At 38.5% G+C, this 115,629-nt stretch overlaps 1 long non-coding RNA gene and 1 pseudogene across 2 annotated transcripts; one reads left to right on the top strand and one right to left on the bottom strand.

Moving 5' to 3' along the window:
• Positions 1-15,542: 15,542 nt before the first annotated feature.
• LOC309846163 lies at positions 15,543-95,543 on the bottom strand. Its single transcript, XR_014301754.1, has 3 exons — positions 95,463-95,543; positions 46,498-46,555; positions 15,543-15,620 (listed from the first exon to the last, which is right to left on the bottom strand). It is a non-coding gene; the product is annotated as an uncharacterized lncRNA (long non-coding RNA).
• LOC309841006 (heterogeneous nuclear ribonucleoprotein A1 pseudogene) lies at positions 79,504-80,899 on the top strand (annotated as a pseudogene). Its single transcript has one exon. The product of its transcript is annotated as a heterogeneous nuclear ribonucleoprotein A1 pseudogene (transcript).
• Positions 95,544-115,629: the final 20,086 nt, after the last annotated feature.

The raw sequence follows: 115,629 nt of genomic DNA, 5'->3' as shown, positions 1-115,629 counted from the left end.
GTAATACAGTATTGTTAATTATAGTCACCATGCCATACATTAGATCCCCAGAACTTACTCCTCTTATAGCAGAAAGTTTATACCATTTGACCACCATCTCTACATTTCTCCCTACCCTTTTGCCCCTGACAATCACAATTCTATTCTCTACTTCTTTGTGTTCTGCTTTTTTAGATTCTGCATACAATGGAGAACATAGAGCATTTGTCTTTTTTTCTGTCTATTTTGCTTAGCATAAGGCCCTCAACATCCATCCACATTGTCACAAATGGCAGGATTTCCTTCTTTTTTATGGATGAATAATTTTCCATTATAACTATGTATCATATTTTCTTTATCTATTTACATGTTTACTGACACTTAGGTTATCTCTGTGTCTTGGCTATTGTGACTACTGCTGCAGTAAACATAGGAGTGCAGATACCTCTTCCAGAGTGATTAATTCCTTTGGACATATACAGAAGAAGAAATGCTGGATAATATGTTATTTCCATTTTTAATATTTTGGTAAATCTCCATTTTTTATTTAAATTCAATTAACCAAGTTATAGTACATCAGTTTTTGATATAATGTATATAACTATAGTACATTAGTTTTTGATATAATGTTCAATGATTCATTAGTTGAGTATAACACACAGTGCCTCCATTTTGTTTGCCACTGTGATTGTACCAATTTACTTCCCACCAACAGTGCACAACTGTTCCCTTTTCTCTACAGGCTGACCAAAACTTGTTGTCTCTTCTCTTTTTGCTAACAGCCTCCTAACAAATGAAAGGTGATATCTCACTCGCTTTTTATTTGAATTTCCCTGATGATTAGTAATTTGAGCATTTTTTAATGACTCTGTTGGCCATTTCCAAGACCTAATTTTGAATATGCCACACATTTTCTATGCTCTGCTCTATGACTTCCCAATCTCCCCTTCTGCACCATTAGAAATTTTCTCAGTCATTGGTACCCAAATCTGCCACTGGCAGGCAGCTTTTCCTGGACCAGCAATCAAAAGGTAAAAGTGTCCTATTTCATTGCAGACAAAACCTTGTAGACAAACAAGACAATAGATACTATAGACCAAGTAAGTCTCCGCTTCTCTTTACACATGCTCTCTTACTCCTTCTCAACAAGCAGGGAATAAAAGCATCACGTTGGTACCCTAGTCATGAATCAGAATCTCTGTAAGAAAGGCTACAATCAATATGCATGACACAAGACTGATATGATGCCCTGGAACAAGGGACCATCTGCAAAACTGATGCCAATCACTTCCTAAGGTCCCGCGTTACACTCCTCCAGGATGGATGGGTCTGCTTCCCACCTCGACTAGAGCAAGGAGGAAGGCTTCAATGATAGATAACAGTGAGGGATTATCAGCTCTAAAGAAGGACATTTTGTACTTCTCTTGCCACCCCATCAGCACCGATATGCACAGAGATGCAATCCTACCCATCATGTCTAAAAATGCTCACATTGTAAACACTTCCCCTTTTTGGGATTGGCTGTCAATACAAGTGACACTTTGAGAGAATCATTTATGCCTGGGTGAGTTTTAGCGCCATATCTCACAGAGCTGTGGTCACCAGAACAAATGATGTGAACTTCAGATGCAAGCAGGAGCCAGTGATGAGGTGGAGGGCTTTCAGCGGCATAAATAGCAAGTTAAACTCCAAACCCAAGGACCTGAAGCAGTTGGTCAACCCACGACTTCCTAAGCGCCACATAAAGGGAACCTCAGAGCACTTGGAATAGGTATTTTTTGTTCATAAAGAAATTTAAAGGTGGGGGATCCAGCAGGGTGGTGGGGGGGCGGGCAGGAAGGGGCAGCTATGGAGTGGTTGAGGAAGGGTAAGAAAGGACTAACTGTACTGGGAAACATCTTTCTTCTTGTGAGATCCAGGTGGAAGGTTGCCTGGCCTGGACTTCAACTTACTCAGGCAGGGAGACCCCCTCTCCACCCCTTCTCATAACCCTGTCACAGCACACATAATGCCTTGGGGGATGCTACCTCCAAAATCTGTCTCACTATAGGACTCTGGTGACCCTTGCACTCAGGGACTTAGAAGAATGATTTCTGTGTCCCCAGACTTGAGTGGTAGGGCTGGGCCATGGTAGGAGCCCTCATTTTGTTCAGAGGCTGTATTCCAAGGGAGACTCAAATGACAAACTGAAAAATGAACAATTGATTAAAAGAAAGTAGACCTAAACAAAGCCAGTAACCTAAGGGCTGCTCTGACCATGACCTTTAGATTAGGCTGCTCTCTTTACCAAGAGGAGCACTGTCTGATCATAACTGAGGACATTTAGAATGCCTCCTGGAGGCACAGCAAATATCTCATTTTAAAGAAACAGATTTTTATATATGGAAAATTGTGATTGTGTTTTCTTTATAAACCAAATACCTTTAAAAACAGGGGAAACATATTTTAATAGTATGAACTTAAAAGTTCCCAGAATGCACATACTGTTAATTAGTGGCCTGAACCTAAAATACAGGGGGCTTCACCTGGATTTCCATTGTCCATCCACATTCTGAAAATTATAGGAAAAATCCTTCAGAAGAAAGATCACATTAAGCTGCAAATTCAAATCAGTCAGGTTCCAAGATTTAAATGGCTTCCTCTTTGGCGTCTACATAAATAGCCCATAAAATCCCTGTAAGCCCACAAAATAAGAGACCATTTTATTCAGCTCAGAAACAATCCATACAACACAGAACAAGATGCCTCTCCAATAACCTTATGAAAATCTGCCTTTTGGTAAGCCAAAATTAATATTCCTCCTCTTCTCCTGGTTTATGTCTGTAAGGTCACTGCAGTGAGAACTCCTTCTGAATGTCGAAGGCTACTCAATTAATCTTCTTGTTTGCAGAGATCTGAAAGCATTTAAGAGAGGTCAAAAACTAACACCAAGCAAAATGCAGCTAAATTCTCCCCTGTTGTGCAAGGTTTACCCTAACTCATGTTCCCCTTCCCATTTTTCCTGTCTCTTCTTTATTTACCATTTTCCCTGACTTCTAGTTTTTATTTCTTTTTCTCTTCTTTTCTTTTATCTCTCTCTTAATCTCTTTACTCTGTGCACTTGCCATTATATGGGCTGTGACTCAGGTATTATCCAATTATCATGGAATATTTGGGCAATTTTATATAGACAAATCTCTGTGTCTTCAGCATCCTTTCATTTACTCACAGAATTGAAGAAGGAAAAGAGGATACGGTTAGAGTAAAGAGAAATCATATTCCTTAATATAAGTAAGTTAGAGAGCATTAACAACACAGAGAGGAAGAGTTGAGGTGGTTTAGATTTTCAGAGCTTGTCAAGTTCCACCCATTAAATGAATTCATGTTGGGCTCCCCGCCGAGGGGAGGAGGCACCCGGGCCAGCCGGAGGCCTCTCCTTGGGGCTGAGCGGGATGGCAAGTGTCGCGAACCCAGAACGCACCCACAGAAGACACCGGGCTCGGGGGATCTGTCGAAGCAGGATCTCACTTTATTGAGCGGGGTTGCAGCTTATATTGGGTAGGGGATGGGAAATGAGGTCAGCGGGGAGAGAGCCTATGGGGTTTGGTTACGTAGTCAGTAACTGGGTAGGGTGTGTTGGGCGAGAGGAGGAAATATCAGAGATATGCGGAACCGAAACCGCCACATTGGCGCCAATACTGCCACGGTGGCGCCTTTTCTAGCCGGAAGAGAAGGCAGGCCAGCGCCATCTTTGCTGTGCCCAACAAATTCATACATGTAATACATTACAGTGCCTTTTATGCTGTGGGCACTCAATAATGCCAATTTCTTTACTTCTACCTCCATCCCAATGATATATTATGGTGGTAGAGCTATATAGCTGACTACAACTGTGCTGGTCAGCTCTGTCCCCAGGTTGTACTAAACAGTTGGTAGTTGGCTTCACCCACAGGCTAAAGCAATGAACTTTAACTCTGAAGTGAAAGAGGTGGTGGAACTCCCACACCTGCTCTCCAAGCTACCATGCACTCCTGTGAGCCGCCTACCTGCTCCTTGCCCACAGACACAGGAACAGGTAAGCAATAGGCAACTTTGACAACCTGGAATTTAAAAAGAAGGAGGGCAAGTGGTACCTGCATGGCTGACCCTTGAGTTTGGCTCTGGTCATGATCTCAGCGTTTTGAGATGGAGCCCTACATTGGGCTCCACACTGGCCATGGAGCCTGCCTCAGATTCTCTCTCTCCCTCTTTCTCTGCCCCTCCACAGTGCTCGCTCTCTCTCTCTCAAAAAAAAAAAAAAAAAAGATGGAAAGGAGCAAAAAAAAAATATTTGAGAAAAACCAACACCAGAAGAGAAGCTACAAGTGTAACAAATACGAGTATTAACATTCAAGAAATAAAGTTAATATGGAGAACAAATAGGAAGACATTTAAGACACCAATTACTATCTTCAGGAAGATTAAGGAGAATATCACATCCTCAAGGACTTGGAAGATAGAGGCTTGCTTCTCAGAGGGTGGTCCACATCCCCATGGCTTGCAAGCTTGTTAGAAAAGCAGAATGTCAGGCCTCACCCGAGAATGACTAAAATCATACCTGTAGTTTGACACGACCCACAAGGTTCATGTGTGCTCATCGCCATTGGTGGAGCAGAGCACTGTGTTAAACGGCTTGGAATCTGAAGTTCTGATCACAGGGGGTGAGGAAGATTAATGGATAGAAAAGCAGAAATAGATTTGGCTAAGTGGAAAGTGAGTTAAAAGCCCCATCTGAGGTGGTCTCTTTCAGCACTGGATCAGAACTCTCATTGGCAAAATCAGATGTCAGGAGAAAAGGAAGGAAAATATGATCATCTTAGAACACTTGCCTAGTATATAAACTACCAGTAAAAACAGAGAGCAAAATAAAGTCATATGCAGGTTTACAAAGATTCAGAAAAGTTATTGCCCTCATTGGAGTTAGGTGAGATGTACATGAAGTCATTTGAAAGAATGGATAAAACCCAAAGAATAAATAATACATAAGGGATGAGGAAGAGTGGAAAGTAAGCAGAAAACCTAGATTAGGTTTAAATAACTCCTGATGCATAATTTTAAAATATTTATAACTAAATATAACTCAAGTCCCAGATAATCTCAAAGTGGCAGGCAGTAAAGGGAAGGGAAGAACTACTTAGGTTCTTCTCTCATTTAAGGAAGATGAGAGAGATTGCATAACTCTCGATAATAGTAGCAAAATATGTTTCAATGTGTATGTCACAAAAGACTGCCTGCTGTCTGACTCCACATATACATAACTCTAGAAAGGACAAAACTAACCCATAGTGACAGAAAGCATACTCGTGGTTACCTGGAGCTGAAAGAGGCAGGGGTGGGAAGTGGGAGAGGGACTGTATGGGAAGGGTACAAAGTGTTTTGGGGGTGAGGAAAATGTTCAATATCTCCATTTGGGGGATAATTAAGTGTTATTAAAAATTATTAAATGTAAATTTCTCCCTTTGGGTTTTATTTAAATTCAAGTTATTTAACATATACTGTATTACTAATTTCAGGGTAGAATTTAGTGATTCATCGGTAGCATATAACGCCCAGGGCTCATTACATCAAATGCCCTTCTTAATGCCCATCACCCAGTTACCCCATCCCCCACCCACATCCCCTCTAGCAACCTTCAGTTTCCTATAGTTAAGAGTCTCTTATGATTTGTCTCCTTCTCTGTTTTTATCCTATTTTATTTTTCCTTCCCTTCCTTTATGTTCATCAGTTTTGTTTCTTAAATTCCACATATGAATGAAATCATATGGTATTTGTCTTTCTCTGACTGACTTATTTCACCTAGAGTAATACCTTCTAGCTCTATACACATCATTGCAACTGACAAGGTTTCATTCTTTTTGAGGGTTGAGGAATAGAACACTACATCTTCTTTATCCATTCACCTGCGGATGGACATCTGGGTTCTTTTCAGAGTTGGACTATTATGGACATTGCTGCCAATCAAAATACACATTTAAAATGTGTCCATGATGTCACATGCAAATGATGTCTCCTAAAGTTGATTTTTAAAGTACTGTGTCACATAAACAAAGGTAATTGTTAGAAGAATAAAAATTAAATATTTTAGATAGATTAGATGGAGGATGGAAGGGAAGCTTAATTAACTCAACAAATACAAGTGGAGAGATAAATGGGATAATGATAATAAAATAGCTAACATTTATGCAGTACTCACTGTTTCTGAGACCAGATTTTGGATACATTATATATAACAGTTTCCTTAATCCCTAGAACAAGTCCATGACATAGGTGTGATAATAGTCATTCTCATTTTATTGACGAAGAAACAAAGCACATCGGATTTATGTTTAACTTAGCACGACCAAACATCTCGTGTGACAGAGCTGGGGTGCCAAGCCAGCTCATAATTCGTTCTAGTACATAGAAATAGTAAACAAAATTAGAAAACGCAAGTAGAAAATGTAAAGTAAAAAGGAGAAAGTGCCAAAGTGGTGTTAATCAAAGCAAAAGAATGTGTAATACATTTTTCCATTAGAAATCAGATTGTATAAATAAATAAATAAATAAATAAGGCTTAGCGACATGTTATTTACAAAAGACATACCCAAATCAAAAAAAGAGTTGAAAATGATATCTAATCCATTTGGAAGGTATACTAGGTAAAATGCTAAAACTATAAGCAGGGCCATTAATATAAAAGAAGTCGAGATGAAAATATTTTAAAATATCAGAGATGAATACTCCCAACTGATAAGAGGTACAATTGATCAAGAAAATGAAGCTGTTATTAAGCTTCTATGTATCTAATAGCACAGACTCAAGGCAGACAAGGCCATCAACTATGACAGAGCCAAAACTTAGTGAAGGTTTTCAATACATCTCTTTCAATAACTGACATTGTAAGTAGACCAAAACCAAGTAATGACCTGAATGATTCAACTAAAGAGGGTAAATTATCAGCCTTTTGTCAGGCACAAATAAATTGCAGTAAATTCTGTAAAGCAATAAATATTTATATCAGATTCTCTGACCTCGATGAAAATTAGAAATTAAAAACAAAATGTAGCTATCCTCTTTGAAAAGAAACAAAGGAAAGTCTATATATTTGGAAAATTTTAAATATTATTTTAAATATTCAGAATCTACTTAGAAATGGATGCCCATATAAAAACTTATGGGATGTAGCCAGTGTAACAAAGTAACACTCAGAGGAATCCATATGTTCTTAAATGCATTTAATAATAAGCAAGAAATGTTGAAAATAAATTAGCTATGAATCCAATTATAATGTTATAAAATAAAAATAAAATAAATCCAAAGACTGATGAAGAGTAACTAATATATGATATGTTTTAGGGCTCATCAATAACTCCAATAGGTATTTCTTAAATGACTAATAAAATAGATTCCTGATAAATCTTACAAAGAAAGAGAAGGAAGATACAACCATATGAAAAACTAAACTCAGGATTTTATTACCAATATGGAGGAGATTTTGAAAATATTAAGAAAATGCTATTTATAGGCCATATCAGTAAATTTGGAAATCTAGACAAAATGGAGAATACAATATCCTGGGAAACTCTAAGTTTCCAAACAGATTCCAAAAGAATTGTGAAAAATTTGAATAGCAAGTGATAAAAAGAGAAAACTAAGAAAAAATACCAGAGATCTTTCTATCTTTCCATTAAAATAATGTCAGGTGATTTCAGATGATCTCTACTAAACCTTTAAGGAGATACTCTGATTTTTTTTTAATGGATGCCTTTCCATTTTCTTCCATAAGACTAACAAACCCTGGTGTTAAATATGAAAAATGGTCTCCAAAGCAGTCAATTTGGACTTATGAACACAGAAGAAATAAATCCAAACTAAAATGTCTTAATTGTATCTTTTGTAAGAAATCGGTATATATCTGAGAGAGAGAAGAAAGAAAGAACATGTTAGGGCTTGGAGAGGACTTAGTGGCAATTTAGTCCAATTACCTCACTGTAAAGAAGAATTTCATGTCCTAAAAGGAGAATTTATTTACTCAAGTGTCACAGCAAATATGTGAGACTAACTTATCCCTCTAACTCACTACTTGAGAGTTTCTTTAAAGTCCTATGTTTCTTCCTTTCCCTCACCTCAAACTTAAATCACGAATACTCTGTGTATGTAGATGGGGTGTAGGAAATGGCCTGACCATATAAAGATGGAGATGTTTTATTAACAGCTTAAGAACATTTATAAATAACTGAAATAAGGTTGGAATTTGGGGAAACAACACAAATATTAGAGTCAAGGTCAAGTAGAATGACCCTGACTTCTCTTTGTTAGAGTCAAAATACTGGAATCCTCAAACAGTGTCTCTGACTTACTGTGAGCATTAAAATGTTACACCGGGTATCTGAAGAAGTCTTTCAAATTTTCTTGGCATATATTACCTGTCTTGATTTCTTTTACAATTCTGGTAGCCAATGAGAAGCAACGCATTTTTTTTATATCAAGAGGACTTCAGAAGGTGTGATATACTTAAAAACCCTAATATTCATGTTATTGAAGTGTATTAAAGCTGCAAATAAACTTCTGGTGTCAGAAAAGCAGAGGGACGTTGGCAATAAAGAAGTTAAGATACATGTTCAATAGATTCAGAAAACAATGCTTTCTGAGCATTAAGATTTAAAGCGTGTGGTTCAACTGCTTTCATTCATTTCTTCATTTAGCAAATACTGAGAGTATGTACCATGTGGTAACCTCTATGATAAAAGTCATACAATGTAACAATTAGAGTTGGACACAACCTTTAAAATCTTCTTTATTCCAGGTAAAATATAAGAAGCAGGATACCAGCGTTTCCCATATAGCAACAGGCTCTCCTGCAGCACAATGTGCTCTTGCTACAGGAATGGCTGAAGTGGGCTTAATCAGGTAATCATGCCCTGTCTAAAAAGCCTACTATCTGGTAAGAAGAAAGACACAAATAATAACAACAATATCCCAAACTTATAATTCTCTGTCTAGAATTTGTCAACAGAAACTTGACATAGGCATCTGGAAAATACCTGTTTAATTTAGTGACAATAGAATAATACACTTAGGAGGGAGAAAATGTTAAGGCCTGGGAGAGATCTTTCAGATCAAACCCCAAACCCTCATTTTTCAGAGGGCAAAACACAGATCTAGAAAGGGAAGATGATTTGTTCCAGGCACCAGAGTAAGTCCAAGGCAAAGCTGATACTAAAATTTAAGTCTCCTGCCCCCTGCTCCAGCTGTTTCTGAGGGTCCTTGAACAGACTTGCAACAGGCCCCGAACTAGTAGTTCTGTAGTCAGCCAGTTACAGAAGCACCTGCCCTGGCCTTCCCTCTCCCTCTCTGGGTTCTGCTACGTCTCCTGGATTGCCCACGAACCCCCAAGGAGAAGTTTCACCACTGTTGCTCCAGCCCCTGTTAGAACCCAATGTCCAAGCCAGAGTCGTCAAAGTTTCCAGGCCTATGCTTCCATGGCTGTGCTGGCTTCCAGGCAGTGTCAGTGAGAAGATCCTCCTCCCAGCTCAGTGCCACCCTTGGTCACCTAGGCCCCAGTGGTTCTGTCTGTGCCAAGAATCTCACAAAATATTTTTTAAACAGACCTGCCAACTTCCGCTTGCCCTCTCCCTCCACAGCCTGCGCTAATTATAGGCGCTCAAACCTAGTCAGTGGAAAAATATAAGAAATGAGCCTACCATATTCCCCCTTTTTCTTGTCCTTTTTCCCAGGCTCTGTTCCCACCCAAATTTCATCTCTTTCCCCTGCTATGCATGTGACTGAACACCAAGGCAGGTAGATCTCTGCTCTGTGTGTGTGTGTGTGTGTGTGTGTGTGTGTGTGCGCAAGTGTAAATGCAGCAGGGATGTTGTAAGCAGTCATATATTCTGCTATGCTTGGAATTAATTTGCTGGTCTTTTCTAGTGTCAGTCACACAGTTGATGGCTATTCCAGCTGCATTTCTAACCCCTGGAATTTACCTCTCTGAGCTCAAGAAATTCAAGGTAAATTGTGAAGCTTGAAACAGAATCAGTTCAACCAAGTTTCAGTGAGTGGCAGGACACCTGAGGGTACATGTATCTGTAGCTCAGGTACATGATGGATTTGGGGTCATTGTTGAGACTCCATTTACGTGGATGTGTACAAACAAAGCCCAGAATACTTCCTGCAGACTTAAGAAGCCGGTCAACAAGATTCACCAACTGTTGCCTGGCCTTCTAATATGAAGCCTCACACGCTTCTAGGTTTTTTCCTTCCTGGATGAAGTATATTTAAAAAAAAAAAAAAGTCAAGAAGGTCGACATTGAGCCAAGCATCATGCTCCACACAGTCATTTTTTCTTGGTTAATATTCTCCAAAGCCACATAAGGCTCAAAGAGGTCAACTAATGATCTGTCCAATATCATGTGACCAAAGATGGCAGAGCCAAGCAAGAAACCAGGTCGTGGGGACACAAACAAGTAAGCAAATGATAATATGGCTACCTACTATGTACCAAACATCACACTACTGCTTTGCTAAAGTCACAAGAACAAAATCTTTTGAGTAGATATTATCATATATATCAAATGTGACATAGCACATATCAATTATCATATATTATATCATACATATGTCACATATTGCTATTTTACAGAATTAAATAAATAAAAGCATAGGCTCAAAGACATTGAAAACTTGTTTAAAGTGATGCAGTTGGTGTATGGTGAAGGCAAGATATTTAAATACAAGTATGCTTAAATTCAGAGCCATGAGTTACTAAGTACATAATGCAGCAAGATATATCCATCACCTCTAAACCATTGTTCTTCATACAGCCTTGAGTGTATACAGCATTGAAGAGCTTCCAGAATTTCATGAGACAAAGGAATTTAGGCCACAATCTAGCTAGAGATAAGAGCTTTCATAGCTAATCTTATATTTTCCTTTCCTCCCCTCATTCAGTAAGAGGTATATGGGAAAATAAGAATCTGTCTGTAAGACTTTCTAATTACAGAAACATATTTTTAAGGAAAGGGGTTTCAGGGGAAACATAGTTAGACCAATAGTGCTCTTCAAAGCAGATTAATTGGCAAATGGCTCTGTGATCATCTTTGTTGAGAAGAGGTGTTGGCTTTGCTTGACGCATAGTGCATTAAATTTGAAGCACTAAATGTTCATGTCTCTTCAGGTATAGGGTTGACAATGCAATTTCTCAGTTCTCCAACTAAAACAAAGCCCAATATAATATCTACTAAATAAGGGATACTTTGCATTTCAATGCAGATTGATAACTAACTAATACTGAGTGCCTGAAAAGTGTGAGATGTGAATATTTTCTATCAGTAGATAAGCTCAATTAGATTCAGAGCCTGGAACATATCAATTTCTCTATAGTCACATTTTTAATTGAGGCCTAATTAACAAATAATAAAGTACTCAAATCTGAAGTGTTTAGTTCAATGAGTTTTGAAAATTTTGTGCACCTGTATAACCACACCTCCAAAGAAAATACTGAATGTATTCATCACAAAAGCAAGTTTCTTATATCATTTTCCAGTAATTAATAATAATATTATCATTAATTTTAGCTTTTATTAATAAGTCTTCTAGAAACACTGTTGTTTAAGTTTTTAGTTTAGTTTTCATATACCTTGAATAAATACCTAGGGGTATACCTGTTCAGTCATGGTGTACATCCATGTTTAACTTTATAAGAAATTGAAGAACACATCTCTATAGCCATGTATCATTTTACTCTCCCATTAGCTAGGTATGAGAGTTCTAGTTGCTCCACATCATCACTGACATTTAGTATTGGTCTTCTGGATTTTTGCCATTTGTAGTTTATCTTAGTGTGATTTTACTTTGCAATAAGCACTTTCTCATGTGCTTATTGGCTATTCATATATAGTCTATTGTGAAGTATTTGTCCATTTGTCTTCGTAGAGTATTTTAACTTTTTTTGTAATCTCACTCAATACCACAATATTTAGCTATTAATTTGATAGTTCAGGTATTAGTTTATTATTTCCAGAAAAAAATAGTGATAAATTTGCCTAAGTTGTTCATTAGCATCTTCTTGGAAATTATTGGGCAGGTGTTGCTTAGTTACATTACCTTATAACCCCCAGTAATAATCTATGCATTTGTAAAGGGGAAGGAGAGACCATTAAGTCCAGAACTTAACAGCAAAGTTCCATATAGAACCAATAAACTACTCACTAACCAGCTGTTCATGCTGGTGAGCCCATTCTATTTTGTCATTCCTTTGTCAAGGAGTATTTCATATAAAGAACAGTGACAGGGGTGCCTGGGTGACGCAGTGGGTTAAGCCTCTGCCTTCAGCTCAGGTCATGATCTCAGGGTCCTGGAATCGAGCCCCACATCAGGCTCTCTACTCAGCAGGGAGCCTGCTTCCCCCTCTCTCTGCCTGCCTCTCTGCCTACTTGTGATCTCTCTCTGTCAAATAAATAAATAAAATCTTTAAAAAAAAAAAAAGAACAGTGACAGATAATGCACATATAGTAAAAATTTAAGTGATATTCAATCAACAACTTACATGTTGCTGAGAATGGGTCAAACAAAAAGTGCACTCTGAAAACTTTACAGATGAAAGGGAACTTAGAGTTCATCTCAGCCAAAACACCTAGTGTTGTAGAAGAGAAAACTGAGGGCTAGAGACTTAACAAATTTCCCAGGCAACAACAGAACCCAGATAATTCTACTAGAGCTTAAGATTCCTTCTACCATAACATGATGCCTCTGGAGAGAAAAAGTACCCTAATTTCATTTAGAAAATTAGAAAAAAAAATAATCTTAAATTAGAAAAAAAAAATCTAAACTCAGTAGAAGTTTGGAAAAATACTAGATGGGAAAATAATGCCAACAGAAAGACTGCTTGGAGTCACTAAAAAATTATGGAATCTAAAGCCAGGAAACCTAGATTTGAGTCCAGCACTTTCACTCATTAACCATGTGGCTTTAAACTAGTCATTTCAACTTAACATTTTAATACCCTCACATGAAAATTGAGACTGGAGATAATAAATATGTAGTTATATTCAGAAACAGAACAGAAGTCTATATTGAGAAGGGGGTTGAATCAGACCTGCTGGCCCTGAGAGCTAGAAGTCAAAGAATAATGGGATAAAACAGTTCCTGCAGAATGACTGACAAAAACTACACTGACTGCTTGAGGCTGGGGACTTGCTATATGTGGGGGGTATCCTCAAGCATAAAGGTTGCCAATTTTATCCCTAAAACTATGATTTACATGAGGCTGTGAACCCAATGAAGTAGGACTATAAAAGTACTGCTTTATGTAGAACTGAACTAGACAACTCATTGCCTCAAAAGTTGGATCTCAGTATCTCTAAAATCACCATACAACTGAAGCCCCAACATGCCATTTTAAAATTAGGCTCAGGACTTGATTTTCATGGGAGGTAGTTTTGAATGCTTGTAAGACTATCAACTACTGACCAGAGAGGAAGAGAGACAAAAATAGTCTCTCTGACTCAAAATGAGTACATCAGCCCAAATTTTAAAATTGGTGAAAACATCTAGAGATAAGAAAGGCAACAAGTGAAATCAACAGCTAGAACATGAATTCACTCCTGTGAAACTAATTTTAAGAGACAGTATGACAAAAACTTTCAAATTAGAATGTTAGAATGGTCAAATATAAATGAAAGAATAACATAATTAAAAAGATCCAACGATATGAAAAAAGCATGAATAATACTAGAACAGGTGGCTATGATAATAGCCATAATACAGTTGAAAAGAGAACAGCACAAAGATTTTTAAATAATAGAAATATGCCACAGCAACTTTTTTCAAGACATGTCTCCAAAAGTAAAGGAAACAAAAGTGAAAATGAACTTTTGGGACTTCATCAAGATCAAAACCATCTGCACAACAAAGGAAACAGTCAACGAAACAAAGAGGCAACCCACGGAATGGGAGAAGATATTCACAAATGACACTACAGACAAAGGGCTGATATCTAAGATCTATAAAGAACTCCTCAAACTCAACACACACAAAACAGATAATCATGTCAAAAAAATGGGCAGAAGACATGAATAGACATTTCTCCAAAGAAGACATACAAATGGCTAACAGACACATGAAAAAAATGTTCATCATTAGCCATCAGGGAGATTCAAATCAAAACCACATTGAGATACCACCTTACACCAGTTAGAATGGCCAAAATCAACAAGACAATAAACAACAAGTGTTGGAGAGGTTGTGGAGAAAGGGGAACCCTCTTACATTGTTGGTGAGAATGCAAGTTGGTGCAGCCACTTTGGATAATAATGTGGAGGTTCCTTAAGAAATTAAAAATAGAGCTCCCTTATGACCCTGCAATTGCACTACTGGATATTTACCCCAAAGATACATATATAGTGAAAAGAAGGGCCTTATATACCCCAGTGTTCATAGCAGCAATGGCCACAATCACCACTGTGACTTCACAATCACCAAACTGTGGAAAGAGCCAACCCTTCAACAGACGAATGGATAAAGAAGATATGGTCCATATAAGCAATGAAGTATTATGTCTCCATCAGAAAAGATGAATACCCAGCTTTTGTATCAACATGGAGGGGACTGGAAGAGATTATGCTGAGTGAAGTTAAGCCAAGCAGAGAGAGTCAATTATCATATGGTTTCGCTTATTTGTGGAGCATAGGGAATAACATGGAGGACATTAGGAGAAGGAAAGGAAAAGTGAATTGGGGGGAATCAGAGTGGGAGACAAACCATGAGAGACTGTGGATTCTGAGAAACAAACTGAGGATTTTGGAAGGCAGGGGGTGGGAGGTTAGGTGAGCCTAGTGGTGGATACTGAGGAAAGCACATATTGCAAGGAGCACTGGGTGTGTGCATAAACAATGAATCTCAGAACACTGAAAAAATAAAATAAAATTCAAAAAAATAAAAATGTGTAAATGTAAAAAAAAAAAGGATGGAAGAACAGTTAAGAATCATGGAGAATACATTGAGATGCTCAAACATAAATCTAAAAGGAGTTACAGAAGAAAGCAATGGGGAAAAAATCAAATAAAATATCAGAGGGGTTTCCTGACTTAAAAAATAAAATAAAATAAATCCTTAGAATAAAAAAAAAACTCTAAATAATCTACACCACAGTACATATTAATGAATCGGCAGAACCATAAGAACTAAAAGAAAGGCCGAGTAACTACAAATAATAACAATTATACTGATAGCAGATTGCACGTTAGCATGAATAGATTTCAAAAAATAATAGGATACTGTATTAAAAATACTGCTGAAAAATAACTAACAATTCACAAATTTTTTGTCAAAAGTAAGAGTAAACTATATAAAGTAATATGGAGTATAATCAGAAAGTACTGATAAGTATAAAAAGGACAGTGTGAAATAATGGTAACATATACACTATTTTTTTAGTATCTACAGCAACATACATATATTACTTTTGTGTACATTTTGATGAGAAAGAAGGAGAAATAACATATATCTATGCTTATTTTTCCTAAAAGATACATGGAAAGGATAAATCAGAAAATAATAAAATTGCTTACCTATTAGGATAATGTGACACTTCCATGAGTACATTTTGTTGGCAGTGTTTTAACACGTGAGCTCTTGTTAACCATCTACAAATTCAAAACACAAAATTAAATCAATAAGAGTGGGAAAGAAAACAGGATAATATAAAAACAGAACATAAGTGTGTATGAATAACACTAAACTAAAAAACACCCTAACTAAGGGTGAGGGAAGAGCTATTCAAGTATCTTTTGATACTAGACTTTTTTCTAAAGAGGAAAAAAAAAGAACAAGAGAAAATCTTAAAAAATTGTTTTTGTTTTTGTTTTTGTTTTTTTTTCATAACATTGTGAGTATAGCAATATTGACATAATTTCTGTGTTTTGCAGGATTAAACAGAAGAGTAAATGACATTGACACTGTTGGGAGCTAGAGCTCCTACTGGGGGGAAGGAAATATAAATATTGAGTGGGGAAGGCAAGAAAGGACTTTGTCGGGGTGGAACGGAATTGGAGGAACCAGTTAAAACTCATGGTTTCATATTTCATAGATCTAATCACTGGAGGACCTTAAGACTCCCATAGTGGGGGAACCCGGGTGGCTCAGTCAGCTTAGCATCTGCTTCGGCTCAGGTCAAGATCTCAGGGTCCTCGGATCAAGCCCCACACACATCTGGCGCTCTGAACAGCAGGGAGTCTGCTTCTCCCTCTGCCCTCCACCTGCTTGTGCTCTCTTTTTCTCTCTCTCAAATAAATAAATGAAATCTTTAAGGGAAAAAAAAAATCCCCCGTAGCAATGAACACACATACTATCAGATCCTGGTTTCTAAAGAAATTATGAAAGAGACCAGTGCTGTTGGGAAATTGTTAATTCAAGAACTAGGCAGAGAAGGTACAAAATAAATATGAAATACCGTGTGTCAGAAAGTAAAAAGTGTCTAAAAAATATGGAGCCATATACTAATACATAGAAGTCTGCTTGAAAGAGCTCTCATTTTAAAATCTAGGGAAATTTGTGTGGCAAAATTAATAAGAAGGGGTGCCTGGGACTCAGTTAGTTATGTGCCCAACTTTTGATTTTGGCTCAGGTCATGATCTCATGGGTCGTAAGATTAAGCCCTGTGTGTGGAGCCTGGCTGGGAATCTCTCCATTTCCCTCTGCCCCTTCCCCGTCCCTTTAAAAAAAATTTTTTTTTAATTTTTTTAAGGAAAAAACTGGAGAAACCAAACATTTTCAACAAGTGATCAAAATGAACATTACCAATGAAAATAGACATCATGTGCCTCTGGGTGTGGTGCCCCAGGAAAGACACAGTATCATTTGTGAAGTAAATGAGTCAGAAGAAATATCTTCATCTTTTCATGAGGCTACCTCTGAAAAATCCACACTGAGGAACAATTTTTACAATAGCAGGCTGGTATTTTTCAAAATTCTTAATGATATTAAAAACAAGAAACACCTGAAGATTAGCTCTTGATTCAAGGAAAATCAAGACATGACCCCCTAAAGGCAATGCATGAACACACATTGGATCCTGAACCGGCAGAAAACAACAGTGATACAGGACATCATAGGACAATTGCTAACTCTGGGATATGACCTGTAGATAAAAGTTTTGTATCAATGTTAAATTTCCTCAAGGCATTGATGAAATAAGGGAAATCCTTTAGTGATAGGCTCATTTATTATGCCTTTTCCTCCATGTATTGTAGAATCCAAGTTCAGACAGAATATTAAATATTCATTTTTCCCTTCTCATCACTATCTAGTCTGTGTGATAAAGCCTGGTAGGGCCAACATTTCACATTCCCCTAACATACCCCTCAACTAATTGAGGTTTCGCTTCATTCTTCATGCATATGCCGGGTGGAGAGTGATGATGCCAGGCTCTTAGCAGTCTGAAGCCTGTCTGAACCCAGTTCCAGTTCCCCTTCATGGAGACCCAGATCCTGATTGTATTTGTGGGAACCAAAGCTGTATTGAATTGAGCACACAACCTAATTAGCAGAGTTTGAACCTTAGAAACTTTCATTATGTTATAATCCCACATCATCTTTTGAAGCTCAAAAAAAAAAAAAGTAGCTCTGTTCATTAATTTATTGCAATAAGTGCATCATCTCTGCCTTTGAATACTCTGAGGCTAATGATATGCCCAAAGGTGTGATGCCAAGAATGACTCATAGTAGTTTTCTTTCTAGGGAGATTACTCTGTATGCACACACATGCCACCATGAATGAATTTTTCTCCACCTGTGTGACTGCCTCTTTCAGTAGTGTGTGTGTACATATGCACACTGGTGCTTGTAGGTGTAGGTTCATGCCTCTGTGCAGGTGTGTAGACACCATTGTGTGGGTAAATGCCTCTGTATTGCTATGCTCCTGTGTGTGCACAAATTCCACTTACACATTGCTGAGCATAGAGTAGACAGACAATGCATCTGTTAATGATCTCTCAGTTGCAAGTGGTACCAAACCAAACTAAGGTTTGGTCTAAGCCAAAAGGAAATGTATTGGCTCATTGAACTGAATTGTCCGTGGTTAGCTTTAAATTCCCACTAGGGAAAGGAGGAAGTGGGGAACAACATCCAAGTGCTGCTCTTCAGCTCCCAGAGAAGCTGCTGAGCAGGGATGCCCTGGAGTCCCTGACCTAGGGTCCTTTCTTTGGCCAGCTTATCTGGGGCTTCCACTGAGCTCCCACAAGGCACTCTCGTTTTTTGAGTTTTAGTTTGTTTGCTTCCAGGCAACTCCTGGGGCAAATACTAGGTCCAAAAATCGTTAACAAGTCACAGTATTTGAATCCAGAAACTGGACTGGGAATTTCCATTTTCCAGCAACTGGTGTCTCTCTGTCCCCTCGCCCTCAGTTTGTGCTCTGTGTCTTGATCAGTCAAAGGCCAATTTAAAACAATGGCCACCCAGAGCATCAAACTTCAAGTCCTAATTCAATCTCCTGCCATGTTTCTTGGATCACTGCCTTTGCTCACGTTAAGTGTAGATTGGGAAGGGGAGGGGGATCTGTTTTTGCAATACTGTAAGATTCTGGAATACCTCAGTATTCATTTATCTTAGCTTTCAGGCCATAGGTAGGATTTTCTTAGTGAGACTTTATTGTCATTCTCTCTTTGTTTCTCTTTCTTATTATTTTTTAATATTGTGTTTATTGTTGATTCATATGCAGTTGTAAGAAATAATACGGATATCCCTCAGACACTTTTCCCATCTCCCCCAGTGGTAACATTTTGCAAAATTATAGTGTAATATCACAACCAGGACATTGATATTGATACAGCCTACCAGTCTTTCCAGATTGCCTCTCTTTAACTTGTGATTAATACTTGTGATTACTTGCAATGTGTGTGTGTGTGTGTGTGAGAGAGAGAGAGAGAGAGGGAGAGAAAGTGAGAGGGAGAGAGAGATGCTCAACATCATATGCTATAGAGGAAACACAAATTAAAGCAAAATATCACCACACATCAATTGCATGACCAAAATTCATAACACTGACAACACAAAATGCTGGTAAGGACGTAAGCAATGGGAACTCATACTAAACAATATAGATAGCATATCTCATTCTATGGCGTCAACATTTTACCACTGCAACAAGTCACCACTGAGGTGTGGCAACTTTTCTTCCATGTAGGTCCCCTCGCCTTTCCCACTTTTAAAAAATATCATTGTCCTGGAGCTCCTGGGTTGGCTCAGTCAGTGTGACTCTTGATTTCAGCTCAGGTCATGATCTCAGGGTCCTGAGATCCAGACCTGATTCTGGCTCTGTGCTCTGATTCTGCTTGAGATTCTCTCTCTCTGTCCCTCTCCCACTTCTCTCTCAAAAAGAAATTTTTAAAAATATATTAGAATAAAAAATAAATTTAAAAAATCAAAAAATTTAAAAAATCAAGGTAACTATAAAAAAATAGAAATAAATAAATAAATAACATCATTCTGGGTACTACATATTAGAATTTTTGTTCAACCAGTTATGATTTATAAAACTCATGACAAGATAGTCTACTGTATGTACCCCTATTTCTACTCTTTTTAGAGGTGACAGTTCTTCTGTATAGCACTTGAAAAATATTATGTCTCTTCCTTCTGACCTCTGTGGCTTCATATGAGAAATTATCTTCATTCCAACTAGTGTTCCTCAGTAAGTAAGGCATCATTTCTCTCTGGCTGCATTCAAGATTTTGGATGCATTTTGAAAACTAAAAATTTTGTCTTTAGCTTTCAGAAGTTTAATTATACTGTATCTTGGCATTGATGTGGGGGAGATTTATCCTGTTTGTGATTTCCGCAGGTTCTTGATTTTTCTAGGTTTCTATTTTTGCCAAATTTGGGAAGTTCTCAGCTATCACTTCTTGGACTGTTCTTCATCCTCATTCTATTTTCCTCTACTCTGGAAATCCAATAATGTGAGTTGTGGTTCCTTTGCTATTGTCATACAAGTCCCTGAGGTTCTGTGTTGTATTGGGTTGTCTTTTTCAGTCAATTTCCTTTCCGTTGTTCAGATTGGGAGAATTCTATCTGTCCTCAAGTTCATGGATTCTATTCTTCATCACCTCCCTGCTTCTATGGACTCCAGCCAATAAGGTTTTGTTGTTGTTGTTTAATACCCAATATTATATTTTTAGTTCTGTAATTTTCATTTGGCTCCTTTCTATAAATTCCACTTCTTTGCTGAAGTTTTCTGTTTTTTCATTTGTTTCAAGAAAATTTGTAATTGGTTGTCAGGTCATTTTTATTTAAATGCTTTAAAATCTTTGTCATAAAATTCCAATGTTTGATTCATGTCAGAGGTGATATCAATTGTCTTTCTCATTCAAGTTGTGATTATTCTTAATCCTAAGTATGATGAGGGATTTTCTGTTGTATTCTAGACACTGTGTCAATTATGGTAGGTGACTCTGTATTCTATTTAAATCTTTTAATTTTATTACTCTGCTTAGATTAAGCATGCAGGTAGATCCTGGTCTACTTTCTTGGTCTGGTTCCAGTGATAGTTTAATTCCCATATTATTTTCAGTATCATTTTGTCTGGTTGGTTTATGTGAGTCTATTGGCGTTCCCATGATCCTTGTTGGTACTGCCTGAAGTGGTAGAAAATTTTCACCAGGCTGGGCCACCAAGTATCTCATGGTGGAAAAGGGTAGTCTCAAGTGTGTTGGCATAAAGAGGCTTCCAGACTAAGCACTTGTTTTGGTAGGATCCCCCTACTCATGCTATCCTAGCTCTTCTACTGTCTCTGGGCAGGAAGAGAATCTCGGGCTCTTAGTGTCTGGGCAGGAAAGGGGAATCTCAAGCTTCCCAGGCCATCTTCTTTTGGATTGGTCTTTCCTCCTGGTTCTACCCATCCATTCTGATGTCCCTGGGCAGGGGAAGAAATTCTTAAGCCCAGCTAGGAAGAATTCCAAGTCAATCCACATTTGCTGGTGTTGTTCAGTTCACTTTATGTTGTCAGTCTTGGAAAGAAGCCTATGTGGGATGTCTTTTGTTGCTAGACTAGAAGTCAGGAAATTCTCGGCATCCTGGCATCCTTTTTCTGTCTGGTGGGAGATTGGAATCTTGACATTGTGTTTGTTTGTTTTTTCCCCTCCAGTGCTATGACCCTAAACTTGTTTGTCTTTTGCTTGTCACCTTTAAGAGATGTCTTTTTGGTTGCCTCTTACATTGTTTACATGGGCTTTGCTTGTGTTTAGCAAGGAGGAACAGAATCTAGGCTATCTTATCCAGGACTCATTCTCTTTTCACCAGTAGACCAACTTTAATCTTGGTTGATTTCTTTCTTACAGGGCTTTGCTGAAGGTCACAAGAAACAGCTAGTAGATCCTAACATCATGAAAAGTGTTGCATATTTCCCAGAACATAAAGGATCTTTCTCTGCTTTTCATCCAACTCAGACAGTTCTACAGTTTTTAGTCAGTCACTTTCAACATCTCACTTCCTGGATCAATTTCTATATTCTTTAAGACTATGATTATAGGTAGGATAAACTAACTGAAACTTATGAAGAATATTAGTGTAAAAAGAGGGGTTACTCACAGAATTGGGGGGAAAGGGAGTGGCAGGTGAAACAATCAGGTTTGATAGGTCAACAACAGACAACCCCAGAAGTCTTACTGGGAGAAATTTCCTGAGCGTCTCATCAGCCTTGCCACTCTGAAATGAATGGACAGGAAACTTTTCTTTTTCCTAGCTTTGGGTACTACTATTAGGACTCAAATCACAGAGGAAAGAGTCCTTTGCCTACTTTTGTCACAGACCCATCCCTTGGCCAAAAGAAGGGAGCTCTTTGATTAACAGACTTACCATGGCAGTGCATGATGAAAGAGAGACAATTCTCTAGAAGAATTTCATCAGGCTCTATCAGCCTCTTCTACTTGCTAACTAGCTCTCTAATTTATAGTCTTATCTTGGTCTGTACCAACCTTACGTTAAATCTCGCATTTGTATTTTCTTACCTGAAATAAGTTTTTGAACTAATCATTCTTGTCGAGATTCTTTACCTTCCAAGTGATAGAAATCCAACTCAAACTAGCACAAGCAAAGAAAAGGCATTAACTTACGTAACTGGAGGGTTCAAAGGAAAACCTCAGCCTCACTGGATCTAGGGCTTCAAAAGAAGTGACTTTCAGGACCCAGACTCTCCCTCTCTCCAACTCTCACCCTTCCTTGACTCTTCTTTAAGTGTAGGGTAAGATTTGGCTCCCTATCACAAGTTCTCATCACAAGAGCTTCATGACTTGGTACTTCTCCAGCATATGTGCCTTTGATTTTAGATACTAACAACTCAAACTCCGTATATTCCCCAAAAGACTCTGAGCCTTGAATCCTTGGCTTGAATCTGGGAAAATTCCCTTTCCTCAATGCACATTTAGATTATTAGTTACTCTGCATGCAATTTATGCAACTCAAACTCCCTATATTCCCCCAAAGACTCCGAGCCTTGAATCCTTGGCTTGAATCTGGGAAAATTCCCTTTCCTCAATGCACATTTAGATTATTAGTTACTCTGCGTGCAATTTATGCAATGTCTTAATCTGTCCTTATGTATTATTCTAAGAATACAATAACAATAAAAATTAACCTGTAAGTGCTTCTGGTACCAGACTGTCAAGGTTTGAATTCCTTGAACTACTGGTTACACAATCTTGGGCAAATTATATAACCTCTCTGTACCTCAAGTTCCTCACCCCTAAAATCGAAGCAATAATATGATCTATCTTGTGGAGTTGTTTGAAGTCTTTAATCGAATTAATCCATGTGTTTAGAACTGTGCTTAGTACCTAGAAAGTATTCAGTAAATATTAATTATTCTTATTGTTATTTTTGAGACCACCTATGTGCTGAACACTTAACTTGGGTCTATCTCATGTAATCCTCATAACAATCCTGTGAATTGGAAATACCATTACCTACATTGTAGGTATTAGGATATGGAGGTTTGAGATTAAATAACTTGCTCAAGGTCACAGAGCTAGTAAATGATAGAGTCAAAAATGGTGCATATCTTCCCTGGGACACCCTCATGACCATTGATATCTCAGTAGTACCTGAAAGGGCAAAACTAAATATGATCAGAGAAAGACAATTGTCTAAATGAAATTACCGCAGTCAGAGTTTGCTACATCTTGTTTGTGAACTGGTCTCCGTGCATATGGGTCTTTTTCAGTGCCTCTGAGCATGTCTTCTAACTCATATACTTTAAGGTCCATTTCACCAATTCAGCCTGAGCAGCAAAAGCACAAATCATCCATCTCTTCCCCAGCCTCAGGGATAAAGCCTCAGTGTATGTTTTAAATACAGCTGTTTTAAGTTAGCCACATCCTGGGTAAATCACCTTTACAGACAACCTACGACTTTCCCAAGAAAGCAACAGCTTTAAGAAACCAGCATTAAAGGATTAAAACCAGCATTTTTCTTAAAACAGTTTCATAATGCAGGCCTCTTTGTTGGGATTCCATTTTTGTGGAGACTGAATGAATTTTAACAGTCCCTGACCCTTCTAAATCCCTTGATCCCATGGGATGCTTTATGGGCCAACAAAGGGGTACATACACAGTTATAAATATACAGAATAAAAGATAATTCTTTTATCTTTTGGTATTTGGCATTTTGGTGTTTGGCACCACAGTATAATAAGTAGCTAAATTTTTCACTTTCTACTTTCTATGTCACTGTCATTTGAGGCCAGACTATATTGTGGAGAGTTGCTTGCCCAAATGTATACTCCTTGATCACACAGAAGGGAACCATTGGTAAGCTGGTCACTGATGGCTTCAAGAGAGCAAATCATGAGGTGGTAGAAAGAACCCAGGGTGCAGGGTTAAAACTTTGGCTCTAGCAAATATTTAAATTACCTGTTATTTCTGAGGCCTCATTCCTCTTGAAGGGGTCATGTAGGTGGGAGGGTGTTACATAATCCCTAAGGCATCTTTCCAGCCAACAATCTACTCACACAGAACTCACAACTTCTTTCAGTCAACACACAATGCAAAGGAAGACTTCAAAGATCCAGAGGTTCCTGCCATATTCGTGTGTTAAGAGCCATACAAAAGTAGAAACTGTGTTTCAGAAATGAGAATAACCCCTTCTTGTCTTCTACCAGTGGGTCATTTAATTTTTATTTTATTTAATTTTTTTAAATTTTTTTTGTTTTATTTAACATGTTTGTTTCAGTGAAAGTTTTGCCCATAGCTGTTAACACTTTCTCTCTTGGGCCACACAGGAGAATCATTAAAGGATTTGCAGAAGGTGATCAGATTCTAGAAGTGAGGCCACAGAATATGTAAAAAACAACAACAAAAAGTACCCCCTCTTACATATGCCATCTTATTATCATCTCTGATGATTTTCCTTTTTATTGCCTTGTGTCTAGACAAAACAAAACTGCTGGAGTTTTATGAAATGATTTCCAATCCCAAAATCTTTTGTGCATGTGTTACAGCCCAGAGGAGATACTTTCCACTCTAACGATTTAGACACGGAGAGGTGGGGTACCAGTGCAAACACCAGCAAGCACTTGGATGCTGAAGTGTACCTACATCATGTGCTGGCAACACAAACAATAATAAGCCCAGGACCTCGAAAGATGCTGTGTATTGAACATTTTTGGATCCACTTACTGATTCCCACGGAATACTTTTTTACTTAGCCTGTACCGTGTTCTCAGACACTCCCCAATCCTAATGGGCCTAGAGAGCTTAGAGGAAGGATGATAGATGTAATGTCAAGCCACTAATTTAGCAATGCTTCAAGAAGGAAGCAACATTTCAGAAATTATTCCCCTTGGGGGTGGGAACAAACCTCAAGATGCCATTGGAAGAGTTAAAGCATGAGTAAGGGTAAAAAATCTCAGGCACTTAGGACTGTGTATCTTTAAAATTTACATGACATTGAAGTGTTTCAGAGGTTCTGCAATCATTTTGATAGTAGCCCAAGACCATGTAGCCCCAAAGGAGTAGGTGTGAACATGAATAAAAACTAAAAATCCCACCCTGATCTAGGACTATGCATTCAAGCTGTTCATCTATCAGAGAATGTTTCAACCATTCCAGCTGGCTTTGCCTGGGTCCCTACCATGACAAACACCCAGACTAGGTTCTGTCATGGAGAGTCCAACATGATTCTTGACCTCAAGGAGCTTATAAATGAGCAGGGGATTTAGCATATGCATATAAATAATTATGATTCAAAGGAAAATGATGTAATCACAGAAAGTTCGTAGGGGAGAGAGATTACTTCAACTGGAAAGAGACTTGAAACTCTATTCATTCATCTACTTAACATCTACTGAGGCCTCTTTATTGGGCCCAGCTCTCTGCTGAAAAGGAGTCACACCCAAATGAGGGAGAGAGAGAGAGAGAGAACAGCAGGAATACCTCTGGTTTTTACAGGGATGGAAACAGGCATGAAACACCCTGGCTTGCCCTCCTCTGATTCCTTTGGGGTCCTACTTCCCTGCTGCCTTGTGATTTGCTCCTGGGAGTTACTTTTTAATAACTGGCTTTCACATGAATTCTTGCCTCAGGGTCTGCTTTGGGAACCCCAACCTAAGTGAGGAACACAACAAAATTTTCAGAACGAAGAAGAGGGAATGTGAGAGGACACCGGAAGGAAGGCAGCACACGGTGGTGGGGAGGCCTTGGAACTGGGGATGGGGGATGCTATCTCACAGCTCCTTGGTAACCTGGGGAGAGGACCTCCTATTTTGGCTTTAGTGTCCACACACAACACTTTGAATTTGGTCCAGAGTAACTAAATACCAGGTAAAACTTCATTTGAAAAAAAAAAAAAAGAAAGAAAGAAAAGAAAAAAGGTTTGGTTAGGGCAAACAGATATTTTTGAAAGACCGTATTATATACACACAACCACAGGTCTCAGTAATGCACATGTTAAATCTCTCACTCTGTTATCAATTCTTATAGCATTCTCCACCCACTTGGCCTTGACAGAAAGAGCCATACCTGTGTCCTCAGAAAAAGAAACAAAATTAAGCTACCTGGATTTCAAAACCTTTCTCTGCCTTAAATAAGGGTCTTTCTCATTCCAGTACTTCTCCGCTTCCTCTCTGGGCTCAATGAAGAAGCGTGAGTTTTTATACCAGTTTTTTGGGGTGGTAAGGAGGCAGTTGAGAGAGTTGACTAATAGCCATAAAACAAAAATTGCATTCCCTGGGCAGCTTCCACTACAGGAAAAGCCTAATGGAAAATATCTTTAATCTTAGAACTTTTACAAAAGAAACTGGTAAATCTTTTAGTGAAGACTTAAAAACATTGTTGTGATGTTTCTGTTACACAATCTTTCAATTTCCCTGGTTTGACAGATGATTCATTCCCCTTTCCCTGTTTTTCTCTGCTGGGCTTTTGACTTAAAGAATTCCCTGCATAACTATTCCCTACAACTCAGGCCAGGAAAACTTTCCTAGATACTTTCCCAAGAAAGAGCCAGCTCTGCCTCTTATATCTACTCGCTGGATATTTGCAACAGTCCTGACACACAGACCGGATCATCAGCCTTACTGGACCACACTTTGCTCTCTGAGTCCTCCCAGGCTATGTAGATTTCCAGACCCCGGAGGAGCAGAGAGCTTACCAATAATCCCTGCCTACTGACAGACCATGAAATTAAACCTTGTTGTCATTGATCTAGAATTTCAGCATGCTCCAGATGAACCACTGATCTATCCCCAATTACAACTCAACTGAGCTTTTGCCTTGGTTTCCTCAAATCACTGGTGCCCACACCCTGTGTCTTTGAGCTGCCGCAGGAGTCTACAGAACTCTTGCCAGTTCCCTTTATAGGAGCTTTCTCCAAGGCTCTACACTCTCTGGATCCTGCTTCTCCCCCTGACCTTGGGCAGCACCCTCCTGCCACTGGATTTTCCTTTACTCTTCTCTACCTTCCTACTTAGCCTTCCTTTTCTGGCTCCAGCCCCTGCCTGAGCTTAGTGTGGATATTGGACCCTCGAATGGAGACCACAGCCTGCCCCAGTGTCAAGTTCCCGCAGCAGGCAAGATTCCTTAGCCTCCAACCCACTCAGTCCCAGGCTCCTCCCCTCCAGTACAGTCCTGTGGCTGTGATCCAAGACTACTCAGGAATACGACATCATTTCAGTTATCCTACAAGTAACTTTTTACCGTGGGGACAGGCAATCTAGGGTGACTATGTATTAGTGAAAATGACAAATATTAAAATAGCTACAGCTTAGCAGACAGTTACTCTGTGCCAGCTTCTACTCTAGGTACAATACAGATATTTTCCCATTTGACAGATTAAGAACTGAGGTTTAGAGATATAATGACCTGTTCCGGCATCACTAATAATAACTGACAGAATCAAAACTGAACCCAGATATCTAATTTCAATAGCTATCCTCTTTTTCACTTATGCCATCAAATGTATAAATCCTGATTATTTAAAAGAACATTTTGAGCCTTATAGTCCTTCTTTTCCTCTAGTGATGAATAGCAATTACATAAGTCATTTACTCCTGCAGATGAAAGGGAAAAGTAGACCTGGCCACAGATGAATTCACCGTAATCTTTGCACTTCAAGGCTATGCCGTTGGCAGTTAGATAGTACTAAAGCTGAAAATAAAATCATATTTGTTTGGGAAGATCTTTAGTGCTCTTAGAACTAAAATACCATGTTTGTCGTACAGGATGTTTATCTTTAGTGTAGTGCTTTAAAAATATATATGCAAGCATTGATTAAAAATAGACCTTAGCCAGTGAAGGGCATGGTTAAAAAAACTCTCTAAGGGTACGTTTCTGCTAATGCTAGATAAATTAGATCATCCAGGGTAGCAGAGTTTTATTTGGTCATTTTCCAGAAATATTAATAAACCCTCTGATCACCTGAAAGAGTTCCTTTTCTTCACCTAGGATGAGTATTACACTCTTTTCTTTTTTAAAATTGTATTTTATTTATTTGACAGAGAGAGCACAAGGAGGCAGAGAGGCAGGCGGGGTGGGGGGGGACAGGCTCCCTGCTAGCAGAGAGCCCGATGCAGAGCTCGAGATCATGACCCAAGCCGAAGGCAGAGGCTTAACCCACTGAGCCACCCAGGTGCCCCGAGCATTACACTTTCAAAGAGCAAATCACACTTTGACATAAAATCTAATACCATGGTCCTCTCATGGAGTACTGTTATTATAGGTCTAAATGAATTAACTCTAATCCTCTGTTCTGATCACATCATGCCCCTTCTCCAAAAAGACCCAGGGGCTGTCCGTTTTCTGCAGAATTCCAAAGATTCTGTCATCCTAGTTTTTTCCCAGTAAGACCAACCAATCTTTCTAAACTTCTTCTCCACTTCAGGTACCCTAGACCACAGTTCTTTTCTACACATAATATAGATCCTTCCTAACCTTGCTTATGCTCTCTTAATCAGGCTATCCTCTCCCTACTCTTTACCCCCCTTATGTATGAAAAGCAGACCTGTCCTTCAAGGCACAATTCAAATTCCTTCTTTTTCATGATGTTCCAGCCACATAATCTCTCTACCTCTGAAGCCTCTGTGATACTTGACTTATCTCTTTTCTATATCACAGGTCATGGGCTACCTTGTATTTACTCTTTGACATATACACATCCTCTCTTTCTTTCCTATTAACTCTTTGATTCTGGACATCAAGATTCATTTATTTATCAAACATTTCCTAGATATCTGCCTTGTGCCTTTATCTGGCCTATTACAGACACCAGTAAAACCTTGACATTGGGTCATCAGTTAGAAAAATGAGACATGAAAAAATATTAAGGACCTTGTGTCAGTCCTGACTAGTGGGTTTAACTCAAATGCTGTAGATGGCACTCGTCATTCACAGACCGCCTTACTTCTAGAGAGCCGACTTTCTCCTCTGGTAATGAAAGTCACTTCTCTTAATGACATCCTTGTGGAAACTTTTGGCTCCAGTCAGTAGCCATCTTTGGATCGCAACCCAACTACTAGTTTTAAAGGGTGATTCAACCACTAGCCCCAAGCAGAAATGCCAATGTCACGGTGCCCTTCTCCAATTCAAAAGAGTGGGCGTCATAGAATTCCAGTGCCATTCCAATGCCGAAATTGAGGTGGTGAATGGCAGGCTTTCAACATACACAAGCCAGTCCCCAGAGTCAGTTGTCGCCCAAAAAATTTCAATAGGCGAAGTAGAGGATTGACTTTGGTGACGGTCTGCTTCTTAGTAAATCAACAAATTGTTCTTTCATCTGGGGTGAAAATATGAAAAATAAAGAAAGCACTTAATGTCACAGAAGGTCAAATCCCATAAAGGGCCTGTGTGATACATCGCCCAACCTTGTCATTTTAGCAGATGGAAAAACTGAGGCTCAGACAGAGATTGCTTATGCCAGGTCCCAGTCCCAAAGAAAGCCAGTGGAACTGTTGAGAGCCTCTTACAAACTGACACCCCTAATTCCTAATCTCAGGTCTTTGCAGCAGCCCTTTTGTGCCCTTTTTAATCTGTACCCTCTCTATGTTTTCCCCTCAAAAATAGAACCTTATTTTCATAAAAATTCAGACATTATCGGGTATTTTGTGCTTCAAAATTATCATTTCTCTTAGTCTGGATTTAGTTTCTATATGTTCTTTCCTCTGTTTTCTGAGCAGGAGCAGGACTCATTTATTTTGACCTTAAAATCCAGGTGAAAGTAGAAAGACCATAGAGTTAGTATGTACTACAGCAGCATTCTCTTTTGCTTTACAAAATATTTGCAGAATAAACAATGAGTGAACAGTATGCGCAGTGTTTTCAGCCACAAGTGGCGGTGGGTAGCAAGTCCACTCTGGCTCTTCTCAGCTGCCCCCATTGTGTAGATTTTTGGGCAGAGACCAGAGTTCTAGTACCAGTCCTGCCAGTGAGCCCCCACGCATCTCACACTCTCTCGTTCTCTCTCACTCTCCCTTTCCCTGGACATCAGTTTCCCTCCTCTATAAAATGAAGTTCCTCCCAGTCTTAGCCGATTATGCATTGAGATATGATGCTTTATCAAAATGCCTAAAGAAATTATTTTATTTTCTGTTTTGTTGCATAATTTTCTTCAAGTAAGACTGAGTTCCTTTTCACCAGGGACTTTCAGTGTGTCCCACGGAGCTGAGCTATAATATAGAGAAGCTGCAGAAGTCCTGGACACAAGGGCCAACTCTACTTCCTGCTGGACCAGTGATTTACATAACCTCCCTGGGACTCTACTTCCTTCTGCACAGACATAAGATAATATGTCCTCCTTGCTCCTTGTTCAAGCTTCCTTTTCCTTTATTGAAAATCTACTGTAAACCGGTGTTTTAAGTGTTTTAAGTTGGTGTGAGATTTCTGAGACAATAGCTATCGAAGCAATCTATAAATTATGAAACACCATCAAGATGGAAAAGATTACCAAGATTTTTAATCGCCTCTGACTTAGAACTTCCTACATGTCTCGCAGACATGGATGACTCAAAAGGGGATAAAGCATATGCTAAGATAGTAGAAAAACAAATGCTACCAAAAAGCGGGGAACTGGGAAAGAGATTTATTCTTGATAGTTCAAAAAATACATTAAGGTTGTCATTATGGGGGGAGCTCACCTTCCTTTGACTTTCTGATACTTATTTTATGACCCAAATGTTGTTTTTGTTTTGTTTTGTTTGTTTTCCCCAATTCCAAAAGATGAGAGATTTTAGCTTTGTAATGCTTAGGGCTTCTTAAGGACTTAACCAGCCCTAATGTCCCATAGGTAATGCAATTCACTGTATGGAGCAGCCCATTGGTTCAAAAACAGATCTCCAAGGTTGGGGATCCAGAAGGATCCCCCAGGCTTGGGGGGGAGGGAAGTTGATTTTTATATCAAGATCCAAATCATTAGGCTTGATATTTGTGTCCAGTTTTATACCTAATATTCAGCATCCTGAGAAAATAAACAGACCTGTAACAACAGGGACAAATGGTTCAGCGTGTGAATCCAAGGCCTTTGTACGGTTACAGAATCTACGGAGTCTTTCCCCCTTTGAAAAGCTATGGAGAGTGAATTCAGGAAAAGAGATCACACCATCCTCTGCCACCAGAGGGCCCCATCACCAGGTAATAGGGCAGAAAATTGCCAGCATCTGAGTGAATGACTCAGACTGGGAAGCATCCATCTCCCCACTCGAATGTGGCAGTTGAAGCCTTGAGCACCTCACCCATGCCCTGTGTGTGGTTTGGGTTTTTCTCCCTAATTAATAACAGTAGTAGCCCCCAGATATTGGATGCTACATGACATATATCTTACCTAATCCTAACAACAGTCCTGTGAAGTGGGTAATAATTGCTTTCTCCTTTTACAGGTAAAGTCAAACTGAAACTGATAATGGATAAGCAGTACACCCAAACCACAAAGCCAGAAAGGGACTGAATTAGGAATTGAACTTGAGACGCTCTGATTTCAGAGACCAGATCCATAGCCACGGTGCTGTATTTTTCCTGGATGACAGGAGAAGCTTTTAGTTCATCATCTTGGACCCTGCGGTAAGATTAAAAAAGGTAAGGATGGTGCTAAGTGAGAATCCAGCTTGTAAAATGAACCAGTTTCTAGGGGTAGGTGGGCTTCTCCTTAACAAAGAGAGAGAGGAGCAGAGAAGGGAGAAAGAAAGAGATACGAAGTAGAGGGGACTACTGCTATCCTAAAATGGCTGTGTTGGTCTGTACTTCCAGCATTCCCCAAGCAAAGGGGTCCCAGATCTAGCTATAGCTGTTGCCAACCTAAAATTGCAACAAATCTGGGGAAGCCTATAGAGGAGTGTCCTGGGAAATAAGTCCGTCTAAGGAGTGCCTACAACTGCCTCTGAGCTGGCAAGGAGGCATGGTATCGGTGATCATCAGTGCCTTCCCTTAGACTCATCACCCAGCTCAGTCCCTAGCAACTTGTGCTTAAATCCTGGGGAAAGGAGACCTGCACATAAGACCTAAATGGGGTGTTTTTGCCCATCGTGTCCATAAGGCTTTGGAGTAATAGGTCACACCACTGTGGGACCAGTGGAAGAGACAATGGCATAAAGGTGGGAGACACTGTGTATCTGCGATGATGTCCCCATCATGCAGACATCAGTAGCAGGAAAACCAGTATCAACGGTGGCAGGAGCTGCGGCAGGCAGGCACAAAGTGCTCTTAATGGTAGACAGAATGGCATTCTGATTCCATTGGTAGATGTCAAGGGCCTTAGTCACAGCAGGAAACAAAGCAATGGTCTGAGGTGGGATTAAAAGACCAAGAGAGAACCTCAAGAAAACCCTTGGTTTAACTCTCTGGGCACCATTCATGAAGCTCACCAGTGGCAGAGCAGTGAGGAAACTACCAGAAAAACAGGCACTTTGGCAACCAAGGCTGAGGAGGTGTATCTGTGCATCCATAGGTATACCTCTGGGAACACCTGAAAATAATTGGGGGGACGGTTAGAGAGAGGTAGAGATTCGCTGTTCTCTGTTTTCTTAAATGTCTAGAGGAAGATTAAAGTCATTTAATTTTCATTAAAATTAATTCATCTTCATTAAAATTCATTTCATTCCTCCACCACAATGAGGACCTCCTAGAGAAGGCAAGATTGATAAGGAACATGAACTCTCACTTCCTGAAGGAGGTGAGATCCAAGAGTTATAACCTAACCCCTGAGTAATAGGGAGGTGGCTTTTCTGCCAATAACCCCTATCAGGAGCGGCTTACACAGCTTTCCTGAGGATAGGAAGATGTGTCCTAAAGTAATGGATCGATGGCGTATTTCCAGAAGAATCTTGAGGTTATACTTATTAGGGAAATGGATGCTTGTAGAGAGAATTCCATACTGGGCTACTGTTGTATCAGTTGACTTCTTGGAAACTTCCAGCTCTAAAGTTCTGTGGTTCTAGGAAAAAATTTAAAAGCCAGAAAGGAAGCTACCTGAGAATGAGCTCCTTTCTGAGGTGCCATCTGTATGAGGACAAAATTACCTATTTTCCTGGCTTTCCGGAAATGACAGGAAGGCAAGTGAACCTTCTCTCGTAATAACCTGGTGTTCAAAACTAGATTTCCACTAAAAATGGAAAGACTTTTGGCTCTCGGTACATGTTTTCACAGCCATAATCATGTATGAAGTAGTTTTCCTTTTGCCGTGCAAAGGGAAGGAGCAAAAGGGATCTTCAACTTGTATGGAGCCCCTAAATGTCTACACTCAATGATGCCATGGATTTCTCTCTTATTGTGCTGTCACTGAACCCTATACTCTTATCATTTCCCCCGCCTCAAGAATTGCCCTCTCCCTGGGATCACATCCTCTTTTTTAAGTGTTTCACTGAATTCATAACACTTTCAATGTATTTAACTTCCTAGACACTTTTCTTAATAGGGCACTGAAGATTTTAGAGCATGCCCGGGGGAGGGCTATTTCTGAACCTTGACAAAATGCCCTAGGACTAGGGTGGAATGGGCCATCACTGCTTCCTACTTAATGAAGATTCAGCAGGAAATACAAGACCCAGAAAGCCAACTCCAGTTTAGGGTGGTCTGTTTCTCTCTGAATGTTTTCATAGAGCAACATCTCCCTACCCAAACTCATGCTCTGACTATCCTTGTATATGTCACTTGTGACCTATGTTTCTCTAGGTCCACAAGAGGAATTTCTGGGTTGCAGGATTCGCATAATATTCAATTTCCTGACAGATTGCAGTCCAGAATGGCTCACCAGTTTATACTCCCCCCAGCAGTGCATGAGGATTCTCCCTTTGCCACATCTGTGCCAACAATGTTACCATCTGACTTTCTAATTTTTATCAGTCTGATGGGTGTAAGATGAGTCTCATTGTGGTTTTAATTTATATCCCTCTGACTGCTTGCGATGTTGGGGATCTCTTCATGAGCATGTAGGTAATTTGGGTTTCCCCTTCTGTGAATCGCCTATTCGTATTCTTTGTTAATTCATCTTTTTTTCTTGTTGACTTGCAGGAATTGCCTAATTATTCTAGATATTAATCCCTTGTCAGTTTTAAGTGTTGTAATTATCTTCTCCCAGTCTGTCTCCCATCTGTTATCTTTATCTACAGTGTCCTTCATTGAACAGAAATTCTTAATTTTTATGTAGCTAAATCCGTTTTCCCATTTTAGTTTGGACTTTTTTGGGTACTGCTCAAGAAATCATTTCCCACTCCAAAATCACCAAGGTGTTTTTCAACAATTTCTTAATACTTTAGAATCTATTGTATACCTAGGTGTTTAATACATTCAAAATTTTATCAATCTCCATTTTTCTCCATTTGCTAAGCCACTTAAACCACACAAAATGTTTAAGAAAAAAATCTGTCGTTCCTCCATTGATTTATTATGACAATCTATTACATATAAGGACATCATATAATTTATAATCCAAACTGAGAGAAATTTGAGAGTAAAAGGTGTTATGATGATAATTTTGCTAGACCAATAGGCGTAAATTAGGGCTTTCCCAGACTAATTCAAATAGTTACCTTAATTTTGTAACATATTTTATATGGGACTATCTATGGCCCTTTAATCTATTACATTATTTTATATGTTTGTTATAAGCCACACTGTTTTCTTTTATTATTATCTGGTACTATAGGGTATGGCAAATATTCCTTTTTGCTCTTCTATTCTGAAACTGTCCTTCACTTATGGACTTCTGTTTTTCCGAACATATTTTAGACCCACTATTTCAAGTTCCTCTCCAAAAGTACTTATTAGAATTCCATGCACTATTTATTGAATTGAGGAAAATTTGATGTCTTTAAAATGTTAACTCATCCCATCCATGAATATGGTTTACCTCGACATTTACTCAGACCTTCTTGTATGTCTTTTAGTACAAATAATAATTTCTCCAAAATCATCTTGTATGATTTTTATTAGATTAATGTATTTCTGTTTTAAACTTTTATTGGTCTCCTGTGAAATGACAAATGTATTTTATTATTTCTGGTGAGAATTCTGTTGATTGTTATAAGATCATCTTTTATCCAGAACTAGGGTTCTGTACCAAACAGTGTAAAAGATTGTTAGTTTTGATAAATGGGTATGTCTTCTGAAACATTTTTCTCTTTCAAATATTTATTCTTCATTGTGTTTCTTGTTTTATAAAATTGGTTATATTCTTTAGCATTAAAGTAAACCAGTGGTGGTGACACAAATCTTTCTTGTCTTATATGAAATATACCTAAAACTTCTTCCTTAAATAAGATGTTTGCTGTACATTTCTCATATATAGACTTTAACTAGTTAATCAGATTCTCTTCTATGTATAACTTTGTAAAAAAAATTATATTATCAGAGATGACTGCATGGCTCAGTCTGTTAAGCATCTGCCTTTGGCCCAGATCATGATCTCAGGATCCTGGGATTGAACCTCACATTGGGCTCCCTCCCGAGAAGTGAAGTCTGCTTCTCCCTCTCTCCCCACTGCTTGTGCCTCTCACAGGCCCTCTCCCTCTTTCTCAAATAAATAAATAAAATATTTTTAAAAATTGTATTATAAGTAGGAACTGAATTCTATTCCATAATCTTCTATCTCTATTAAATTAAGCATGTGGTCAATTTCCTTATAAATCAATATATTGATTTTAAAAAGAATTGGGAGGGAGACAAACCATAAAAGACTCTTAATCTCACAAAACAAACTGAGGGTTACTGGGGGGAGGGAGAATAGGAGTAAGGGTGGCTGCGTTATGGACATTGGGGAAGGTCTGAGCTATGGTGAGGGCTATGAATGTGAAAGCCTGATGACACACAGACCTGTACCTGTGGCAAATAATACATTATAAGTTAATTTCTTTTAAAAAAAGTAATGTTGTAATTTGTTGGGGTACCTTGGTGGCTCCATCAGTTAAGCATCTGATCTTATTTCAGCTCAGGTCATGATCTCAAGGTTCCTGAGATTGAGCTCTGGAGTGGGCTCTGTACTCAGCAGATGATTCTCTGAGGATTGAAGGTTCCCTCCTTCTCCCTCTGCTCCTCCCCCTGCTGACACATGATCTCTTTCTCTTTCTCTCTCTCAAATGAATAAATTTAAAAAAAAAAAAAAAGGATTGTTGTAATTTGTGATTTAATAATTACTCTAGGACTTTCATATCTGTTTATAAATAAAATTGACCTATAATTTTCTTTACAAATAACATTTTTATATGCCAAAAAAAATTAATGTTAAACTAGACTTACTAAATGATTTAATGATTTAGGCAACTCGGCTTCTTTTATTCTTCCAAGGCCTAGGATAATCTGTAAAAGAAGATTACTTATTTATTAATTTTTTAAGAAATCACTTACAAATTATTTGAGCCTGAGATTTTGGTAAAGGGTAGAGGTTGAAAGGAGGACTTTTCAATAATCATTTCAGTTTCTATTATGTTCTTTAAAATTGATTTTTTTAATTTTACATTTCCTATTTCTTCTGCTAATTATGGTTTAAAAATTATTTTTATCTGTTCCACCTAGGTTTATCAGTTAATAGATCCTTAATAATATTCACTGTTTTCTAGTCTCCATTATTATATTATTATAAGTCACACCTATGATTATAATTATACATCATTCATTACATCTATAGTAATAGCTTTTATTTTTCATTCTGTATTTTGTGAATATTCATCTTTTTTTTCTTTTTTTATCAGTTTTACCAGGATTACTAGTTACCTATATATCTTATTCATCATTCTGAAGAGCCCAAATCTATTTGTTTATACTCAACTATATATTGTTATTGTTCTTTATTTCATTAATTTTATCTCAACTTTATAATTTTCTTCTTCCTCATTTGTTTGGGATAATGTTATGTTATCACTGTTTTTCTTCTTTAGTGGAAAACTACCTTAATTTTTATTCCTACAGATGTATTTTAAGTGCAAAATTTTTATCTAAGTGTTGTTCACATTTTTTTATGTCTCTGATTCCTTTTATCTATTTGAACAAACAGTTTTCAAGGACCCCAGCTCCAGATATTAATTTACCTTTATTCTACCAGTGTTTTGTCAGTTGTCACTTTATACATTTTGAACATACATTGGTATGTTGGAAGCAAATATGTTTACGATTGTTATATATTCTTGATCTGTTGTTCATGTTATCAGTTTATTACATGTATCTTTTCTCCTGATCATAATTGTTTTCCACTTCTAATTTGTTCAACTTTGAAATTGCTATTCTTACTTACTATCAGATCATGTCTAGTATCTTCTTTATGCCTTTATTTTTAATCTTTCTATGTACTTTTTTAAAACAAAAAGGGTAGCTTGTACTGATCACATAAAGGTGGATATTGTTTTTAATCCCATCTGAAAGAGTCTGTTTGGAGTTGGTGACTATAATCCATTTTTATTTATTATAACTACTACTGTGTTAGAACTTACTTCCAAATAGTTCTTTTGTTTTCTGTTTAGAAAATTTGTCCAATTATTTTCCTTCCAATATACCTTTAGTTGGATATATCAGTTTTTCTGGTTGCTCAAAAATTATGCATTCTATTTTTAATATTCTGGGGTTATTCTTAAAGTATCAAGATATATAACTATATTTTTAAAATAAGCATTTAAAAAGTGAATCAATATCTTATGTAGTTTCTTTAACTGGGCAGGAAATTTAACATGGTCTCATGTATCTTTTATCTCCCTCTGTACCTCCCCACATCTTGTTGGTATCATTGGTAATATAGAGCATAGATTGTTCTATACCTTTTTTATTTTATTTAGAGGGATAATGACTTTATTAAGTTACTTGCTTAGTTATCTCCAATATCCATGATCCCTTTTTTCTGCAGTGACAGAGCCCCTGGCTTTTAGTTCAGCACAAAATCATCCAAAATCAAGACAACACTTCCCAGACTTTTTGTCATGTGACCATGTAATAAAGTTCTGGGTGAGAAAAGATGTGTGCAATTTCTGGAACACATACTTAAAAAGTAAGGACATGACCTTTATTTTCCTCTTCTTTCAACCACCTATTTGAAATATATATGTGATTCTGAAACATTTTGGCCATCAGTGAAAGAAATGCCCTTAAGAAGTTAAGATTAACAAGATATAAACATCCAGGATTTTTTGGCAACTTGGGACAACAAAACTCTCCCACCGACCCTGGGCCACTTACCACTTAATTCTTACTTGAGAGAGATAACTTATCCCTTGTATATTGTTTTCTATGACTCCTGTAACTAATGATCACAACCTTAGTGGGGTCAATAAATCTATTATGATTCAGTTTACGATGTCAGAAGTTCTAAATTCAAGGTTCAGACAGCACTGCATTTCTTCTGGAAGTCCTAGGGATAGATCTGTTTCCCTGCCTTTTCCAGCATCTTGAAGTCACCTGCCTTCCTTGGGCTATGGCCCCTTCCTTGCATCACTCCAATCACTCCTTCACTCATTATGTCTCCTTCTTATAAGGATCCTTATAATTACATTGCATGCACATAATCCATGGTCCTCTCCTTATGTTAACATCTGTAACTTAATCACATCGGCAAACTCTCTTTTACTATGTAATGTAACATATTCATGAATTTTAAGATTAGGCTGGGGGCATCTTTGGAAAGGTCATTATTCTACCTATAACATCTTATTTAAATGACTGTTACTTTGGTCAGTTTTACGCATAGCTAGACCTAAATTCTTATATTACCTTATTTCACAAATTCTATTTGTTTCTTCCTGTTAGTGCTTACTTTTATTATTTTATTGCTTCTTTTCTTGTTGAGGCACTGCTTTCAAGGGTGCTTCCAAAGAGTTCTTTGTTTGGGAAACCCTTTTTTTTTTTTTTAGATTTTATTTATTTATTTGACAGAGATCACAAATAGGCAGAGAGGCAGGCAGAGAGAGGGGGGGGAAGCAGGCTCCCCACTGAGCAGAGAGCCCGATGCAAGGCTCGATCCCAGGACTCTGGGATCACAACCTGAGCTGAAGGCAGAGGATTAACCCACTGAGCCACCCAGGTGCCCCTGAGAAACTCTTTTTAATATGTCATATGCACCCTCTACCTCCTACTTCTTAAAGAAGGGATGCCTAAAGTTTGCTTTCTTAGTCTCAATCACCCCTCCACAGAGCCAATCATCACTGGTATTATTAAGGAAACCTGCCTTGTACATATTTATATTTCAAAGGCCTAAAACAGTATCTAGAACACAGTATTCACTCAGTAAAAGTTTGCTGAAAGAAGCACTGACTTGATCTTTATGCAACAGTACAGCAAAAAGGGGAAAGTCAACAACATAAGGAATATGGCAAGAAAGACATAGAGAAAATGTTCATCTGCCACTCAGTCTTGCATGTCTTGACTTCCAGATATATCCATGTCTATATATAAAGTGGGCTTGATATAAATGTATAAACATATATAATATCAACCATGCATATATCAAATATATGTGTGTCACATATTCTGTAAGGTAGATAGGCATTCTCTTTTCAACTTGACAGGATTTTTCAGTGTTCCTCTTCACTTTTGATTGATAACTTTCTTCAGCAGCTGGTAGTGCTGTGCTGACATTGATGACAAGATCCTTCTAATACTATGGTTAAAGGCACAGACACTGGAGCCACCCAGTCTGGGTTTTAGGTACTGATTTTGTTTTTTAGAAGTGTGTGATCTTAAACAAATTACTCAACATTTCTGTACCTTAGATTCTTCATCTGTAAAATGAGGTGGTGATAATAGAAACTAATTCATAGGATTGAGGAGTGGATTAAGTGAGACTCATGTGTGGAATATGAGAAACAGCACAAAGGATCATAGGGGAAGGGAAGGAAAATTGAATGGGAAAGAATTAGAGAGAAAGAGAAACCATGAGAGACTCTGAACTATAAGTAACAAATAGGATTGCTGGAGGGGACAGGAGTGGGGGGTGAGGTAATTAGGTAACAGGCATTAAGGAGGGCATGTGATATGACAAGCATGGCATGTTATATGCAACTGATGAATTATTGAACTCTACACCTGAAACTAATGATGTACTATATGTTGGCTAATTGAATTTAAATTAAAAAAATTTAAAAATACATAAACATAAAGTACTTACATAGTTTCTAGCAAATAATAAGCTCTGTACATGCTAGCTATTTTTTAAATGGCTTTTATGAAACCTTCAATCAAGATTAAATGAATGAATTAAATCTTCTTATACATCACTGTACAGTTTTTATGAGCAGCACCAAAATGAAATCCATTTCATCTCAAGAGACATAGTCATAGATGGTGATCTGCCATTAAGCCTTCTACATGCTTATAGAAGTGGTCCAGCCCACTTCCGGGGGTGAAGTAAGTGGGGTGGGATAAAGGCAGGATTATAGTAACATTTCCAGTTCTTCTCTTGACTTCTTCCCCTGCAAAAGGATTGCTGGTAAATAATTTTTAGTAAATTTAATTGGGAATAATAGCTGGAAGGAGAGACTGAATTTGGTTTAACTCAAAGCCAGATTATCCAACCCAGATATATTAGGAATAATTTTTTTAAAAAACTGATATGTTGATTCCAAGTCCAGTGACTGTTCAAAACTTACATAAGGAAAGGGTATGAGTGACACATCACAGATAATGTTGCCAGATAGAAGATGCCCACTTACATGAGAATTTAAATTTAACTGGGTGTTAATTTGAATTTGAATTTAAATTTAACTGGATGTTCACTTTGCTTTGTTTTATTTTTGCTTTTGTGTTGAGCTAATCTGACAATGCTATAGGAAACCCTAATCATCTTACCAAATTCCCTCATTTTATGGTAGGTAAACTGAGAAATAAATGATGAAATAAAATCTCCTACATCTAGTGACTGAGATCCAGGACTTAAACTCAGACCTCCCGACTTCTTTAATGAAGCACAGAGAATGTCAGGTGTATTCGGGTAAAAAAAAAAAAAAAAAAAAACAAGTGAAAGGGAAGGAAACATCTCTGGTTTCTACCCCCTGACCCAGTTACATAAAAATATCTCCTAAATTTGTAATCCACCTTTCAAGCCACTTTTGAAGCCCTATACTACATTATCTTTTCATTGTTGTTCCTAAAATCATTAACCCATTAATTAAGATCGCGTGGGTTTGCTCTGGAAAAGCTGATTGAATTGCTTTTGTCTGCTCTACAATAAACGACAACACAGAGGCAGGTTGGCATTAATTACGTGAAAGCCCTATTCATCTCTATTGATGTTAGTTCACATGGAATGTTTTATAACATCAACATTTTATACTGTTTATTCCCTGTTCTTTTTTATCAGAAGCAGCACCATCATAAAACATTGCACCTTTAAATGAACCACATTTCCACGTGCCTGTTTTCAGCTATGGAAATCACATCTCACACATAAACCGATTCTTTTTTTTCCTCTTTGAACAAATCTAAATTTCAATAAAAAGGTATTATTTTTTCTGGTTTCCTTTATGCAGGGAGCGGACATTATCATATTAACAATTTTAGGATAGAAAAACAGGCTCCATTTTCACTGAACCTCTTCCCAAACTGTTCAATTTACCTAAACTCTCAAATGCAACTCACTACATCTCTTTGTTTTTTCACTGAAAACAGTTATTCAGTTCCTTCTTCAGTAGGAAACGCACCATGATTAAGAACAGGGAGAAATTTAAATTAGTCTCCCTTCCCCCTCCATTCCAAGACACTCCATGTTTTCCTTAAAATGCTTATCATAATCAGCACTGCCAGCAAGTTATTTATGCATGTGTCTGCATTGTCTGCTGGAATGGGAGCTTCCTGTGGGCAGGGGCTTGTTGAACCCTAACTAGTATAGTAATAATTTAGCATATCTCCATTTGCAGAGACAAATGATAATGATAACTACCCTTCTTGAGCTTACCACTCTTCAGGCAATGTGCGTGGCAACTTACCTTCAGCGCCTCACTGTTGGTTGCAACCCTCTCAGAAATTCCTGGGTGAAACCAGGCCCCATATACAGAGGGCCTGGAGAGACCAAAGAAAGAGGCAGGACACTCTAGGTTGCTGGGTGGCAGTTTTAACAAGCAAAGGGATCTTACATATGAAGCTAGTTTGAGGCAGAAGCAAAATGAGTGGGTTTCCACATTTACCCACCAAATCTTAGAAGTTCATATAGCCATGTCAGTGGGGTCCCATCAAATATATCATGCAGATGTTTCCAACATTTGGAATGGGACAAGGAAGTGGAACCCACATTCCAAGGTGAAGAGAGGGGGTAAGGAGAGTCGAGGTGCCCAAGTCCATTCCAGTGATAAACTGGCAGTCACACCTTTTCAATGACCTTCCCTAGCACTCACAATAATACTAAATTGTAATAAATATTAGCACACCTCATTTACAGGTACCTTCCCAGAGGCTTGAGGACATGGGTAATTAAAAAACACCTAGAGGGGCACCTGGGTGGCTCAGTTGGTTAAGCAGCTGCCTTCAGTCCAGGTCATGATCCTGGAGTTCTGGGATCGAGTCCCAAGTTAGGCTCCCTGCTCTGTGGGGAGTCTGCTTCTCCCTCTGTCCCTTACCAACCCCCCATGCGCTTGCTCGCTCGCTCGCTCTCTCTCTCTCAAATAAATTAAAAAACAAAACAAAAAACTAGAAAATGCTGCAGTGGGAATTTAAATCTAGATCTGCACTAGATGCCCCTTGTTTTCTCAGCCATTAGCTATAATGTGAAGAAGACCTCAGATGTGACAGACCAGGATCCTAATCCTTCCCCATTTCTCACTTAATACCAAAGAATTAATAAGCAATGCATCCTATTCCAAGGGCAGCTGAAAGTGACCCTGAGCACCTAGAGAGAAGATCATTAAGTGACACCATTGGTCATCTTCTAAGGCTTGATTATCCGGTTCATCACTGTTTTCCCCACCTTTGCACAGTGACCAAGGTGAAGAATGCTTAAGTGTCTACCTCAAGTGCCAGTATTTTGTGGCAAGTAGGGCACTGGAAAGAGGGTCAGGGACCTGGAAGCCTAGTCCTGACACTGATTTACCAGAGTTTCTTCATCTGTCAAGTCATGAGGTTAAACTACATAATCAAAGTTTCCTTCTAGCTATTATCTTCCTATAAACCACTGGGGTGTGAGTTTCCTGAAAAACCCAGCATCTGGCACCTAGTAAGTTCTCAATAATAAAGACTCTGACGACATAATGAAAAAATGAATGAACAACAAATATATGGCCCTTACTTCAGTTCCCAGGAATCCTAAACAAGGCTTCCCTTCACTTCAAGGCATGAGAGAGGATGCAAGCTCACTGTTTGCAATGCTAGTGCTTTCGAGCCTTCTAACACACTTCCATCTGGCCCTGATTTTCCATTTTCCCAATTTGGAACAACTTTTCCCATTCATTGGAATCACTTCCTTTCTTATGTTTACAAAACAGATGATTTGGGGATTTTACATAATTCATCCTAAACACAGACTAACTCAAACTGAGTCCAAGTACCACCCACTAACAGCGTGGAATATTGCATTAAATGTAAAAAAACACCATTCTGTGTGCCTTTAAGAACTTAGTGAGGAACTTCAACCTGACAATATTTTTAATCATAGTAATGTTGCCCTTGTGGGGTTCTCCTGAGTGCACCACGGCATGAGTTTATATTCCTAGGCAGAGTTTATAGTGTTTTGGTTCATTATAGTCTGGTTGTTGAAATGAATGCAGAAATATGAGATTTTTAGCATAGTTCCGACTTTCTATTTACATACCTTACTTAGTCCAGATGTAAACTTTTAGAACAGCTGTATCCCTTAGATGCAAAAGATTTATTGGTTGGTTAAGTGCATTCTGAATCCTGCTGGGGTATATTTTGGATTTCTTTTGGCAGGATCAGTGGAGACAGAGTGGGGTAGGCAGAGTAAAAATCTAATTGCTTGCAAAAGTAGGTCTGAGATATAGGTGTAGGGAAAAATTACAGGAGTCATTAAGTAAAACACTTATTTTAAAGTTGGTCAAGGAAAAAAGAAAGCGATTTGGGATTTTTGTTTCATGATTTTCCACCTTTACTATACAAGCAAACAGTTCAGTAGCCTTATACACCAGGTACCTTTTTAAGTACCTTACGTATATGGACATGTGTAAAATTCTTAACACTTCTATTAGCCCTATATCACTTACAAAGAAACAACTGCTTAGAGAAGTAAAGTCATTTGCCTAAAGTAATCCAGTTATGTAAGAGGCATAAATCAGATTTGAAACAAGACAGCCTGGCTTTGGAGTCAATGCTCTTAACAACCACACACCATATCAAGCTGTTCTTGAAGTGCCCTTAATTACTTCAATGGTCTTCTAACTGGCCTACTCACTTCCCATCTTCTATGCCCCCCCTCCAAGCTGTTCTTCACCAGTATCATCTGCTTATAGTGCAGTTTTGACCCATGTCATTCCCCAGCTCAAAATTCTTCAGTGGCTCACAGCTACTCTCAGCTAAATCAAGTGACACAGCCTCACCCCAGTACTCCAAGGCTCTACAACTTTGTCCCAACCTCTCTTTTCAACCTACATCCAAAATCTTTCCCTCAAAAATATTATGTTCTGATTAAACTTAAACCCAGACTGCTGTTCCAAAAAAAAAAAAAATGGTTTTGTTTATTTTATACATATATATATATATATGGTCCTGTCCACCAGTGCATTGAAAACCTTCCCAAAACCAAGGCTAATATAAACCTCACCTTCTCCTTCAATATGCAAAAATCATGTACTCTGTTATAGACTGAGTTATGTCCCTCCAAAATTGCTAATTTGAAGCCCTAACCATGCAGTATGACTATATGTGAAGATAGCACCTCTATGGAGGTAATTAAAATTAAATGAAGGCCTAAGAGTTTTTCTAAACTCAGTGTGTCTGGTGTCCTTACCGAAGAGGAAGAAACACCAGAGATACACGTACAAAGGAAAAGTCATGTGAGGACACAGCAAGAAGGCAGCCATTTGCAAACCAGGAAGAGAGAGGCCTTACCAGAAGCCAATCCTGTTGGTACCTTGATCTTAGACTTCCATCTTCCTCAACTGTACAAAAATAAATTTCAGCTGTTTTAGCCATCCAGCCTGAGGAATTGTGTATGGCAGCCTGAGCAAAGTAATACTCTCCTTCATTCCTTAGGGTAAGAATTATTAATCTTGTGCTCAATGACTGGATTTGAGCCTATTGAGTTTAATAATGCACTATTATGGGATTTTAAAAATTGGGGGAAAAAAACCTCTGGGAAAAAATCACTATTAATGAGAATACAATCACTTCTTTTTTTTTTTTTTTAAAGATTTTATTTATTTATTTTACAGAGAGAGATCACAAGTTGATAGAGAGGCAGGCAGAGAGAGAAAGGGAAGCAGGCTCCCCGCTGAGCAGAGAGCCCGATGTGGGACTCAATCCCAGGACCCTGAGATCATGACCTGAGCCAAAGGCAGCAGCTTAACCCACTGAGCCACCCAGGTGCCCGAGAATACAATCACTTCTGAGGAAAAACAACATCTCTCTATATTTAAATATCACTCATGGTTATTGCACTTTTTCTGGTTCATTATACAGTACAGTTATTTTTTTAATTGTAGATGTTTTGACTGATTTGATAGTGTTTTCTTAGATATTTGAAAGACAATATCCTTTCACATTCTAGAGAACATTCCAGAAAGCAAGCACAGTCTTGATTATGCTATATCTCTTCCCTCCCACAGTCAGTAATTACTCTCTGTTCTTACTCGTATTTAAGAAAAGATGTCAACCATCAGAGTGTGTACAGTTAGTCACACCACAGTTTAGTTTGACACACTGTCCACATTTCTTCAGCATCCCTGAGAAGGTCCATCAGCAAACCAGTTGACAATTATTGCACTTGGGCAGTGACCATCTGAGAGTCATAGAACAACACCATAAGCAAATATTAGAAAAAAATACTAAATTTATTTCTGTTGCCAAAGGACTTTGTATTGATAAATAAACAGAAACAATGGACCAGAAATTGTTGGTAATTGGCAGAAAAGATTACAAAGTGATTTTAGTTTAGTTTTTTTTTAATGCTTTTCTTCATTTCCAAATTTTCTCTGGTGATTAAGTATACTTTTAGAATCAAAGAGGTAAAAAAGAAAGAAATTCTCACTGAACAGAATCTCCATCCAGTCCCCCAGGTCCCTCCTTACTGAGTCTCTATAGATCTACCTTTCCTAATTACCTAATTACCACTATTCTTGTCCTGCTCCTTGGTCATCATTTACATTCATTAGACCAATGTCCATTCCCTCAGGTCAGTCAAATAAATTAACCATATTAATATGAGCTAATGTCTTAATAGGGTTAAGTGCTCTATAACTCTAGTTATCATATTTGAATTTCAGTCATACTTTCAGAAAACACTCCCAAAATGTGGACTCCTTAACCCTGGAACTAGCCAGTGGTCCATGAAAGTGTGAGTAGGGTTACCAGCCTTTCAGTCACTAACCAAAATGTGGTCACTGATTCAGTAGCCCTACTTATACTGGAGTAAATAATTTAGTCCTGTGGTAGCAAATGGACAACCACAGCACCGTGCCAAATTGCCAAGCCTTAGTTTATTCTCTTACCTTTCTCTTAACCACCTTGGTTGATCCATTCACTCTCAATCTGGACAAGTTAAGAGGCCTTGAGAGAGAAAATAAAGTATTTAGATATCTAAGCCTTACTCTGTTGGAACATAATATAACATAATATATTTGAAGAGGAAGAGCTCTTCAAATAAAGAGACATTTTATTTTGTTATGTTTCTCTTAGCACATCTTAAGTTCCAAATGGACTTGCCCCATGACTGTTCCCTTTTCCATCCCCATTTGATGTTTCCCAGGGTCCATAAACTCTGCAATCCATTGTACATGGATATAATCTCTGACTGAAAATAAGAATGCCATTACTTTAGAGCCTCCCAGGCATCCTTCCACCCCACAAAAGACAGTAAAAAATCTTGCTTTGGAAGGAAGAAAGCATAGCATACTAATTAATTTCTCATTGAGACATTCCACTAATTAGTTAAAATAAAATAGTGCCAGGGCTTGGGTTAGAACTATATTTCAGAAACTCAGGCCAGCGTTATTTCCACTACATTAATGATTCTCAACCTTGGCTGCACAATGAAATCACCTATAAAGCTTTAATAATTACTGATGTCCAGTCACACCCCAAGAGATTTTGATTTAATTGTTCTGATGGCCTACGTATCCAGAGCTTTAAAACATCCCCAGGTGGTTCTAATATGCAGCCAAGCTTGCAAACCATTGATCACAGTGTGCTGCCTCTCCTAGTGACTAATGGACAGCCAGCTAGGACACATGGACAGTGAATAAAGTAGATGGTACCTACATTGTTCACCCCAGCTTCCCCTCTGTGCCCCCTCTCCCTACTCACGTATGTGTAGCTATGTGCTTAGCATAAAGAGTTGCTTATTTAACTGATAGATGCTGTCTCTGTCTAGAGCAGGTTTCTTTAAACATTTTCCTGAAGAGCCAGATAGTAAATATTTTAGACTTTCCAAGTCATAGTTTCTGTAGCATCATCCGCTGTATCATTGTAGCAAGAAAGCCATAGAAAATATGTAAGTAATGAACACGGTTGTATTCCCATAAAACCATATTTGTGAAAACAGGCACCCAATCCTCAGCCTATAGTTTGTTGATCCTTTATTTAGATTCTCTAAGGCATATAAAGCAATTACTTTTTTTTTTTTTTAACTGAGACTACAGTAACTCTGATGCCAGTGACCTTAGAATTCCATTGTCATCACTGGAGTGTATTTGCCTGCCTGAAGGAAAGACTTCCTGCAGAATAGTTCTCCTTTGCCTTTTCCTGCTGTTGAATAGAACTACTTTTTCAGGGTGGAAGCCACGGTGTTCCCCAAAAGTCCATATCCACATATGTTCAGTACTTCCATGATATCCCAACAGGGAGGTCTCTCCCTCTGGACACCTCCAGCTCCTTCTTGTACATATATTGATTACATCACTTGTCACTTTTCACACTATTATTTTGCACATTCTATCTCTTGTTCTAGATCATAAGCAACTGAAGGATAGTTACTTTAACTAACACTACTACTTATTATTGTGATTATTATCATTTGCATACATAGGGTGCTTTGCAGCTCAGGCTCATTTTCACTTTCATTAGACCCTTTAATTAAACCCTCCCCTTCTCTCCCCCTGCCCAGGAGACAAATGGAGTCGTTAGTGTTAAGAAATGCCTGGGTGTTAAGATGAGAAAACTAAGACTCAACGAGATTACTGAGCATTAAGAAGCAAAGTCTACACTTGAATCCAGATCTTGTGATTGCAAGGTGTGTTTAATGCAGGAAATTACATATGGATTCAGAGAGCTGTATTCAAATTGATTTGGTAGTGGCTATGAAAATAAAAAAACAACAAAATACTAGCATTTATTGTAAATGTCAAGGCCAAAGAGCATCAGATTAAACAGTCTGTAAAGAAAGCTCAATGACATTAGTGTGGCCAATGTCAACACCCTCGCTGATGAGGCCTGATAGAGAGAAAAAGGCATGTGTTCAACTTGCTTCCATGATGCATTGGATACTGCCAATAAAATTGGGATCATCTAAACTGAATCTAGTCAGCTAATTCTAAACATAAATATTTTTAAAAATAAAAAAAGAAGTTTAATTAATAGTTTTGTAATCTTGAACAACTCATTCAATGTCTCAGAATTTTTGTTTTTTAAACTACAAAAATATGGATACCAGTAATATACTTACCTCTAAGAGTTATTTTGGGAATTAGCGACAATTTGATTAATATTTCTGGTATGACTAAGTGGTCAATACTGACAACTACCATCACTACTAATATCAATACTATTATAATTAACCCTGCTACTATTAATACCACTGATTATCCAGAATTCTTTTCATTCTGTACATGCTTCCATTCATTGTTGTATGTTATATTATATTTAATACACTGCCTTTAATCTGACAGATGCTTAATTAATACTGAATGAATTTAATCAATTAGTTTACTAGTGATTGGTTATATGTACCAATATTTATAAGCTCCTTCCACTATAAACCTTTTAAATCTCCCCAAAAGCAAATGACTCCCTTTTAAAAAGACAATATATAAAAGTAATTTCCTTCTAAACTCAAAGAATGTCCTTTGGCAAGCATACATTCCCAGAAACACTTTACTTAACCACCTGAAATAAGGGAACATAACCCCCAGCTGATTTTCTTATAGAATCATTAATACTTAAAAGTTAACAAAAGCAAAGCTGTCAGCAGAATTTTCTGGATTAGTAGATGTTTGACTTTGGCTGAATCATCAGTAAAAATGATCATTTTCTCTTGACTTACAATCTTTCTTGGATGACATGCCAAAACACTCCTGTAGACCTCTGGATAGGGTCAAAAGTTCAGAGATACCTCATTCAAGCACCCCAGTCACCTCTAATCTGCTCCACTGAGAATTCAGTGAATTGATTAATTAAGACATACTGAACCCCCACTATGTATCATGTACTTTACTGGACACTGAGGTGGTGAAAGAAGCAAAAGACATTATCTATGAGTTCAAGCAGTTTATGATCTGATGAGTAAGAACCAATGTACAATTCTGAAACAGACTCTGTAAAGTATGCACTGGGGTGTTGTCTTAAAATTCCAGAGAGAGAGAAGTATGGGCCAGGATAGGAATAGAAAATTTCCAAAGGCAAATTTCCAACTCCAGACTTCTAGTGGTACATGGAGCAGAGAGGAGCAAGATGGCAGAAGAGTAGGAGACCTAAATTTCATTAGGTCACAAGAATTCAGCTAGATAGTTATCAAACCATTCTGGACATCTACAAACTCAACAGGAGATTGAAGAGAAGAAGAGCAGCAATTCTAAGAACAGAAAAGCGACCACTTTCTGGAAGGTGGAATGTGCTGAGAAGTGAATCCAAGGTGATATATGGGAAGATAGACCACAGGGGAGGAGCCGGATCCTGGCAAGTGGTGAAGCAGTGGAGCACAAAATCAGAACTTTTAGAAGTCTGCTTCACTGAGGGATGTCACTCCAGAGGTTAAGCAGGGAGTGGAGCCCTCACAGGGAGAGTGTGGCCTCAGGACCCGTGGGGTCACAGAAAGAGCAGGTATGCCTGAGTGTGGCAGAGTTCCCAGGTATCGAAGAGGGGAAGCCAACTACAGAGACAGAGCTGAGGAGGGGGCTCTCATTTCGGGGTTATCTTAAATCATGATCCAAGGCATAGTCGGGCCACTGCTCTTCAAGGAGAGACCCCACAGATGCCAGAAGCAGGGAGACTCACCCTCCTCCTCTGGGAGGAGCAGCAGAGGAGTGAGGAGCAGGAATCTGCTGGGTTTGGAGACTCCAAATGGCACCATGACCCAGAGACAGAAATGCTCAGTCACAGGCCAGGTGAGCACAGACTGTGGCCAGAGACCAGGGAGATGGAAGGGATTGACTGCTTTTCTCTGAGGGTGTACTGAGGAGTGGGGCCCGAGCTCTCGGCCCCTACGAGCCAGAGATTGAGAGGCTGCCATTTTCATACTCCTCCTCCAAAACTGTACAGAAAGCATTCAGAGAACAAAATTACCAAGAGTGAACCGGAGCAGATTACTTAGCCTGGCCTCAGGCAAGGGCAGTGCAATTCCGCCTCTAGCAAAGACATTTGAGAATCACTGCAACAGGCCCTTCCCACAGATCAGCAAGAACATCCAGGCAAGACCAAGTTCACCTATCAATGAGAACTGTGGAACTCCAGAGCTAGGGGAATGCAGCACATAGAATTCATGACTTTTTTCCCATGATTCTTTAGTCTTTCAAAGTTAAAATTTTTAAATTTTGTTTCTTATTTTATTTTATTATTTTTTCTCTTTCCTATTTTAACCTCTTTTAACTACTTTATCTTATCAATACCTTTTTAAAAATATTTTTAAATTTTCATTGTTATAGTCATATTCTATCTCTTCATTGTATTTAACCTTATTTTTGTATACATGTAAGTTTTTCTTTCTTTAAAATTCTGGGGTATTGTTTCCTCTAACATATCAAAATATACCCTAAATGTATGATGTGGCTTTGTTCTAGTCTCTAGCCTAATCACATTCTCTTTTTTTTTTTTCAACCAACTTCTTATCAATTCTTTGTTTAAAATCTTTTTTAATTTTATTTTAATACTCATATTCCATCCCGTCATCGTGTTTACCCTTATTTGTGTGTGTGTGTGTGTGTGTGTGTGTATATATATTTTTTTCCTTTCTTTTTCCTTTCTTTAAAATTTTGGGAGGTAGTCTCTTCTAACAGACCAAAATATACCCCAAATCAAGTGTGTGGCTCTGTTTTATCCACAAATCTATATGTATATAGATAGATGATAGATAGATAGATAGATAGATTTTTTTTTTTCCTCCTTTCTTCTCTCCCCAGTTTTGGGTCTCTTCTGATTTGGTTAGTGTATATTTTTCTGGGGTTGTTACTGATACTTTTAGTATTTTGTTCTCTCATTCATCTATTCTTATCTGGATAAAATGACAAGGCAGAAAAACTCACCTCAAAAAAAAGAGCAAGAGGCAGTACCAATGGGTAGGGACCTAATCAATACAGACATTAGTAAGATGTCAGAACTAGAGTTCAGAATGATAATTATCAAGATGCTAGCTGATCTTGGAAAAAAGCATAGAATATATTAGAGAATACCTTTCTGTGGAAATAAAAGAAATAAAATCTAACCAATTTGAAAACAAAAAGCTATTAATGAGGTGCAATAAAAAATGGAGATTCTAACCGCTAGGATAAATGAGGCAGAAGAGAGAATAAATGATATAGAAGACCAAATGATGGAGAATAAAGAAGCTGAGAAAAAGAGAGATAAACAACTACTGGACCATGATGAGAGAATTAAAGAGATATGTTATACCATAAGATGAAACAATATTAGAATAATTGGGATCCCAGAAGAAGAAAGAGAGAGGGGCAGACGGTATATTGGAGCAAGTTATAGCAGAGAACTTCCCTAATTTGGGGAAGGAAACAAATATCAAAATCCAGGTGGCACAGAGAAGCCCCCCTCAAAATCAATAAAAATAGGTCAACACCCCATCATCAACTTACAAATCTCAGTGACAAAGAGAATATTCTGAAAGCAGCTCAGGAGAAGAGGTCTGTAACATACAATGGTAGAAATATTAGTTTGGCAGCAGACCTCTCCACAGAGAGCTGGCAGGCCAGAAATGACAGGCAGGAAATATTCAGAGCACTAAGTGAGAAAAATATGCAGCCAAGAATACTATATGCAGCTAGGCTGTCTGTCACTGAAAATAAAAAGGGAGGTAAAAAGCTTCCAAGACAAACACACTTCTAGTGGTACATGAACCTGTGAAGAGCACTGGCATCTGGTCAGGCGTTCAAGGAGGTAATGGCTGGAAGAAGAGGAAGAGGATTTACCATCCAGCTCAAAAGAAGATCTGAAGAGCAAATTCCTGAAGATTTCTGCTCTAGGCTATAAGTCAGGGATCCATACGATTCTGTGACTCTTTCCTCCTCTAAGTCTTTGGGGTCTGCACTGTTCAGCCAGCAGATGAGTGCCAAGAGAGTAAGAATCACATGAAGAAGGTTTTTATGGACAAACCTGAAAAGGGGCACATAACTTCTGTTTTTTCATTAGTCAAAACTCAGTCATGTGGTCACCTTGAACCACAAGAAAGACAAGAAAAATGTAGTCTACCTGTATGCTCAGGAGGAAGAAAATACATTGATATTAAAGAGCACTAGCCATGTATTCCATAGGGTGCCATTCTGGCCATCAAACTTCTAGTTCATTCTTCTTCAACATATTGAACATACTTACATTCTCCCAAAGAACACAACACAGAGTCCTATCTAGTAACTGCACCAAACTCAAAAGTCTGAATCCACTAAATTCAGCATATCTGATTCAATCCTTTCTGTCGAACCTGGATATATCTCCTTATGGTCTAGTAACCTTGGAGCTACATGGAATATGTAATTGTGTAATAATTGAAGGATTACCAAAATAATAATACTCATTCAGAAAAAGGAAGGATGGGAGATACACAGAAGTGATTGTCCATAGCAATTCTTAAATCTCCCCTGGAAAGGCAGTTGAAGAGCTTTTAAAATGGGAGTGGGGAAGATTAGTTGACTGGGTATTGATGCTGCCATTGGGAGAAGATCTCCTGTCCATTTGTTGCTATTGCAACTGGCTCCTCCTTGGGAAGTACTTCTTTACCCACTATCTTCTGTGGCCGTATCTTAAGTGAATGTTTGTGCTTTTTTGGAGCAGTCCAAATTTCACAGCCAGTGTCTTATTGATGCAAATATGAGGAACTGAAGAAAACATAAAAGCATTATCAGTCCTGAGTCACAGTTTTTTTGATGTGACAATGCATTAGAAAATGTGGTAGATTTATGATATATTTCCTTCTTGTCAGTTTCTCATGCAAATACACACAAAGTCTCTCCTACATAGAGGAGAACATGAATATTGGTGAGCATTACTGGTTTCTGCTAAAATTACCCATTGTGCAAAAAGGGGGAGAAATACGTATATGCATTTATATTTGCTTGTCATTTTAAAAATAAACCGTAAAAGGATAAACACAGTAAGGAAGGGAAAACAGAGTGAATAGAGACAGGGGTGGGAGCCAGATTTTCTGTTTATATTTGTTAACATTGTTTGGATTTTTGAACCACATAAATGTATTACCATTTACAAAAAATAGCAACTTTTAAAATGAATGTAAAGAAAACCTGGTGCTCACATACATCCAAACAGTCTGTCTTCCTTCATCTTTTCAGTAGCATCAATTCTCTCTGTGGGCTTCACTGTCATGTTTACTTATACCAATTTTACAAAGCAGATAGAATCAGGGAAAGAACCACATGGTAAGATTCACTCCTAAATCCTCAGCCCAAGAGCATAACTCTCTCTAGCTCCGCAGAGGGGGCATGGCAAGAATTGGGCACATAGCTATAAGTGTCCCTAAAAGAAGATTACAGCAATGATTACTCAGAAGAAGATATTGAGCCATGGCATTCTTCGGCATTGGCATACATATAAACAGTCTTTTTTTTAAAGGTCACATTTAGGTAAGTAGAAAGAAAGAGAAAGGAATTTCCAGACCAGACTACAAGAGAGAACTGTGATACTAACCCACCCAAGAATGAAATTTAATCTGTAGTCCATACTCAGCCACCAAAAATGAAGCAGGAAACTAGGTAACACAAAGTGCCTTTGAAGCCAGTCAATATACAAGGCATAGTTCTACAAGTGTGTTCTAGAGTGATCAGCTACAATAGGTGCCTCCATATATTAAAGGGCAGTTTTAAAGAAGAGGGAAGGAAATTGGTCCACTTGGTCCCAGAAAACAGAAAAAGAAGTCTGATGAAAGTTCCAGAGTTATATTTTTTCTTAAATTAAGAAAGTTTTAAGACAGTTTTCTAGAGATGGGATGTACCACTTTACCACACTTTACCACATTGAAGAAGGAGTGCCACAGAAACACAGGGTCAACTGGCTTGAGGTATTGTTGGGGCATTTGGGACAGGTGGTTTCTGAAGCTCCTGTGATTCAGTGCCTTGTGGATGACTCTGGCACTCTCTCTATTATTCTCTCCTTTCTGTGCCACTGCTTGAACACCATGCCTGGGGTGTGGACCAAGTAGTAGTTATAGTCAAACACAGTTATCATCTCTGAAACCACAGCTGCAAGTAGCAATGGTATGTGGGAAAAAATATATTTTTTTGCCTTTAACACACCAAGGAATAGGCTGTAGAGTGTGTATTACAGAACTCCATGCAAAAGATTCAAAGCCATTAAAAATTATTATTATTATTATTATTATTATTATTATTATCTTTTTAATATATTAATATATTTTTTTGCCTTTAACACACCAAGGAATAGGCTGTAGAGTGTGTATTACAGAACTCCATGCAAAAGATTCAAAGCCATTAAAAATAATAATTATTATTATTATCTTTTTAATGGCTTTGAATAATAATAATTATTATTATTATTATTGAATCCTTTCATAGGTATGTTTGAGGATTTTTTTAAGTATTAAATCATTTAATCCTTTTGGAGGAGGTAGCCTTTGAGCAAATGCTTAAAAAATAAACAAGACATTGACATGTCAATATAGTGAGCAGATGGAATATAATGACTGAGTTCAAGTCATAGGTGAAGCCTGTGTCATTTCATAACAAAGTCTCAATCATATCCTTAAATTCTCTATGGTACTGGAGAATTTTGGTTCAGTACTCATCAGATGAAGAATGATGTCTGCAGACACAAAAGATGTCAGAAAATTCAGAAAATTCCTTAGGGTAATCATTTATCAACATGTAGCTCCAGGGAGAATGGAGTAAACAGGTTTTTTTTTAAGTTACAGAGTTTGGAGAGATTTGGAGAGCTGGGTATTAAATATTCTGCTCTATATCAGGATCTGTTAAACCTTCAGGGATAGACTGAAATGTTTTTGTTGTGGTGGTTGAGCATGAAGATAAATAGATTGAGCCAACCAGATTGGCAAGTCTCTTCACAGTTCAACAGCTCATATCTAAGAATCACAAATAATTCCAAATCACAAACCCCTAAGAAAGATTTTGGATTCTAATAGCAAAGGAGAATGGTAAAGAAAGGGGATCATAGCCAGAGAATCCTCATTCCAAGTCCAAGTTTTGCAATAAGTGTTGATAACACTTGGACACAATCTCTAATCCTCCAATTTGGCAAGGCTCTTTTGATGGATGTGAAGAGGCACTGCTTTGATTCCCCCCTTCAAGGAAGGTCTGGTTGACCCCGTTGCTGGAACTGCTATTACAGAATGCCTTCAGTTGTCAACCCTCCAAGGATTGCCTCAGGTGTAGAGCTTCTTTGCCCAAGGTGATACCTTCCTGGTATGGCTCATATCCAAAAGAGGGAGGCTGGACTAGAAAGTCCTGGTTATTGTAATCAAATTGGGACAGCCCTGATGGATCATTATAGCTCCAGAGTTTCTTGTGGTGTTGGTTTAAGTGACCAGAAACTGAGTTTGCCTATGACAGCTCCACTTCTCCCCCTGCCCTCTCCTGCATATGCCCCTTTCTTTCCACAGGTGTTGATTCTAAGGACATTCCCTAGCAAATATTCTGTGTACTAAATCTCTCTGGCAGGGTCAGATGGAACTGGAACTTTCCACAGATCACTAATCACTGAGCTAGGGCTTAACTGAATCATCTGTCAACAAAACAAAGGTTAAATTTGCATAGAATGACCTTAAAAAATTGGTTTACCTCTTTGGGCATTAGCTTTCCATCTACAAAATGGGAGCACTGCATATAAGGCTCTTCTATATCTATAAGCCCATATCATATGGAATCTGCACAGTGGCCAGGCAGAACAAGAAAGCACTATCTACACAGGGTGAATCCAGAAACTGAAAAATTCAACCTGATTAAAATGTTATTTTCCAACCCTTAGATGCCTACTGTGTCATATTTCTGCCCCATGATTTAGACTTTAAATCTGTCAATAGCTGAAATATAAGGAAGCACTTGTGAAGTTTAGATATATCAATTCTTTTCACAAGAACAGGCTTGGAGGAAGGAAAGTAACAAGGGGAGAAAAAAAGAAGTCTGGTCTCTGCAGAGGAGTAAAGGTTTAAATTGTAGAAACAAATTGTCCTGAATCAAACATATTTGTATTGGGAACAGCGTTGGGTACATGAGGGAGTGTACCTAATGTTTAATGCTCTTCAATCTAAACTCATCCTTTTTTCTCATAACCACTACTGATTATGCTGAGAAGTATTATAGAGCAAGCACTAAAATCCAAATGGCCTACTTCTGAGTCAAAGTCTGCAACAACTAGCTGTCCCACTCAGGACAATCTAGGCGTTCTGAAATAAATTCCTCTTCTGTAAGATGGGCATTTTAGACATTTCTTTGCTTCTCAGTAGGGATACTGGGAAGATGAAATGACATGTGCATATAAAAATACCTTGTTAAGTAAAAAAGCATCACACACATGCAATATATTTTTGTCATTTCTTTATTTCCAGTTGTCACAGTCAGAAAGTCTCCCTGGTCATTGAACTCATCTTAACTTCAGCAGCTTTCAAGAAAACAAAAGTCAAATTTCCTCAAGGAAAAGAGTATTCTGGGAAGATAGTGGGGTGGTGGGAAACATTAGGAAATGTTCTGTTTACCTAGAAAACAATTGTATGGGCAGAATTTATCTGATTTAACTATTTTGGAACTCTGGAGTCTATTGAAGGTTTTCAACTTCCAGAGTAAGTCTTGGAAAGCAAAGAACAGCTCATTTCATTCAATTTCAACTCTTAGATAGTAGCAGCTACCACCCCCTACCCTCAAGCCCCATGGCAGGCAGCTATGAATACATTCCAAGAGCAGATTCTACTAAAAGCCAGACAAAAAGGGCTCTGTCCTACAAATATCTGAGATCTATGCTTCTGATCACAGTCATGCAAAGAGGTGGGTGACCTTATTCTTACACTTCCTCCCATTGCTGGAGGCCCCTCCTCTCTGGCTGAAATGAATTTCAGGGGACTTAAAAGGTTCTTTTTCTTCCTCCCTTCATTTTTCTCTTTTTCCTCTTTTGGAGACTAGACATTAAAGATGGGGACATTGAAAAACAACTGCAAACACAGGGAAAGTTAAAAAGTATATTCCCAAGGAAAAGCACAGACTCAGAAAAAGCCTGAAGAGACCTATGTTTACATCTCTTCTAATCTTTGGCATAGAAAGAGTCTGCCTTGGGGTGCCTGGGTGGCTCAGTGGGTTAAGCCTCTGTCTTCGGCTCATGTCATAATACCAGGGTCCTGGGATTGAGCCCCACATCAGGCTCTTTGCTCAGCAGGGGTCCTGCTTCCCCCGCCCCGCCTACCTTGATGGCTACTTGTGATCTCTCTCTATATATCAAATAAGTAAATAAAAATCTTTAAAAAAATAGTCTGCCTCAAAACAAAACAAAACAAAAAAATTAACTAGCAAACCCATGGAGAAAGGTAGAATCTAATTTCCAGAACTAACGCATCATTAAATTTGAATATTCAATCTTTAATATAAAATCACAAGGTATATAAAGAAAAAGAAAAATAAGGCACATTCAAAGGAAGAATAATCAATAGAAACTATCTTTAGAAAAGGACTTGATGGAGAATCTATTAGACAAAGACTTTAAAACAACTTTTTTTTTAAGATTTTATTTATTTATTTGATAGACAGAGATGACAAGTAGGCAGAGAGGTAGGCAGATAGGCAGGCAGAGGGACAGGCAGAGAGACAGGAGGAAGCTGGCTCTCCACGGAGCAGAGAACCCAATGCAGGGCTCGATCCCAGGACCCTGGGATCATGACCTGAGCCGAAGGCAGAGGCTTTAACCCACTGAGCCCCCCAGATGCCCCTAACTTTCTCATAGATGCTCAAAGAGCTAAAAAATAATGTGAAGAAGACAAGAAAAATGGGGTATGAACAAAATGGAAATATCATTAAAGAGATTTTATAAAAACTTAGAAAGAAACCAAAAAGAAATTCTAAAGTAAAAAGTATAATAACTGAAATGAAAATTTCACTGAAAGGATTCAAAGACAGATTTGAGCAGATAAAAGAAAGAATCAGCAAACTTAAAGATAAGATCATTGACAGTATTCAGTCTAAAGAACAAAAGGAAAAAGATTAAGGAAAAGTGATTAGGGTCAAAAAGACATATGGGACACCAAGGGACAGACATACACATTTGGGAGTCTCAGAATAAGAAATGACAATAAAATGGGGAGCATCACGTTACCTGATTTCAAGCTTTACTACAAAGCTGTGATCACCAAGACAGCATGGTACTGGCATAAAAACAGACACATAGACCAGTGGAACAGAGTAGAGAGCCCAGGTATGGACCCTCAACTCTATGGTCAAATAATCTTCGACAAAACAGGAAAAAATATACAGTGGAAAAAAGACAGTCTCTTCAATAAATGGTGCTGGGAAAACTAGGCAGCTATATGTAGAAGAATGAAACTCGACCATTCTCTTACACTGTACACAAAGATAAGCTCAAAATGGATAAAAGGCTTCAGTGTGAGACAGGAATCCATCAGAATCCTAGAGGAGAACATAGGCAGTAATCTCTTCGATATCAGCCACAGCAACTTCTTTCAAGATATGTCTCCAAAGGCAAAGGAAACAAAAGCGAAGATGAACTTTTCGGACTTCATCAAAATCAAAAGCTTCTGCACAGCAAAGGAAACAGTCAAGAAAACAAAGAGGCAACCCACGGAATGGGAGAAGATATTTGCCAATGACAGTACAAACAAAAGGTTGATATCCAGGATCTATAATGAACTCCTCAAACTCAACACACACAAAACAGACAAGCATATCAAAAAATGGGCAGAAGATATGAACAGAGACTTCTCCAATGAAGACATACAAATGGCTATTAGACACATGAAAAAATGTTCATCATCACTAGCCATCAGGGAGATTCAAATTAAAACCACATTGAGATATCACCTTACACAAGTTAGAATGGCCAAAATTAGTAAGACAGGAAACAACATGTGTTGGAGGGGATGTGGAGAAAGGGGAACACTCTTCCACTGTTGGTGGGAATGCAAGTTGGTGCAGCCTCTTTGGAGAACTTAAGTTCTCCAGTTCTTGGAGTTCTTTGGAGTGTGGAGATTCCTCAAGAAATTAAAAATAGAACTTCCCTATGACCCTGCAATTGCACTCCTGGGTATTTACCCCAAAGATACAGATTTCATGAAAAGAAGGGCCGTCTGTACCCCAATGTTTATAGCAGCAATGGCCATGGTCGCCAAACTGTGGAAAGAACCAAGATGCCCTTCAACGGACGAATAGATAAGGAAGATGTGGTCCATATACACTATGGAGTATTATGCCTCCATCAGAAAGGATGAATACCCAACTTTTGTAGCAACATGAATGGGACTGGAATAAATTATGCTGAGTGAACTAAGTCAAGCAGAGAGAGTCAATTATCATATGGTCTCACTTATTTGTGGAGCATAACAAATAGCATGGAGGACATGGGGAGTTAGAGAGGAGAAGGGAGTTGGGGGAAATTGGAAGGGGAGGTGAACCATGAGAGACTATATGGACTCTGAAAAACAATCTGAGGGGTTTGAAGAAGCGGGGGGGGGGAGGTTGGGGTACCAGGTGGTGGGTATTATAGAGGGCATGGATTGCATGGAGCACTAGGTGTGGTGCAAAAATAATGAATACTGTTATGCTGAAAATAAATTAAAAAAAAAAAAGAAATGACAATAGGAATATTTGAAGAAATAATGCTTAAAAACTTCCCAAAGCTGATGAAAGTCTTGAATATAAACATCTCAGAAGCTCAAGAAACTGCAGGGAAGATAAACCCAAAGAGATCCACACTGAGATACATTATAATCAACTATTTGAAAGACAAAGACAAAGAATCCTGAAAGCTGCAAGAAAGAAGACACTTGTCATGTATAAAGGATTCTCAATAAATAATCAGCAGACTTTTCATCAGAAACCTTGGAAGGCAGAAGACAGTGAACATACATATTCAAAGTCCTAAAAAGAAAAACTGTTAATCAAGAATCTTAAACCATCAAAACTGCCCTTCAAAAGTGAGGGAGAAATTAAGATAGTCCCAAGTGAACAAGAGCTTAGAGAGTTCATTACCATGACAAATGCTCTGTAAGAAATTCTCAAGAGAGTCCTGTGAGATGAAATGAAAGGACACTAGATAATAACTATTAGCCATATGAAGAAAGATCTCAGTGAAGGTAAATATATGGGCAGTTATAAAAGCTAGTATTATTGTAACAATGGTTTGCAACCCTTTTTGTTTTCTACATGATTAAAGAGACTCATAGTTTTTAAAAAGTATTAGTCTAAAACTTAGTGTTATTATAAATTGGGTGCAAAATTGCACATTATCTTTTCTACAAAATTTAAGAGACTAAAGAATTTTTAAAAATCATTAGTTATATTTTTGGGCATGCGATGTATAAGAATATAAATTCATGACATCAATAACTTACCAAAAGTGGTGGGGACAGAACTGTAAAGGAGCAGAGTTTTTGCATATTACTGAAGTTAAACTGCTATAAATTCAAATAAGAATGCTATAACTTTAAGATGTTACCTTTAATCTCCATGATAACCCCAAAGTGAATGGCTATTGAATATATACAAAAGAAAATAAGAAATAAATTTAAACATTTTATTACAAAATAAAAAACACCAAAAAAGAAAGTATGCAATAAATGGGGGGCAAAATATGTATAAGGCAAATAGAAAACAAACAGCAAGTGACAGAAATCAGTTTTTCCTGACAGTAATTACTTTAAATGTAAATGGATTCAATTTTCCAATCAAAAGACAGAGATTGCCAGAATGGATTAAAACTCATGTTGCAACTATATTTCATTTATAAGACACTCCATTTAGATCCAAAGACAAAAATAAGTTGAAAGTAAAAGGATGAAAAAATGTAACAAAAAATGGAAAATTGAACAATACTACATAAGACTAAAATATCTGAGGTGAAATAGACATTAAAACAAACCCAAAAAATGAGACAAAGTATTGATAATAAAAGATTCAATAGAACAAAAAGATATAACTATTAAAAAAAATTATACATTTAGTGACAAATCATTGAAATATATAAATCAAAACTGACAAAATTGAAAGGAAAAATGAGCAGATCTATAGTAAGAGTTGAAGACATTAATCCCCCACTTTCAATAATGGGTAGAACACTCAGACATAAGTAAGAAAATACAAGACTTAATACAGTGAACTGAATATTTCTAACATATTTACAGAACATTCTACCCTACATCAATAGCATACACATTCTTATCAAAGGCAAAAAGGGACATTTTGTGGAATAAACCATATGTTAGGCCACAAGTAAAATCTTAATAGATGTATCTGTAATGATAGAGATACTATACAAAAATTTTACACCAACTACAACAAGATGAATATGAAGTTAGAAAGTAATAACAGAAGTAAAACTGAAAAATGGACAAATTTTTGGATATTAAACAACAAGCTCTTAAAACACCCAAAAGATCAAAAGAGAAATCACAATGGAAATTAGAAAATATCTAGAGAGAAAGGGCACCTGAGGCACCTGGGTGGCTCAGTTGGTTAAGCATCTGCCTTCAGCTAAGGTCATGATCCCAGGGTCTTGGGATCAAGCCCTGAATAGGGCTTCCTGCTCAGCAGAAAGCCTTCATCTTTTCCCTCTCCCTCTGCCTGTGCTCTCTCTCTCCCTCTCTCTCTCTGTCAAATAAATTAATTTTTTAAAGGAAAAAAAATACTTAGAGATGAATGAAAATGAAAACACAAACATACCAAAGCTTGTAGAACATAATGAAAGCTAAGGGGAAATTTTATAGCTGCAAACTATAAGCAATTTATATAAACTAAAAAAAAGAAAGAAAGAAAGAAAAGAAAAGAAGAAAAATCTGAAATCAAAAACCTAACCTTGCAACCTAAATTTGGTTGAATTTAGAATTTAGAAGAAGGAAGGAAATAATAAAGATTAGAACAAAGACCACAAAATAGAAATTTTTTTTAAATAGCAGAAAATTAATGAAATCAAAGATTGATTCTTTGAAAAGATTAGCCAAATTGACAAGCTTAGCTAGCTAAACTAAGAATAAAGAGAAAAAAAAATCAACTTGCTAAAATCAGAAATGAAAATAGGGACATTACTACCAAACTTATAGAAATAAAAAGAACTATTCCTAGGTATCTTGTAGTTTAGGTGCAGTTGTAAATGGGATTGATTCCTTAATTTATCTTCCCTTGGTCTCATTGTTAATGTAGAGAAATGCAACTGATTTCTGTGCATTGTATTTGCTGTATGAGTTCTGGCAATTCTGGGGTAGAGTCTTTGGGTTTTCCATATAAAGTAACATGGCATCTGTGAAGACTGAGAATTTGACTTTTCCCTTGCCAATTTTAATGTCTTTTGTTTTGTCATCTGATTACTAGTATTATGTTGAACAATAGTGATAAGAGCAGACATCCCTGTCGTGTTTCTGACCTTAGGGGGAAGGCACTCAGTTTTTCCCCATTGAGAGTGATATTCATTATGGGCTTTTCATAGATGGCTTTTATGATATTGAGGTATGTTCCCTCTAACCCTACACTGTGGAGAGTTTTAATCAGGAAATGATGCTGTATTTTCTCAATGCTTTTTCTGCATCAGTTGAGGGGATCATATGGTTCTTATCCTTTATTTTATTAATGTGATGTATAATGTTGATTTGTTTGCGAATGTTGAACAACCTTGCAGCCCAGGAATAAATCCCATTTGGTCGTGGTGAATAACCCTTTCAATGTACCATTGGATCCTACTGGCTAGTATCTTGCTGACTATTTTTTACATCGATGAGGATGGAACTTGAGGGTATTGTGCTAAGTGAAATAAGTCAGTCGGAGAAAGACAATTATCATAAGGTTTCATTTATATGTGGAATATAAAAAACAATGCAGAAGATCATAAAGAAGGGTGGAAAAACTGAATACGAAGAAATCAGAGAGGAGACAAACCATGGGAGACTTAACTATAGGAAACAAACTGAGGATGGCCTAAGGGGAGGTGGATGGGGGAATGGGGTAACTGGGTGATTGACATTAAGGAGAATATGTGATGTGATGAGCACTGGGTGTTATATGCAACTGATGAATTGTTGAACACTACATCTGAAACTATTGAATTTAAAATAAAAAAGAATTATAAAAGGGTACTATGAACTATTGTATGCTTTAAAAATTTGATAACTTGATTGAAATGCACAAATTCTAGAAACACCAAATTTATCAAGACTGAATTATGAAAAATTAAAAAATCTGAAAAGATCTATAACTAGTAAGAAGACTGAATCAGTAATCAAAAATCTCTCAACAAGGGAAAGCCCTAGACCTAGGGGCTTCACTGATGAATAGAGAAAGAATATATTTCATCATAATAAAAAGCCATTTGTGGAAAGCCCGTGGTGATCATATTCAATTGTGAAACACTGAATGCTTTTCCTCTAAGACCAACAATAAAGTAAGGATGTTCATTTTCACCATTTCTATTTACCATAGAACTGGAAGTTCTAGCCAGAGAAAATTAGGCAAGAAAAGAAAATAAAAAGAAATGAAGAAGTAAAATTATTTCTGTTTGCCAAAGATATGAACTTAGATGTAGAAATTCTTAACAATTCTATGAAAAACAAATGAATACAATCAAAAAGAAAAAGAAACAAACAAAACCCATTAGAATTAATAAAAGCATTCAGCAAAGTAACAGGATAAAAAGTCAACACACAAAAGTCAGTTGTTTTCCTATATGCTAATAGTGAAAAATCTGGAAAAGAAATTATAAAGACAAGGTGTTTAAAAATAGTATCAAGAAGAACAAAATTCTTGGGAAATAACTTAACCAAAAAGGTAAAAGTTTTATACAATAAAAACTACAAAATATTTCTGAAAGAAATTTAGACATAAATAAATGGAAAGACACCTCATTAATGATCTGTAATACTTAATATTATTAAGATGTCAATAGTACCCAAAGCAATCTACAAAGTCAAAGCAATATCTAGCAAAATTCCAATTAACTTTTTATACAGAAATAGAAAAGCCCATCTTAAAATTCTCTAAAGACCCCCAAATAGCCAAAGCAATCTTGAGAAATAAGAACAAAACTGGAGGATTCGTATTTCTGATTTTAAAACAATACAAAGAGAAAGTAAACAATACAGTACGATAGTGACATAAAGATCAACATGTAGACGAATGGAATAGAGTAGAGAGACTGGAAATAAACTCTTATGTTTATGGTCAAATGATTTTTAACAAAGGTGCTGAAAGCATTTAATGGGGAAGGACAGTCCTTTCAACAATTGGTTCTGGATATCCAAATGCAAAAGAGTGAAATTGGACCTTGTACCTAATGCCATAGACAAAAATTAACCCAAAATGGATCAAATACTTAAATGTAAGACTTAAAACTGTAAGAACTCCCAGAAAAGAATACAGCAAAGACTTCATGACATTGGATTTGGTAATTTTTGAATCCAACACCAATATCACAGACAACAACAACAACAACAAAAATAGACAAATTGGACTTCATGAAAATTTTTTTTAATTATGCTTCAAAGGATGATGGCCACAGTTAAAAAGCAACCACAGAATGGGAGAAAATACTTGTAAATTACATATCTGATAGAGAACTAATATTCAGAACATAGAGAGAACTTCTAAAACTTAACAATAAAAAAGCAACAACCCAATTCAAAAATGGGCAAAGGACTAAAACACTTCTGCAAAACAGATAGACACATGACCAATAAGCAGACGAAAAATGCCCAATATCTCAAATCATAAGGAAATGCAAGTCAAAACTGCAATGAGTCATTACAATGGCTACCATGAAAAGAACAAAAGCAGCAAGTATTGGGGAGGTTGTGGAGAAAATGGAATCTTTGTGCATCATTTTTTGGAAGAGTATAATGATATAGCTGCTGTGGAAAACAGAATGGCATTTTCTTAAAAAGTTAAAAATAGAGGGGTACCTGGGTGGCTCAGTGGGTTAAAGCCTCTGCCTTCAGCTCAGATCGTGGTCCCTGGGTCCTGGGATTGAGCCCCACATCAGGCTCTCTGTTCAGCGGGGAGCCTGCTTCCTCCTCTCTCTCTCTCTCTCTGCCTGCCTCTCTGCCTACTTGTAATCTCTGTCAATTAAATAAAATCTTTAAAAAAAATTTAAAAATAGAATTAACATACAATCCAGCAATTCCACTTCTGGATATATACCTAAAAGAGTTGAAAACAGGGTCTCAAGGAGATATATATTCATTGCAGCATTATTCACAAAAGCTAAAATTTGGAAGCAACCCAAGTGTCCTTCAGCAGATGAATATACAAGAAAATGTGGCATACACATACAATGAAATATTACTCTGTTTTTAAAATAAAGGAAATTCTGAAATATGCTATAACATGGATGAAACTTGAATAATACTATACCAGGAGAAATAAATCAGTCAGAGAAAAATACTGTATGATTCTAATTTACTTAGAGAGCTAAACCTATAGAAATGGATAGTAGAATGTTATCCAAGGTCTGAGTGGCTGGGAGAAGGGAAAATTATTGCTTATTGAGTACAGGGTTTTAGCTTTATAAGACATAAAGGGTTATAGAGATAGATGCTCCTGAATGTTTTACATCATAAATGCACTTAATACCACTAAAGTGTACACTTGAAAATGATTAAAATGATAAATTTTATGTAATATATGTTTTATTACAATCTAAAAAAATAAATAGACTACCAGGGAAGATGACAGAGTAGGACCCTGAGCTCCCCTCATCCCACGGATACAACTAGGTAACACTCACATCAGTGTAAATAACCAGAAAAATGACCCAAAGACTGGTAGAACAAACTCTCCACAGCTAAATGTAGAGAAGCGGCCACATCAAAGAGGATAGGAAGGGTGGAGACAAAGTTGGGAGCTAAACTGACCGCAGGGCTCTCCAAAGGAGGGAGGGACACCTCCGGTGCAGAAAGGAGAAAGAAACTGACCCTCACACCAGGGAGCCCACACAGGAAGACAAATTCCCATAACATATGTCTTTGAAAACTAGGCAGACCAAATATCATGAGTTCTTACAATCAGTGAGGCTTAACACCTAGAATTTTAAAAATCAGTGGACTCAACTATGGGAGAGCCAGAAGGCTAAAGTCCCTGCCCTTAAAGAGACAGCACAAAAAACAGTCTTATAGAGATATATCATAGAAGCAGCATTTGAAAAATGCCTGGAGTATGCAGGAGGTGCATTTACTTACTAATCTCAAAGCATGTACTGGATGAACAGGGATCATTGGGAGACTTCTCCAAGAACAAAAGAGCTGGCAGGAACCATTCCCCTCCCCTGCCCCACAGCCTAGCCATATGAGAACAAGCATAGCACCAACACTTGCTACTCAACTTCCTAAGAGTGCACCCTAACCTGCATTTTCCTGTGGGTATTCCCCCTCCACCCATGCCTTGGATCCAGAGATCCTTCCACAGCAGACCCATGTTAACCTGACTGACACTGAAGGCCTACCTCTGTGTTTTCCTTTGGACCTGCCCTCTCCAATACGCCCTTTGTCACAGCTTACCTCAAGTGGTACAATAAGCCGGATAATATGCAAACAGTTCCAGTGGGGACCAGCAGCAAAAGTGACTCCAGCCCCAGAGGAAAGGGGAGGATAACCATACACAGTGGTTTGACTGCAGCCCCATCAGTGGGCTAGGCACAGACATCTGGTCTGACTACAGGCTCCACCCACCAATCTTCTCTCAGGAGACAACACAGGGACAGTACCCTGAAGTTCTGTATTACCACATCTCTGGCAAATGCCTGGTCTGACTCAACTTAAGCCTAAGATGGCCCCAGACTTACATTCACAACACAGAGACCAAATCCTACCCACAACAGGCAGAGAGCCACTGCAGAATACTGGACGGAAGGCAGAAGTGGCTCAGCCATAACATCAAGGTGTATGCAACACATCATTGAAAACCCCCCTGAAGAACCAGGTTCTGGTGAACAGGGGACACTGCCCTGCAGGGCATTACAGGACCTCTTCTTCATAAGGTCATTACTTTCAAGAGCAGGAGACATAGCTGACTTTCCTAACACATAGAAACACTGAGAGTTAGACAAAATGAGGAGTCAGAGGAATATATGGGATAAATGAAAGAAGAGAACAAAACCACACCAACAGAGCTAAATGAAACAGAGATAAGTAATATGCCTAATAAAGAATTTCAAATAATGGTCATAAAGATACTCACTGGACTTGAGAAAAGAGTGGAGGACCTCAATGAGACCCTTAACAAAGAGATGGGGAACATAAAAAAGAACCTGCCAGAGAAGAAGAACTCAAGAACTAAAATTAAAAATACACTAGATGGAATGAATAGTAGACTATAGGGAGCAGAAGAACGGATCAGTGACCTGGAATATAGAGTAATGGAAAACAATCAAGCTAAGTAGGAGAAAGATAATAGTAATTAAAAAATGAAAGTATACTTAGGGAACTCAGTGACACCATTAAGCATAATAACATTCATATTATAGGAATCCCCAAAGAAAAAGAGAGAAAAGGGGGCAGAATATTTTTTTGAAGAAATAATAGCTAAAACTTCCCAAATCTGGAGACAAAAACAGAAATTCAGACCCAGGATTCACAGAGAGTCCCCAACAAAATCAACCCTAGGAGGTCCACACCAAGACACATAATAATTAAAATGGCAGAAAGTAGTGATGAAGAAAGAATATTAAAAGCAGCAAGAGAGGTCACTTATTATGATGAGCACTGGGTGTTATACATAACTAATGAATCATTGAACATTACATCAAAAACTAATGATGTTTTTTTTTTTCTGCTGTATATTTTTTCCTGCTTTGGTGAAGATTATTTTACCAGAGAGTTGAGGGTCCATATCTGGGCTCTCTACTCTGTTCCACCATGCTGTCTCGGTGATCACAACTTTGTAGTAAAGCTTGAAATCAGGCAACAAGATGCCCCCAGTTTTGGTTTTCTTTTTCAACATTTCCAAAGCAATTCGGGGTCTCTTCTAGTTCCATGCAAATTTTAGGATTGTTTGTTCCAGCTCTGAAAAATTCCAGTGGAATTTTGAATGGGATGGCACTGAAAGTATAGAGTGCTCTAGGCAGTATAGACATTTTAAGAATGTTTATTCCTCTGATCCATGAGCATGGAATGCTCTTCCATCTTTTTGTGTCTTCTTTAATTTCTTTCATGAGTGTTCTGTAGTTCCTCGAGTACAGATCCTTTACCTCTTTGGTTAGGTTTATTCCCAGGTATCTTATGGTTCTTAGTGCTATAGTAAATGTAATTGATTCTCTAATTTCCCTTTCTATATTTTCACTGTTAGTGTATAAGAAAGCAATTGATTTCTGTACATTTATTTTGTATCCTGCCACATTACTGAATTGCTGTATGAGTTCTAGTAGTTTGGGGATGGGGTCTCTTCAATAAATGATGCTAGGATAATTGGACAGCTATGTTTAGAAGAATGAAACTCGACCATTCTCTTCACCATGCACAAAGATAAACTTGAAATGGATAAAAGACCTGAACGTGAGGCAGGAATCTAGCAAAATCCTAGAGGAGAACATAGGCAATAACCTCTTCGACATTGCCCACTGAAACTTCTTTCAAGAATGTCCCCATAGGGGCACCTGGGTGGCTCAGTGGGTTAAGCCGCTGCCTTTGGCTCAGGTCATGATCTCAGGGTCCTGGGATCGAGTCCCGCATCGGGCTCTCTGCTCAGCAGGGAGCCTGCTTCCTTCTCTCTCTCTCTGCCTGCCTCTCAGTGTACTTGTAATTTCTCTCTGTCAAATAAATAAATAAAATCTTTAAAAAAAAAAAAAAAAAAGAATGTCCCCAAAGACAAAGGAAACAAAAGTGAAAATGAACTTTTGGGACTTCATCAAGACCAAAAGCTTCAGAGGAGGAGTCAAAAATAGTGGAGGAGTAGCAGGCTCAGATGACATCAGGTCGCAGGAGTTCAGTTAGACAGTTATCAAACCATTCTGAACACCTACAAGTCCAACAGGAGATTGAAGAGAAGAAAAGCAGCAATTCTAGAAACAGAAAATCGACCACTTTCTGAAAGGTAGGATGTGTGGAGGAGTGAATCTGAAGTGATGGGAAGATAGACAGCAGGGGGAGGGGCCGGTTCCTGGCAAGTGGCAGAGGAAAAGAGCACAAAATCAGAACTTTTAAAAGTCTGCTCCACTGAGGGACATCACTCCAGAGGCTAATCGAAGATGGAGCCCTCATGGGGACACTGTGGTCTCGGGTCCCTTGGGGTCAAAGAAGGATTGGTGGTGTCTGAGTGCAGGAAAGCTCGCAAGTATTAGAGTGGGGAAGATGGCTACAGAGACGGGGCTGAGGAGTGAGCTCTCAGCTCAGGATTAACTTAAAATGTGATCTGTGGCACAATCAGACCACTGCTCTTTGAGCAGGGACCCCAAGTGGCAGATCCGGGAGCCTCACCTTCCTTCTCTGGAGACAGGAATCTGCTCGGTTTGGAGATTGCAAATGGGGTTGTGTGCCAGAGACAGAAATGCTCAGTCACAGGCCAAGTGAGCTCAGAGTGTGGCCAGAGACCAGGGAGATGGGAGTGATTGAGCACTTTTCTCCAAGAGCGCACTGATGAGTGGGTCCCTGAGCTCTCAACTCCTCTGGGCCAAAGATTGAGAGGCATCCATTTTCATTCCCGTCCTCCAGAGCTCTACAGAAAGTGCTGAGGGAACAAAACCTCTGGAGATTGAACCCGAGCAGATTACTTAGCCAGGCTCCTGGTGAGGGCAGAGCAATTCCACCTTGGGCAAAGACATTTGAGAATCACTACAACAGGCCCCTCCCCCAGAAGGTCAGCAAGAACGTCCAGCCAAGACCAAGCTCACTGATCAAGGAGAACAGTGGAATTCCAGAGGAGGAGAAAGCAAAACATGGAATTCATGGCTTTCTCCCCATGATTCTTTAGTCTTGCAAAGTTAATTAAATTTTTTAAATTTTTTTTCTTATTCTAATTTTTTAAACTTTTACTCTTTTCTCTTTAAATGTCTTTTAACTAGTTTATCGTAGCAATAACTTTATTTTTAAAAAATCTTTTGAACCTTTATTATTATAGTCATATTTTATCCTTCTTTGTATCTAACTTTATATATATATATGTATAAAGTCATATATATATATATATATATATATATATATATGGTTTCTTCTAAAAACTTTTGGGATACAACTTCTTCTAATAAATCAAAATATACCCTAAATCTAGCACAGGGCTTTGTTCTAGTCTCCAGCCTGAGCAAATTCTCTCCACTTTCTTTTTCTTTCTTTTCCCAAGCAACTTATCATATCAACTCCTTTTTTAGAATTTTTTTTTAATTTTCATCTTTATAGTCATATTCCATCCCTTCATCATTTTTACCCTTATTTTTGTATATATATTTAAGTTTTCTTTCTTTAAAATTTTGGGAGGCAGTGTCTTCCTTTTTTTTTTAAGAGTTTATATATTTATTTGACAGACAGAGATCATAAGTAGGCAGAACAGGCAGGCAGAGAGAGAGGGAGGGAAGCAGGCTCCCTGTTGAGTAGAGAGCCTGATGCAAGGCTCGATTCCAGGACTCTGGGATCATGATCTGAGTCAATGGCAGAGGCTTTAACCCACTGAGCCACCCAGGTGCCCCAAGGCAGTGTCTTCAAACAGGCCAAAATACACCCAAAATCAAGTGAGTGGCTTTTTTCTATTCACCAGTCTAATATATATATATTTTTTAATTTGAACTTTTTCTTACCCCACGATTTGTGGGTTTCTTCTGATTTGGTTAATGCACATTATTCTGGGGTCTTTGCCACCCTTTTAGTATTCTAGTCTCTCCTTCATATATTCTTATCTGGATAAAATGACAAAGGGGAAAACCTCACCACAAAAAAAAAAAAAAAAAAAAAAAGAGAGAGAGAGAGAGAGGCAGTACCAAAGGCTAGAGACCTAATCAATATGGACATTGGTAACATGTCAGATCTAGAGTTCAGAATGACAATTCTCAAAGTGGTAGCTGGGCTCGAAAAAGGCATGGAAGATATTAAAGAAATGCTGTCTAGAGAAATAAAAGCCCTTTCTGGAGAAATAAAAGAACTAAAATCTAACCAAGCTGGAATCAAAAAAGCTATTAATGAGGTGCAATAAAAAATAGACTCTTACTGCTAAGATAAATGAAGGAGAGAGAGAATTAGTAATATAGAAGGCCAAATGATGGAGAATAAAGAAGCAGAGCAAAAGAGAGACAAACAACTACTGGACCATGAGAGGAGAATTTGGGAGATAAGTGATATCATAAGATGAAACAATATTAGAATAATTGGGATTCTATAAGAAAGATCAGGCGCGTTCAGGGTGGTATGGCCGTAAACTGGGATTCTATAAGAAGAAGAAAGAGAGAGGGGGGCAGAAGGTATATTGGAGCAAATTATTATAGAGAATTTCCCTAATATGGAAAAGGCAACAAACATCAAAACCCAGGAGGCACAGAGAACCCCCTTAAAATCAATAAGAATAGGTACAGACCCCATCATCTAGTAGTAAAACTTACAAGTCTTAGTGACAAAGAAAATCCCCCAAGGACCCGGGACAAAAAGTTTGTAACATACAATGGTAAAAATATTAGATTGGCAGCAGACATATCCACAGAGACCTGGCAGGCCAGAAAGAACAGGCATGATATATCCAGAGCACTAAATGAGAAAAACATGCAGCCAAGAATACTATATCCAGGTAGGCTATCATTAAAAATAGAAGGAGAGATAAAAAGTTTCCAGGACAAACAAAAACCAAAAAAATTTGTAAACACCAAACCAACACTACAGGAAATTTTGAAAGGAGTCCTCTAAGCAAAGAGAGAGCTTAAAAGTAGTAGACCAGAAAGGAACAGAGACAATAGACAGTACCAGTCACCTTACAGTCAATACAATGGTACTAAATTCATATCTCTCAATAGTTACCCTGAAAGTTAATGGGCTAAATGCCCCAATCAAAAGACACAGGATATCAGAATGGATAAAAAAAAAACAAAACCCATCTATATGTTGCCCACAAGAAACTCATTTCAGACTCGAAGACACCTCCAGATTTAAAGTGAGGGGGTGGAAAACAATTTACCATGTTAATGGACATCAAAAGAAAGCGGAGGTGGCAATCCTTATATTGGGTAAATTAGATTTTAAGCCAAAAACTATAATAAGAGATGAGGAAGGTCACTATATCATACTCAAAGGGTCTGTCCAATAAGAAGATATAACAATTTTAAATATCTATGCCCTTAACATGAGAGCAGCCAACTATGTAGGCCAATTAATAACAAAATCAAAGAAACACATCAACAACAACACAATAATAGTAGGTGACTTTAACACCCCCCTCACTGAAATGGACAGATCATCTAAGCAAAAGATCAACAAGGAAATAAAGGCCTTAAATAACACACTGGACCAGATGGACATCACAGATATATACAGAACATTCTATCCCAAAGCAACATAATACACATTCTTCTCTAAGTGCACATGAAATATTCTCCAGAATAGATAACATCCTGGGTCATAAATCAGGTTTCAACTGGTACCAAAAAATTGGGATCATTCACTGCATATTTTCAGACCACAATGCTCTGAAGCTAGAACTCAATCACAAGAGGAAATTTCGAAAGAACCCAAATACATGGAGGCTAAAGAGCATCCTACTAAAAAGTGAATGGGTCAACCAGGAAATTAAAGAAGAATTTTTAAAAATCCATAGAAACAAATGATAATGAAAACACAACTGTTCAAAATCTGTGGGACACAGCAAAAGCAGTCCATAGAGGAAAATATAGTGAAACATCGCTATATATAGTGATACAAGGCTTTCTCAACAAACAAGAAAGGTCCCAAATACACAACCTAACCCTACACCTAAAGGAGCTGGAGAAAGAACAGCAACAACAACAAAAATCCTAAACCCAGCAGGAGAAGAGAAATAATCAAGATCAGAGCAAAAATCAATGAAATAGAAACCAAAAAAACAATAGGACAAATCAACAAAATGAGGAGCTGGTTCTTTGAAAGAATTAATAAGATTAATTAAACCCTTGGCCAGACTTATCAAAAAGAAAAGAGAAAGGACCCAAATAAATAAAATCATGAATGAAAGAGGAGAGATCACAACCAACACCAAAGAAATACAAACAGTTATAAGAACGTATTATAAGCAAATATATGCCACCAAGTTTGACAATCTGGAAGAAATGGATGCATTCCTAGAGATGTATAAACTACCAAAACTGAACCACGAAGAAATAGAAAACCTGAACAGACCCATAACCAGTAAGGAAATTGAAACAGTCATCAAAAATTTCCTAACAAACAAGAGCCCAGGGTCAGATGGCTTCCCAGGGGAATTCTACCAAACATTTAAAGAACAATTAATACCTATTCTGAAACTGTTCCAAAAAATAGAAATGGAAGGAAAACTCCCAAACTCATTTTATGAGGCCAGCATTACCTTGATCCCAAAACCAGACAAAGACACCATCAAAAAAGAGAATTAAAGACCAATATCCTTGATAAACACAAATGTGAAAATTCTCACCAAAATACTATCCAATAGGATCCAATAGTAAATTAAAAGGATTATTCACCATGATCAGGTGGGATTTACTCCAGGACTGCAAGGTTGGTTCAACATCCACAAATCAAGCAATGTGATACAACACATTAATAAAAGAAAGAACAAGAACCATATGTTACTCTCATTAGATGCTGAAAAAAGCATTTGACAAAGTATAGCATCCTTTCTTGATCAAAACTCTTCAAAGTGTAGGGATAGAGGATATTTACCTCAATATCATCAAAGCCATCAATGAAAAACCCACAGCGAACATCATTCTCAATGGAGAAAAACTGAGAGCTTTTCCACTAAGGTCAGGAACACAGCAGGCATGTCCATTACCACCACTGCTATTCGACATAGTACTAGAAGTCCTAGCCTCAACAATCAGACAACAAAAAAGAAATTAAAGGCATCCAAATCGGCAAAGTAGAAGTCAAACTCTCACTCTTTGTGGATGATATGGTACTTTATGTGGGAAACCCAAAAGACTCTACTCCAAATCTGCTAGAACTTACACAGGAATTCAGTAAAGTGTCAGGATATAAAATCAATGCACAGAAATCAGTTGCATTTCCATACACCAACAACAAGACAGAAGAAAGAAATTAAGGAGTCAATCCCATTTACAACTGCACCCAAAACCTTAAGATACCTAGGAATAAATCGAAACAAAGAGGCAAAGAATCTGTACTCAGAAAACTATAAAGTACTCATGAAAGAAATTGAGGGAGACAGAAAGAAATGGAAAAATGTTTTATGCTCATGGATTGGAAGAATAAATATTATGAAAATGTCTATGCTACCGAAAGTAATCTACACATTTAATGCAATCCCTATCAAAATACCATCTATTTTTTTGCAAAGAAATGTAACAAATAATCCTAAAATATATATGGAACCAGAAAAGACCTTGAATAGTCAGAAGAATGTTGAAAAAGAAAGCCAAAGTTGGTGGCATCACAATTCCAGACTTCAAACTCTATTACAAAGCTGTCATCATCAAGACAGTATGGTAGTGGCACAAAAACAGACACATAGGTCAGTGGAACAGAATAGAGAGCCCAGAAATCAACCCTCAACTCTATGGTCAACTAATCTTTGACAAAGCAGGAAAGAAGATCCAGTGGAAAAAAAGACAGTCTCTTCAATAAATGGTGTTGGGAAAATTGGACAGCCACATGCAGAAAAATGAAATTGGACCATTTCCTTACACCACACACAAAAAAAAATAGACTGAAAATGGATGAAGGACCTCAATGTGAGAAAGAAATCCATCAGAATCCTTGAGGAGAACACAAGCAGCAACCTCTTCAACCTCAGCCACAGCAACTTCTTCCTAGGAACATCGCCAAAAGCAAGGGAAGCAAGGGCAAAAATGAACAATTGGGAATTCAACAAGATCAAAAGCTTTTGCATAGCAAAGGAAACAGTCAACAAGAATAAAAGACAACTGAAAGAATGGGAGAAGATATTTGCAAATGACATATCAGATAAAGGGCTAGTATCCAACATCTATAAAGAACTTATCAAACTGAACACCCAAAGAACAAATAATCCAATCAAGAAACAGGCAGAGGACATGAACAGACATTTCTGCAAAGAAGACATCCAGATGGCCAACAGACACATGAAAAAGTGCTCCACATCACTCCACACCAGGGAAATACAAATGAAAACCACAATGAGATACGACCTCACACTGTCAGAGTGGCTAAAATTAATAATCCAGGAAATGACAGTTGCTAGCAAAGATGTGGAGAAAGGGGAACCCTCCTGCACTGTTGGTGGGAATGCAAGCTGGTGCAACCACTCTGGAAAACAATATGGAGGTTCTTCAAAAAGTTGAAAATAGAGCTACCCTGCAACACACCACTGGGTATTTACCCTAAAGATACAAATGTAGTGATCCGAAGGGGCATGTGCACCTGAATGTTTATAGCAGCAATGTTCACAATACCCAAACTATGGAAAGAACCTAGATGTCCATCAACAGATGAATGGATAAAGAAGAGGTGGTATATATATACAATGGAATACTATGCAGCCATCAAAAGAAATGAATTTTCAATGACATGGATGGAGCTAGAGGGTATTATGCTGAACAAAATAAGTCTATCAGAGAAAGACAATTATCATATGATCTCCCTGATATGAAGAATTTGAGAGGCAACATGAGGGTTTGGGGGGGTAGGGAAGGAAAAAATGAAACAAGATGTAATCGGGAGGGAGAAGAAACCATAAGAGACTCTTAATCTCACAAAGCAGAGGGATACTGTGGGGAGAGGGGGAGGGTGACGTGGTTGGGTTATGGACATTGGGGAGGGTATGTGCTATGGTGAGTGATGTGAATTATGCAAACCTGGTGATTCATAGACCTATACCCCTGGGGCTAATACTACATTATATGTTAATAAAAAAATTTTAATATAAAGCTTCTACACAGCAAAGGAAACAGTCAACAAAACAAAGAGGCAACCCACGGAATGGGAGAAGATATTTGCAAATGACACTATAGACAAAGGGCTGATATCCAAGATCTATAAAGGACTCCTCAAACTTAACACACAAAAAACAGATAATCACATCAAAAAATGGGCAGAAGACATGAACAGACAAAGATTGTGGTGCAAAAATTAATACTGTTATGCTGAAAATTTAAAATTAAAAAAAAAAAAAAGAAGAAGAAGAAGATATGGTCCAGGGGTGCCTGGGTGGCTCAGTGGGTTAAGCTGGTGCCTTCAGCTCAGGTCATGATCTCAGGGTCCTGGGATCGAGCAGGAAGCCTGCTTCCCTCTCTCTCTTTCTGCCTACTTATGATATCTCTCTGTCAAATAAATAAATAAAATCTTTAAAAAGAAGAAGGAGGAGGAGGAGGAAGAGGGGGAGGGAGAGGAGAAGAAGAAGGAGAAGATATGATCCATATATACAATGGAGTATTATGCCTCCATCAGAAAGGATGAATACCCAACTATTGTATCAACATGGACAGGAAGAGATTATGCTGAGTGAAATAAGTCAAGCAGAGAGAGTCAATTATCATACGATTTCACTTAGTTATGGAACATAAGAAATAACACAGAGGACACTGGGAGATGGAGAGGAGAAGGGAGTTGGGGGAAATCAGAGGGGGAGACAACCCATGAGAGACTATGGACTCTGAGAAACAAACTGAGGGTTTGGGAAGGGAGCTGGTGGGGGTTTGGTGGTGGGTATTATGAAGGGTACATATTGCATGGAGCATTGGGTGTGGTGCATAAGCAATGAATTTTGGAACACTGAACAAAATTAAATTAAATTAAATTTTAAAAAACTAATGATGTATTATACAGTGGCTAATTGAGCATAATAAAAATAAAAAATAGGTTAAAAATAAAAGAAGAAAAAGAAAAGCAGCAAGAGAAAAGAAAACTGTTATGAACAAGGGAAACTCCCAGAAAGTTATCAGCTGATATTTCAGCAGAAACTTTGAACGCCAGAAAAGAGTAGAATGATATATACAAAATGCAGAAAGGAAAGAACCTGCAACCAAGAATACTGTACCCAACAAAGTTATAGTTCAGAATAGAAGGAGATATAAAGAGTTTCTCAGGCAAACAAAAGTTAAAGGAATTCATCACCACTAAACCAGCCCTACAAGAAATGTTAGAGGAGACTCTTTGAGTGGAAAGGAAATACCATAAGCAAGAGTAAGAAAAGTAGCAAGCACAAAAGCAGTAAAATTAAGTATATGTATAAAAATCAGGGAATTCACAAGGTAAAAGATGTAAAATATGACACCATATATCTAAAATGTCTGTGGGGAGGTTGGGGGTAAAGAATGGGCTCAAGCTTAAGCAACCATCAACTTAATACAGACTGGTATGTGCAGAAGATGTTATATACAAACTTAATTGTAACCACAAATCAGAAACCAGTAATAGATATGCAAAAAATAAAGAGCAAATAAAAAAAAGAAAAAAGAAAAAAGACACAAACCAAAAAACAAACTCTTAACTATTAAACAAACAAACAAAACCCAATAACCCTGCTGGCTGACTGAAGAGAGGAGGGTGGGTGATTGTGTGAAATAGGGGAAGAAGATTAAAGAGTACACTTATCATGACGAGCACTGAGTAATGTATAGAATTGTTGAACCACTATATGGTACACCTGAAATTAATATAACACTCTATGTTAATTATATTGGAATAAAAATGATAATTAAAATTAACATAAAAAGTAAATACATAATAATAATGAAAAAGACAAAAAGTTGTCCGCAGAAGGAAAAAAGTTCTTCTTATCCTTCTCATTCCCTTATCCCTTCTTTTGGTTTCTTTGTTCTGTTTTGGTTTTGGTTTTGTGGTTTGTCTTTCTAGCTTATATGTTGCAACTCAAAAGTTACTGAACTTGAGGAACACCTGAATAAATAAATATACGTTCTTTTTTTTTTTTTAAAGATTTTATTTATTTGACAGAGAGAGATCACAAGTAGGCAGAGAGGCAGGCAGAGAGAGAGAGAGGGAAGCAGGCTTCCTGCTGAGCAAAGAGCTCAATGCGGGACTCGATCTCAGGACCGTGAGATTATGACCTGAGCCGAAGGCAGTGGCTTAACCCACTGAGCCACCCAGGCGCCCTGAATATACGTTCTTGATTGGGGAAATTTGATGTATTATGTTGCTAACATTCTCCAAAATTCATCTTGAAATTTAACAACGTTCCACTCCAAACTTGAATGTCTTTTCGAAATGAGACTATGTTGAGAGACTTACAAATCTAGATAATAAATGAATTTAAGAGCTACAATTCTTTAAATAGTGGTATAGAACCACAGAGAGCGGTAAATAGAATAGAGGGAAAAGCTCAAAAACAGAGCTGAATGTATATGACTATAATTTTTTTTAAAGATTTTTTCATTTATTTGTTTGACAGATAGAGATCACAGGTAGGCAGAGAGAGAGAGAGAGAGAAGAGGAAGCAGGTTCCCTGATGAGCAGAGAGCCCGATGTGGGACTCGATCCCAGGACCCTGGGACCATGACGTGAGCTGAAGGCAGAGGCTTTAACCCACTGAGCCACCCAGGTGCCCCTATGACAATAATTTTTTACATTAAAACAGGGCATGTGCATTCCATTTTTTTTAATTACTCATGTGTATATTTAGATATAAATTTCTGTAAGTATATCTCAATATTTTTAGGGAAAATATTTTAAATTGGAGAATAAGAAATTCAATAGTCAAGTAAAGTATATCAAGCAAAATAACTATTTTGAAAAACAAAACCCATATATTAAACTTCTATCATATGCTAAAAAAATTTTAGTTGAATTAACCTTTAAAAACATGGTTGATAGCTTTCTGCCTGTGGACGCCGCCGAGTAAGCATCGTTAAAGTCTCCCCTCCCACCGCCGTCATGTCTAAGTCAGAGTCTCCCAAAGAGCCTGAACAGCTGCGGAAGCTCTTCATCGGAGGTCTGAGCTTTGAAACAACCGATGAGAGTCTGAGGAGCCATTTTGAGCAATGGGGAACACTTACGGACTGTGTGGTAATGAGAGATCCGAACACCAAGCGCTCCAGAGGCTTTGGGTTTGTCACCTATGCCACTGTGGAGGAGGTGGATGCAGCCATGAATGCAAGGCCACACAAGGTGGATGGAAGAGTTGTGGAACCAAAGAGGGCTGTCTCAAGAGAAGATTCTCAAAGACCTGGTGCCCACTTAACTGTGAAAAAGATTTTTGTTGGTGGCATTAAAGAAGACACTGAAGAACATCATCTAAGAGATTATTTCGAACAGTATGGGAAAATCGAAGTGATTGAGATCATGACTGACCGAGGCAGTGGCAAAAAGAGAGGTTTTGCTTTTGTAACATTTGATGACCATGATTCTGTAGACAAGATTGTCATTCAAAAATACCATACTGTGAATGGCCACAACTGTGAAGTAAGGAAAGCACTCTCTAAGCAAGAGATGGCTAGTGCTTCATCCAGCCAAAGAGGTCGAAGTGGTTCTGGAAACTTTGGTGGTGGTCGTGGAGGTGGTTTTGGTGGGAATGACAACTTTGGTCGCGGAGGAAACTTCAGTGGTCGAAGTGGCTTTGGTGGCAGTCGAGGTGGTGGTGGATATGGTGGCAGTGGGGATGGCTATAACGGATTTGGTAATGATGGAAGCAACTTTGGAGGTGGTGGAAGCTATAATGATTTTGGCAATTACAACAATCAATCCTCAAATTTTGGACCCATGAAAGGAGGCAATTTTGGAGGCAGAAGCTCTGGCCCTTATGGTGGTGGAGGCCAATACTTCGCCAAACCACGAAACCAAGGTGGCTATGGTGGTTCCAGCAGCAGCAGCAGCTATGGCAGTGGCAGAAGGTTTTAATTACTGCCAGGAAACAAAGCTTAGCAGGAGAGGAGAGCCAGAGAAGTGACAGGGAAGCTACAGGTTACAACAGATTTGTGAACTCAGCCAAGCACAGTGGTGGCAGGGCCTAGCTGCTACAAAAAAGACATGTTTTAGACAATACTCATGTGTATGGGCAAAAAAACTCGAGGACTGTATTTGTGACTAATTGTATAACAGGTTATTTTAGTTTCTGTTCTGTGGAAAGTGTAAAGCATTCCAACAAAGGGTTTTAATGTAGATTTTTTTTTTTTTTGCACCCATGCTGTTGATTGCTAAATGTAATAGTCTGATCATGACGCTGAATAAATGTGTCTTTAAAAAAAAAAAAAAAAAAACATGGTTGATATTTATAGGATATCAGTATGGGAATGGAAGATATAGAATATGTACACACTGAATTCAACAACCAACTGACTAACCTCTATTGAAGCATATGTAGCAGGTAAAAAGCTATTACAAATTGAAATAAAAATGCCAAATACTCCAATATAAAAATAATCAATGGTTAACTTTACCATTAAGCTTTAAGTCCATTCAATAATTACTTAATTATTAGGGACATGTTGTTTTCTTCCATCAATCTGGTAAGTGTGTTTTCTTTTTTTTATGACGCTATCAAAGTTTGTCTAGAGTATGAAAAAAATACATGTCTAGTGGGAATCTAAATTGGTACAACTTTTGGCAATAAGCAGCTAAAGCCATAAATCCTGCATCTTAAATCTCCCACATGATTTGAACCAGCAAATCCAACAATAGAAATGTCTCCTAAATAAAGAATCATGAGAGTGGAAAAATATTTCTGTATGTGAAAATTGTCCAGTATGGAACCATAGCTAACTGAGACTATTAGAAAGAATCCAAATGTCTGACAGAGGGAAAGATCAATTATGTAAACTATAATACATCACATAATGGAATATCATGCAGCTGTTAAAAGTATTTAAATAGAATCACTATCATTTCTTACCAGATATTTTTGTAAGTGCTTTACATGTGTTAGCTTATTTAATCCTCATAAAACTGTGTGAGCTCTGCATCCCTTATTATCCTCCATAAGAAAACTGAGGCAAACACGTTAACTTAACCTATATCCATGATAAGTGGCAGGATGGAATAAAACAAAGTCAAGCCATGAGGCTCCATGGCTACTGCCCCTAACCACTACGCACGTGCCCATATTGTGGTGGAGGAATACTTAATACCATTTGGAAATGCTCTGCTCAGTTCAGCAATGTATGACTTTTTCTGTAGCTCTTACAGGCTACATGATGTCATGAGTATATGATCAATGAATTATGTTCAGACACCAACAGCCACTTGCTGCCCACACCAAAAGTGCAGGACACATCTTTAATTCTTTTTTCCACACCCCCACCAACCCCCATTCAATAGCAAATCCTATAATCTCTAAATCCAAAATGGGTCTTAAATATGACCACTTCCTCCATCCCATCCTAGAACCATCCAGCTTTTACATTTATTTGAACAATCTCAATACCTCCCTAATTTGGTCTCACTACCCCTACTCCAACTGTTAAGATCTTACCCACAGAGAAGTCTAAAAGATATATACCTTCAATATGATTCAGACCACATCGCTCTCTTACTAAAAATCATCTAAAGTTGCCCCTTGAACAACAAGGGAGTTAGAGGCACTCACTCCCCAGTAGTCAAAAAGTTCTGTGTGATTTTCACTCCACCAAAACTTAACTACTAATATCCTACTGTTGACCACCGACCTTACCAATAACATAAAGTCAATTAACACACCTTCTGTATATGTGTTGTATACTGTATCATAATAAAGTAGCTAGAGAAAAGAAAATCATAAAGAAGAGAAAATGCATTTATAGTAGTGTACTATAAAAAATCTGCATATAAGTGGACCATGTAGTTCACACCTGTGTTGTAAGTGACAACTGTAGTGTCTTCACCCAAATTCTTTGTCATGGCCTTCCAAGCCCTAGCATGCTCTGGTTCCTTCTTTCCAATACCACATAATAATAATAACATTTTTGTTTCCTATGTTCCAGCCATGCTCCTCTAGATGTTTTTCAAACAAGCCAGCTGGAAGTCTCTATAGTCACTCTTCTTTCCCTACATCTTCTCACTGTTGGCTCCTTCTCATTTTCCAGTTACAGCTCACATCCTACCTCCTCATAAACCCAGTTTAAAATATACCCCATTACGGTTTATCCTATCACACTATTTGATTTTATTCACACCCAAACTATGTTCCTTTTTTACTCACAGGTTTATTTGTTTATTTTTTACTTCCATAAGTACATAAATTCCATAGCAGCAAAAATAAGATTGTTGTTTTTTTTAATTACTAAGCCCCCAGCACCTAAGATAGTGCCCAGCATGTGGTAAAAACCCTACACATCTTTAATTGGACAAGTGAGTGAATGGGTAAATGAATATGAATTTTTAAATGTGCCCCGAACTGTTCTTACTCATAACACTTCTGGCACCAAATTTATGGTTTGGTTTTGTTTTTCACATGCTAACAAGTTATGATGCCAACTGGATGATCTACAACTCAGTTCAATTCTTAGTCAGACTCCACAGGTTTAAATGTTCAGTCTTATAAGACTGTCCCCACTTCAGATGCCAGGCATAAATATCAGATCCTCTGATTATCCATACTTCTGTCTGACTTGGCTACAAGTTTGAGGATTCTCCTAGCCCACTCTCTCCATTCCCCATGACATTTGATAATTTGCCAGAACAACTTACAGAACTTGGGAAAATGCTTTACTTATTATTACCAGCTCATTGTGAAGGCTAAGACTTAGGAACAGTCAGATAGAAGAAATACACAGGACAAAGTACTGGGCAGGGGTCCGTGGATGATGGGGAGACAGGTAAGCAAAGCTCCATGGCTTTACTAGGCACACTGCTCTCCCAACACCTTGATGTGTTCATGCCAACCTTGCTAGCCTTCTACAGAGGGCTTCTACCTCTGAAGTTTATTGTTGGAATATTTTTATAGAGCTATATCTCCAGCTCTGCCCCACCCCTTCCTGGAGGTTCCTGAATGGGGCTGAGAGTTCTGATCCTCTGTTCACTAGGTCTTTCTCTTGACCAGCTCCATCCTTAGTGCATCTTTCCCCACCCTCACTCAGAAAATTCCAAGCTTTTAGGCACTCTGTGCAGGAACCAAGACAAAGACCAAATATATTTTTATACTATATCACAGTCTCTAGGAATAAACTTAAATCCTGGTATGTAGAAGAGTCTATATCTAGGATAAAGACAAATTGGGGAAGAAGAAAAATCATAGACCTTAAACCAGAAATCCAGAAATCAAGGGTTGAAGGAGTGGGAGGGAAGGAGATGGGAGAGAGGGGTGTGGCATAAGGAATATCACAAATGAACAGCAAAGGAGGAAGTCTCTCTCTTTATAGTTGGTGATATAGGCATCGAGGTGCATCAGAGATACCTACTGGATTGTAATGTTCAACCATGCCTTCCCTGGAGATATTCCCAGGAGCTAGAGAGGTAAGGACTCTTGTTGTGCTAGTTCGTTGAGGCTGAAGGGTAGGTATCTTAGTGAGCTAGTTGTGTAAGATCTAGGGTGACCAACTCATTCTAATTTACTTGTGCTATCCCACTTTTAAAACTGAAATTCCCGGGGCACCTGGGTGGCTCAGTGGGTTAAAGCCTCTGCCTTTGGCTCAGGTCATGATCCCAGAGTCCTGGGATGGAGCCCCGCGTCTGGCTCTCTGCTCCGCGGGGAGCCTGCTTCCCTTCCTCTCTCTCTGCCTGCCTCTCTGCCTACTTGTGATCTCTGTCTGTCAAATAAATAAATAAAATATTAAAAAAAAAAAAACTGAAATTCCCATGTCCTGGAAACCTCTTCAGGCCCTGGCAAACTAGGATAATCAGTAACTCTAAAAGATCAGAGCTTTGCACTCTATAAGCAAAACTTCATATTTTTCTTACCTTTGACATTATTCCCCTACAACTTCCCTCAGAGTTTGATACATTTTAAAGTCCCAGTACATTTTAGTTTTCTGCACTATACAGAAATTAAGAATGTTTAAAGGAAATCATATGATGGGGGCCATGTGATTACAGTGAGATAGCCTCAGGGGAAAGTGGCATATATGGGAACAGAATTGATGCTTCTTAGCCTAGAGGTTCTTATACCTGTGCCAACTCTTGACAATATTTTCTACAGGGGGGAAAAACTGAATGGAGAGAGGGAGGAAAACAAAAATGATGTGAATGAAGGAGTGCACCATACTGGCACTGATGGAGCTCAGTTCCTTTGTTTTTCCAGTAATGAAGATAGAATTTATGTCAATTCACCAGTCCTCTCCCACTAAGTCACTCTTGTGGTCACATTGCCCATAACTAAAAGATATCAACAAGACCACCTTCTCATAGTTTAGGAATAAGTTTCACTAGAAAATGTATTTGATGAATTTCAACACATTTTCCAGAGCAAAATATATAAAGAAATAGGAAGTAGATTCGAATAGATGCATATGCCATTTTGATTTCTGATCCCTTGTATGGGACAGATTCATCTCTAATGACAGGCAACCCATGTACACTTTCAATCTTAAGTGTCACATCTTTTGGACTGAGAAGATTTAACAAAATTGTGACTTAGACAGTTTCTCCTCCACTGTTCACTCTGGTCTTTCTTTCTACTAGCTTCTATTAGGTAAAGGTTGGAGTTTATGGTTTAGTTTTTCAGTTTTGTATTTTTCTATTAACCATCTTTTGTATTTTCATTCTAATTACCTGTCTATTTCTTTAACTTTATTTCCCAACTATTTTTCAGTCATTTTTATCACCATATTTTTTGTTTTTATTTTTTTATTACCATATTTTTAAAATTTCTCAAAAGCTTTGTTTTGTTCTCTGGTATTTCTATTTGTTTTTTTTTTTCTTTTCTTTAAATGTATGAGACTTCTTTTTGTTATTTCCAGGGTGTTCTATTTTCCCTTATCTCTCTGAGGAAATTATTTATAATATTTTAATTGGTTTCTTCCAATATGTCTCTTTTTTTCAAGCTCCTTTTTATTTGTTATTTTATTTATTTATTCAGTCTGTTTTGTGAGAGACTTTTCTCAAATATCTTTCTTTTTTTCTTAGAATTGTCTGTTTCCTTTGCCAGTCTTTCTATTACTGAAATTTTGTTTTTACTATAGCACTCTTTATATAGAAAGGAGTTTAGCTTTATAGTTAAGTGTAGCAACAATTTTCCTGCTAATTAATTATTTGTCTTATTTGAGCATCTATGTAGAAAATTTAAATTTTGTATGATTAAGCTTAGTCATTATTTATTTCAGTTTATACTGCTATTCCATCCAAGACTAATTTTGGTATGATAAGGAAGTAAAGGGGCCCCGGGGTGGCTCTGTCAGTTAAGTGTCCGACTCTTCATTTTCATTCTGGTCATGATCTCAGCCCTCCAACAGGATCTGTGTTCACTAGGGTGTCTGAAGATTCTACCCCCATGCATTCATTCTCTCTCTCTCTCTCAAATAATTAGATAATAAATTAAAAATAAAATTATCTTTTAAAAAGCGAAGACTCTACTTCATTTTTTCCCCCCAAATAACTAGGTACTTGTTCCAACATTATTTACTGAAAGACTCACTGATGCAAAATGCCATTGATATTAGTTCGGATTATATCTAGCTAAATATCTTAGAAACCTGATCAAAGTGATTGAATCCCGTAATTCTTTTCCTCCACATTTAACCAGATATCTGAAGATAAAAAGTCCTGGACTGAGTTTTGTAAGGCCATTAACACCCAAGTCTCTAGTCTTCGCTCCATATATATTTTATTCTCATGGTTGCCTCATGTAATATAAACCCGCTCCATTTTTTTGCATAAAATCAACATATTCAGGAAGAAAGAAAGAAAGAAAGAAAGAAAGAAAGAAAGAAAGAAAGAAAGGAAGGAAGGAAGGAAGAAAGAAAGAAGGAAGGAAGGAAGAAAAGAAAAAAAGAAAGAAGGGGGGAGAAGGAGACTAAAGAAAAAGAGAAGTATATTATGGACCCTATGAGTATCTTACGGATGATATTTCCTGTAAGAGAGATTAGTAAATAATTTCTTTTAAAGTTCTACATATTGCTGCACTAAATAATTATTAGGCTTCCATTAAAAAGAAAAGGAGAGGGACATCTGGGTGGCTCAGCTGGTTAAGCATCTGTCTTTGACTCAGGTCATGCTCCTAGGGTCCTGGGATGGAGCCCCACATCAGTCTCCCTGCTCAGTGAGGAGCCTGCTTCTCCACTCTCTCTCCCAAATAAATAAATAAAATATTTTTAAAAAGAGAGAGAGAGAGAAAAGGAGAATGGATTTGGATAGCAGCTAACAGTGTTGGGTGCTAAATTGTTACATGTGGACCTGATAAATCACCTAGTACATTTGTGTATAAAATAATAATGCAGAATATTTTATAAAACTATTAGATCATATGGAGATTAATTATCTATGTATACTTGAAAGTGAAGAAAATTAATAAATAAGGCAATTATTAACTTTGAGAAAAACAAAGAATTGTACTAAAAGAAAAACAAGCATGATTACTATTTATTTCAAAAATAAACCCTGCTTTTATAATCATAATAATATAAACACAGAAGTCTTTCTGACTTCAGAAGAGAAGAAAAACTATTTTAGGCATGGCCTTAAAGTTTCTATTTTTCCGGGGGACCTGGGTGGCTCAGTGGGTTAAAGCCTCTGCCTTCAGTTCAGGTCATGATCCCAGGATCCTGAGATCGAGCCCCGCATGGGGCTCTCTGCTCAGAGGGGAGCCTGCTTCCTCCTCTCTCTCTCTGCCTGCCTCTCTGCCTACTCGTGATCTCTGTCTGTCAAATGAATAAATAAAATCTTTAAAAAAAAAAAAAGTTTCCATTTTTCCATCCTTGCTCATCTCCTGGGCTCCTGGTTACATGCATCAAGGACTCCCCAGAGGAGACTAAAAACAAAAGGAATACCACAGTCCCTCTGGGTTGAAGTGGACTTTACATCAATTAGGACCATTCTCCAGTTTAATTTTTCTCTATAATATCCCTCACAAGTGGTTACGTGGCTCCTGCTCAAACGTCTTCACTGATGGGAGCTCGCTATTCCTTCCAGACAGTTCATTCAATTCCTGGACAGCTGTAATCATTGCCAAATCATTCCCTATAATCAGGTTAAGGTCAGTGTACTCTAACTTTGCTGTATTCATCCTTCTCTACTCCCTAAAGTCCTACAGAATTCTTCTTTCACAGGAAAGTAATCAGCTATTTGAATACTGGGGTCAAGATACCTACTCCCAATCCTCCCCATGCAGAATCCTTCTCCACGTCCTCCAACCATTTTTAAATCATACGGTTTTACATTCCAGTGACAAGTTGGATACCTTCTTTTGGATGCACTTCATCTGGTTAATGTCCCTCTTAAAATATTGCACCAGAAGAGAAAATATGATTGCCAGATTAAGTGGGAAGAAATATGAAAAACAAAGTTCCTGAATTTTACTTTATATTAGGAAGCATCATATAAGCTTCCATTTGGGGACCTTTTGGCCAAAGATAAGAAATAAGGTAAGAGATGTCTGTGCTTACAAAAACTCATGGAAAATTTTATATTCCATTCCCTAGGCCTTTACCAAATACTTTTGTCCCAGTTCACTATCCACAATACAGAAAAAGTTCTAAAGTCTGGTCATGTAAAAATGGGGTCTGGGTGAGCCATCTTATCTTTCAGAAATCAAAGAAGAATTGTAAACTAAGATTCTTTTAACAATCTTGAATATCAAATAACTCTAGGATGAGATTTTTTTTTTTTTCCCAATACCTCGCCCTACCCACAAGGAGAACATGTCCCAATTTACTGGAGTCAAACAGCCAGGTTCTGTTTCTGATCTGCAGTCTCTGTCAGTATTCTTGTCTTCATATCTACTACTTCCTCTTCTTTATACTCATTTAGAATACACTAATGGAAGTAGCCTGCCACGTGGCTTTCCTCTTTGCCACTTTTTCTCAGGAAATGTGATTAAAGAACTTGGAGTGGGCTGCTTTACGCACACATATTCAGACAGTCTCTTAGCAATAAATGGCTGTCGCTTCTATTATCTGTCTGGCTTTGAGTTCTATTATCTGTTGTGAATTGGTGCAGGGCTCTGTAAAACAGTATTTAGGCAGCCTCATTACTCCCTTCCACACCTTCTGCTCTATCTGAGAGTGCTGCTGCTGTGATTGCTGGGTAATGTTTGCCATTAGACAAGGCACATAAAAGAATCAAGCTATGACTAATTCACTTGATGGCTGTGTGCCCTGTGTCATGCTCATTAACACCTCTCAACTCCGTTATTAGAGAGAATCACAGAGCAGATCTCAGCAAGCTCACATTTATAGTATAGGATGCTTTATTTTTCCATCTAAGCCACATCCTTATCACTGCCTTGTTCTGATCACCCTCGCTTTATACCCCAAGCCCACCCTACCCTGCCACACTAAACTCGGTCTTTTACTAAATAAATAGATTTTCATGGGAGTCAGTTGGCAAGAAGGCCTTTAGACTGTTTGAAAATGGGGGTTTATGCCCTCTAATGATTCATCCACTCACCTTCCCTCTGAAAAATCATCAGAGATGCTTCTGGTAGAGATCCAAAGAAAAATGATAACAACATAAGATACTAAAGTGTACCCAGTTTTTGTAAGCATTATTTGGTGTGAGGTTTACAACAACCCTTTGTGACAGGCTGCATAAATAATACTCTATCATTAGCTTCAACACTAGATTCTCTAACTCAGAAGAAGTGTTATACAGAAGCAAGTCATCTACAATGTCAGGCAAAATAGAAAGAAATAGCATTATTTATGTTTGACTTTCCCAAGCCTAGTGATCAAAGTAATGGCAGAGCAGAGAGACAGAGAGAGAGAGAATGTTTTCCTTAGTACTAACAGTGTTCTGTTCCAAGACTATGGGCATCATACTTAGCTGCCTGAATCATCGTTAACTCCAACTGTAAGTTCACATGTAACCATCACTATCATTCACTGATATCTAGGTATCCTTTACTTCTGAGTACACAGAAGACTGTACGAATCTTCCTCTTGAACTTCAGCATAGCCATGTGATTTGATTTGACCATGAAGTGACAAGTGCAGTTTCCATGTGGAAGTAATTTACTTGCAGATGCTTGAAACCATAGCTTGGCTTTTCCTTTGCCATAAGAATTATAGAAGTATGTATCCATATGGAAGTACCATAAGATCTAAGCAGCCTAAGATACCGAGTTAGCACATCGTGGGCAGATGCCCTGGAGAAACTTTCAGTAGAATTTGAGCACTAGGTAAAATTTTGTTATGCTAAATTGCTAAGATGTTGGAGTTGTTACCATTGCACATCTTAGTCTATAGTGACTGATGTAGTCTTCATTTGTTCTAGCTGTCTCATAAAATTAAGCCATTTGTGGAAATGAAAAATAAATGCTGCAAGGCCAAATGAAAAAGAAAAAAAAAGTAACGAACTTAATGCCAAAAGTCCAATTCTTTCTAAGACATGAACTCTCTCAGGTACCATATAATGACTACCAAGGTTTTTCACTGCACAAGGGCAAACATGAGGTAAGGACAAGTGAAGTCTGAAATCTAATTCACACTTTGTTCACCAAGCTGTGCATCTTGGTTCAGAGCTGTGCCCAACAGCAGGGTACCTCTTTCCAAATCACACAAAAGTACTCTATATGAAAGCTGAATCCCTGAACTAAGATTTCACTTACTCTTTGGATAACCTATGAAACATTACTCAAATGATCTAAAGCTTCCATTATTTTTTTCATATTTAAAATATGAACAAAAATCTTTACCAGTTTGGTTGTTAGGAAATTTAAACTGAACAAGATATGTAAAGGCATATATATAGTGTCCACAACATAGAACAGTAACACTCAAACCAAAAATAATAAACTTTGATTGTTGAAAGATTACATCAGAAAAAAGTAGAGTCAATGTTTGTGAGTGGACAAATGACCACTCTTCAAAATAAGTGGTTTGGGAAGCTTTAAAAATGTGAGTTAGATTGCAGTTGGTCCAGTGATCTGACAATACATATGTCCAAGTGACAGAAACCTGGTTTGAACCAGTTTAATAAAAAAGAAAGTGGAAGGTAATTGGTTCCCAAAAACTAAACAAGATTTGAGTAAGCAAGTGATGAGAAGAGGAGAGATGAAGCTCAACTTTGTAACAACTAGAATCAGGGAATTGAACATGACCACACCCTTCTTTTTCTGTGTCTTTTTCTTTTTTGCTCTTTTTCTCTATGTGTCACAGTTCTTTTCTTTCATTGCAAATGGGGTGTTCCAAAGAAGAGGAAACTGAGCTGCCAAATTTCTTGAAGTTCCAACCAGAAGACAACAACTAATACTTTCTCTCAATTACATTTCAAAAAAATTTAGAAGTAATTCTGATTATCTCATCTGATCAGGGACCTATACTCAGACCAATAAACTGTTTCCAGGAAACAAAACACTGATTATTCCAACTTGAGTAATATGCCATTTTTGGACCAATAAAATATGACCAAGAATGGAATCAAGGTCATGGAAAGTCATGGTAGTCCCAATTAAAACCAGTTGGTTTGAATGGGGGGAAAAAAACAATTCCTAAAAGAAATGAAGCATGTAGATTAGAGAATACTATAGATATCTTTTTCAGATAATATTTCAAGGTGAATCAGTTGGGGAAAGTGAGGATAACAAAAACAAGTTCAATATTATGATGGGAAAAGGAGAACCAATTATCTCTGACATGGGTCCAGTGGCAGAATTTAGCAATGTATTTCTATTTGAGTAATTTTCCAGAAAGACAGATTGCCTGAGGCAGCTGGATGTTTTCCCATCCATTACCTCTCGTATTACAGGACACCATTCACTCATCAGGAGACTTAGATAAATCAGAAGTCATTTGACTATATTTTCTGGAATCCCCCCTTTTTAATGTGAATATACATTAGTATTTACCAATAAAAAAACTCACAAGACATTTTGGTAGGCATAAGTGATTTGGAAGATAAAGGCGGCCAAATGGGTGGCCAAGAGTAGGTTATTAACCAAGATAGTTGATTAAGAATTTTCTGAGACTCAAGAATTGCAGCAATTTCCTGGTGAAAATTTTGTTAACCACTTACTATAATTTCAAGCTGTTTCTCTGATATTTTGATTCTACCCTTCTTAATCTTTCCTATCTCAGTTAATCCTTAATTCCTATATTAAGATAGTATTATCTATTCTTTATAGAATTCAGTATCTCATATATTCTATATCCTACATAGAATTCAATATTCTATATATTTTATATTCTATATAAAAATATTGTTCCTGTATTACTTAGAATGACTGTTTTCCTTCCCTAACAAATGCTGGTACAAGTAGAGATCTAGTGAGATACAAGTAAAGAGATTATAGACTGATTGACTATAAGGTACCTTCAAAGATCAAAAGTCAGGGTGAATTTGATGAAGAAAAATAACAAAAAAAGAAAGAGAACCAGGGAATTTATTGCCCAATGAAATAAAACAGGAAATCTCAGGGTCTAACATGAGAAGTCATACTTCCCCCATAAAATATCTAAGATTATTTTTTTCTTATGCTACAAAGAACAAGCAGGACAGTTGGTAATTAATTATAAGATCAAATAATATATCAATGTTAATTTCCTAACTTGGATAATTGTACCAAGGTTATTTTAAAGAATATTGGTTTTAACACACTGAAGTTGTCATGTTTTGCAACTTACTCTCAAATGGTTGAAAGAAACTGGATAAAAATTTTAAAAAAAGAAAAATAGAAAAGAAAACTGAAATTTTCAATTCTACCTAATGAAGAGCCACCTGTTGTGTGTCAATGGAGGTCAAGTTGGGAACCTACTACATAACAGTAACCACTATGTAACAGTAATTACTACATAACCACTACATAACAGTAACAACACCCTGCCTTCTCGCCCCAACCCCTGTCAAAATGGATTCAGAGAAAGTAAGCTTAAATGAAGGGTTTTAATAAAATCTGATTTTTCATAACATAGACCCAAAATATCCAGGTTTTAATTTAAAAAATCGTGCCAAATACCAGAAGACCTCAAATTGAATGAAAGAAGACAATCATCGTTGCCAAGACTGAGATGACAGTAATGTTAGAATGACCTGACAAATACTGTAAAGCAGCTATCATAAAAAGGCTTTAATGAGCAATTATGCACACAGATGAAACAGGTGCCAAAGATTCTTCACAGAAGCTCTCAGTGAGGAATAGAAAATCCAAAAAAGAACCAAGTTGAAATTGTAGAACTAAAAAATACAATGACTTAGCTTCAAAAAACACAATGCATGGATTCAAAGGTAAGATGGAGGAGACAGATTAATTAGTGAATGTTAAGGACAATAGAAATTACCCAACCCAAACGACAGAGGAAAACAGACTGAGAAAAAATGAGCAAAACCTCAAGGACTGTGGGAATATAAAAAAAGATATAACGTTTGTGTCTTTGGAGTTCTGGAAGAAAAGGAAAGGATAGGAATAAAAAATTATTTGAAGAAATAGTGCCTGAAATTTTCCCGAATTTGTCTCCCCAAAATTAACAAACCCAAAAACAACACATAAACCTCCAGATTCAAGAAGCTGAGAAAATCCCAAAGAGATAAACCCCCAAAGAAATTCATACCAAGACATATCAAAGTCTTAAAAACAAAAGACAAAGAAAAAAATATTAAAGCAGAAAAAAAATAAAAATAAAGCCACACTTATATGAAAAACACCAATCAAACTTCAGTTGGATTTCCCAGTAGAAATACAGTGGATAGAAGAAAAATGCACATTTTTCAATTACTTTAATGAAAGAAGTATCAACCCAGAATCCTACATCCAGTGAAAATATCTTTCAGCAGGGAAAGGAAAATCAAGGCATTTTTCAGAAACAGGAAAATAAAAGAATTTGTCATCAGAAAACCTACCACAACAAAATGGCTAAGGGAGTCCTCTGAACAGAGAAAAAAGTGATAAAAGAAAAAATCTTAGAAGAAAGTATCTGGTAAGCAAAAATATGTACCAATAAAAATAGACTTTCCTTCTCTTGAGTTTTCTAAATTATTTTGCACAATTGAAGCAAAAGTTATAATGTTGTTTGATATGGATCTAAGTGCATATGGATCTAAGAGAAAATATTTAGGAAAGCTATATTTTAAATTGGGGAAGGTTAAAAAATACAAAGACAGATAAAATTTATATATTTCATTCAGATTGGTAAAATGACACCAGTGAAGAGTGATGTTATGTATATATAATGTAAAATGTAGAGCAACCACTAAAACAACTATAGAAAGAGATAAGATTTTTTTAAAAAATACTATAGAAAAATGATAATGGAATTCTACAGAAAGTTCAATTAACCCAGAGAACAAGAGGAAAAAAAGAAAACAGAAACAAACAAACAAACAAAAACACCAGAATAAAAGCAAAGCAAAAAATAAAATTGCAAATGTAACTCTAAGATATCAATAATTATAAAAAAACGTAAAGGGTGCAAATGCACTAATTAAAGATAACAATAGAGGAGAAAAGAATAATAGAGTGGTAGAAATCACTGTACCTGATATATAGCTTAATCGTACCTACACTAATCGATACAATTTGATATTTATGGAAGAACAGACACATAGATCAGTAAAGCCGGATAAATAACTAAGAAATAGATTCACAAAAATATTCCCAACTGATTTTTGACTTGGGTGCGGAAACAATTCAATGGGAGAAGGCCGTCCTTTTAAACAAATGGTGCTGGGCTAATTAGACATGTACAAACCAAAAAATTTTTAGAAATAAAAATAAGCTTCTTTTTAATCCCCACATCTTAAACAAAAATCAACTCAAATGGATCATGGACTGAAATGGAAAATAGAAAACTACCAAACTTTTAAAAATAGGAAAAAGTCTTTGGTATCCTGGGATAAGCGAGAATTCTTATTGATGCTAAAGCATGATCCATAACAGGAAACAAATCATAAAATGCACTTCCTCAAAGTTAAATTTTGATGTAAAGAGATTCTATTAGGGGATGAGAGAACAAGCAGTAGCCTGGAAGAATATCTTCACAAACCACATACACAACAAATGACTATTACCTAGAATATATAAAAACTCTCAAAACTCAACAGTAAAAACAACCAACCAAGCAATTGAAGATGTCCACCCTCATTTGCATTAGAAAAATGCAAATTCATACCATAATGAGATATCACTACATGCCTATCAGAATGGCTGAAATAAAAATTTAAAAAAAAAATAGTGACAACACCATATGCTGGAGAGGATTCAGAGAAACTGGATCACTCACACATTGCTGGGATACAAAATGGTACAGACACTTTGGGAAATAGTTTGACTATTTCTTTAAAAATGAAACATGTTGGGGCACCAAGGTGTCTAGTTTGCTTAATTCTCTGTCTATGGGTCAGGTCATGATCTCAGGGTCCTGGGATGGAGTCCCCCATCAGGCTTCCAACTCAGTGGGGAATCTGTTTCTTCCTCTTGCTCTGCACCCCTCCACCCCACTTGTGTGTGTGCCCTATCTCTCTCTCTCTCTTTCTTTCTTTCTCTGTGTGACTCAAATAAAATAAATAGAATCTTTAAAAAAGAAGAAAGAAAGAAAGAAAGAAAGAAAGAAAGAAAGAAAGAAAGAAAGAAAGAAAGAAAGAAACATGTAATTACCATATGAACCAGCAATTGTACTCCTGGGCATTCATCCCAAAGAAATGAAGACTTGTAATCATTCAAAACCTTATATACAAATGTTTATGACACTGTATTAGTTTGCTAGGGCTGCACTAACAAAGCACCACAAACTGGGTGGCTTTAACAAGAGAAATTGTTTGTCTTACAGTTTGGGAGGCCAGAAGTCCAAGATCGAAGTGTTAGAAGATTGTTTCCTTCTGAGGGCTGTAAGAGAGACTTTGTTCCACGCCTCTTGCCTGGCTTCTGGTAGTTGTGTGCAATTCTTGGTCCTCCTTGACTTGCTGAAACCTCGCCCCAATCTCTGACTTCATTTTCACATGGCGTTCCCCCTCTGTGCATGCCTGCCTCCAAATTTCTGCTTTCACAAGAACTCCAGTCACCCTGAAACAGGGCCCATCTTAATGACCTCATTTTAAACTTGACTACCCCTGTAAAGACCCAATCTCTAAATATAGTCATATTCTGAGGTCCTGAGAGCTAGTACTTCAACACAGAAATTCTGGGGATACACAATTCAGTTCACAATAAGTACCTCTACTTGCGATATCCCATTCCTGGAAACAACCAGGATATCTTCCAATAGGTAAATAATTAAACAAAGTTTGGTTCATGTATACCATAGAATATTACTCAGTAATGAAAAGAAAAAAATACCGTTGATACATACAATGACCTGGATGACTCCTTAGGAAATTATGCTAAATGAAAAAAAAATTCCCAAAAAGCTACTTACACACTGTGTGCTTCCATTTATATAACATTCTTCAAAGATCAAATTTTAGAAACAGAGAACTATCTCCAGAATTAGTGGCTGCCACAGATTAAGGAGGGGATGGGGCAGGAGAGGTGTGGGCATAGCTAAAGGAGGATCAAGAGGGACCCCTGTGGTGATGGAATGTTCTGTATCTTGATATATGCAAGTCAATATTCCATTTGTGATATTGTATGGGCAAAGGGTACACATGATCTCTCTGTGTTAGTTCTTACAACTCCATGCCAATTTAATGTGATAAATAAAATGTTTTTTAAAAGTTCATGTTGGTTTTCCCACATTATTATAATCAAATGTGATTAAAAATAGAAACCTTAGAAAATAAAAAATAATATGTGGAGAAACATTTTTAAATCACTCATAATCCAGCATAAGGTTGGACTGCTGTTTCTAAAAAGTAATGAATTATGATACATATATAACCTCCATGAAATCTGGGTGAGATCAGTCTGCCCCTCAAAGTGTAGATAAGACTGAGTTAAACATATACTTACTCTCATGTCCTTTTCAGTGTCTGTAAGAATCAAAACTGTTTCCCCAGATTTTTGTTCGTGCTTGGTGGTAGAAGTAGAAATTGATTCAAGCTCAAGGATACCTGCTTCTGAAGTCCTGCTTTGGCTGAATCAGTTCCATGTGTGAATCATCTGCCAAATCTGTTCATGACATTTTCAGTGCTGCAACCCAGCCCCTTTCCTAAAGCTCTACTTTTGTGAGATAGGTGTGTGCTTAGTTGGTTTTACTGATGATCAGAGAAAGATGGCCAAGGAAAGGACTACAACACACCAACAAAAATATGTTCAAGCTGAACACCAGACTTCTTTTTTCTAGGAAGTCTTTGCTTCACCCACAAATGGGTATTATCACTGCCACTTTTCTCCTGAGGTCTTCAGGCTTTGTGCTACCTTCTAACATTCTGTCTTTTTCCTCTTACCTCCTGACCACTCTCCCCCAATTCCCAAATCCCTGTTCATCATTTATTGAAAGGAGTTTAGCCTTCTCTTTTGTCGCCTTGGTTCTTGGTAGCTCAGAATTTCTCACTTTCTTACTAAGCAGCTTGTCAAGAATTTTTGGAGCCCAAGATATTTTCTTCCTTAAGAAAAACCCTTGTACCATTTGTTAAGGAAACCCATTTATTTCCCTTACCATGCAGGGGGTACTAAAGTGTATGTGCTCAGTAAATACTGGCTAGCCCTGTGTCAAGGGACAGCTAGAGACAGAGGTGCTCAGTTATCCTGATCTTGGGTTCCTCTGAATCATTCCTAACATTGGCCTCTTCAAAATTGGTTCTTTTTTCGGGAAAGGAAGGTATTGCAACAATAATTACATAAAAAAATAATGATGCTAATAAGTAAGGATATCTATGACATTCTTCCTTCTTTCTTAGTAACCAAACCTCAATATTTCCTGAACAGTAATGTGCCAAATTCAGAAGAACTAGTCATGATGGGTACTATGGGCTGAGTGGTATTCCCCCAGAACTCAGACTATATTGAATTCCTAATCCATGTTAACCCAGACTGTATCTACATTCGGAGAGAGAATCTTTAAAGAGGTAATCCAGTTAAAATGAAGTCATTAGGGGGCGCCTGGGTGGCTCAGTGGGTTAAAGCCCCTGCCTTCAGCTCAGGTCATGATCCCAGGGTCCTGGGATCGAGCCCCGCATCGGGCTCTCTGCTCAGCGGGGTGCCTGCTTCCTCCTCTCTCTCTCTCTGCCTGCCTCTCTGCCTACTTATGATCTCTGCCAAATAAATAAATAAATCTTTTTAAAAAAAAAATGAAGTCATTAGGATGGTCCCTAATCCATTATGACTGATGTCCTTAGGAGAAGAGGAGATGAACACATAAATACACATAGAGAAATGACCGTGTGAAGACACAGGTAGAAGAAAGTCATTTATAAACCAAGAAGAAAAACTTCAGACAAAAACATCCCTGCTGACACTGATCGTAGATATCTAGCCTCCAGAACCATGAGAAAATAAATTCCTGTTGGGTACGTTAGCCAGTCTGTGGTACTTTGTTATGGTAGCGCTAGGAAATTAATACAGTGGGTCAAAGTTAGTCATGGAAATTTGTTTTTATTTTGCATATGGCCCAGCTATAGAGAATTAGATATAACAGGAAGTCTTTTAGGTCTTTCAACAAAGCTCTGATGTTGTGTTTTAGATATCATTCTAGGAAAACATGATGTTTGGAATGGTAATGTCCATCTTGAAAACATGGAAGGAAGAAAAAGGATATTCCCCAAGTATTGATCTTAAACTTTGACATTGATGAGTTGCTTATCTAACCCAGAACTGCTAATCTCTGGACATGTTGCTTTTTCATTTTTGTTAATAAATCTGAATCATTTGAACTAGTTTTGACAGATACTCTCTTATTTGCAGCCAAAAGCATCAAAACTGTCACATTTCCAAACATTGCATGAATTGTTTTCATATGAAGTCAGTCCAATCCTTTGTCTGAGATCTGGAAAACTCAATCATAGAGGTAATATTAGTGTATCAATCAGAAGAACGAATTTCATCACATCAGAAAATACAGGGAAATGGAATAGAGGTACATAAGGAAAATACAATGAAACTGTATCTAAAGTCATTTGGTAGAAAGTATTCCCTTCCTCGCCTCGTCATATTAATTTCTTATTCCAGCATCGTCTACTTACACTGTGCTTGGTGCTTGGTGCCATTTCCCCTGAAAGAGTTATTAGGCTTATTTATACTTTTTCCTGACTCTGGTTCAAGATTGTTTATTGTGTATATGGAGACTAAATGTTTTAGCCAGACCCATTTGGCTGACACATAGAACCAAAGGAGTGAGGTCAAACCTGGCCTGGTGCCTTTGGCTATAAAAGCAGCCAGACACTGCCCTTTTTCACTTTCTGCCCCACGCCAGGCTAGGGGGTCCACTGTTAACCAGAAAAACCACTGCTCATATCATATACGTGAAGCTACAACATCGCACGGCCCCATGATTTGGGAGCCGGGGGAAACTATGCAAAGCGAGTCCCTGCCCCAGAAAGCAACCCACAGGCACAGGCTGCTTTCCAGAAGGCAGTCCAGTGTGTGAAAGCATGCTGGCACCATGAAGACACGGTCAACGGCCACTCTCCTGTGAACCACCTTGCTGCGTCCCAGGTGGGACAACATCTGACACCATCGGTGGCAAGTTCAATCCTCCTTCTGAACCCAGCAATTCATCGCTGGCGTCAGGAGGGAAAAGCAAAATAAGCGTTGGGTTTTTGTTTTTGTGTGTATGTGAGTGATGGCGGCCAAGGAATCATTATTTTCCTTCAAGGTGCCCAATAACTGAAAAGCCACTTTGGAGGGTGCCAACGCTCCCATCTCCGTATTGTTGTTGTCCCGCCGAGGGGTGGGTAGGGGCTGGCAGTCAGACAGAGCTTTAATTGGCCTCCTCCTGGAAGGGAAAGAGCCAAACGTTTGCGGGAGGCTTACTTGAGCCGGTTTCAGAGTAATAAAAAGTGCATCTTTGATACACAGAGAGTTTATGTTCTTCATAAAAATGCTAATTGCAATCTTCGCAGAAAGCAGTGGCAAGAATGCTTTTCCCCTTAGGCTTTTCAATAGGAAAAGAGCTGCGCTATGTGGGTGACCTTGTGTTCCTTAACTAGGGACAAGGCTTAAGTCCTCCCTAAGGTCTTTCAAAACCCACTTTAAGGATTCCACCACTGCGAGTCTGGGAGCATCAAACTCTTTTCATGGAAAACTGGAAAGCAATCTATTTGTTTCTTTTGAAAAAAAAAAATCTCTTAATACAAATACACAGGGGGAGCTTAGAATATTTTTCCTTCAGTGAGTATGTTTTTCCAAGGTCAATTTGGAGGTTCTTCCTATTTGGCTGAGAAAAACTAGGGCCCCGGTAAACGCATCCACGCTCCTTCTGTGGCTTGGAAAACTTCCCCACCTACAGATGCTACAAGAAGTTGCTGATGTTTTTCCAGGGCCCCACTGTTTGCTTCTCTTGCTACAGAGAAAGAAGACAGGGTGATGAGTGAGGTTTTATTTGTCCTGTAGGATGACTCATTCAGCAAGAGTTTCTGACCCCAGAATTCTCCTCCTTCTTTGCTCTATCCATCCCCACTCCCCAAACCCCTTTTATTTTTTGGTCCTTGGACAGTTTTCCATTTACTCTCTCCTGCTACCTTCTCCCTCAAATCTCAAAAAAAATAATAAGTTTTTTTTTTTCCCAAGTCAAACTTCCCACAATTGCATTCAATTTACTCTGGGAACTCATTTAAAGGGCAGGAGTTTTGAAATATGATCAACAAAATAATCAGTTCTGGGTTACATTAAATAACATCCTTCCAGACTGACCTAAGACTTAAGAGGGAAACCAGTTGCCTGCGATCTCTCTCGCCATGAATGGGACTCTGTGTCTCAAAAACTTTGTGTTGAATATTTCCCGAAATGATGTCTGCCTTTCCAACAGGGAGAGAGCAAAGTCTTTCTCAGAAAGCAGTCTCATCTTTGGCCCAGCTGCAGGCAAGCGTTGTTCAACAAATAGCCTAGGGCTCGTCTGGTGCTCACACTGTCTCCACAGCAGATGTCCTACGGTCTCAGGAAGGCTGGTCTTTTTTCAAAATGAGGTGAAGTGAGGGAGACACTCAATAGTAGGGAAGCAAAACATCATAAACTAACTGGACCAAAACTTCAGAGCATCTAACCAATTTTCATTGCATCCATGCAAATCCAGGAGACCAAGTATCAAAACATGTGTTCATAAGCTCTGATTTCTAGCATCTCTATCATTTCTTCTAATTTATTATAGCATGTATGAGATGCTGTTCTTTCAACTTTGTCCTTCCCCATCTGTAAACCAGACCAGAGAAAGAAGGAACACAGAGCAATGATTTCTGATAAGGATGCTACTGCCTACCTGTCTAATACCACTTAATCCCAGGTCACATAATAAATAGTCCTATGGAAACTATCTGTTCTACCTCTTTAAATCTGGCACAGTCCAACACTGACCAAGGATGCAGAGTTACCAGCAGTTTCTGTGGATGGCAGCTTACAGGAAGCAGTCTCTACCCCCAGAGACTGGGGGGATCAGGCCAGGAGGGCCAGGAGGGATCAGCCAAATCGAAGATGGTATATCATTGAAAGCAGGGGTTTCAAGTCAAGGAAGGTGTGCTGCAAACACCAAATTTAGATCAAGGCTAGAGTCACAGAACCAAGAGTTCACAGCCAGATTAATCAGTATCAAGTGCTAGAGTGATGAGGGAACAGGTACCTAAGGGTGGAAGGCGGAGTGGGGAAAAAAGCTGGTGAACGTGTTACACTTCAGTGAGGAGTGAAAAGATCTTGCTAGAAATGTTGGTATCTGCATTGAGGAAGGTGTCTTCAACTAGCCCAGTGAAGAGCCGCTGGCTGCAGTGATGTGAAAAGAGGGTAACACAGGAAGGAGGGACCATGATGGCCACACAGCAATCAGCACCGAGAAGCACAATATGATAAAAATGAACGAATAAGTGGCCCAAAATGAGTAGGGAATAGCAAAGGGCATTGATGGCATTTGAGAGGGAAACTGACACAATCCGGGAAATATGACCACAGTATGTTGCAGGGCCTTGGGGGAGAAGGAAGGCAGAGAGACCTGTGACGTCCCGTTTTCCTTCTGAACATTCCGTTTTAGAATTTAAAATTTTTAATGTTCTTTTTAATGCCTCTTCCCCTGAGAGAGGAGAGCAGGTACAGATCCCCAACACTAGTGTCCCCAACACCTGCTAGTTGTCTAGCATGCAGGAAGCATCTAAACAATGTGTGTGTTGAAGAAACAAGCATCTAGAGAAATGAATATAAAGCTTAAAGAAACCTAAGGTAATGACAGGAGAGACAGAAGCAGAGAAACCCATGCAAGGCTCAAGAGGTGTTAAAACCAACAGCACTCCAGAACTAATGAGAGTTGGGAAAGAGGGAGAGGGAGTAGTCAAAGATTGCAGATTTAGGAGCTAAGTGTCCAAGAGAAGGATGCTGCTTGGGGTGGGGTGGCAGGGTGCGGGGGGGGGGGGGCACCTTCCCAGGAGCCAGAGTGGGACCAGGTCCAGATGGAGATGCAGGTGGCTTTGGTCCTGCTGACTTAGGGTAGTGATGGTTATCGCACTGAAATGTCCAGAGGAGCTGAAAAATACAGAAGTAGGGCCCACAAAAGAGGTCAAAGCTGAAGAGAGAGGCTTGATTTTACCTGCGAAAAAGCGTCAGTTAAAGCTGTGGGCAAGGATGAACTTGTCCAAGAAGGCAGGCAGAGAAGAGAAAGCGAACAAAGACAGAGCCTTAGGGAGGGTGGCAAGACGAGCCAGTGTCTGAAGTTTATGAACCACGTCTTGATCTCCTGATTCAGTTATCTGATCTCTGGTTCACCCAGCCAGCCCGGAAAACACCACATATCCTTGCCCTGCCCAGGGAGAGAAGGGCTCGAAATGCCTGCTGCATTCCAGCCATTAACTACAATCTCCAGTTCCTGCATCAACCATTAACAGCTAGAAGCCTCTCTGAGATTGCCACTCGAGGCTGTACAGTTGCAAACTTACTTTTCCCTCTGATGTTGTTTACTTTCTGATGCTGTTATTAAAATGAGAGGATTCTTTTTTTAATGAGCTAGAAGGGAATCCACTTAACCAAATTGTTCGTAAAAGGAATAAAACACATCAAGACTCTTTGGTTTGCACCAATCCACCAATATAGGATCCTGCAAGAACCTTCTTATGTAAATATTTACAAGGAGAGTAAAAAAGGAAAGTGGTTTGGGGAGCCACCAGATGGAATAATACAAGAACAAACTTGAATACAGTCAAAATGGGCTGCAGCAACAACTGGGCACCATCTCAGGAATTTACTATTGCCTGGGGGGTGAGGGAGGAAGAATACAGAACGAAAAGGAAAAGCAGCTCAGCAGAGTGTCTCCTGAGCCTCGTCTTAGCTAATCTCTGAAAACTTGGTTTTTTGTTTTTATTAAGATCTTTAAAAACTAATGGGAATAAACTTCTTAATACTAATATTTAGGGATTAACTCATTAGCCATCACGCTCCTATAACCAACCTCTTCCCTCTCCCAAAGTCTTTCAGAAGATGTCGTTTTCGGTGCTTGGTGGCTGGTAGGCAGGAGTGGGTTGTCTTCCTCCTGGGTTGCCTCCCTTTGGGTTGCCTGCCGTCCCTTTGCATTTCATTTATAAGGCTGTGGGGTTCATGCTGCTCCCCATGAGCTCATGATGCTTTCCCAGTTTCCATTGCTCCACCTGCCTTGTGGAGCCCAATGACAAAGAAAAGATCATCAAAAGATAAATCAATTCTATAATGTCTTTGTAACTGTTTTCCTGCCCTTGCCCACCTCCAGCCCGGAGAACATTTGAAGCAAACTTGACTCACAATGCATTTTGCAAATAAACCACAAAACAACACGATTGTAAAAATGTTAGCTGCAAAAGTAATAAATAAGGAAATAAATAGGTGTGGAACCACAGAGGCTTGTCTGGCTCCTCGGTCCTCTGACCACAGGGCCCTCTGCTGTCTGTCCTCACTAGTGGGGAGGCCAGGAAAATGGGAAAACACTTGGTCCTTGCCCACAGGTCTCTTAGGTAGAAGTTACACAGAGATGGGTTTGTTTCTTTCTTTGTGAGGTAGACAGTTCGATGGGAAAGCTATGCATCAAAAAATTACCAGAACATGGAAGATGGGGGCTTCGTGCCACCATTGTTTCAGAGTCACCAAACACTTCTGAGCGCACGATAGGAGACAGGCTCCATGTCAGGATGTACTCATGTGACATCCCTTCAGTAACCCGAGGAGTAGATACGAGTAGTCCCAATATGCAGATAAGGAAAACTGACACCCATCAAGAGGGAAGTAGAAGTCAGACTAGAACATTTCACAGGTGTTATGAAATCTCCATAATGATTGTAGTGAATGAGGGAGCAGAGGAGAAATGTGTGTGATGATTGGCCCTCCTTTCAATCCTGACTGTTGGGATGTCCTCATTTACAAAGATTCTGGGACTTAAACATGAAAGTCTAAACACAAGGCTTGCCAAGTATTTTTGTTTTTTGTTTTTAACTTACTTTTAATTGGAAATCCCGGTAGCCCAAAACTTTTCGGCACCCGTGGTAGAGACCTGTGTGGCTGTAGGATTCTGCCAAGGGCATGACCAATCCAGTTCAATCAAAGATAAAATGGATGCTGAAAGCTGGGCCTGAAACCAGACAATAGAGGGACAACGTTAAATTTGGGCCCAGAATCCAGTATTCAGCAATATTTTATGCCCTGGGATAGGACTTAAATATTAGGGAGGGAAAAGAGAGCCACTGCTGTTTAACAGTTACAGACAGTATGCCAGGCATTTTATTCAGAGCCTCTGCATCAGCCAACCTTAAAGGACCCTATTCACATGATGATCTTATGAATGGTGCTCCCCCTCCGCCCCGCCCCGCCACAGTGTTGTGCAGGACACATGACCTGCCCAGGATTTCAACGTACCCTTTCTTCAAGGAGACACCAAAACAAACAAAAAACAAACATGAAATCCAAGAAAAACACAGCCCCAAATAAGTAACAGCCCCAAATAAGTAACAATCAAATGAGGGAGATAGGTGTGTATGCCAGTGATAATTAGAGGTAAGAGTAGTTGTAAGTGCAGTTACAGGCTGAGAATGGAACCACCATTCAGTTGGCCAATTTCCCATCAAGTAGTGTCTTTGATTTTCACAACTCCATGAATAAGGATTATTATCCCCTTTTTCCATGTGGGAAAACAGAGGTTCAAAGAAGAAAGGTGATTTTTCTAAAATCTCTGTCTCTTCGGTAGAAAGCCAAGCTCAGTACCCAAGTCCCTAGGCCTTGCCCTAGAGCTCCTCCCCGTCCTCACCACCATGTTGGAAATGCCATAGAAGAGTGACCCAAAGTAGCTCAGGATGCCAGTGTCAGGGGAAGCTGCTGAAAGCCACAGTCCGGAAAGAAGGAAAAGAAATCTTAGGAACACAGGAGGCACAGAGAAAATAAGCAGCCTGGAAGTAGGGTGCATGACAAAAAATGACCCATAGCACTGTTGGGTTTATTAAAATTCAAATCGAATGATTCCTTCTATAGGATAGTATATGCTAAATGCCAAAGGTTTATGGTTTTAATATAAATTTTATTGGAACTTAGTTGGCATGGAACTCTTTCTAAAATTGACTATGCATTTGTCTATATTCTAAAACAAATCATAAAAAATGTAATTTAACCTTATGGTTGGGGAGAGAGGACTACGGGCTGTCACTTTCTTCACTGAACTCTAATGTACAATGACATTCTAGTAGAGGATTCTAAATTTAAAGGACTGCTTGACTCAATTCAGGCTGCAGTGATTTTTTTTTTCCATACTTGTGGATTTGTGGTCCTGTTTTGTTTTGTTTTTCTCTCTCCTCTCGTCTTATCAAGCCATCAGCTTGATACATCTCTCTATCTCCAGTAGCCTGCCCATGCTGGCCATTTCTTCCACTTTTAATTAGCTAGGTTTGGTCTCATGTATTTGTAAGCAACTAAGTTTATAGGCAGTTTTTAAAATTAAAACTCATCAATCTCTGGATGAAGGACTGTAGCTCATCGGCAAACCATGTAAATATTGGTGCATTGAGCTTGAGTCCTTCATGTGGCTGGATCCATGTCCCCTGCTAATTCATCAGGTTTACTTGTATTCGTTCAATGAGTGGTCTTTAAGACCTAACATAACTAAAACTGCCCAAAGTAACCAGCTAAAACTAACTTCTGCCTCTGAACTTCCAAATCAGCACGTGTGCCTTTGGGGGATGGGGTGGTCATCACTGCCTACCTTTGGTTTATTGTCAGAGGGGCTTCTCCTTTTATTAAAAACTGAAAGACAGGATTTGCATTTTACTTGTCTTAATATCTTCTCCCCCAACCAGGTCTCTGTCCATAATTAAGATATAAATATTTCCTTAAGGGAATTTGTTCTAGTAGAAAAGACAAATGGGAGGAGGAAGAAAGCAGAAAAAGTTGAAAGAGAATGAAGATGGCGATGGATGTGGAGGGAGGAAAGGAAGAGAAAAAAAGAAGTAGAAGACCCTCTAATGCCTTAGCTTAGTCTATTTTGCCAAACAAAGGATCAGCCGCACAAAGTGAGGAGCCATTTCTGGCATTTCCTGAGTCTCTCACTGGTTTCCATCCAGTGACTGTCTGCAAATGTGGACAGATGCCACCAGAGCTAGGACCGAGGGACTGAACACAAGTACCCAGATGAACCTCCAAGCCATGCCCACTAGAAAGGACACCAAGGGCCAGGAGGCCGTGCTGCCTGGAGGCTCGTGGGAGGAGGGAGCAGCCCAGCTGGCAGGAGACGCTGTGGGTTCTGCCCTTTCCTGCCTCCCAGCAGCCTGGCTCCAGAGCACCAAGCGAGCGTGTCCTAAGGTGAACTCATCAGAGGCCCTCCTGCTTTGAGACAGGTATTCAAATGAGTGAATGTTTTATTTTAAAAGACTTTGTTTAAAAATATGGTCTCAGAACTTTCTCTGTTCCTCTTGCCCTCATACTCACCAATGCCAGTATAAGAAAACTAGGCCAGTTTGAAATCAACAAAATCAAAGCAATTTAACTTTGGTTGGGTGCCCAATATATACCCTATGAATATCCCTGCTTTGGAACTTTCCACACCCTGTCTCCTTTAAATGAGTTGTTGAATGAATTGTGATGCCTCCAGTGACGTGCATTTTGATTCACCGCAGTCCCTTCCCATGCGTGTGGCATTACCACACAGCACATCAGCCCTCTTCAGCTCTCTTGGCCTTGATGGATAAGGCTGTGGTGGATGCAACAGAGTATCTCTGTCGTTTTGGCCTTTCGGGCACCCATTTTCTCCTATTCTAACAACAGGGCTCCGCTCTTCCTTTAGAGAACCACTCCTCCATCATGTGGTATTTATATGAGGAACTGACCTTGCTCCTCTCAGCAATGTTTTTGGGGTAGACCCAAGCTTGCTCAATGAGCACATCGAACCTCACTGGCCACAGTCCCTGAATTAGAGAGGGGTACATGCCCCTGTCAGTCCACTGAGAGTGGATTGTGGATGTTTTGTCAAAATTACTTGACAAAAGTCAAGTAATGACTTGGAGGAAACCCAATTTTTGGTTAAGGCTTTTCAACTGATATGACGTAAACATTCAGCAGCTGGGAAACACCAACAGAAGCCTGAGAAAGAAGCCAACACAGAAAAAAGCACAGCTGATAAGAGAAGCATTGGGGCGCCTGGATGGCTCAGTTGGTTCGGATCCTAGGGTCCTGGGACAGAGTCCCACATTGGGCTCCCTGCTCAGTGGGGAGTCTGCATCTCTCTCTCTCTACTTCTTCCCCTGCTCCTGTTTCTCTGTCTCTCTCCTATAAATAAATAAAATTGAAAAAGAAGAAGAAGAAGAGAAGGAGGAGGAGGAGGAGGGTGAGGAAGAGAAGAAGGAGAAGGAGAGGGGGAGGAAGAAGGAGAAGAAGAGAAACATGGTTCTGTTGGAATTATTCAGTTTTGTACCCCGTATGTGATCTATTACTTAGTCTACTTTGTGTTGGGTTTCTGGTAGTTGTAATCAAGAAAGTCCTGGTTAGTACAGGTGCAGATACAAATGTAATATAAGATTCCTACCTTCATAATTCTTTCTACTTTGCAAAGTAGCATCAAATGCTCATTTAAATCAAATCTCATTTACATATCAGCAAAGATTCAAAAGATGCCCATTATCATGCTCCCTATTTAATCCATGAGAAAATGAAGGTGAACTAACTAAGTTATGCTCTGGTTGCTGGTAGGTTCCAGAGCTGGAACTGGTATCCTATGTTCCTGCCTTAAGTCCAGGGGCACCCATCCTTGTTCCGGGGAGTTTACAATTGAGAACAGAAGACAAGCTGAGCCTGTGGGTAAAGTTGTTGAACAACGCAAAGCCAGACAGTCCATGCAATGGCGAAATATACCTAATGAGGCAGCATTTGTTTGTCCGTAAAATTGATGGTCCTTAGAGTAAATGGTTTGTTTGTCCAGAGGCGCGAGAGTGCTGAGGCTTGGCAGTATTAGCAGGATGTATGGAGGAAAAAGGATGGCACCGTTGTTAAACTTCCCTAAAGGAGTTTAAGGCACTTTGGGATATTAGATTCAGAGAGCCTTTTAAAAACCTTCTAGTCCAGTCCCATCGTGAAAGAAAGAAAGAAAGGAAAGAAGGAAGAGGACTAGTAAGAGAAAGAAGAAAGGGCCTTGTTATTTATTATTGGCCATTCATTCATTATCTACTCATTTCCCAGCTCCACTTATGGCCAATATCACCCATGCTCACATTAATGTTGCAAGTTGTTATTATCCGTGTTTTCCTGATTTGAAAGTGAAATTCAAATTTCTTCCCTTGGTTCTTCTGTGCAAGCTGCGCTTTTATCTCAGAAGGCCTTCCTTTTCTTATCTGAATGATGAGCACCACTTTATCTTCTATGAAATCTCTGAAGACTCCTCCCCCAGGGACTTTTCAGCCCTGCACCATTCACTGTCCCCTCCCCACATTCAAACCCAGCCAGCCATATCAAAGCACCACACTTCCCTAGAATTAGAGGGCTTTGCTCACATCTCTTCCCCCTCTACCAGACTACCAGCTTCCTGAGGTTAGATACCACATTTTGCTCATCTTTGTATACTCAGGGCCTCTTCTAAAAGCTGGCACCAGAGCTGATGGGAGGAGACAACGAAAGAGAGGAGAGGAAATGGAGGACGTAGACTTAGCCATGGGGAAGTGCCCACTGTAGCAAGGCTGTGAAAGAACTGGAGACCAGGATGGAAGCATCAGAGAAGAACCAGAGTAATGGTGGGTCTCCAGAAACACTGGAGGAAAGACTGCCAATAGCATGCAACGTGTGGCAGAGAGAGAGCAGAGAACGGGACTGGAGAAAAAGTCGGGGAATGGAGAGCCATGCTGGTTTTGCAACCTGCTGGTAATTCCTCAGAGGAAATTATCAGGGGTTTCAGATTTATCAAGAGAAATGCTTTTCTCTTCAGGCAATCTGGAGGATCTATGAAGTTGAGTAATGGTGTAATTACACTTCTATGTCTGCTTTTGCCTAAGTGACCTGGGTTGAAAGACCTCCAGGGCTTCTGGTTTCCATTTTCAGAGCAGGGACTGGTTGTGGCAGCTTCGCTCTCCTAGGGGAAAACCCAGCACAATGATAGTGAGGCACATTTCATACGCCAAGAAAACTGGGATTCAAAACCAAAGTACAACCTGAACTACTAAGGTTCCCAAGGGTTTAGTTACACTGTCAGGTGAGAGATTCTTATCAGATTAGTGTAAGAAATCCAGGCTACGCCCCTAATTTTGGTTATTGCACTCAGGAAGACGAACCAGGCCCTTCCACATAAAACTGTCCATGGCTACCATCAGAAACCCAGTCCTGGGTGGGTTAGCCTTGGGTCTCTTCCCAGAGGGAGAAAAGAACCATGTAGACTTAATTTCAGCAGTTCTATTCATCAGATGTTTGACGGTTGGGCAAGAAATTTCCCCACCCTGAACCTCAATGTTCTTATCTGTGAAGTGGGTAGTATAATAATACCTTCCCCACAGTGTTGGTGTGGGAATCCAATAAGACACTGGTCTTAAAAATTATTTGTCAGCTCTGAAGTGCTGTACCAATACTGCAGGTTCCCAGCATGAATAGAAATGCTCTTGTTACCAATGGAAATCAAGGGTGGAAATAGCCCCAAAGTCTGAAACCATCAGCCCGCAGAACGCAATTCATTTCCTTCTTTTTCTGACCTTTAGAATTTATTAATCTCAGCACACCCCTCTACTCAGATAAGGACTTTCTTTTTTTTTTTTTTTTTCTTTCCCTACCCATTTACTGAATACCTGTCACATGCTACATTTTGGGCAGAGGAGATATGAAGGGAGGAATAAGAGCATTTATAGTAATGAATATCCAGAATTCCTTGAGCCCTTTCTACATTCCAGGTTTTAAGTCAAGCGTTTGACGTGTACTAACTCATTTCATCTTTTAATGTCCCTAAGATAATATTTACTATCTTCATGTCACAGATGAGAAAACTAAGATCTGAAGAGGTTCAGTAATCTGCCCAAAGTCACACAGTGGGTAAATGGCAAAGCCAGGGCCAGAAGAAGGACTGGTCTAGGTACTGGTCCCTAAATCCTATACATTTACTGTAGTGCCGACTGTCTTAGTGGACAGGATCTTTATAGCCCCAAAGCTCACAGTCTGACAGAGGATGCAGACAGGTCAAGAGTCAGAGACAATATCTGCCTCCACAGGGGAGCACCTGGGAAGAACAACCCCTCTCTGAGAACAGATCTATCAATTTGCTTATCAGTGCCCGGAGCCAAGGTCGGTTTCATTGGCAATACTGAATATTGTCCTCTGAAATATTTACAGCCTTTTATATCTAATCATAATACTACACCCCCCCCTTCATGTTTCTGCAGGGTTTTATGACCTGTTTACGAGGTATTTTACATTCATGATCTCATTTGATCCTCCCAACAGTGATGAGAGGTGGGTGGGCCTGGGACAATTATTCCCATTTTACACATGAGGAGACTGAGGCCCTGAGAGAGGAAGGTGCTGGTCCCAAGTCATCCACTTAGCAATGGCAGACCAGGGATTTCAAACCAGGTCAGCAGACTGGGGTCCAGGCTTCACTAATATCTGTCCTTGAGAAAACGTCATCTAGTGTCTTGGCCTAGAAGCTTTGACAAACAGAATTACCCCTTTGGACCAATCTGCAGAAGTTAAAGTTCTGCTTCCACTTCATTCATTCATTCATATTTAAAAATAAAGCCACTTTGTATTTATAGACTGTCTTTTGTTACTTGTTTGTAAACACTTCTCAGCTCAGAGTTTAGAGAATTTTGTACTCTTAGGATTAATTAGCCATTGACTTTGATCCTCTCTGACCTTGTCTAATGTCAGGATCTAATGTGATCATTTTAAACCCCTGCTGTTCACAGTGCATATCACTTTGGGAGGCCTGGTGCTTGCAGAGCATAGGGGTAATCAGATATGCCCTGTACTGATTTCCTGGGACCAAGGAGAGCCCTCCAAGCAGATTTTTCCATGGGTCTGAGCTTAAGATGTGAAATTGATTTCCAAGCATCAAGAAAAAGAGTCTTCAGAGACTTTGAACACATTTTTACTTTACATACCTTAGTACAACCAATATCCTTTTAAATGCCAGAATGTGTTTTTTGTTGTTGTTGTTGTTGTTGTTTTCACTTTCTCTGTCTCTTCCACTTTTCCCTCTTGACCAAAAGGCACCCAGCCACAGAGCCAGAGGAAACATGCAGGCAGTTACTTTTATAGTCTTTGACACTTGATCAAGGACAAAAATCATTACAACCGACTCTTAGGAGTCTCAGTGGTTATGAAGGATAAGAAGGTTAAAGTCTATGCTGAAGTTTGAGAAGTATTCGTTTAAATTTAAGGGCCCTTCCCTTCTAAATTTTAGCCAGAGTGGTTCAAACAACAAACTATCCTTGATTCTGAGTATGTCGGAGAGTTGCTGGGAATAAACAAACTGAACTGTGGATTCCTGTTGCGGGAAGGCCCAGGTTGAAATATGTTGTGATCTTACTTATTCAGCTCAAACTTTGAATATGGACTCTGCAATGTATTAATATCGGTACAGCAACAGCAGAACAGAATCCCATGCAACCAGTAAAATCCTGGGCATGTGATGATCGATCATCCCCAGGACGAGAGGCTATAAAAGGGACAGACCAAGCAGACTGCGATTGAATGCATATCCTAAAGCCTCGAGGACACCAAAGCAGGCCTTGGACATCATAACCATGTAAAAGAGAGCTACTAAAACCCCAGCACGCTCCTCCAAAGTCATCCTTTGAAAAGCGTAGCTCCGATCATGATACTCTATAGTTTAGAATTCATCCCTTTCCGTCTAGCTCCTTCAGTGGCCCATGTTCCTCCCTGGCCCCACATCTTTGCACAAATCTGCCTGGAATGCCTCCCTTGGACTGTTTCTCTCCGGAGAATTCCTACATCCTGATCTCTGGCGAGCTCACATGCCTCCTCCTCTGAGAAATCTCCCCTGACTACCGTAGAATTACTTGCTTCTTTCTCCGTGCTCCCTTAGCACTTGGGACACACCCCTGGGGTGGCATTAAACATGTTGCACTGCAATTATTTATGTCTTTTTTCTTTGCTACATTAGACTCAAATGAGACCTTATATAGTCTCAGTGCCTTACACAGTGACTGACACATACAGAGCAGACACTTAGACGTTGGATGGAAGAAAGGAAAGAGAAAAAAAGAAGAGAGTCAGGGAAGAAAGAAAGAAGAAGGGACAGGAAAGGGAAGATGGGGTGGGGAGGGAAAGAAAGGACACAGGAAGAAATGGAAGAAAGAAAAATGACACTCTCTTTCCTCAACTGATAATACTGTGAAGTAGGAATAATCCCTCCTCCCACTCCCCAGACATGGAGAATCCATATTTATTTCATGTCTCTCAATTAAGTGGCTCATTTGGATCTAATAAGACATTTATTGACTCTTGGTTTTTCTATTGATTCTGAAAAGGCCCCCAGAAAGGTTTAATAAGTATAGAAAAGATAAATAAGTGTACAGGTAATAAACTCTGGATTACATAAGCAAACATTACTTAATTACATTCCTATTAATACACTGACTCTATAATGAATTTTTGAGGCATTTAATTACTAATTTGACAAGATAATCTAGGGGTAGTTAATGATTATACCAGTAAATTGTTTTTAAAAATCACTGACAATTATTAAGTCTCGTAACAGACATCAAATTAACTTGCTAGAGCTGTCTGGTTAAATAGACAGCGGTTAATTATGAGGTACTTTCACATTGCTTCAAATCTTAATATGTAAGCCGTTTTAATTGTGTAACATCAAAATTGTTGTGTAAGGGAACTGTTTACCCATGGGGAATATTCATATTCTGTGCAGTGTGACCACGGGACAAGTAGGAGCATGATCTGTGATGCTTGGCCTGGTTTGTCCCACTTTTCATCTTGGAACAACAAAAAAGAACTCCCTAAAAGAGACAAATGGTTGTCATCCACAGTCAGGCCTGGGAGGCCATTCCAACTCTTTCTCAGAGGGAGGTACAGAAAAATGGTCAGGTGATAAAGATCTAGGATGATGATGGTAGTATTTGCCACTTCATGGTAGTACCTGGCCCACCAATTGTGGGCCAGACAGTGCACCAATTGCTTTATAAAGACTATCTCTTTTAATGGTCAAAAGATAGCAAATCCACCAATATGCAGGTTTCCCTTGGAATGCTTAGTAGGAGAGGCAGAGTAAGAAATCACACACACCAGGCCACTGAGATGACTCATCTCAGCTTAAAATGGCAGCCAAAGGCTGCTGGCCACATGTCTGGAACCAGACAGAAGGCAATGGTCCCAGTGTTGAAGGTATAAACCCAACTGAATACCATTTACTTTTCAGGGGTCGAGCGTATCTCTTTTTCATCTCTTCCCTCACCCAGAATCTGTGGTTCCAAAAGACCTCTATCTGCCCTGCTGGCTGGGACACTTTGATTCAATGACCAGTGGACAGGTGACATTTTACAAGGTACCTTTATTCTGATCCTCACAGTTCCAGATTTGACATTCTTGCCTGAGACTCTCTTACTCTCTATATTTTATCATCATTTTTTTTATATGTGATTTACCTGTTGCCATCAAAACTCAGGTATCTTGGGTCCTACTCTTCTGGGTTAGCTCTCACAATGCTTAGTGCAGTGATTGCCAGCACAAACTCAACATTCAGAAGACTATTTGCTTTTTTTTTTTTTTTTTTTTTTTTAGAGAGAGAGAGAGAGTGCATGTGTGTGCTCCAGCGGCTGGCAGGGGAGGACCTAAGGGACAGGGAGAGAGAGAATCTTAACTAGGCTCCACACCCAAGCATGAAGCCCAATGTGGGGCTTGATCTCACCACACTAAGATCATGACCTGTGCAGAAATCAAGAGTCAGATGCTCAACCAACTGAGCCACCTAGAAGAGTATTTCTTGAGTTGAATTGAATTAAGCTGAACAGGATTGGATTTGATGGAAAGGGGTTGCATTGGATTGTATTGCACTGGACTGGACTATATTGAATGAAATCTTGAATCCTTGAATGAAAAAGGAGAATAGATCACAAAACTCAAGTTTCTTCACTTTTAGGCTAAGGTGATTTCCAAGATAACAAAGCTGCATCAGAGCAGAGCATGGATTCTGTGACCAAACTACAAGTCCTAGGTAAACCTCAGAACCACCACTTATGTCTGTGATATAGGCTAAGTTCCTCAAACTCCTTGTGCCCCTAGAATAAAGCTAGGATACCAGTAGTACCTACTTTAAAGGACTGCTGTGGAGAGTACATTCAATTAATTAATTCTTGTAAAGTCCTTGGAGTAACGCCTGGCACACAGAACACATGTAAGTGTTCTTAAGTTTTTAAAATAAAAATATGTTCATAGCAACAATGGCCACAGTCGCCAAACTGTGGGAAGAACCAAGATGCCCTTCAATGGAAGAATGGATAAAGAAGATGTGGTCCATATATACTATGGAGTATTATGCCTCCATCAGAAAGGATGGATACCCAACTTTTGTATCAACATGGACGGGACTGGAAGAGATTATGCTGAGTGAAATTAGTCAAGCAGAGAGAGTCAGTTATCATATGGTTTCACTTATTTGTGGAGCAAAGGAATAACAGAGAGGACATTGGGAGATGGAGAGGAGAAGGGTGTTGGGGGAAGTAGGAGGGGGAGACAAACAATGAGAGACTGTGGACTCTGAGAAACAAATTGAGGGTTTTCAAGGGGAGAGGGGTAGGAGGTTGGGTGAGCCTGGTGGTGGGTATTATGGAGGGCACGTATTGCATGGAGCACTGGGCATGGTGCATAAACAATGAATTCTGGAACACTGAAAAGAAATTTAAAAAATAAAAATTTAAAAAATAAAAATAATTTTAGAAAATAAAATCACTGCTTTGCGCTATATTCCATTATATTCCACATTTACAAAGCTTTTTTTTCTGTATGGCAAATTAAATCACATATCCACAGCAACAATTCATCCCCATCTGGCCTAAAACCACATGCAGATCAAGAAGTCAAGGGGGACGAAAGTGGTTATAGACTTGAACTCAGTTCTGTCTTATTAAAGAAAGATTTTCCTTTTGGGAGGTACGGTCATCTGATGGTATCCCTGACAGTTTTCATACGTAGTTTTAACTACAGTGTATGCTATTGGTCGCCTGATAGGCAAAAGTTATGTAAAGTCATAGTATCCTCCATATTATCAGAAAAGCCTTTTTCTTGCCCAATACTCACCCCTGCAAGGGATTCCAGCCTGGATTAAGATGAAAGTTTTATGATGTGGTATGATAGAAAGAGCCGCAGTGAGGAATTTGGGAAACTTGAATTTGGGCCCTGTTCAACCACTAACTCTGGTGATATTAATAACTAACATTTATTGAGAGCTCTCTCTGGGCTGGGCCCTGGATTGTTATCATTTAA

The sequence above is a fragment of the Mustela nivalis genome (genome assembly GCF_964662115.1).
Source record: "Mustela nivalis genome assembly, chromosome: 1".
NCBI lineage: Eukaryota > Metazoa > Chordata > Mammalia > Carnivora > Mustelidae > Mustela > Mustela nivalis.
Note: the sequence above shows the minus strand (reverse complement) of the source record. Positions and strands in the feature narration are given on the sequence as shown.